The sequence below is a fragment of the Perca flavescens genome, chromosome 16 (genome assembly GCF_004354835.1).
Source record: "Perca flavescens isolate YP-PL-M2 chromosome 16, PFLA_1.0, whole genome shotgun sequence".
In the NCBI taxonomy this organism is placed as follows: Eukaryota; Metazoa; Chordata; class Actinopteri; order Perciformes; family Percidae; genus Perca; species Perca flavescens.
This window is the reverse complement of record NC_041346.1, coordinates 21,754,535-21,897,593: the sequence shown is the minus strand read 5'-3', so window position 1 is coordinate 21,897,593 and position 143,059 is coordinate 21,754,535. Positions and strand designations below refer to the sequence as shown.

At 39.1% G+C, this 143,059-nt stretch overlaps 9 protein-coding genes across 18 annotated transcripts in view; 3 read left to right on the top strand and 6 right to left on the bottom strand.

Moving 5' to 3' along the window:
- The window catches only part of nup54 (nucleoporin 54), a 9,334-nt gene extending 7,310 nt beyond the window's left edge, over positions 1–2,024 (top strand). For both annotated transcript variants that reach the window (XM_028602358.1, XM_028602359.1), the window contains 4 exons: positions 48–155; positions 313–432; positions 1,169–1,279; positions 1,429–2,024. In XM_028602358.1, coding sequence (XP_028458159.1) covers positions 48–155; positions 313–432; positions 1,169–1,279; positions 1,429–1,557 — 468 coding nt within the window. In that variant the 3' untranslated portion in view covers positions 1,558–2,024. The remainder of the gene's footprint in view (positions 1–47; positions 156–312; positions 433–1,168; positions 1,280–1,428) is intronic.
- A 2,823-nt stretch (positions 2,025–4,847) lies between these two features.
- On the bottom strand, positions 4,848–11,002 carry ppef2b (protein phosphatase with EF-hand domain 2b). Its single transcript, XM_028602258.1, has 16 exons — positions 10,999–11,002; positions 10,799–10,926; positions 10,305–10,359; positions 9,984–10,159; positions 9,751–9,865; positions 9,596–9,642; positions 9,353–9,519; positions 9,137–9,173; positions 8,526–8,675; positions 8,062–8,403; positions 7,736–7,921; positions 7,358–7,500; positions 7,022–7,128; positions 6,752–6,915; positions 6,565–6,652; positions 4,848–5,802 (listed from the first exon to the last, which is right to left on the bottom strand). Exons 1-16 carry the CDS (start codon positions 11,000–11,002, stop codon positions 5,618–5,620), a joined length of 2,094 nt encoding a protein of 697 aa, XP_028458059.1. The 3' UTR covers positions 4,848–5,617.
- Positions 11,003–16,165: 5,163 nt separating this feature from the next.
- gsdf (gonadal somatic cell derived factor) lies at positions 16,166–20,308 on the top strand. The gene is made up of 5 exons (XM_028601028.1): positions 16,166–16,451; positions 17,264–17,421; positions 17,548–17,640; positions 17,742–17,872; positions 18,596–20,308. Exons 1-5 carry the CDS (start codon positions 16,330–16,332, stop codon positions 18,737–18,739), a joined length of 648 nt encoding a protein of 215 aa, XP_028456829.1. The 5' UTR covers positions 16,166–16,329; the 3' UTR covers positions 18,740–20,308.
- A 5,061-nt stretch (positions 20,309–25,369) lies between these two features.
- aff1 (AF4/FMR2 family, member 1) lies at positions 25,370–46,582 on the top strand. 7 transcript variants are annotated; one of them, XM_028601560.1, is made up of 19 exons: positions 25,370–25,411; positions 29,480–29,600; positions 30,233–31,072; positions 34,111–34,152; positions 36,158–36,244; positions 36,804–36,837; positions 37,730–37,793; positions 38,393–38,534; positions 38,649–39,683; positions 39,771–39,859; positions 39,998–40,223; positions 40,386–40,480; positions 41,432–41,495; positions 41,606–41,742; positions 42,026–42,097; positions 42,534–42,627; positions 42,818–42,855; positions 42,957–43,195; positions 44,014–46,582. In XM_028601560.1, the coding sequence occupies exons 3-19, from the start codon at positions 30,272–30,274 to the stop codon at positions 44,136–44,138; spliced, it is 3,384 nt and encodes a 1,127-aa protein (XP_028457361.1). In that variant the 5' UTR covers positions 25,370–25,411; positions 29,480–29,600; positions 30,233–30,271; the 3' UTR covers positions 44,139–46,582. The 7 variants fall into 7 exon arrangements, with proteins under 7 accessions (XP_028457361.1, XP_028457359.1, XP_028457358.1 ...); XM_028601558.1 differs by lacking the exon at positions 25,370–25,411 and adding an exon at positions 26,687–26,942 and having other exon boundaries at positions 37,760–37,793; XM_028601557.1 differs by lacking the exon at positions 25,370–25,411 and adding an exon at positions 26,687–26,942 and having other exon boundaries at positions 38,393–38,510.
- Positions 46,583–46,666: 84 nt separating this feature from the next.
- LOC114571359 (macrophage mannose receptor 1) lies at positions 46,667–64,798 on the bottom strand. The gene is made up of 48 exons (XM_028602256.1): positions 64,794–64,798; positions 62,630–62,769; positions 62,112–62,335; positions 61,932–62,005; positions 61,699–61,841; positions 61,429–61,564; positions 60,738–60,820; positions 60,489–60,608; positions 60,305–60,406; positions 60,052–60,210; positions 59,845–59,927; positions 59,479–59,623; positions 59,343–59,387; positions 59,076–59,243; positions 57,883–58,002; positions 57,661–57,771; positions 57,510–57,542; positions 57,201–57,338; positions 56,930–57,076; positions 56,663–56,797; positions 56,387–56,544; positions 56,136–56,280; positions 55,887–55,941; positions 55,674–55,740; positions 55,424–55,557; positions 55,295–55,338; positions 54,986–55,159; positions 54,567–54,721; positions 54,313–54,426; positions 54,067–54,182; positions 53,466–53,620; positions 53,160–53,365; positions 52,910–53,087; positions 52,572–52,796; positions 51,468–51,637; positions 51,320–51,390; positions 50,743–50,843; positions 50,538–50,657; positions 49,809–49,946; positions 49,566–49,720; positions 49,296–49,395; positions 48,910–49,145; positions 48,298–48,481; positions 47,928–48,176; positions 47,641–47,823; positions 47,412–47,471; positions 47,076–47,221; positions 46,667–46,979 (listed from the first exon to the last, which is right to left on the bottom strand). The coding sequence occupies exons 1-48, from the start codon at positions 64,796–64,798 to the stop codon at positions 46,935–46,937; spliced, it is 6,195 nt and encodes a 2,064-aa protein (XP_028458057.1). The 3' UTR covers positions 46,667–46,934.
- A 3,842-nt stretch (positions 64,799–68,640) lies between these two features.
- On the bottom strand, positions 68,641–79,086 carry klhl8 (kelch-like family member 8). The gene is made up of 12 exons (XM_028602444.1): positions 78,975–79,086; positions 75,647–75,866; positions 75,291–75,352; positions 74,780–74,945; positions 74,189–74,509; positions 73,725–73,911; positions 73,255–73,398; positions 72,933–73,044; positions 72,081–72,249; positions 71,834–71,993; positions 71,007–71,208; positions 68,641–70,557 (listed from the first exon to the last, which is right to left on the bottom strand). The coding sequence occupies exons 2-12, from the start codon at positions 75,842–75,844 to the stop codon at positions 70,434–70,436; spliced, it is 1,845 nt and encodes a 614-aa protein (XP_028458245.1). The 5' UTR covers positions 75,845–75,866; positions 78,975–79,086; the 3' UTR covers positions 68,641–70,433.
- Positions 79,087–80,532: 1,446 nt separating this feature from the next.
- On the bottom strand, positions 80,533–87,326 carry sdad1 (SDA1 domain containing 1). The gene is made up of 22 exons (XM_028601438.1): positions 87,054–87,326; positions 86,836–86,940; positions 85,877–85,975; positions 85,637–85,747; positions 85,213–85,284; positions 85,007–85,107; positions 84,857–84,914; positions 84,703–84,777; positions 84,469–84,570; positions 84,307–84,376; positions 84,097–84,200; positions 83,652–83,709; positions 83,506–83,564; positions 83,333–83,409; positions 83,096–83,193; positions 82,881–82,957; positions 82,574–82,703; positions 82,194–82,288; positions 81,908–82,098; positions 81,432–81,516; positions 80,866–81,027; positions 80,533–80,757 (listed from the first exon to the last, which is right to left on the bottom strand). The coding sequence occupies exons 1-22, from the start codon at positions 87,141–87,143 to the stop codon at positions 80,710–80,712; spliced, it is 2,067 nt and encodes a 688-aa protein (XP_028457239.1). The 5' UTR covers positions 87,144–87,326; the 3' UTR covers positions 80,533–80,709.
- A 785-nt stretch (positions 87,327–88,111) lies between these two features.
- On the bottom strand, positions 88,112–92,513 carry LOC114571160 (uncharacterized). Its single transcript, XM_028601990.1, has 3 exons — positions 92,224–92,513; positions 91,916–91,987; positions 88,112–89,843 (listed from the first exon to the last, which is right to left on the bottom strand). The coding sequence occupies exons 1-3, from the start codon at positions 92,429–92,431 to the stop codon at positions 88,822–88,824; spliced, it is 1,302 nt and encodes a 433-aa protein (XP_028457791.1). The 5' UTR covers positions 92,432–92,513; the 3' UTR covers positions 88,112–88,821.
- A 2,394-nt stretch (positions 92,514–94,907) lies between these two features.
- Positions 94,908–142,253, bottom strand: ptpn13 (protein tyrosine phosphatase non-receptor type 13). 3 transcript variants are annotated; one of them, XM_028600846.1, is made up of 49 exons: positions 141,836–142,253; positions 136,328–136,447; positions 133,402–133,568; positions 131,751–131,816; positions 130,141–130,326; positions 129,698–129,785; positions 126,879–127,511; positions 119,652–119,744; positions 118,310–118,409; positions 117,327–117,543; positions 116,205–116,279; positions 115,907–116,078; positions 115,322–115,472; positions 115,087–115,225; positions 114,711–114,863; positions 114,045–114,227; positions 113,758–113,920; positions 112,480–112,915; positions 111,568–111,674; positions 110,590–110,643; positions 109,383–109,472; positions 109,171–109,278; positions 108,908–109,039; positions 108,042–108,538; positions 107,483–107,614; positions 106,129–106,222; positions 105,891–105,976; positions 105,626–105,794; positions 104,273–104,487; positions 104,044–104,142; positions 103,551–103,939; positions 103,313–103,451; positions 103,059–103,214; positions 102,690–102,861; positions 102,313–102,523; positions 102,068–102,153; positions 101,911–101,972; positions 101,053–101,208; positions 100,497–100,662; positions 100,275–100,364; positions 99,988–100,094; positions 99,841–99,896; positions 99,666–99,757; positions 98,104–98,252; positions 97,925–98,015; positions 97,174–97,511; positions 95,820–96,035; positions 95,649–95,711; positions 94,908–95,533 (listed from the first exon to the last, which is right to left on the bottom strand). In XM_028600846.1, exons 2-49 carry the CDS (start codon positions 136,440–136,442, stop codon positions 95,456–95,458), a joined length of 7,737 nt encoding a protein of 2,578 aa, XP_028456647.1. In that variant the 5' UTR covers positions 136,443–136,447; positions 141,836–142,253; the 3' UTR covers positions 94,908–95,455. The 3 variants fall into 3 exon arrangements, with proteins under 3 accessions (XP_028456647.1, XP_028456648.1, XP_028456649.1); XM_028600847.1 differs by having other exon boundaries at positions 107,498–107,614; XM_028600848.1 differs by lacking the exon at positions 107,483–107,614.
- Positions 142,254–143,059: the final 806 nt, after the last annotated feature.

The following is a 143,059-nucleotide window of genomic DNA, read 5'->3' as shown; positions in this document are numbered from 1 at the left end:
CTTACTACTGTTTTTACTCACTTACAAACACAAATATGGACTTGCAGATTATTTCCAGTGATATCAGTGAACTGCAGAAGAACCAGGCGACCACTGTGGCCAAGATTGCCCAGTACAAGAGGAAGCTGATGGATCTCTCTCACAGGGTGTTGCAGGTAGTTGCCTCACTGTTCTGACTTTGTTCAGGGATTTTGTGTTGATGAATACCATCTCCACATTTCATTGAGTTCAAATGAATGCCTTTTCCTTCTTTATTGTTTTCCGCTCCGGTATTTTTTATCATGTTTAACACTCCTCCTATGTTCCCTGCAGGTGCTGATAAAACAGGAGATTCAAAGGAAAAGTGGTTATGCTATCCAAGTGGATGAGGAGCATCTCAGGGTGCAGCTGGACACCATTCAGTCTGAACTCAATGCCCCCACACAGTTCAAGGTAAGTCTGTCTGAACTGTAGGAGTTAGAAATACATGTTGACAGAGCTTATTTCTTCATTCACTAAGCTTACTAGACTTGAAATTAGGGTAAAATGTTTAGGGTTCACTGCATGTTTGAAATTGTATGTTACCATATTTATAGGTTTTAATTACAAGGACTTCCTAAATAAATAAATGTTTCCATAAGTAGTTGGTAGTTTACTAATAAGAAACTGTCCTACAAATGAAGAACTGTCCTACAGTATTTGTGGTATTCCAGTAATTATTTCGGCTATTATTTTGAATCCTATGGGTAACATTGCAATCCTTATTAAGTTAAAGGTACCCTGAGTGCTGAGTACCCTGAATGTTTTATTTACATGGGTGTTTCTCTCTAAAATACATGGCTTGTTTTTCTCAAAAGTTTGAAACTTGCATTGTTTACATTCATGTTTGCTAGCAAGTGGTGGATCTTGGTGCATTACAGCCACCTGTAGATCAGTGAAATAATGTGACCCCATTGGCAGGAATGTGTATTGTGTAACCCATGAGATAAACACGTGGGATCCACTCATAGGCCCATACCGCTACTGGAGTTAAAAAAAAACACTCCACAGGTTACCTTTATTCTCAAATACAATCAGAACGCAATTAAGCATAAACACAAGTTGTAATTTAGGCCATTAAAGATCAAACCAGTAGTCTTAACGGAATATTTTTACAGTATTTGTGTTGCATTTGTTTTTCTTTCTCCAGGGTCGGTTGAATGAATTAATGTCCCAAATCCGGATGCAGAATCACTTTGGAGCTGTGAGATCAGAAGAACGCTACAGTGTTGATGCAGACCTTCTTAGGGAAATCAAACAAGTGAGTCGGCACATTTCCGAAATCTGTCCCCTGTACTTCTAGTTCCATACCTCCAAATGTACAGTCCTCTATACCATGACAAAATATTTTTAATGATGTTGGGCATTAACTGAAACACTTTTTTTTTTCTTCTTATCTGTCACTTTCAGCACTTGAAACAGCAGCAGGACGGTTTAAGTCATTTGATCAGCGTCATCAAAGATGACTTGGAAGACATCAAACTCATAGAGCACGGGCTGAGTGACAGTGGACACATGAGAGGAGGCAAGCTGAGCTGAGTCTACCCTACCAGCACACATACATAAGCTCTGACTCTCAATACCAATCCTTTGAGTCAACCTGTCCTTTTTGTCATGGTATTGGATTATTCTAGAAGCAAACATTTTCACCATTTAGGTTTGATCATAGGAGGGCCTCTGCATTTGGAGAAGTTATTCTCTTGATCACAATTTTTTTATCAGGACTTTTCCCCACTATCTGTACCAGCCAAACAATGACTAGTTAATCTGTGCTTTCCAGACTGATATAGAGGGAGCTTAATGGAAAGACTCAACATCGTCTAATAATAACTAGCTTTTGTTATGGTAAATCAGATTGTGGATTATGAGATGATGATGATTGTGACTGGCATGTAAACAAGTTGTGGGATTGAAAGTGTGTTGTGATTGAATACATTGTAAATACATCTTTGTATTTCTTTTTTATGCAGATGTTAAAATGTTAATAAATTTCATTTAAAATGAAACTAGTTCTTCACTACATCCCTTTCCTTGCATACATACTGTAAGAATAGCTTCATTTTTCAGGGTTTTCTTTGTGTATTACTGTCAACACCACCACGTTCTTGCCCGTCTAACTGTGCCTACCTGAGCAGCGGGTGTTCATTGCGGAATCTTTTGTTTTCATTTTGGCGCCCCTGTTACAGGTTAGAGCAGCCACACATCACATCTAACTGCTTGCGGCCTCTCTCTCTACGGGGAGGGATGGTTGTCAACCGGCTGACTGTCCTCAGTGCATCAGTCTGTGGCGATGTCTGCAACCCACCCGACCCATACTGAAACACGGCCCGTCTTGTTTACCGGGCTTTTTGGTGTGACTGTTTTGCCGTTTTATCAACTTTTGTATCTATACAATGATATAGTCAATATACAGGTTTATCCATACTCTGTCGTCCCATTCGTATCTGTATTATGTGTTTATGATAATTGTTTATATTTCAGAGACTGAAATTAATTTAACTTTCTGCAGTAAAAAAACAACAGGACACCCTTATACAGTATGTGGAGCCCTCTTCTGAACTTGTTTTTTATATATATATATATATATATATATATATATATATATATATATATATATATATATATATATATATATATATATATATATATATATACACACACACACACACACACACACACAACTTATAAATGGGGAATATTACTTAGCCTGAACGGTTTTGTTTAGTCAGATTTTTTTTGTTGTTGCTTTAATTCCTGCAAACCCTTTTTTTTTTTTTTTTTTTTTTTTTTGTGGAAAAGTAAAAGATATTAGATCAATATTTTCAAATTGGTAAAGGAAACCCTGTCTTTGCATTTTATTTTAATCACAATCTGTTTTAATTTAATATATCGTGTATCGCCATTCAGCGTTAACGACGACGCAAGGAAAAATGTGTGCACTTAAACTTTGTGCTGGTGCACCTAAAAAAAACAGTTAGGTGCAACAAAAGCAAAAAGTTAGTCTGGAGCCCTGGTTGGTTTTTATTTTTACAAAAAGGCTCTGTCCACTAAAATCGAGCCCTTTTTTTTTTTTAAAAGATTTGTTTGAGTGATAGACTGTCCTGTAACCTAATGCAGTTTTGAACAAAATGTACAAAATATTTTTTCAGGTTTTTTTATGAACATACACATGACGTTTGTAAGTATACACAAAAAAAAGTTTGTATGCTGTCAATTATAGTTCTTAGAAAAAAAAAAAAAGAAATCTGCAGGTCAGACTTAAGAATTGGGAATCTGCCAAGAAAAATGCCATTGGTGCATTGTTGTGGTACTAATATGGGACATCCCACGTCACCTGTGTTTACGTTCAGACGAGCCCTTTCCAAGATCTCATCAAAGTAGGGCTTGAGTTGATAGGATTCATGTCCTGAATTCGGAGTGGTGGCAGTGGAACTGATTAAGCAGCTTTCCGAAAGATTATATCCCCTCGTGCATTACAGTCACCGATAACCCAAGGGTCTGAATTACACACTGTTTTTCAGAGCACAGGTAGAAGTAAAGGACACTGGGAGTAGTGACTGATGACTGTAGTCACTATCGTTTTGCAGAATAAGATGATACATGCAAAACATCATTCAGAATTGATAGCTTTGGCTTTTGATACTGCTTTGTATTGACTGAGCCAAGGAGGTAATGAACTTGGTGGAGGGGTGTAGCATGGGCTAAGGGAGCAGCAACATTTTGGAGCAGATCCGAATATACAAACTATCTTCCACTTTTGTTAATGCAAGATTGGGCATTTCGCCTTGGCGGAGGTCTGTGCACTCCGGGGGCCCTTAGTTGCTAATGTTTTTAATACTCATCAGTGGTGGGGGAAGTACTGAATCTCACTACTTAAGTTAAAAGTACAAATAACTAGAGACATATTTACTTTAGTAAAAGTAGAAGTACCACAATGACAACCTTACTTAAGTAAAAGTAAAAAGTACCTCATTTTAAATGTACTTTAAGTATTGAAAGTAAAAGTAGGCTACTTGCATAACGATTTATTTTCTTAATGTCTATATTCTAATAATTAAAATAAAAAATAAGTTGTTTAATTAAGTTAGTTTAATGGTTAATGTAATTGTGCTTACCATCTGTGGCCCAGTTTACATTCTGACTTTACAATTCTGGTTATCTATCATGGTGATCTGGTGACCATCCAATAAGCAGCCCGAGGGAAGCTTTGAGTGCTTTGAAAAATGTAGTGGAGTAGAAAGTATAGATAATTGCTGCAAAATTTAACGAAGTAAAAGTCAAAAGTATGCACTATTGATTTTACTTAAAAGTAAAGTAAGCTACAGATACGTGAAAAATGTACTTAAGTACAGTTACAGTTACATTCCACCACTGATACTCATGCATACGTTTTGATGCAATTTTATCTTTTATAGACTGTTGAATGCAATATCATTACCTACTAATAGAATTGTATTCCTTCTCATCTCTCAAATTTGATCAAGCTCCATTTCTAGAGTCAAATTCAAAGATAAACCATGTTGACCAGGGGTGATCCCCCCTAATTTCACTGGATGACAATGAATATATGTATTTATTATTATAACGGATGATAAATGCAAAATATTGAACATATGTGTTGCAGAGGCTCAGAGTTCGAGTCTGACCTGCGGTCATTTGCTGCATGTCTTCCCCCTCTCTCCCTCCCCCTTTCCTGTCTACAGCTGTCCTGTCTATTATAGGCTAAAAAAAATCTTTAAAAAATAAATGAAATTGAACAACAAAAAAATTGCCATTGATGTTGACCACATATCCATGAATTTATTAGCAGATCCAGGTCCCCACTCCTGTCTTTACTTGTACTCAATTTAATACTAATTCTATAGAGTTTTCGTAGTCTCAGCAAACACACTTCACCTTAAAAAATATTTCACAGATTTAGCGCTGCACCAACATTGTTGGACTCATGGTGGACAGAAAAAAAAAGTCAAAGTTGATGTAAAAGAACCAGAGATATTGTCTTTTTTTTTTTTTTATTCCACTTATTCTTCTTCCTTGATTATTGGATCTTGGGTGTGTTATGCTAGTAGCAGCTAATATAGCCTCAAGTAAAGCTGAGGAGCAAACAGAGGTCTGGTAAGTATCCACATCTCCAGGTTTTTTTTTTCATTTTCAAACTTGTCATCTTCAGCCCCAAACAACGCTGACTCAAGTGACATCACTTGAGGATATTTATCAGACTTTGCACATCTCCTTCTGGAGCCACAAAATACTTTATACTTAATGGATTTCATATATGTAGTAGTACTTCCCAAAGGCAAAGACAACATCAGGTGTTTAATGTTTTTTTATGCATAACTAAGTTGGTCATTAAGTTACACACATAAATCCTTAATACACTAACTTCTTACATAAATATAGGTAAAAAAAAAAAGAGAGCCAAAAATATAAGCGGTAGAAGAGATCTAGGTTGATATGTACAGGTGAAATGGATAAGACATTACTATACATTTTAATTTCCACAGATGTGTATCCAGGTGACCAAGTCTATCCAAGACAGTTGTTGGTTTCCTCTATGCAGCAGAGCAGCAGGTACAGCTACAGCTTCTAGTCCAGGCCCTCAGGTATGTGCAGAGATATCCACCAACCTGAAAGCCTCCATGAACTCATTGATATCAATGACCCCGTCCTTGTTGAAGTCGATGCTCTGCGCCAGGTCTGCGATGGCCTTGTCACTGATCTCTGTCTGAAGATGAGAGCTCAGGAGTTTCCAGGTTTGACGAAACTCCTCAAAAGAGATCAAACCTAGAAGTAAACACAAAGGAGGGAGCATGTAGTTGTACACTTCCCAACTGTGTGTAGCATAAAAACTGTATTGTGTCTGCATGCCATGCCTTTTGTTGACTCACATTTAGTTGAAAGGTGTTTTAATGAATATGTGAAGAGTATGTTTAACACTTATAGAAAGACCTTGATAACAATCTTTGACAAATAGATATATATATATATATATATAATGTGTGTGTAATCCCACTTTTGTTGTAGAGATTCAGGAAACGCAACTCTGAAAGAACAACACATACTGGTGTAAGCAGTGCAAGTCTGAAAACTTGCCAAATACACTTCAATCTTCACAGAAATTCCCACATAAAGTGATAAGATTTAGAGTCTACAGCCATGCTTGTAAGCATCTGTGAGGCTGTGGTGTTTTGAGCTTAATGCTAACTGCAGTATGCTAACATGTTTACTATTTCCACCATCTTAGTGTAACATGATCATAGAAACCCATTAAGTTGTTTTTAATTTTTTACTGCATAACCTTTGGCCTTCTGGAGGCACTAGAGGAAAAGTCAGGATGTCAAAAGTCAACAGGGTTTCATCCTGTGGGGACCATGAATGTCAGCACATTTTATTGCAACACATCTTATTGCTCTAGAGATATTTCAATCTGGACCAAAGTGCCAGACTGACAGACGGACATCCATAAAGTCATGCCGCCAGCATGGCTAAAAAGGAGAGAAAGACATGGAGCTAGTGTCTGGGATCCAGGCAAAGCTGCTTACTGACCTGAGTGATCTGTGTCTATGATTCGGAAGATGGTTTCTAGGTTAGAGTGGTTTTTGTACATAGTCTCCAGGATGCTGTTATCTGAGATCTGAAATGGAAGAGACAAATTAATCAAGATTGTGTTTGTCAGAGATAGAGAAACAGGATGAGAAAGAAGGATATTAAACAGTAGTGGTATAAGGCTGACCTCTTGTTTGGGCTCAGTGATGGAGAGCTCCCTTATCCACTGCTGGTAGTCCACCATGCCACACTGGGTGCTGCTTACATGCTGAGGGCGCAGTAACCTCCAGGGCAGACCCAGATTCAGTACTCTCTCTGTGGCGCTGGCCCAGTGCCTCAGAGAGATCATCCCTGAGACACAGACACGAATATACAGTGGAGTTATTTACATACTGACACAATAAGTTGTCTACTGCTGAGTGTTAACATGTTAAAAGTTGTCACTGCTGCTCAGTACCTTTGTTGTTAGGATCAAACTCCTGGAAGGCACTGATGAGATCGGACTTATGTACGAACAGTTGTTCCCTCAGAGCTCGCAGAGCTGATCTCTCTGTCCACCCGACACTGACAAAGAACAGGTAAAGAGAAAGATTTTTCACTTATACTGTATAAATCTTGAAATCACTTGGAAATAATCATAATTTCAGTGTGTCCCCATATGTAGCTACTGTGTTAATACAATCTCACTGTGCACACAAGCTTTTATGTGTTTAAATGTTCGTGGGACAGACATATGATTGTTTTTAAAATAGTTTTCTGTTCTCTTCAATTCTGTACAGCCTTGTACTTGTACCTTTGTCTCAGGGTGAGCTCTCTGCATGTCCTGCTGGCCTGGTACTGAATGAAGTGGGGGACCAGATCGGGGCCCATTCTGATGTAGGCTCCTCTGTTGCTGCCAACCTCGTAGTAGTTAGATGCTGAAAATATAGTCAGCACCTGAATGCAATAGAAGACGTTTAGTAAATGTGCTAAGACTTTGTATGTGATCCACTGATTGCTGCTTAAATGAGTGGATTTGTCACAACTTGTGTTAAGCCATTTTGCAAATTCTTACACTTTTTCCCAGTTTTTCATCTCCTGTCATACTTACCAAAGCCACTCAAAATAAAAGTACTTTTACATAATCAGTATTCCACCTTAACCTCTACCTCCTGTGTATCTTTGTGCTCACCCTGCGGTTGTGGCAGAACTCATAGCCGTCCTGTTTGCACTCATGGGAGCGGATGAGGAGCTGGAGGTTGTGTCTTCCCAGCACCTCCTCAGTGACATCTGGCCCCCAGTAGCAGCCTCCGCCTCGCACCTCATTGGGAATGCAGCCATTTTGGGCCATTGGGTCACTCCACAACACATCCACTATCTGGGTGGCCCGAAGCAATCATAGTGAAATAGTTGGTGAAGTCAGGAAATATTCAAATGTGTGCATGCACATACTCAGTGTTGAACATCTGCAAAAACAGTAACAACCACTGAGATTTCAAAATCCTTTCTGTCACTTACTTGTTTCCACTCACCCACATCTGTTTCTGTTGTTTCTCCAGACTCCGGGTCTGAGTCAGACGTCCTCAGTTCTCTGTAGGATTGGTCAAACCCTGCCAGCCTGCGCCTCTTTTTCAGCTCTTTTTCCAACGACCAGTTGAGTTGACTGCTTATGTGCGCGTTGTGGAGCGAGCGGCGTGGAAGGTCGTGCCTGTGAGCGGGGCCCGAGCTGCAGTAAGTCAGAGAACACACTCGACGTCGGCCTTCCACTGGTCCACAGGCCTCCCTGTTGTTTATTGTCTGAGTCTTACTGCCATTGACTGCATGCTTGGTGGGCTTCGGAGGCGTGAGAGCCGACCCATACTGCGCACAATCAAAAATACACATATTAAATCAACTTGATAGGTTTATCGTGATAATATTACTAGATTTTCTGCCTGTAAAACACAACAAATACTCTAATTTAATTGATGCTGAACTCTTACTTTGTGTCTGTCCACTCTGGCTATCGCGTCGAGGTCTGTCTTGTCAGAGATCCCACCATGCACAATCAGCACCTTGTTATCAATCACTGTGGCCAGAGGCAGCCAGCTGAAAATCTTCTGGAGAAGCTTTAGGATCTTTTTGCCATGCACCTGCGGACCAAGCTCACAATTTACGATGACTTACACACAGTAAGAGTAATTATTACAATAAATTTGGGCAATTTTCAGGTCCAGACTGAATTATCTCAACAGATATTGCATGGATTAGCATGACATTGTGTACAGAATTCTCCTGACTTTTTTCTATCATGAGGTTCACATTTGTGATTTTCAACCTGCCTGTCGCAATCATATGTAGATCTAAAAAATCGCATCACAAAGATATAGTTTCATTTTAATTCTAACCTGGGAGCTGTAGGTTTTAGCTAACGGTACCTTAACAGGAGTAAATAGTGTATTCACTATTTTCGGCTATGGATAATACACAGCCGCCCAGCAGGACGGTGTATGTCTACAGTTTATATATATATATATATATATATATATATATATATATATATATATATATATCACTGTAATAGTGAGGTTAAAGCAAAATACAAAGGACCTACCCTATATTTTCCCAAAACTTCTTTAGTGAAACCATATCTGGACAAAACAAACAACTAGATTAGTGTACACACAAATCAGAACACTAATTGCAATAATTGCATAAAGCCATATACAGTATAAGCATATGTCCAAAAACTTAAATACTAAGAAAACAGGCAGAACAAGCCACTAAATGGGAGTTTAAGAAAAGGAAAGCAGTACACAGACTATCTTACCTCAGGTTTACAATGTGGTCCTCATGGTTCCCTCTGTTCAGATGCACATCATTGGGATAGACCAGCAGGAACCCGAATAGGATGAGCAGGATCTCTAATGAATTTTTACCACGATCCACAAAGTCTCCATTGAAGACATACGGTTTCTCAGAGGACGGCAAACCATTCTGGACAGATTAAGTTAAAGGTGTTAATTAAAATGAACATCCCTTTCTGTCAATATGATGATTTGCATGCTGATACCTTATAGAATATCAACAGCAGGTCTTCAAGCTGCCCATGTAAATCTCCTGCAAAGTGATAAAAAAATGTATTACAGTGTTTCAAGGGCAATAACAAAGAATGTGTGACAAAATAGCAGAGCAAAATGTGTTCAGCAAAAGCCTGCTGCTGTGTACCGCATATGGTAATCTGCTTGTTGTGGTAGGCAGAGATTTGACTGATGTTTGGAAAAATTCTTAGAAGTCTCCAAGTCTCTCCGAGAAGCTGCAGAACATATCGAGCATGAAGCTGCTACTGGGAAAAAAGCAAGTATGAATAAACTTTGCCCTGAGGAAAAAGGTATCCATTAGATACATGTGTCTACTATGACTATCTGCCTTGAATGTATTTTATGTGCCTGTGTCCTTACTTGTTTGTGCTTGAAGGCCTCCACCAGCTTAGACACGCCACAGAAGGTCATGGGGAAAGTAAGGTGGGGGCCGGTGTAGCTGTCAGTTACCTCAATGCTCTTGTAGCAAAAATATCTCTCCCATTCTGTGTCATGACAGAATTCATTCTTGCGAAAGATGTGAGATATAAGGTTTCCTATGTTAAAGTAAGTGAGGGAAAGAGGGAAGTGGATCAGTGTGGTGAAGGAAAGCCACATTACGTTTCCCAGCAGGAAGTAGAGTTAGCAATCAATGAAACCTACAAAACAGTGAATTACACAGGAGTTGAGAGTCGGTCTTACTTTCACTGCTGGCTGGGGTGAAGTGGTCCATCAAGAACCCAAAAAAAGTGTAGAGCTGCAGAAAGGAAAAATAGAATTTATAAAATACAGGAAATTAGCATTAAACACAAAGTACAGCTGAGGCTGGTGAGAATGTGAAGGTGAATGTTTTGCAGATATTTCACCACAAACCAAAGTATTGGACAAACTGAAATTTTGACCCAATGATGGCACTGGACGAAAAATTAAGGGACCCCCCAAAAATATGAATTTATCCTCTGAGGACCATGAATGTCCGTATCGAATATCACACAGCAGTCCATCTTGTAGTCCTCTGTGGACCATGAACATCTTTTCAAAACATCATGGCAGTACATCCAACAATTGTTAAGATGTTTGTTACTGACCAACATCCACCAAGCTGCTATGGCAAATTAGGGCAAATCTGAAAATTAATTAATTAATAATTCTGTGCAAACATTTTCCCCAAATTGTTGTAAACTGTGTGAGCTCACCTTGATCTGGTCTTGCTCTCCTGCATATTCAATAGACTGGAAGATTTTCCACGTGCACCTGCGTCTCATCTCCAACCGGGCAGCATACTGACGGTACCAGCGCTGGATCAACAGAGCCGCTCTGATTGCTGAAGATTTGGGAGAGAAGGAAGCACTTGATCATAACCATGCTAAGGTAACATTCCTCTTCCAAAGCCGACACATTAATTCCCTATGTCAGATCTAGATGGGCAGACTTACCAGTGGCAGCTTCACAGTGTGCAGAAAAATTGAGAGATGCAAAAGTAAGCAAACACTGCTAATTAAAACTGCTAATCTTTCTTTTTTTTATCGATACTGAGTGTAAAGCCTGATGGAATTAAACTAATATTTACCTGGAACTGAGATGCTCACTAGAAATGAAAAATGGCAATCACACTGACATAAAATTATTGCAATAAAAGGGAACATTTGACTATTCAGTAGAATGATTTAGATAAAGACCGCACACCTCTGTCACATTTCTTCAGCTGTAGTTGAGTTTTTCCCATGCCACATCCCATGACCCTTTGCTGTTTTCACTGTTAAAGATAAAGATACTTGCATGAGTGAGTCTGAGATTCTACATAACACATTTTCTTTTCCCCCCGCATTATTTCTTCTAACTACAGGATGTTTTACAACTTAATTGCAAATGTATGGATAGAATACACACTTGTCTAAAGTGCCTATTAAAAGTAAATATTACCAAACAATATTGTAAAACAATCAACAGCCAAATAAAAATCAAGTACCGGATTGGTCCAAAGGAACCTTACCTGACCACGTTACCTTTCCTTCATGACCTACCCTCCCTTTTTCTACGCCTTTAAAGAAACCTTGTAATTTTTTTTCTACAAACTTGCCACCCACACTGTTATCATTTGGAGGGGAAAACAATTACAAATAAAGCATGCGTTATCAATTAGACCTTTTCATTTCCCAGGCACAGCAGCAAAGGTCCCAGTTGCTGTAATGTTTTAATTGGAAGTCCCCTCTCTGCAGCTACACACTCCCATCCATCACAAACGCAACACTGGCTGAGTAGCTTGTGAATAGCAGAGCTAACTGTCTTGGGAAAGGCCCCGTGATCACTATAACAAAACAAGATGCAAGTGGATTAGGATTAAACCTTACTACGGCTGGCATCTACGCTTAATAAACGGATGAAGGCTCTGATAAAGGGCAGCGTCTGTTTTGAAAGGAGGTTGTGTTGGCCTCTGCTCAAGGCCTGTGTCATTGTTGTGACTCATACGATAATAATAACATCAATATTATCTCCATTAACAGTTTATTTGACCCCTGGCTAGTCTGGACCTGTCTATTTTCTATAAATACAGACACATTTCTTAATCAATTTACGTTCGGTAGACAGATGGTAGACATAGTTATAGAAACACCATAAACCATCTATTTTTTAATATTTCACCCAATTTTTTGGAAGGTTGGGTTCTTCTGGTAATGTACCAATCACCACCACCCACATTTTCTTTGTTGCCTCAGAACAACAATTTGCCATATGGGTTATAAAAACGTCAAGAAAAATCTGATATTTGTAGAACAAGTATTAGGTGAAGACAAGCAATATGTGCATTAGAAAAGTTGCACATAGAACATCAATATCGTCCCTGTCTTTACTCAGTATGTTTGTGTTGTTCAAATAATTTTAAAGCTGGTTAGCTGTTAACAGTTAAATCATTTAAAACCAGCAATTCTAATTTTTGAAACATTTTTATCTTGTTCTAATTTTGAGAATCACACCCTAAGAGTTGTTTAGTTCTGTTTACAACAAGTCCTCATACCAAAAAAATTCTGTTTTTCAAAGCTTTCATAAAGCTTTTTTTCCCATATGAAACTATAGTATACTAGAGTACAAAAAGGTACATTTTTTATAATGTATTTTGTGTGTTGAAATAACTTTCAAGAATGTCCTCTGTGTTGTCTGCTTGTGGAACATCTGCACATTGCATCCTCCACAGCCCTTCATCTGTTTAGAAAGGCCCTTTGTGATCCTGGCCAGCAGCAGCTGTCTGTGGTGTGACTCCCAGCTGTACTACAACAAGAAAGTGGTGGGAGACGTCTGATAACTCAAGGACTCCGCTCATTCATGCATGGTTACAGGAGCATGAAATCTACAGTATCCCACAGTGACTTCAGGTGTGTGTGTGTAATGTGCATGTGTGTGTTATTATTGTACAACGAATCCCACGAAAAGACTAAAACCAACATTTGTTAATCCGGCCCACAATAATTCAATTAAATGCTATTTTATTTGATAGGGACAATGCAATTTAACATACAATACAATATATCTACGTATACTGTAAGGTGCTATATTGGATTGAGATCTGGTGACTGTGGAGGACATTTAAGGAACAGTGGACTGTCATGTTCAAGAAACCAGTTTGAGAAGTAGCCATTAGAAGATGGGTACACTGTGCTCATAAAGGGTTGGACATGATCAGCAGTAATACTCAAGTAGGCTGTTGCATTTAAACAATGCTCAATTAGTACTAAGAGGCCCAATGTGTGCCAAAAAGTATCCCTCACCCCATTACACCACCTCCAGCTGCCTGAACCATTGACACAAGGCAGGATCTACTTGTGTATTTACTCACATGCACCCCTAGATATGTAAACAACACTAGTCGATCTTATATTTGGTTATATTTATTATCTGTAGCCAATTTCCAACTCCATTCGAAGTTTGACACTGTGTTTTTAATAGTTTTTGTACAACAATGGAGGTCTTTGGTACGTTTATCAGTGTTGTAAGCCCCCAACGTCTCCTTCTAGGCAGCGCTGCCTGGAAGGCACTAGGATTAGGCAATGGTTAGGGTTAGGGTTAGGTGCCGCAGCGCTGCCTGGAAGGAAACGTTGGGGGCTTAAAACAACATTGAGCCTTTGGTACAGAGGAATAATCAGACAACACATACTAGCAGAATAATTTAACTCTTCATGGATTTGTTTACAGTAAGAAACATAGAATATCACTGGAGTTACCCTCTTAGTCTGTATGTGCATGTCGTAACAATCACCACTAAAACTCTGCTGAGGAATGTTTTTTGTCATTTCTGAAAGTGTTCCAGCACTGAGAAGTCGAGACCTGAAGATGATGAGATCTTCACAGTGTTGTTGAGACCTGTCGAACATTTGTGTTCTGATTCCCAGATATGTTCTTACCAAGGATTTAATTTTAAAGTGAAGGAAGACATATTCAGATCCTTTAGTTACCTAAAAGTAGCAAAACCACACTTTGAAAATACTCCATTACAAGTAAAAGGCCTGCATTCAAACAAAGTACAAAGCAGAATTTACTTAAACTATCAAAGGTAAAAGTACTTAAACCAAAAACTGACTGTTAAATTATCATATACTATATTATTACATTGTTAATACTGATGTGTAAGCAACATTTAGCTGTTGTAGCTGGTTGAGGTGGAGCTAGTTTTAACTACTTTATATACATTTCCTGTTGGTATTTTGGTTTAGTGGCTCCCAACCTGGGGGTCGGGCCCCTCTAAAGGATAACAAGATAAATCTAAGGAGTCGTGATGAATGATCTTCAATCTTTCTTTGAACTGCTGAAACTCACAGACATCTGAAACGTGACAAGAGCCCCCAACTATGACTTTATCAAATGCTTTGTATGTAAAATCTGAATCTGGGAAATAATTAGTAACTATAGCTGTCTGATGTGTGGTGGAATAAAAAGTGCAACATTTTTCTCTGAAATTTAATTAGAAACTATATATACATATGTATAGTTTATTATGTTATCTGCATCAGTGCAGACCAGCAGTAATGAACATAATCCTCACCTCGGAATCATCCGATTTAATATTAGCTGCAGAAAACATTGTCAAAGTCTTGTATCAGCTTGTACCAGGAATTCCTGTGGCACTGTTGATGAATTATGATTTGATTATACAAAGTACACTGCAACTGCAACAGATAAGCTGTGTATTTTGGGCTACATGGGAAAGTTAGCTGTGACCCAGTTTATTCCTCAGTGAGGAGAGGCCTGAAGTTACCATTCTTTGCATGTCTCTGGCCTCTGAGATAGCAACATCACCTGCAGTACCCATTATTGCTTTGTGTTACATTTCTTTCTCTCCAAGATCTCGTCCTTGAATGACAACTGCCGGGGACTAATGTTAATATGTTCATCAGAGGAGATTTCTGCCTTTCATGTCTGGCCAAAAAGTGGGAGTTGATTGCACATGTGCAGAAATGAAAGGCCAGCTTGTGTTTTATGGTTTTCAGATTCTTTGGTGTCTTGTCACTCTCTGAATGGGGGTTAGGGTGTTACCAACTCTTACAAAGCAGTGGCCTGCCAGTGGGTCACTCTTTGCAAACTCATAATGTGCAGCCAAATATTGTAATAAGTGTCCAAAAATACCAAATACGTCAGGGCAAAGCTTGGGACACTAACTCATTTTTTTTATTTAATGAAACAGTGTGTTTTGACTGGTACTGTATATTGTAACCGTGAATATTTAGCTCAATGTAAACATAATAAAGATCCATTGGTTTATTCCTCGTTTGTTTGTTCATCTTAGTTATCCCTGTATTTCTTTTAAATGTATTATTATTATTGATTATTACTTTTTATTATGTCCCCAACATAATTTCTGCTATTGCTGCTTATTGCTGTATGTATGTATTGTGTGGTTGTGGTGTATATTTCCATGTGATGTCTTCCTGCTGCACACAAATTGCCCTTCTGGGACAAAGAATAAACTGAATTGAACTGAACTGGAACAAGCTGATGCAAAATATACACAAAGTGACACCTGTACAGCCTAATGCAATCCAATAGCACTGTTCTGTCATAAAGTTGACTTTTACGATGCCTTTAAAGTTAAGGTTTTTTTGATACTGTCATAGAGGTGTTAAAGTATGTTTTAGCATTGAGGTCATATTATATACAGAATTGTTTTTAATATTCTGCTCCACCTCATGTGTGTAAATAGGGAGGACAAAAATATAAATGTAGTCCAGTACAACACCATCTTTATCTGATAGCTAAGTAATAAACATAAATGATCAATCAATCAATTTATTATTTGTCACAGAGGGCAATTTGTGTCGTAAACATAATTGAATGGACACATTTCCACCAATGTCAACAAAACTAAACATGAGTTTTATAACAAAAGAAGTGGCCACTGAGCGTATACAATACTAGTAGTATGTAATAAGATTATTTATTTTGCTGCATAAGGAGCGTCAAAAGGGGAAATCTCTATAATAGGAAGGAAGGAATTTGGTTACAAATTGTACTACATTGGTTGGCTAAACTACACACAATGTTAAGTATCTCAAGGCCAAGCTAGGGTACAAGAGATAAAAACCTAGGTTCCCAGGCCCTGACAAACTATACCTAGTGCAGCATCACTGTCTGCTCACTCCTCTCTCCTCCTCCAACCAGACGCACACAACCAACACTCCGTCGTGACTTTGACTCCAAAAGCAGTTGATCTACAGAGTGACCGTCCGGCTCATGCACCATGTCTTTTGCGTTCATAGTCATCACGATGCTTCTGGGCTCTTCAGTGGTGATTGCATTTGTTTTGCAGCCATCCAAGGAAGAACCTGCATCCTCTGTTAACTCGCCTGTTTCCCATCACAGGTCAGTATCCAACTTTTTGTTTTTGTTAGCATTGACATGCAGGAATCATTTAAAACTATTTTCCTCAAGATTCTCCAAAGAATTGCGAAACATCTTGTTAGGTCACAGTTATTATACATGTATTTTAAAGTCATGTAACGAGATGTATGCGTGCTGAGGCCTTTTCCCCAGGGTAATAATAGATTATGGGTATAATTCAGAGACCATTTGGGTTTCTGAGAATGTTGTGCAAAGATGTAACACACTGTTTTGTTTAATGTTTAGCAGTGTAATCATTCACTCTTCAACAGAACTCTCTTCTCACTTGGCTTAACCAAACATCTGTAAAGTGCTTCCACAGTTCCTAGAGGGTATTGAGTGAGGGTGTCTGCAGGGAGGATTCCAGGATTTTTTGGGTGTGCAATGGCACGGGGGATGGGAACAATAATTAGTCACCATAAATTACCATAAATCCCAGAGGATTTATCAGAATACAGCATAGAAAAATCTGCTTAGAAATATTGGATAGGATAGAACAACACAATGTAATTTGCTAAATAAAACGCATCACATTCATTATTAATTTCACTTGTTTTATTTTAGGTATAATTTTTATTTTCAACCAAATGTGTATCCAAATACAATACACATGTTCTATGGGCTCTTAAGGCAAACATTTGGATAGTCATGTCATTCATTGGTATGACCAGGGCTGGGCCCCCCCTCTAGACCCACGCCTGGGTGTCTGTCATATGCAGATACTAACACATGCACGTGTGCAATAATTTGTAATATTATGCACTTAAATAACCTGAGTGATATGTGATGTTCAGGGGCCAGAGTGGGTCATTGCAGTCCATCAGGAAGGGTCTTCTCGAGACTCTCAACTTGCAGGCTGAGCCACAGTTGCCTGCTGGTGGGCTGGATGGTGTCAGAGAGCAATGGAGGAACACCTTCAGCACGGTTGCTCACAGAGCCAAGGATACTGTAGGTAAGTGGAAAACAAAATTCAAAGAAACTACTGTAGATCCTAATTTTTCCCAGCCTGTTATTAATCCTTAGTGGCCTTTTCAAAGTCAAACGCAGCCAAAAGTGTCTTTTCTCCATGTCCTTTAAGTTCCAGCCTCCTCTGGCCAGTCTGTGTCACCTGATGTTGCAAACTGTACAAGCCTGAAGTGCTGTTCCATGGCCTCTGAGGTCTTCATGAAAGGTATGCAACAATGTGTATGTATGTACGAGTGTGTGCATGCATATCGACATGAAGAGATATAGTAATGCATGTACTCTAATATCAGTTCTTATGTTTACCAGACTTGGGATGGGACAACTGGGTGATCCATCCTGCCAGCCTTACCATCGTTAAGTGTGCACTGTGCAACCATGAAGTTAACACTGAGCAATGTCCATCATCCCACACCAATGTCCAGGATGCCAACTCACAGGTATAATTATCTAACATTTGAATATTGAAATAAGTGTCTGCAAACCCCAATTACCTTATGTTGTACTGATATACATTTACATACATAGATACTTTATAGTAGTTTCCACCCTCTTTTACAACTCAAGTGCATTGCTTGTGTCTATGTACTTATTTACTTTGCACTGTGCCTGAGTTCCAGTGTCTTGGAGCTACAAAAGCACATAATTTACCTTGGTGTGTTCAGGAGGTGAACCAGCTGCCAATAGATAAGCCAGTTTTGTCCTTCTGGCAACACAAATGTAGCAAATACAAGCTAAGACACTCCCCAAAGTTGGTCAATCAGAAATTATTGCAGTGTGACAGCAGATATGTGTTATGGAAACAGAAGATGGCATAACTTTTTGGTTCCAGCATGCATCTTTTAAAATATGCATTTTAAACAACCACTTTTGGAATTTTGTTTTATCTTTTTGTTAATCTCATTGGCATTGGTTAAATTATTCTTTATTTTTTTTTTTTTTTGCGTATATGCCACCTCCACTATACCATGAAACAACTGTTTGCATTTTCTTTTCTGCAGTCAGCGTAAATGTCTATTACTATATCAATTTGTCTTCACTAGAAGAACAAGAACTTTATACCTTAGAAGGAAAAAAAACTTAAATACAAGTCAATCTTTTGTTTAGTCTTGTTGGGCAGTTTCTGCAGTGGCCTTACTCCCCCTCTCTTTATTCCTCTCCAGGTGCCGTGTTGTCAGCCCACTTCCCAGGAAATGGTGCCTGTCGTCTACATGGATGAATTTCGCACCCTCGTCATTTCATCCGTGCAGCTGACCCGCAGCTGTGGCTGTGGCCCGGGTAACCTCCAGCAGCCCAGCAGAGAGTAAAGTTTGTTTTATTGTCCTCAGTATGAGCCATCTGGCCCACACAAAAACGCATAAAATACAGAAAAGGTAGATAATACATTATATGCTGACATATCTTCTCTCACTACACTTATCTTAGATCCTTTTAGTGTGTATTCAACACTGAGCGTGGTAACTAAAGCAAAGTCTCTCTCAGTTTTGCATTCCTGTCTCTCCATTCTAACCAGAATGTGCCATTACAGACCTGTTGAGCCAGCCAAATATAAAACTGATCAATTAATATTTTAGTGGTAAAATTGATGATGATCTTAATCACACATTATTGATCTAAAATTACAATCTGCATTTGTGTGCTATTGTGTTTAATTACCAGTTAACCAATAAACTTACTTTATATAGAATAGGCAGGACAATAAAAGCGTGTAATAAAAGCTAACAGTTTATCTTTAAATGCATCTCATTACAGCGTGCTATTTAAAGCTACCAACTGTTACTGAGTGTTCTCTCCAAAAATGTGAGACTGTGCAGAGCCAAATCCTTGCACAGGCCAGATGTCTCTTCTCTGATCTGTGAAATGACTTATCTTATGGCCATGAAGTCAATTTATTCAAATCAAAATATGTGTCATTGTTTTTTTTTTATGTCATGAAAAATCTACAACTAATTATAAATTAAGTATATGCTTGCCATGTTGAAAGTCAAACAGTTTTTGCAGGGAGAGTAATAGGAGAAGACTGGGTTCACCAAATAAATCCCTGCACCTAAAACTGAACGTATCAATTTCTCCTGAGTACGAACATCTGCTGTGCTTTTCTACAAATATCCATTGGCTGTGCTCCATTTTCATGTTTCAACTGCTGGAAAAGATACAAAAATAAATTCGATAATGCTGCCCTGCAAACCCCCAAAAAACTGTAATTGTAAAATAAATCATAATTACAAGGTGTGAAACATATTTATAGAAAAATAATAGTACTTTCTCTTGACATATATATATATATATATATATATATATATATATACTTTGTTATATCACATTAAAAGTGCTTTGCTATGATGTGTTACTTTGACCAGTAAAGTAATGTAATTAAAGATCAAGGCGTGCCGACAACATAATCAAAATGAAGATGTGTGTCTAAATTGTGATTAGAAGAAAACAGTCAGTTGATTTATTGTATTATTTTTGCCTACAGCTGATTTTAACTTTTAGAGCATTTCAGTGTCTGTTATATTCTTTTTTTCTGTTAAGTTGTGAATGAATCCATAACATTTTGTATGATGTGTATTTTTTTATGAAGCAGAGTTCTTGTTTTTTTCCCATATGGGTCTTTGAACATTTAGTTAGTTAGTGCCATTTTGTTACATGCTCACACTGGCTTTACAAAGTTACCTCACCATTCACTTTTGCAAGTATTTTTCACAAGTGGACTACAACTTATCAGTGATATAGCACCTCAACTCAATCAATTCCTTTTAGATCCAATGTAAAATGTTTTAATTACTTATGACCCTGCTATGGCATCCTAATCATTTGTACCGATTTCCTGATTTCTTGCTTACAATTCTTTTAATAAAGATGATTGAAATAGACATTTTTTTAGTCTCAGTTTTTCATGGCAATCTTTATTATGTGGCTGGTAGTCTAGAAGGAGGAAAATAGCAGAGGAAGAAATGTTGGCAACAAAAGTTGTCACTGTACTCCAGGAAACCAGAATCTGGTCAGGGGAAGAACAACATCTTGCACACTTTTGAAAAACGCATAAAATACAGAAAAGGTAGATAACACATTAAATGCAGACATTATGCAGACATATCTGCAGACATATCTTCTCTCACTACACTTATCTTAGATCCTTTTAGTGTGTATTCAACACTGAGCGTGGTAACCAAAGCAAAGTCTCTCTCAGTTTTGCATTCCTGTCTCTCCATTCTAACCAGAATGTGCCATTACAGACCTGTTGAGCCAGCCAAATATAAAACTGATCAATTAATATTTTAATGGTAAAACTAATGATGATCTTAATCACAAGTTATTGATCTAAAATTACAATCTGCATTTGTGTGCTATTGTGTTTAATTACCAGTTAACCAATAAACTTACTTTATATAGAATAGGCAGGACAATAAAAGCGTGTAATAAAAGCTAACAGTTTATCTTTAAATGCATCTCATTACAGCGTGCTATTTAAAGCTACCAACTGTTACTGAGTGTTCTCTCCAAAAATGTGAGACTGTGCAGAGCCAAATCCTTGCACAGGCCAGATGTCTCTTCTCTGATCTGTGAAATGACTTATCTTATGGCCATGAAGTCAATTTATTCAAATCAAAATATGTGTCATTGTTTTTTTTTATGTCATGAAAAATCTACAACTAATTATAAATTAAGTATATGCTTGCCATGTTGAGAGTCAAACAGTTTTTGCAGGGAAAGTAATAGGAGAAGACTGGGTTCACCAAATAATAATTAATGAAGCAGAGTTCTTGTTTTTTTCCCATATGGGTCTTTGAACATTTAGTTAGTTAGTGCCATTTATTACATGCTCACGCTGGCTTTACAAAGTTACCTCACCATTCACTTTTGCAAGTATTTTTCACAAGTGGACTACAACTTATCAGTGATATAGCACCTCAACTCAATCAATTCCTTTTAGATCCAATGTAAAATGTTTTAATTACTTATGACCCTGCTATGGCATCCTAATCATTTGTACCGATTTCCTGATTTCTTTTTAGTCTCAATTTTTCATGGCAATCTTTATTATGTGGCTGGTAGTCTAGAAGGAGGAAAATAGCAGAGGAAGAAATGTTGGCAAAAAAAGTTGGCACCGTACTCCAGGAAACCAGAATCTGGTCAGGGGAAGAACAACATCTTGCGCACTTTTGAAAAGTCTTCAGCGTTTTCATCTGCTGTGCCTGTGTTTGTATCTTTTCTTGGCTGCAGTGGAATCTAATTGTCAAGTTGTGCAAGCAAGATATTGATCTGGAACTACAGTCAAGCAACTACTCTACAAGAGGACAGACAGATTTGGGCCAATAGTTTCAACATTGCCAGCAATTGAATTTATTGATACCAGACAGAATGTCAGGATATTTCATTGCGTGGGTGTCTTTTGGCATACTGTCCTCCCTTCTGCTGGTTGTAGGGGCAGTTGAATGTTCAGAAAAGGAAACGTTGCTGAAACCAGTCTCCAACACTGGGACACAAATAACAGACTGTTTGATGGAGTGCACTGGGATGACGTACATCAAGAAATTGCAACTTCAGGACAATCATAATATACGGCTTAAAGATTCCACAGAAGGTAAGGAGTCATTATGTGAGGACATTTTGGGGCATCTCGTCTAATGAATTAACATGTGCTGTAAATGCACATTTTGTTTTCTGTGTACTGAGTGAGTGCTTGCTGTCTGTTTTTGTTGTTTTTTATGGTTTCTTGTCTTATGTTGTCTATTTTGTATGTGCTTGTCTTTATATTGTTGTATTGAAAAATTTATATTAATAAAATGTACAAAAAAAGATGGTAAGGAGTCACATTTTCAACTCTAGTATGGTTTACCCTCTGTTCCTCTCTCTTACTGTATGTCAATGCAACAGTTTTATGTAGCACATAAAATCGGCTGCGTATAGGCTTTCATAAAATAGTTTCTCTTCCTAGGAGACCTCGGGGAATACTGTTGGTCTACGGAGCTCAAGTGCACCATTGGAGAGAGCTTTCAGCATGCCTACGTCGTGCTGCCTGTTGATGTATCTGCAGATGGACATGAGCAGCTGGAAGTCAAAACCACTGTCCCCACTGCCACCATACTGCTCGCACACAACAGCCCCAGCATAATCGCAGACAACTGTGGCCTCCGATACGACGTCACGCCGCACTTCAGCACAGAGAAGGCGGGGGCGTCCTTCTGCGTACAGGTTGTCGCCCAGGAAGATGTCCTCGGGGACAAAGTTCTTAAATGTCCTCCCTTTTTGGTCACCTTCTGGCAGAGGAAACCAAATCAGTCCAACCAAGAAGGTGGCAGATAAAGTGACAGCGATAGAAGAAGTACTCAGATCTTTTACTTAGTACTTAAGTCCTGCATTGAAAAGTTTAAGTAACACTATGTAAGTATAATCAAGAAAATGTACTAAAAGTTTTAAAGTAAAAGTAAAAGTACTCAAAGCAAAATAGTGGCCCCTGTGACTGTTATACTATTGTGCATCATATCATGGTATTATTATTATTACTCATGCATTAAAGTGTACACAGCATGTAACTGTTCTAGTTAGTTGATCTTTAACTATTTTACATACAATACGATTCATCAATTGTTGTAAAACAATTGAAAATAGTGAGAAATGCCGTCACAAGTTCTCCAAACCCAAATTCATACCTTCACTATAGTCCAAACATCGAAAATATTAAATTATTAAAAAGGAAAAGCAGTGAATTCTCACGTATGTGAAGCTGGAACCATGAAATGTTTAAAAAAAAAAACTTAAATAATTGTTAAAATTGTTGCCAATTAATTTTGTTTATTTATTAATTTAATATTGGATACTTTAATCTGTAACAAAATATCATATTTTACAAGCTCTTCATATGTTGTTATGTTTCTGCATGCAGTGGAGTAGAAGTAAAAATTAGAAAGTAAAATAGAAAGTACATGTATGTCAAATTTGTATTTTAGTCGTAGTAGTAGTAGTAGTTAGAGTAAATGTATTTAGTTACGTTCCACCATTGTTTAATCTATATGGATCACTGACTATTAGTATATTGGTTGTTTTACATGATAGGTTGTTAGCATACTTAAAAGCTCATCTCAATGTGTGAGTCTTGCTTGTATTATAACCATAATCCATAAAATAGTTTGTAAGTTATTCATAATTATTTACCACTGGCTTACAAATCTAGTAACTGTCTTCCAGAGTTGAACCTCCCTCTTTAAGTTCTTCTGTGTTATAGATTTCTATTCCTTTCCTTTCTTTAGTTTTTTTTTTTAAATGTGATATTATGTGATTTTCTTGTTTTAGTTGTGAAGGTATTTGAAAGTGATGATAGAAGCAGATGAGGATCACTTTTTGCGTGTGTGAATCCAGCTTTGTTAAGCACTAAGAGACATTTATTGTAAATCTGCCAGATATCATCTGTGCTCTGCTTGATTCAAAAAGCAACCAGAGTGATGCAAAAGATGCAAACGTTCTCCGTTATATAAAGAATTTAAGTATGAGATGTTAATGGTTGTAAGTGTTTATGTCAATATTAAATAATTTTCTTTTTTTTCAGTCATGTTTATTGTGCTTACTGTTGAGAAACATTTACATATATTATTTTAACCTTATGTTAAACCAGAACCTACTATTGCAAACCCAATTCTAATTCTTATTAATTGCAAACAGAGTAGTATACACATACACAAACTGTAAATAAATGAGTTTGGAATAGTTTTGCTGGGATGTTTTGGAGAAACACTATTATATTTAGAATACTGCCATTACAGTACTATATGTGCACTGTGCATCATGTATGTGTATTTGTCTGGTTACTGTACAAATGTTTACTATGTCAGTATGTGCTGCTCTGGGTTTTATATATTGTACATACATTTACCAGAAACAAATTTCACCTGCCCTTGATTGTGTGGTCATAATGATCTTGTTGTATTCTATTCTACTCTACTCACAAGAAACAATATAGTGCCACCTACTGGTTATCATTTAAACTAATAAAAGTATCAGACTGCAGTCCTTTGCACCATCAAGCCTCTGGATGGCACGCTTGTTACAGAGCAGTATCAACACATTTTTGACCAATCACTGCCCTTTAGTTAAATTTACTAAATTTAACCCCTAGATGGCTGCAGTTTCTTTGACGGTACATTAAGTAAGTGTACACTATTGATATGGCTTAATAAATACTGTGTTCAATAAAACCCAACCAATACACTCTTAACCCATTTCTCCATTATTTTGACTTTTTATAACAAATGCCTGGCTTTTGACAGTCTGTGTAGCAGTCAGTGTTTGTTTCAGCCACATTTCCCTCCATATTAGGCCTTATAATAGTTAATCCTAAATATCTTGAATGCAGTTTCGAGTGAGCCAAAAGTCATCAACATTTTCTTTAATTCTCTTTTAGTATTGGATAATTATATTGTATTGCATATTATGGTAATTAGGCCCAAACTGTTACATCTTTATATTGGCTACAATCGTAAAAGTCTCATGGTCCATTCAGCTGTGCTGAGCCTCCCGTTAGGTCTAAATGAAGTAAGATGATGTTGGTGTTCTCTGCTGGCAGACGGCCAGTAACAGCATAACCACCCAGGGTGAGTATCCAATAACAGACCTTTCTGCACAGCCTGTACTCAGGCCTGCATTAAATCACACACGTGCTGCTGTCCATGCACCAAAAGCAGCAACACACAGACAGAGGCTGCTTTATTCTTTTGTGACGCACTTCATCAGCATGCTCATCCTACATGTCTGGTTGAAATGTGTTTTTTTCAGCTGCAGGCTAAACTCTGAAACCTACAAGAGACGTCACAACCACTGCCAGTTTTGGGCTCTGTGTCATCAAATCTGAGCTCTCTCACCAAAATTGGCACCAAGGTGGCATAGTGAGTCAGAAGACTTTATTATCTGCTTCTGTATTTCTGGGCAGGAGCGTGAATCCCTTCCAGCTCCAGAGGGCCTGCTTGTTAGCTGTAAACACGGTAAGATCAACAACCAATCACAAAAGGGTGTTACAGGTGTTTGTTTATTTCAAAATTAAAACGTGAATGTTTTGTGTACTATGTTTGGTCTTTCATTTAAGCAAAATTGTTTTGTGCTGTATCCACAATCACTCTTGTCACATATCTCTCCACCTATTACTGTTTAAAATTGATTTAGGTATTAAATCGCCCATAAACCAAGAACAAATTATTTACACATTAGTTATTTTAGTGTGTCCTGTCACATACTGCATCTTAATGTAAGCAGTTAAGCCAAGTGACGACTGTGTTTTTCAAAGCAGGACATGCAGGACACAATATTGCCTTACCTAAAGTCATGAAATGTCTATCCAAATAGTCTACTATACTAAATTAGTCTACTATGCTAAATTAGCATAACATAAATTGGCTTTAAAGAAGGGACGGTAAATCTGGCAGGTATCAGAACGGACTACCAGCAGTGTAAATATGCTTTAAATAAAGCTAATCCAACCAATTATTGCTTGAAACAAAGCAGCTAATTTTAATCAGTTTTAATAGCTTTTTAGTAAACTAATATACCTTTTATTTTAAGTCAGTGGTTCATTGATAGTGTATGTGACAGCCTCTCTGAACCATAATTAAAAAAACAAATAATTCATTCAATTTTGCTATTCTTATGCAGAAAACAAATGGTTAAAAAGCTACCATTTAGTCACATAGCTTGCATTGTAGGCTATTCTGTCTGTATCATATCTGTATCTATAATCTATCCTTCTTTGTGTCAGGTGAAAAATCTATTTCTTTTTTCCAGCTGTCAACGTCCACTTAAAATGAAGTTAATTTGCAAACATGCATGAGCTTTAAAATCGACTTTTACAAGTTTTTATCAGGACTCATACACATCAGTCTGGGGTAAAAACATAAACACAGATGACTGTACCATATCTTTTACGCAGGGGTAATAGTATTAAGTTTAGGCAAACTTTCGTGATGTGGAAAACACAGTGAACTATATAGGTGTTAGTGGACTTAATTGTTATATTTATTTTGTATTTACTCTTATAATAGTAACACAACTGCTTTAGAGGTGTTTTCAGACAAACTTGGACTGAGTGTATGAACGTGACCTTGGTCCCCGGATGGCTGAATAAAGTAGAACAATCCAGTAGGCAGACTGTGTGTGTGTGTGTGTGTGTGTGTGTGTGTGTGTGTGTGTGTGTGTGTGTGTGTGTGTGTGTGTGTGTGTGTGTGTGTGTGTGTGTGTGTGTGTGTGTGTGTGTGTGTGTGTGTGTGTGTGTGTGAGAGAGAGAGAGAGAGAGAGAGAGAGAGAGAGAGAGAGTCAGAGCGAGAGCAACCCAAACACAGACGGTTAGCAGACAACTATCAAACTACGGCGGCCTGACAGCCATTTAAATTAACTAGCTAATTCTTCAGCGGTAAAACAAAACAATGTGACCAAGTGAGAAGGACACCTTGCTGAGGACTGTCAGAAACAAATGACAACCAACTTTGGTTGTTGTGAGAGGCGCACCATGGCATCTCAGCCGAGGTAGGCAGACACAGCCGCAGCTAGCTGCTAGCAGCTGGGCGCTAGCTTCACAGCCTGATCGGGTAACTATCGTTAATTAGCTAGACACGGTTAGCCAGCTCACTAGTAGCGCACTTTACCCAAGTAAAGTTTTAGTTAGAAGCTCTGTGAAAATATCAGAAGAAAAGCTAACGTTAGTCTAGTAATTTTCTGTGGTTATTGTAAAACTGACATGAAGGTTTTTTGGCTTTGATAAGCAGTTCGAGGAAGAAGTGGAATCAGCTGGAAAGAGCAGGCTGGTTAAAGGGACTGCTGTGTTTATAACTTACAAGCTAGTTTATGTAACATTAAATTAAAGCAAACGTTACGCATACTTTGAATTTCTGTAACGTTAACCTCATGCGTCGTGTTCTGACTAACTTGGATTTTGGGTAACAAGTTTAATAACAAGACAAAACTGGTTCGACTCTTGTCTGTTTAATGTCATTTTGCTGTAAAACCACCCTAAAAATACAGGGCAGGATGACTGAGACTGAAGCACAAGTCAACCACAGCTATAATAATCTGAGCAGGAGAGATACAATTTATGTTTCAGTCACATAGCTAGCTAAATAGTGTGAATTTACACAATAAAGTTAATGATGAATAGAATGTTGCCGACATCCGGTTTGATTCCAGTCAACATAGGGCTGGAAGATATGGTCATAATCTTCTATCCCGATATAGGTCATTTCATATCTCGATAAGATATACATCCCGATATAGCATGTATTGTATAATCCTGTGTAGGGCTGCAACTAATGATTACTTTTACTGTCGATTATTTTCTCGATTAGTTTAGTTTAGTTAGTTTAGTTTGGTCTATAAAATGTCAGAAAAATGTGATCAAGGGCCAAGATGCGTCCTCAAATGTCTTGTTTTGTCCACAACTTACAGATATTCAGTTTACTGTCATGGAGGAGTGAATAAGATAGAAAATATTCACATTTAAGAAGCTGTAATCAGAAATTCTTTTTACGTACAAAAAAAAAATTCTCTGACTGCTTAATCAATTATCAAAATAGTTGCCGATTAATATTACATAAATATTACGCAGTTTGGCCGATGTTTTTTTTGACATTGTGATAGAAACGATAAAGAGAAATACCTGTATAGGCTATGCAATATACATTTTTATATCGTTTTGATGATAAGTATCGTCATATCGCCCAGCCCTATAGTGGACAGGTTGTCATGTCATCTTTTTTATTCTATATTTATTCAGTTTCTGGCATTTGTCATCTGTGATTGGTAAATCCGTACACTCCAAGTTCTCCCATTCACCTTGGTGGAAGGCTCTAGTCTACACACGGGGGTACAGTGAATTATAATTTGTTCTAAAGACAGGAAAATTGCCCATCAAACTGCCTACAGGAGCAGCCAGACTGCTCAAAATATTTGACATTGGTCCAAACAGGTTAATGTTGAGCTTGTATGTTAATTGTACAGAATGCAGATGTGACTAATTATTAAATGGTTAGAGGTTAACCCAATATTATGATTAAATCACTGTGTGAGTGCTACAGTTTATGTTTCAGCCTCATCAATAATTTAAACCCCGGTATTGCTAGCAGGAGCTGTTTCTAATTATATTCTGTAAATTGCGTGCTTGTGTCACATCATCAACATGTACAATCATGAACAAAATGTGATCTTCATGTTTGTTTTGGAAGACTAATGCGTAATGTAATACAGGCACAGTATGTTGCTTTACCCCTGGGTAGCACTGTGACTAGGCAGGGCCAGTTTGTGCTGTTCTAGTAGTTTGGTCAGTCTCTCTGCTCCATTAATGAGTAAGTGCTCATCTATTTGGCTTAGTCCCAAATCTGTGCTGCTCCACTTGTTGCCATGGAAGCATCCCATTGGGGTGGCTGTCAGTGAGGATGATCAACACTATATTTTGGGACGAAAAGTAAAAAATTTCAAAATGTGGATAGGTGTGCACTTTAGTATATTTAAAGTTTTAAACCGGGCGTCTGATTCCACGGGGCCTGCTGTTGTTCCACAATGTAATTTACTATAGTGAACAAGCTCTTTTGCCATTTGCATCATATCTGGACGAGTAGTATCCATTTGATGTCTGCATGTTATCTTTAGGGACTAGAGAGAACAGATGTGAATGTTGTGGTGAATCCTCAAGGCGTCTGTGAGTCTAATTAACTTTTCAGTTGATATGATGGGCTGTCTTCTCCCATTAGACCCTGCTGCTCTGCCCCATGGGTAGATAAGTCTGTGATAAGATGCCATAAATTTACAGTCTCTACATTTTCTGGTGTCTTTAGCCAAAACTGATTTTATCATAAGGATCAGTCAGATTTATTGTTCTGGGGTTTATAATCATAGAAAATCGAAAACAAATACAAAATACATGGAGCATGTCATCAATTTCTGTTTTGACATTTGAGGTACCTACTACATCTTTTTATTGGGTAATTGTATTGTAACTAGAGTTACAGAAATAATGCACTTGTTAATGCAATGCTGACTTAAGATCTGTGTTTCTTTGTAATGTTCTACAGTCTACACAATGAGAAAAGGAACCGTCTTCGCCTCCGAGCATGGGAACAGAGGAACCAAGAAACAAGCCAAACCAAAGAACTCAACGCTGAGAATGTGCCACTCTTTAGGGAACCATACAAGGTAAAGACACACAACAGTAGTTGAATTATCTAATGATAGCAGTTTTCACATATGAACTCCAGACAGTGTCCGAAGTCTGAGGAATCAGGTCTTGACATAGTCTGGAGTTCACCTTTCACACATGTAGTACACAACAGAGATTGTCCGTGTTGGATGCCGGGTAATGTCAAGATAATTTCAGGTTTTCAGTGCATGTGTGAAAGGGGTTGATGACACAGGGCTTCTACTGTAGTTGTTATGGGTAAAAATATGCTTATTTTGGACTTCTTTTTAAAAAAGTTGTGAAGGGTCAGTACCATAACATGGTTGTATTTCATGTACAATGTGTGAGGAATTTCAACACAGACGTTCTTAAAATGTACTGGTACTACTGGTAAACATGATTGAAAAACAGTAAAAAAAAGAAATGGAAAATTATCTATTTGCAGATAAAGGTGTTTAGTTTCAGAGGTCAGTCATATGTTCTTCAACTATACCTTTTTAAAAATTGCAAAATCCTGTTTAGTTTTACTAAATAGATAATATGATATTTGAGGATATAGCAGAATTGTTTTCAGAGAATTATAAGAATGTGTTTTAGAACTATAGAGTTATCTGTCCTCTGTTAACATAACTAACCTTCCCTTTTGCAGACAAACAAAGGGGATGAGCTTTCCAATCGAATCCAGAGGATGCTGGGCAGTTATGAAGATGTGAATAATCCGTATCCCTTTGCCATTGAGCCTTTACCCATTCCTACTTGTGTAACCTTCTCACAGTCAGATCAGGGTCAGCCAAACACCGATAAACCAACCAAACCTCCATTCCATAACCAGGTCCATTACATGTCCACCCAAAGTCAGAAATCCCCCTCTAGTAACGTTTACTCCTCTCAGCCCATGGGGACGTTCACTACCTCTTCTCCTAACCACCATGGTCATTCATCAATTTTCTCAAATGCGTCTTTGAACCACAGTCAGCTCAGCTTCTCAGCACATCAACAAAAGAGTGAAGCCCACTCAGATCTCAGGGAGCGTGTCAGCCTTCCCCAGGAAATGTCTTCTCAGTCTCCTGATACTAAGCCGCCACCCTTCCCACATTCCAGTGACCATGATACCAATGACATGGACACTAAGGACACCTTTGATAGACATCAACTTCAAGGTCCCACAGATCACCCCTCTGAGTCTGTCAGCACCATGGATGTTTCCACATTTAACCTAAACCAGTCCCCCAAAGATACATCTCTGCCTCAAGCCAACAAGGGTAACGCACTACCTTCCCAGACCTTCCCTTCACTTTTGCCGTCAAAGCAGCCCAGCGTAGTCATGACCCAGAAGCCAACAGCGTATGTGCGGCCCATGGATGGTCAGGACCAAGTGGTCAGCGAGTCACCTGAGCTGAAGCCTTCACCAGAGCCATATGTATCTCTACCGGAGTTGACCAACAAATCTGACGTGGGCAAAACGAAGATGCTGCCACCATTTTTGGAGGCGAGTATGTTGTCTTAGATCTCATAACTGTAATACGATATCATATTATTTCAAATGTAGTGTGGCTGCTTAGCATAAAGAATAGAAACAGGAGAAAACTGCCAGCCTAGCTAGAAATACTCCTGCTTCCTTGAACTTGCCATTTGTTGTTTTTACGCTTTGGTTTTTGGACAGATCAAACATATGAGATATGACGTGTTAATTAGTGAACTTTATAGATGCTGGTGGGTGGATTTTATTACCTTAGACAGAGCCAGGCTAGCTGTTTTCCCCCCAGTTTTCAGTCTTTATGCAAAGCTAAACTAACTGGCTGTGGGCTGTAGCTTGGTATTTAGCATTGAGATTGGAATTGATTTTTATCTAACTCTCAGCAAGAATGCAAATAAGCGTGTTTCCCAAAAATTCAAACTATTACATTAATAGAAATAGCAGTAGTAACAGAGCTGTAATCCTGACCCCATTTCCAGAGCAGCAGCAGCCATCAACGGGCCTCAGTCTGTCAGGCTGATGACGTAAAACCCACAATGGTCATGGGCTTGTGGGAAATGTTTTTTTTTTTTTTTTAAACATTACAGAAATACATAATAAACAACAATATTCTAAAGAACATATATCCCTAGATAGACAACCAGACATCATACTGGTGGTGAGCAAGGTTATATTGCAGGGCTAGATCTTTTTGTATCATTCATTACTACAAATTTGAGTTTGATTTTGAATTATGTTTTGCTGCAGGAAACCTGGAAGTTCCAGTACTACTACTACTGTGGCTCTCTATGCAATACATTTATTTAATACTAGAACACTGGTAAATATAAAGGTAGGATCTAAAGTACAGTATGGTATAAATATTTTAGTATATCAGAATCAGAATACTTTATAGATGTCCTTAGGGATATATTGTGATACGTTTATTGTTGTTGGTATATATGGTACAGTTTATGATTTGAATCTGATTTTGAAAAAATATTAATTTTATAAGTATATCCTTTTCAGTAACATAGATGTAATTGTATTGCGATATCATATACCACTAAATCTCTTATTTGGTGCTTCCAGTGACTGTTGGGGAGGTGATACTACTTATTATTTCCCAGCACTGTGAATATTCTGTGGGATTAGAAGATTGCGTGCCTGCTGATTTCAGGAAGTTCCCTGAAACCTCTTCATAGTTTTGATATTCTTGCTTGACTGTTAAAAAATGACTTTTTAAAAAGGTCTTAGACTTGCTTTGTTTGGGAGAATTTGGCTGAACTCCAGTTTAACTCTATTCATAAACACACACACACACACACACACACACACACACACACACACACACACACACACACCCACACCCACACCTGCAACACTCTACACCTCCCCCTCCCTGCCTGCAGCAGCACAACCGTGCTGAATATGCGGCTGTTTTTGCTGCTAAATAGTGCAGAATATCTAGGCAGTTACTCATTCCAACACTTCACTCCTGAGTTAAGTTCCACATCTGCAAAAAAAAGCCATGTATAAGACATTTTTGGATATACAGTATAATCAGAAATGTCCTTTCAGTTTCCAAACTATAGTACTCTCATTACTTCTTCACTATTTCTACTTCTCAATGATATGCTATTCCTACACACACCGCAGTGTCCTCAGCTGCCTCTGATAACTTACCCCTGGCCTCAGCAGCAGAACAATAAAGGACCTTTTTTCACCAACTTACATAACTGCTCTGGCCCGTTCACTCTGACTTTGTCTCAAACACTGTCCATTCAGAAAGAAAAACTGAAAGACAGTCCTAAAAAACAAACAGAAATGCAGCCTGTCGACTCATTCATTCAAACACAGTATTTATCTGATGTTTGGGTCGGCCTACGTTGCCGCCTGATATGGGGTATTGCGTCACTCATCTAGTGATTGATGCCGTAGTTAGTGGTGATCTAGTATAGAAGTGCATTATATTCATAGATATTTTTCATGTTTTGTCCACCCCAATTTTATATACATGGATCAGACAGAATATATGTTCACTTATAGGATGTAGGATTTTTAAATTTGTCTCTTTTTTTTTTTTTTTTTTCAGTGCTTATTGGTCTAAAATGCAAAGATCAAAATTTGTTTTGGTCTCTACATCTTCTGTTATTCTGGTGTTGATTTTAAATGCCTCAATTAAAACAAATCAAACAAAAGAATAAATCAAAGTACAATACACATTGTTAATAAGCTTTTCCTTTTTTATGTATGCATTTACTGTGCCATTATTTAAATGGAAAAACATGTTAAGAGGACAATTATTTAGCTTTTTGGCTTTAATAACTGAATTGCGACATTCATTTTTAATACCACATTAAAATCAAACCGCTGCCTCTAAGCTGTTCATTTCACTAATTTCATTTTGGCATGGACAATTTGTCTCCATCTAAAAAAAGAAAAACGTCACCTGCACCTCTTCATGAAAAGTAATGTCAGTACTTTGCATTTAGTATTGGCACGTCGGTGCTGCTCTCTACTGGACAACACTGAAATGCAATACACCTCTTGACTTTGTTTTCCGTGTTGTGATTTGGAAATACACATAACAATGTTTAATTGGATTTCACTTTTTTTCAGTTTGATTTGTTTGTTTTTTTCAGGCATTTTTAATATTTCGTACTGTTCTGCTATACTATATGGGTTTTCAATTCCCCACAAGTTACAGTATACCTACAGATGATTTGCCATATTGCAGGTTTTAAGATAAATGACAGCTCTTGTATTACAACTGGCAATGCCCCTAGTAGGGATAGATATGCCTCTATGCGGGGGAGATATAGTTGCACTCACCGCATGCAGCACATCGACAACAAGGAGTGAACAATCTGAGATGAAAATGGGGTTAGGATAAAAGCAGATTTAATGGGGTTTTTGGAAGACTGTTTTATTTAAAAAAAAGTCTGAAACTTTGTTAAACATTAGCCCCTAAATAAGTCTTTCTATGTTTGTTCTTCAAGTTAGAATTGAAAAAAAGGTTTTTCACTGTCATTTTGGAAACTCAAAATGATTGTTTTCCTTTTCTACAGACAAGGCCAAATGAAGTTCTTTGTGTTGAGGACATCTTGAGGGTAAGTCCACATGTTTAAATTCTAATTTACAGTTGGCTATTGTCTTATGCCATCTTAATAATGTTACATTTTAGTTCATAACACGTAAACCCCCTGTTTGTACAAATATATGATTAGTGACTCAATATAAGGAACCCATCTGTCCAAAGTGTCTGTAACTCCTAATCTAACCACTTCACCCCAGCTTCTGTTCCTGTTCCTCTGTTTTTAATATTTACAACCTATACTTCTACAAGAAAGTGCTGAAAGAATTTCCATATTGTGTCTTAGCAAACAATTAGTTATTGGTACTGTTGCTTTGCTCAATAAGGCTGTATTTCCAGTAGCTGCTTCACAATAAAGCATTCCAGCAGTTTGCAGTCATGTTTGGTTGTTAATGGGGATTGGTGGGCCTGTAATAAGGGAATGATTGGCAAATCAAGCAAGTTTGTCTGTATTATCTCCTGTTACTGGGGTGTGTGAGCATTTGGAGATAAACCTTTATTTAGCTTTCTTGCAACAACCTTCTGCTCCAGATCTACAGTACTTTCTTTATCATTATGTTTCTGTGTATTTTCAATTGTTCACTCACCTCACAGCTACACTGAGTTTTCAAAGATTAGCATGTGAGCTACTGACCAGTGCTGGGGAAATACTTTGAAATAATCTAGCAACATATAGTGGCTTTGCAGCAACCTTATCATATTTATTTGATTTATACAGAGTAGTTTATTATACTGTTTATTTACTATAGTAGCATGTTGTGCCAATTTGGACTTTCAGAACATTTTGCAATTTCTGAATACTGAACAGCTGTAGTCTTGCTGCCAACAGCCCAGTTTACCTTATCCCAAACATGCTAAACTGAGATCCCGATACTCACTAAAGCAATCAAATTAATTTTAATTTAAGACTATTCAAAATGTCAAACTTAAAGAATAAAGGAAAACAAATTGTCATGGATTCTCAGATACTTTATGTTGTTAAGACTTTGAATGGTTATCAGAGGTTCTAATGTGTGTAAGGAACATATTCTGCACATAATCACACTGCCACCAATGGTCTGAGAGAGTCACAAAATATTAATATCTCGGCATCTGGATGGATGAAAAGCTCTCCTTCAAATTTCCCATTGATAATCTTGTGTGCCGACTCAGGCAAAAAAAGTCATGTTGATTTTGGACTACGGTGATGTGATTTATAGACATGCATCATCTTCAACTCTTAAATCTCTGTACTCAGTCTATCATGCTGCCTTGAGAATCATAACTGTTAATGTCTGGTACACATCATTTTATTTTTTTATGAAAGTGTTGGGTGGTCTTCTCTCTATGATGGCGTGATACTCATTGGTATCTTTTTATCTATAAGGCTGTTATTGGAAAACTACCACACTACCTTACAGAACTTCCCTGTTACTCAGAGGGACATTATCAGACTCGCTCTGCTGACAGGCTTTTGCTTCATGTTCCACGAGCTGGGTCTGAAGTTTTAACTTTAGTGCACCTGACTCCTGGAACAAATTATAACACTTCCTTAAAATAAACTCACTTGTGCCTTTTTAGACAATTTAGAAAAATGGTTTTAAACCTGCAAACTTCTACTTGTACTTGCTTTACATAATTGTACTTTCTTTTGCATCCTTTTTATCCTAATTTATTCATCAAATAATTTTTCCAAATCAGAAAGTTTTATTGTCTTTCTATTTTTCTTATGATGGTGTCGCTTCTTTTCTGTTTTGTTTTTTTCTTTGTAATTTGAATCGATGACATTGTAAATGAGGGTCCCCCCTCAATCATCTCTCAAGTATAAATAAAGTTTGAATGAATGTATGTATGGTTTGCCACAAAAAAGCATAGTAACATGAGTCATGTATTTGAGCCCTTTGTGATGCAAAGTGAGATGAGATTCCATTATGGATTTCTTCACATCATTGCTAATTTTATGTAAAAGCTTTATAAATGTTTGTACATTGGCATGTCTGTATGCTCCTAGCTCATCACACTCTTCTTATTCCCCTCCACAGGAAATGACCCACTCGTGGCCCCCTCTCCTGACAGCTATACACACACCTAACACAGGTGTAACCACCAAGTCTCCGTTCCAAACCAAGGTAAGAGCCTAAAGGTTAAGAAAAATTTAAATCTATCTTGATTTTACCCTCACAGGCGTTGCCGATATGTACATAGAGGGAGGGGTCTTGTTTGCACTAATCCTGCATCCTCACTTGTGGTACCTTTTCAAATGAAGTTATCTTCAATTGGATGCTCAATGAGCTTTCCCCTGGTGTCAACCGAGGTCAAGCGCCACAGGAAATTGACTTAATTTGCACCCAGGATATTTCATAATGTAAGATTACCATGCACTTTGAAGAGGACCCTTATGTTCAGAATGGATAAACCCTTTTGATTTTAATGATCTCAGGGCCTTTTGCCTCACACCACTCTCAAGGCAAATGTTTCATGGCCTTACTACTGCTTAAGCTCCAAGATGAGAAAAAATATCAGGTTATAAGGCCTTAAGTCTTGTTAATTAAAGATGTGCATGTACAGTACCGATTATTACACAAGTTATCAGATTAGTGTGATGTAGATGCAAATGTGCAACTCTAAAGCAAACAAATGTGTAACCCAGGTTAAAGCTTGCTTATGTTTTCTTCTGTGTCTTCATAGGAATTGGAGCATGTCTCCTCATGTCCAGAACAAAGTGAGTAATGACGGATTGAGACAGAGTACAATTCAGGCCCAGAACAAGGATGCACATTATAATAAATTAAAATGATGTCACTGTATCATGAAAACTAGCAGCGTTAGAGTCAGTTATGTCTGGAATAGATCCATCATCATGAAGCATCTGCTGTAAAACCTGTAGATGCATTTGGAGGTTTGATCATCATTGGTGAAAGTTGGTGTGGCGTTAATATTCTCTTCAACTTTTAACATCCATGGAGTTAAAGCAGCAGTTCGCTAATAGTCCTTGCCCTATGTTTTCTCCAAAGCAATGTTTCTATGGTAACTTGTACAACCACTCTGCCCTATTATGTGAACTGGCCACAACATACCAGAGGATAGAAACAACGCTACAATTTTATCTCAAGTTAACTTCAGCTCAGAGTAAGAGGCAGTCATGTAGAAGAGAGGAATGATCTCTCACTTTTCTCAGGCCTTTTCCTTTACTGATTTACAAAAGCACCTGTCTGTTAATTGCCAGAAAAGTGCCATTGTAAGTGCACATTACAGAAACAATCGTTTGACTTCACAAGACAGGATTTAGAAACCAGACTCGGATCATTCAGTTGTTCAGTCAGTCAAATATTAAACTTTCATTCCCAAAGCAAATTAATTTTGGTCTGCCTGACCAGATATTATCTCACCAATGTTTGTATATTATTTTTGTAGCTGCATTGGCTATCATATGCATGACTAAAATTAGTTTGTTTGCTGTGTGTTCTATTTACTATTACATTGAGCAAGAAAAAGTTTGGGAAATGCTAACAAAACATTTTAGGAACAGGTTACTGTGTTACTGTGTGACATGTACATGTAATTACTTGTGTCTTTTGTTGGTCTAATTTGTTTTATTTGTTATTTCTTTTAAGAAAACTATCCTAAAGAATCCTCTCTTGTAGATCCATCCCAGCTCATCCAGCAGAGCTCCTCATTGTAAGTGACTTGGCTTTTTCTGTGCCATAATTTCAAAATATGATGCACAGCTGAACTGTAAATTGCCAACCTGAGGACCCTGGCTGACCATAGGCTTTATTCAACCTGCCATACAGACATCTTACAAATATTTTCATTAGGGCTGCAACTACAGATTATTTAACCATCAATTATTTTCTGCAGATCATTTTCTAGATTATTTTGTTTATAGAAAATTATGAAAAATGGATTTCCCATAGACCAAGAATGATATATTAAAATATCTTGTTTTTGATATTCATAAATGACAAAGAAAATCCCCACATTTGAGAAGCTGGAAACGCTTCGTATTTTTGCCTGAAAAAAGCCTAAAGTGATTAGTCGTTTATTTTTCTTCTTTTTCTGTCATCAACTAATTGATTAAAAGACTATTTGTCAAGCTCTAATTTTCAGAAAAAAAAGGAAGTTTCTCCTATCGGTTTCTTCCCCACACATAATATTTGCCAAACACAGTTTTCCCGTACAGCCTGGCCATGTGGGCACATAATGATTGTTACTCCATTAATCCTATAACACTACTATGTGATATTATTGTGGTGTTTTGTGTGTGTTCGCTGTAGTTCATTTGAAGCAGCCCATTCCAGAGAGGTAGAGTCCGCTAGCTCCAGCGACTCGGAGAGTGGCTCAAGATCAGAGTTGGACAGTGAAAGCACCATCGAGGAGCCACCTCAACTCCCTGTGAGCAACACCGTTAAAACTAAAGTAATTGCTGCTTGTCCTTTTTTGTTTAGGACACACAAACATGCGTTCTCTGAATTGTTTGCTGTTCCTCATTTTTTTGAAATCATGTGTTTTGTGTTTGTGTCTTTTTTTTAGCCGGATGCTCCAGCAGTGGCCCATAGTGATTGGCAGTTGGGGAACTGGATCAGGTCCAGCCAGCAGAACTCTGGCACTGAAAGTCGAAGAGGTGTACGTGTCCCTGAGAGCCCAGCGCACAAACAGCCACCGCCCACTCAAAACTCCAAGCCCTCGCTCAGTGTAGAGGTGGTCGACCCCACCAGGGAGTCTAAACCTCAGCCTTCTTCTGAGCAAAAAGAGTTTACTGATAAGTTTGCAAAACTCCAGCAGCACAGTGAAAGCCCCCAGGACAACTATAATCATCAAAGTAGCCAAAAAAAACCCTCTGCTGACTTGAACAACTGTAGCAGTTCCAGGGAACTTTCATGCAACACGCACTCCTCAAAACCAGCGAAGGCAAGTTGCCCAGATTGCACTGAAGCAGCTATCAGCGTGAAGTGTGAGGAAGTTGTCGCCACACGAGACAAAGACCCCCGTTTCACAGATAGACCCAAGGTTAAGACGAAAACAGGACATAGCAAGAAAAGCAAGGACAACAGTGACACTAAAAGAAACAGTAAGAGGACTTCTAAACACAAGTCACTTGACAAAGGGAAGGCTGGACCAGAGCCTGTTGTCACGGTGGTGCTGGGTGGTCATTGTCCATCGTGTGGTGTACAATATCCTAACCCCTGCTCCTGCCCCACCCAAAGTCCTGCTCAGCCTGACCAGCTGCCTCAGGCCCCACCACTCAGAATCAGTTGCACCAAACCAAAGTCAGAGAACATCTGCCAGAAGGGCACCAAGATCTCTCACAAAACAACCCACGAACACTCAAAGAAGACAGGGCAGATAGCCAAGAGTTCTCGGGACCCCCACAGGCCTCCTAGATCCCTGCTGGTGAAGATTGATCTAAGTCTGCTCTCAAGAGTCCCCTGGACCTCCGGCAACCACCAGGAGATACCCAGCAATGCAAAGAGATCAGCACTGGTCATAGAGCAAGATGGAGGGGGCAGTGATGCTTCTACAGCACACAAACTCACCAAAACCAGCAAAAAGAGTGTATCGCAAAATGTGAGAAATATAAGAGTCTAGGTCTGTTCTAGTTAGCATACGTGTACATTATATTTTTATTTCAATGTGTTTTTTATTGTCTTCTAGGCTGAGGTAGACCATACACATCTTCCCAGGAAGAAACAGAAGCTGGACAGCAAGAATGCCTCATCAACTCATGCTTCTGTCAAACTGGAGTAGGTCCTTTTAAATCAGAGGCATCCCATACTTGTTTTTTGTACTAGGGGTAACATTAACCTTTTTTAAAATGAAACGTTCTTTCTGTTGTGGGTGTGTGTCAAATCACACAAGCTCTCTGATTTTGTCACCTACAGATGTTCCAGCAATTCAAAAGAGGACAGAGAGCGAAAGAAGGCAAAGAAAATTCCTGTTCCTTTGCAGCAGCCTCTGACTCCCAAAAATGCTGCTAAAGGTCCAAAGGTGCACAGACGCAGTACTGGAGAGGCCCAGGAGTCTAGTAAGAAGGCTGTGAAGAACATAGACACCCATAAGCACAAGAAGAGCGGTGGAAATCACACAGAACACCCACACTTTGAAAAGGTAACCGTATATAAGCACCAAGCTTACAAAAATTAGTGCATTGTTTCTTTCCCCTCTGCAAATTCTCATGATTGTAACCAGTGAAAAAGGCTTACTAATGATTTTTTACATGAAAAGGGGAACCATTCAAATTGTAACCAAATATCTGCCCTGCAATCCTAGAAGAAGCCCCCAAAGAGCAGCCTCACCATCCCATCATCATCAAAGCCCACAAGGGAAGCTTTGAGCAACAGGCCCTTGGTCAGATTTGAGGACAGGTAAAAATCCTCTCTGCTGAGCTGTTAAGTTGTTCTAAAATACTGTTTTTGTTGTGTCCCCTAAAAGCAGGTTCTGTGTCTGGACCTAGCTGGAATTTTCTCCCCAACATGTGATATTTCCAGATTCCAGATTTTTTAGTTGTCAGTTTTTCCATGGGTAAAGAAAATTCACAGAACATAGACAGTTCCGAGATATTGCCCAGAGACAGTTTGAGCAGTGTACCAAAACCTTTAAAAAATAAGTTTGATGTTACTTGGTGCCACATGTAATGGGAAATCCCCTGCTGTCCTTTTTAAAAGCTACAGTAAGAGATCAAATGACTTTCAAAGTATGACCAAATCTGCATCATAATTGAGATCAATTTTCCATACTCTTTTTCTCCTGTGTGGCCTTTGTCTCCTCTGTCTTTTAAACATTTTTTTTTTTTTTTTTTTAGCTTAAATGTAAAGTGCATGAATATATCAATTCAACCCTCAATGTCATAAATGTTTACTGCTGACTGCCTTTTTAAAATGACCCAGTTTGGTTGGAAAACAAAACTGATGGGATTTTAGGGAGTGGGAGAATGGGGCAAATTGGGTGGCTGTAATAAAGTGTTTCATACAGTTATCTTGACTTTTGAGTTTGTTAGGTACAGCTTAAAAAATGTAGCTATTTTTTGCAATATATATTTTTTGACCTTTTTAGTAAATATAATTAATTGTTGTTTAGTTTATTTTTCAGAATCTGACATTGGTATTAAATATAAAGCTTTATTGCAGACCCAGGTCTATATATAGTATAAAAAGTAACTATTAATTGAAGATATTGCATCTGATTTTAATGTAATTGTTGCCACAGTTTTATTAGGAACAATGCATGCATTTTGTATGTGATGACAACTTTTATTGTTCTGAATGTTTAGTTGTATATTGTTGTAAGTCATCTAATAAAGCTTCTTTTACCTGTAGGCATTATCCTGTAAAGCATTACATAAAGGAGGCCAAAAAACTGAAGCACAAAGCAGATGCAGAAGTAGGTTCTCTTTTTGTTTGGTTTGAGTTAATCTAATACAATGACTGCATTCTACCCAGTGATCCAAGAAACGTATAACCAAATTGTATTTATTTTTGCTCTCTCTGTAGTCAGATAAGCACAGTAAAGCTTTCAACTACCTGGATGCAGCCATGTACTTTGTTGAAAGTGGCATTGCGATGGAAAAAGATCCACACATTTCAATGTCTTCCTACACTATGTTTGCAGAGACAGTGGAACTGCTCAAGTACGAAACCACTTTTATCATTATCTGCACTATTATTATTATTATTATTATTATTATTATTATTATTATTATTATTATAATTATTATTATAGTTTGCATATTTGGAAAGCAATAGAGTGCACAGTAGGCTCTTCACCTTGTCATAGACATTGAGATGGTTTTTTTTATTTTTTTATATCCAAGTTAAATTTCAATATAGCTATAACGTGAAGGTTTTGGCTCAATAACTGAATTTGAGTCATGCATTACAGTACTTTTACTACCACATTCTCCACTCTCTCAGGTTTGTACTGAAACTTAAAAACTCAGTGGACCCCTGTGCTTCACCTTCAGAAAAGGACTTTTTAGCTTTATGGTAAGGTGTAGATGATACTTCATATGCTGTTTGTCCACACACCAATATTTCTCATGTCATCCCAAAATATGATGCGATGGTTGTGGTTTGTCTCCTGTTTTAGCTTTATTTTAAATGTTAATTTGTTGTCATTTATTAATCAGAGAGATGTTTATATAACTCTTTTGTCATTCTGGAGGTTGTAGTATGTCATAAAAAGGTCATAATAGCCATAGTATAAAATAAGTCATAAAATAGTTGTATAAGAAAAGTCTAAGTATAATATGTCATTAAAAATGACATAAAAAGTCATAGTATAATATGGCATAGTATGTCAAAGAAAGTCATAGTATAGTACATCATAAAGTCATAGTATAGTATGTCACAAAAATAGTCTGCTTTCTTTACTAAATCATTTGAATTATGAATAATTTAATAACATTTAATTGTCTTGTAGTTTGAAGTGCCAGTCTCTCCTGCAGATGACCATGTTTCGCCACAAACGCAAAACTGCACTCAAGTATTCAAAGACCCTCACTGATCACTTCAGTGTAAGTATTAATTTATTTCCATGACTCCTTATTGCCAGTTTAATTGATTTGCAATTATAATAAGTAATATCTAATTAACGCAAAATTTTATTAAGTAGTTTTACTGAGTTGGAAAAGTAGCTACTATGTATAGATACAGTATATTATAGTTAATGGGTTTTTTTTCCAATTAAATTTGGACCTCTTTCAGAACTCAACAACTCTTGATCCTCCTGTTTTAACACCAAAGTAAGTCATCTAGTTTGCGTGTTACCTTCACTGTTTGGGCATACTTGCAATTAGCTGTCATGGTTGTGGCACATAAAAAGTCTTGTCCCTGTTTCCTTTAGAATCACAGACACCCCGACCTACAAGCCCAACATGCCGTCTCCAGCCAACACATCCACCAGTTCCGGTCCGGGCTCCCACCACAGTGGCAGCGGGTTGGTTGTGGATACTATCGGCAGCACTGTGGCAGTCCCCCAGGCCATTGGACAGGTGGCATTCAGCTACGTCAACATCACTATGTTATTCTTGAGCGCGCATGACATCTGGGAGCAGGCGGAGGAGCTGGCACAAAAAGGCAATGGTAAGAATGGATGGAAAAGAGATGGTGTTCCCGAACTTTTAAGCTAAATCGAAAACTCTTCTAAGGCAAGAAGCTACATGAATCTGAAAAGCTCAATGATATTTGTTGTGACACAGCTTTAAAATAAAATGGATTAAATAAGGATACTTTTTTAACAATATTTTTTTTTAAGTTTACAGTGTACAGTAAGGAATTTAAGTAAATAAAATCTCAAAAGTTTTAAGAGATTTAAGAGCATACGGAGCATACTGATACTCAAGCAGCGATCAGGCTCACAGGGAGATAGCAGATCACAGATATAAGCAGGAGCGTGACCATGCAAGGCTGTTAAAATATCAGTAAAATCCCCAAAAAATAAATCTATAACTCACAGGCGACCAGTTAAAGGCTGCAGGGATTGGTGTGTGACATGGTTTCTTACTCTTGCGCTTTTTGTGTACCAGAATAAAATGTCTTCAAATAGTCAAGATTGGAAGAGATAAAAGCATGATGAGGACCTTCTCTAGATCTGCAAAAAAGGAAAGGAATGACCTAGTCTTGGTTAAGTGTCTCAGGACTGCACCACTTTTGTCCCATTAGCACCCAAAGAGATCAGAGTCAAAAGTTATGCCTAGATTACAGCCTCTAATTTCAGCAACAACATAATACAGGACACACTACGCACATCAATGGTACATGGCTATGAGATTCATTTCATTTATTCAAGTCAAAAAGCAATTTTTGTAATAGATGGATGAATCCAAGTGTTGTGTCAGTGTTTTAGTTCTGCTAATGATTGTTTTGGTGTTCAGTGCTTTTAATGTTTCTGTATATTTCAGGTATGCTGGCAGAGCTGGACACAGTTATGGGCCCATTGAGCCTAACGTCAAGTATGAGCTCTATGGTCCGTTACACGAGACAAGGCGTCCACTGGCTGAGGCTGGACAGCCAGAACGTAAAGTGACCATCAACCTACGAATCCTTCCAGCTGCCCCTCTCTTTACTTCACCTTAGTGTGTTTAACTCTGATACCGACCTGGACTGTCCCTCAGGCTCGTGCCAGTTTTCTTGACTTCACATGGACATTAACTCATCGAAAAACAGTAGACAAAGATGTCCTCTAATGTGATGTAATGATGCCACACTGATCATTGCACTTGTTATTTGTTTTCTCTCATGTCCACTTTGGTGTCTCTCCCTTTCTCAAACTTTCATGAACATGGGTTACATCTGTTGTTATTCACATATTTCATGTCTTGCACCTACATTGTACCTTCTATTCCTCTTCTTCTTCTTCATCAGTTAAGGTGTGGAATCATGTGTGACTCACAGCTCTTTATTACTACTAAATTTGGATGTAAGCAGATCAAATGTAACCAAAAGTGCAATTTGGTGGCTCTATAATTCTCCCCAGTCTTATCATGTGGTTGTGGTGCAAGTCATGACCGAGATCTTATTTATTAACACAACTTTTGTTATTAATTTTTTTTATTTAATTACTATAAGGCACACAAATCATTGTTCAAAAGTATCATGTTTTGTATTTAATTTCGCTCTAAAAAAAAAAGAGTTTCCCTGTTTTCAGTCTGAAAGATTGGTTTGATTTGGATTCCAGGGTTTTGTATAGTTTAAATCCTACATTTCCTCCCACAAATCGGGGAGAATTTCTCATGAGAATTCAGGTGTGCATGACGTCATTTCTTATAACATTTGTATTGGTGACATGGTCTCATCTTGACTATGTAGGAAGTAGAGACAAGTCAAATATGGGGAGATTGTTGCAGAAGCACTAATATAAAATCAGTTTATTCTTGTTGGCATCTGTATTTTCAGTTTTTCAAATGAGTGTTGCCAGGTTTACTCAGCTCTGGTTAGATTGAAACACACTTCTTTTGCCATCATAATTGCAATTATAAGGATAAAAAAAAAAGTGCCATAATATTAATTAGACGTTTGTCCTACCAGGACAAAATGCATGTTGAATGAAAGTTGAATTATGTATAGATTATTGAGTGCTGCCAATAACAAGGATACATCTGGACATGAATAATGAGATAAGGAGGTAAAGTAGGAAAGGTTTTATGATTTCAGGGGAGGCGTACCCACAAGGTTCAGTCTTTGATGAATGAAGAAGTCACTGTGTATCAGGTGGAACTGTAGCATCGGTGGAATTTCAAGGCATAAACATTTTTTCGTTTGCATCTAGACTCTTGTCTGTGTCGTAACGAATAATGATTGGAATTTTGTAAGAGCTGACTAGATTTTATTCTTGTCATCCTGTTAAAAAGAAGTTGTACAAGCATCAAAGTCATCTTAACTTCTTGCAAGAACAAAAAAAGGGGGGGGTCATTTTAAATCCCAGACTTTCCTTAGGTATAGTGGTGGATGTAATGTTTGACATTGGACATGTTTGTCAGTTTGAGTTACCTTCCAAGTATAGTAAGACTACCAGTCGTTCAGCAGATATGAAACTACAGTAGTGTTCCCTTTGTGTTTTTGCATCAGGAAGCTGCTTTCCTCTGTTTCCCACAATTATGTTGAGAAGAAAAAGTTGAGTTGCAATATGTTTACTACGTCTGTGGGAGTAGAATAAAAGGCCAAACTGTAGCTTATTAAAATATGCACTTTGTTGAGTATTTGTTGTTAATTTCAGGGCGTTATTGGACAAAAGAACAACACGTTCCCAAGACCTGCAGGACTGTGCTAGTCTTTACTGGTTTATTGCAACTTTGATTTGAAGCAGTAAAGCAAGAGTTTTGTTGGTTCAAAGTTTTTAGTAAGGTGTTGACGTAGTTCTCACAAATTACCGGGGATACAATAATAATCTGTATGAAATGTGGGAAAAGAAACATTGCTTTAGATTAGCACATTAAAATAGCATGTTTCTTGAAATGAATACTATTGGGTTTTGAAATGTTTCGCTTGTTAATTCAGTTGGCGTGTCTGTGTGCAATTACACGATAAAAGGGCTAAACGAGGATCACTAAGTGTTCCTGACTTTATTTTCTCACATAAATGATATTTTTTTAATTAAAGAGCGAGTACATTGGTGCCACGGAATTTGGGATTATTTTTATGTACCGATCATCAGCAGGCTGCTGATAGAAATGATCTGTAGAGTTTCTTACAGCAGATGGCTACGTTGCGTACAGGGTCATTTTTGGCATTGGACATAATAGTGCAACTTCAACTGTTTTGTCTTTTCCAACATGTGGCTTTATTTCCATCATCCTCGATTGTTGGTGCTTCATTTATGAATTACTCTGCAACAAGTTTACACTTCTTGTCCAAATAATTATTTACTGGAAAAAAAATGTTAGGTTTTTGAAGGATGCTTTTTTTCCTTTTGTGAAATATGTAAAGAATTTGTGTTGCAGTGTACAGAGATGAATAAACACTGGAAATTAATTTATTGTTGTTAACTCTTAATTTATTGTTGTTTACTCATTTTATTAAGGAAACAAGAATTACACAATTTCGTGGTAAAGGTCAGTAAATAACACATTAACAGTGAGTTTCATAGACAACATTTCTGAATTACTTTGGCCGTGTGGCACAGATTGCTGTAAACATTACAACTGTTGCACCCCAAAAATGTAAGTGCGACACTTTAAAACAAAGTTTACAAATTATTTTTATTAGTGTATTACAATATATACAAAGAGTTCAATCTTATAGCACTCTGGAAACTTAAAAATTACACTATCACTGATTTGAAAAAAAATTCAATGTACTGTACAAAACTTAAAGGATGGTCTGTCTATGTGTCTGATTCTCCTGAAAAGTTGGGGTTGGTGAAAGCAGGCTGCAACAGAAGAATGACACAATTTAGCATTCATACTCCCATAAAAACGTAATCACGTGTTCATACTCCACCATTACAGGCTAATCAATAACTTACCACATCAACAGGAGTGGTTGTTTTCGTTGGCAGGCTCAAACCGCTCAGTTTATAGCCTCGGACACTGAAAACATAGTACAGCAATCCAGCTATCAAGCTGCAAACCACAATGGCTGCAATGATAGCGCCGGCTATCACCCCTCCATCTGTACAAATGTATAGCAGATGTGTCAGCAGGTTAAAAATATATTTTTAATTTTAAGAGTTTTTAAAGAACACTCAAACATGTCATTCGTTATTTACAACTGAATAAACTGGGAAAGAAAAGCAGAAGGTAAAAAAAAAATAAAAAAAAATGACTTAAGGAAATTGCATTTGGCACTTTGTCCCACTTACTGCTGACGTTTGGAGCATCGGTGGGGATAATTGGATTACCGCCATCATCTGTTGTATAATCTGAAAATAGGGTTTCACACAAAGAAGCTGTTAATCTGCTGTTAATTATGTCACAGTTAGAAACTTTTCTTACTTTTTTTTTTCTCTCCTGAGAGCTTTGAGAAGCAAAATGAAGGCTGCAGGCTGTATTTTATCCAAATGTCAAACAATAAAAAAAAAATATCCTTACACTGGCGGTGGCGGCATGCAAAGCCTCTCTTCTGCAGGCAGTTGTTGTCATTCCAGCGTCCGTCCTCGTACATCTCCACGCAGTTCTCCTCGCCTACCTCCCCAGGGTGAAAGGCTGCGTTGGGCTCACCTGGAGCCCAGTTGACGAAGCCCAGAGATGTCTGATCTGTCCAGCCCCAGCCAACTAGAAAATCATACAAGGTGCAGCATCAAAAAAGGTTAGTGCACATATACTGTATCCGTGTAATTTAAAGATCAGGTCAAGTCCATGTTCATTTCTACACTCACAGTTGCGGTCCCTGGTGAGGCCGATCCAGATGTTGTGATATTTGGTGTAGTTGAGGTTCCTGAGGAACTCCACCTCCGCTCTGCTGTGGATGGACACCAGATTTGCCTTGGCCGACTGGCAGTAGTGAAGGGAGTCTGGCCAAGAGAAACCCTGTTTACCGTTGTGCACGTAGTAACAGTAGCGGCCGTAGTGTATCCAGAATAGCGGACACTTCCCGTCACCAGGGGCAGGAGTCGGCGGCGGTTTCTCTGAGGGATGATATAAGTTACATCATCAACGCTTCAAGACTAAATTAAGCTTTTTATGTGTAAACGACAGATTAGAGAAAAGGAAGAAAAAGCAAAAGTCAGTTCAGTTTGTGTTACGTACCTGAGGAGATCTTGCAGATGTAGGGTTTAGCTTGGTCACACTTAGTATCATTCCAGGTCCCGTGGAATGCGCGTGAAGCGTGCATACTCACGCAGCCCTCATCCTTAATGTTGCTGGGTTCTCCTGGTCCCCACTGAGTGAAAAAAACTGGCCAGCCATCTGTCCACATGTAGGAGCCATCATCCTACATTACAAGAAAATATAAGCTTGGCTTTATTGGTTAAAGTTTACAGATATTTTCCCAACTGCAGTTTCCGAAACAGTTCCTCTCTAAACTTTTCATATGCTTTTATTTCAATAACGTCAACGGCAAACTGTATTATTGGCTGATTATACTAATGTACTTTTATTAAGTAATATTTTGAATGCAGGACTTTTACTTCTAGTGGACTATTTTTATATTGTTGTATTGATTCATTTACTGGAAGTTAGTGGGTTGTTTAGTCTGACCTGACACTAGCTGAGCTTTTGAGTGTTAAACTTAAATAATAAGAAAACTTAAGGATGCTTTTTATACATAAGTAGTTTGGATTGGAAACCAAGTTTTCAGGGCTTTAATGTAATGACATTTTAGTTTAGGTTAACTTTTGTGTGTTCCCTCTATGACAGCACCTTGCGCCGGAGTCCGATCCAGGCGTCGGCTCTGCCCTGCAGGACCACTCCAGCGACGAAGGCCTGGTCGTAGCTCATGTCGATGCTGGCCAGGTCGCCTCCCTGCTGCTCGCAGGACGTCTGAGCCTTGTCCCAGGTCGCCGGCTCCTCCACCAGCTTGTAGCAGTTCTGGTACCAGGAGATGTAGCCAGCTGGGCAGGGGCTCTTGGTTGGGGGTGGAGGATTGATGCTGCTCGCTGATGTGGAAGCAGATGAAGAAATGTCTTTTCAGTAAGGTCTGAACAGGGATTTAGCTGCTAAATGTTTGGGATGTTTTCTATTTATCTTACTAAAAGGAAATGAATGTTATTTGAGCAGAAAGAATAACAACTGGCGTGTTTACTGACATTTCTTCCTGTAGCAGACAAAGCTATGATCCCTATGACAGGCGTCATCGTTCCACTTGCCGCTAACCAGGTGACTGTGAGCCATCGCCACACAGTGTTCCTGTTGAGAAGGACAAGGAAGCTTCAAGATATCTAACTATATAAGGGAGCTTTTTTTAAGCATGTGTGTAGTCCTGTCTGTCTTTTGTGAGTACAAGATTCATACTATTCCCCACCTGCTTTGCTCCAATTATCATAAATAACTCTGTAGTGTAAGGAAAGTATTCTCACCGTTCCTCCTGCATTGTTAGGCTCCTTGTCGTTCCAGTTGGTGTACAGCACAGGGCTGACCCCGTCACTCCAGGCATACTGATTCTCTAACAAGAGATCTGACAGGCCGATCCACGTGGGACCCCTCAGGTCCCTCAGGTAACTAGAAACAAAGTCTGGAAGAGAGGAGAGGGTGACAATTTAGAGAGCATTCTCTTTGACCTGGAGCCACTGGACTGTTTACTTCTCATAGATCTATCTTACCATTCTCGTACTGGTCATCAATAACTGCCAGCTCTCCTCCTTGGTCTTTGCACCAGTTCCGAGCATAAGACCAGTTGGCTTTAATGTCATTTTTCTTCCCTTTGAACATGAAGCATTTATCCTTGAAACGCATCCAACCTGGAGGAAAGGAGTGTAACTAGGTGACATTGTAGGAATCATATTTCATTGATGGTTATTGGTTGTATAATCACAGCTCAATGGTAAACGCATGTATTTGTGTATGTACAATAAACTACTTTTAATGCAATAATGATAGTACATGATGTGTAGTAAGTAATGGATAAGGCGGGGCCGGCAGCTCCAAACAACAAAGCCCAGTTTAATGTGTCTTGCTCACATCTTGATATCGGGAAATTACTTCAGAATACTCTCTGAGGCAATATAGATAAAATGCTAATAATAATTTATAATATTGTTAAATAGTACATTTTCAGAAATAGTGGTTGAAAGATAAAATAACCATGCAGGTCTTTTTTGGATAATCCATGGATAAATAAAGGTACTTAACAACATTGATTCAAAAAAATACAAAATATATCATAATATAGTATGTCATTAAAACGCCATAGAAAGTTATAGTGTAGTATGTCAAATAAAAAAAAGTATGATGACTAAGTGCTGCACTTTGAGAAACTGTGCTCTAAAATAGGACATACATCTACATATAACCTGCATTTTTTTTCAAATAACACAAAAAATGTGTGTTACCTGCCGGGCAGTTGCCCTCCCAGGGCTGTGTGGGTGGAGGAGGGGTGTGAATATCTCCGGGGAACTTCTTACAGACGTAACCTGCTCCAGCCCGACCACAGTTGGCATCGTTCCACCCACCTTACCAAGCCAGAGTTCATTGTAAATATCACCAACAGGAGTGTGTTCAGCAAACCGTTCGGCACAATAATTAGAATTTCAATACCTTGATGTCTGTTCATCTGAACGCACTGTTCCTCCCCGTTGGCGTTGTTGGGCTCACCTGGACCCCAGTGAGTGTACGTCACAGGGGAGAAGTCCACCCACCTGTGCAGATAAAACCGAGAAACTTGGCATTGACCTTTTATGTGCACATTATAAAGAGAAATACCTCCCTGGAGCAGAATTTACATGCTGTTGCAGTGATTTGGACAGGAATATCAACATCTACTGTACAGACCTCACAGCACCAAGGCTCAAATTGATGATACCATCAGCCTGACACATTTTGGAGTTTTTCTATTGATACTGAATTAGGGACTTGTGTCACTTTAAATCAGCACCTCTTTATATTTCACTTAATGTGAGTGCTTTCATAATGTCTTGCCACTTATTTGTATCTAATGCCATCCTCACCAGAAGTCTCCAAACTCGTCAGTTTGTCAGTCTGATGCTCAGATTATAAACTAACAGTCAAGTTTACAAAAAAGTGAGCAGTACAAGATTATGAAAATAACATGCAAATTCTAGGGAGGTTCTCCCTTTAAATTAACCTCAGCTCCAACACACAGAAATGCACATACATGTATTCTCCACCAGCAATGCCAAACATCCTCATTCCAATCCAAGCTGCAGCCACCTGGCCTGTCCCCACCTGGAAGAGCAGTACAACATGACACAAACATATTTCACGGTAAAATCTTACAGTATTCTAAAGAAAAAGAGGCATACCATGCTGTTAACATATGCCTGTTCGTCTTTGTTTAGGATGGAGACGAGTAAGGCCTTCTCCTGGTGACAGCGTCTCATAGCTGTGTGGAAGTCCACAATGTCGGTGTCGTTGTAGTAGTAGCAGATGTTGTTGTTCTTCCTCCAGCCAAGGTTAGTACCACAATCAGGAGCTGAGGGTTGAGGAAACAAACATGAATATGATCTGCTCATTGTTTTACTTCATTACACTTACAAAAAGCCTATCACATAAATATATATGAGGTATGTCGGGTCCATCAGGCTACATTTACTAATCTCTACATATTTATATATCAGAAACTCTAATTTACCATATAGTGAGCAATAAATTAAAATTTCTGACACTTATGTCTTATCATTTTGCATCATCACAGAGGTGTAGTGTCGCACAACTGTAATTTTTGCATCTATAAAAGAAGAATTGCTTTGTGGAATTGTTCACAGATACTCTTTTTTTTTTTGTTCCATTGTGGGGAATTTTACTACATTGTGCATAAATGTGTCACTCAGAAGTAGGACACTCAAATATAATAGCGGAGGGTAAATAAAGTGCAATAAAGTATATTAAGTGATTTTTGATGCAGTGTAGGTATCAAACGAGTAATTTATTTACAGTTGGCTGTATTTGCCTGTAAATGGCCTTTGACATTGAGTGTGTTATTTTGTTCACTGTTTTTTTTTTATTATCATTTTAGCTTGAAATCTTGATATCCAGTAATGTTTTACTGAAGTAAGACACTGCAATAAAGTAACAGTGCCACTATTTGAGTAGCAAACATAATTCTACTCTTTCCACCTCTGCTGCTGTTTTACCTGTAGTGTATTTTTCTTAGAATTTATTTATTTTTGCCATACAATATTTTATAACCAGCCTTTATTTAATCGGAATGAAACACATTTTTGCGCAGATAAATATTGCCAAACATGCTGTATCGAAGGTAAAGTTTCACACTTGTCAAACATTAAAGTCGAAGCTTTGTAAAAGTTGCTCTCTGCTACCTCAGCTCTAAATGAACATTTCTAATTGAACAAATGACAAAAACTTGTTCATGCAGGTAGGACAAGGGCATTGTGGGAGCGGTTTACCTGGGAGTGGAGGTGGGGGCACTGGGGGCAGGATGGGGTTCTTTCCTTTAGTAATCATGCATATCCAGTCCTGGTGAGCGTCACAGTTGAGATCGTTCCACCAGGAGTAGGTCCCGTTGCTGCTGCTCACCATCTCAACACACTCCTCGCGGCCCTCATGGTTGTTGGGCTCCCCGCTGCCCCAGTTGGTGTGAGAGAGAGGTGTGCCGTCGCTCCAAGAATAACCTACATGATGGGAATAGTCATGAGTTGTTTTTTTTTTGTGTGTGTATTCTTTATTTGTATCCCAATTACCTTCCACCAGGGAGATGTGTGTATGAAACACACATTATACTCACCTCCTTCTGTTGGGTTGTGCTTGAGGCCTATCCACTTGCTGCTGCCTTTGCTGTAGAGAGACAGGAACTCTTCCTCCTCCTGACTGTGGATGCTGACCAGGTTAGCTCCTCTGGCGACACAGTCCTCATGTGCTGCCCCCCAGCTCTTCTTCTTGGACCAGCCCAAATTGTGGAAGAGCTGCAATAAATTAGCCATTAAATCAGCGCTGACCCCTGCAGAGAATCGTGTTTAATTCACTTCTTTATATACCTTATAACAGTTTCTGAAGTGAGGCAGAGCCGTCCAGCTATCAGCACAGCCCTGTGAAGGAGGAGGAGTCGGGGGCTTAGTGGGTGGGGTGATGTCAGGCCTGGGTTTCTCACAGACAAAGGCGTGTTTCTCTGAGCACTGCTGGTCATCCCAGAAACCACCAATCTGACCCGTTGTCATAGCCACACAAGTCCCATCCCCGTTATCTAGAGACAGAAAGGACATTTTCCATTGTGTATGTACTGTATCATACATGTCTCATCCTGTCCAGCTGATATTAGGGTTAGTGTTTAGTTAGTGCTGTACCTGGCTGATCTATGTCCCAGTGAGTGAAGGTGAGAGGTGAGCCGTTGTCCCAGATGTAGTCGACCCCTCCACCTGCCTCTCCTTTAGCACGCAGGCCGATCCACCACATACCCGTCTTTCCTGACAGTGCCACTGTAAAATGGGCCTGCTCATAACTGCAGTAAAAGACAAATAGATTCAATTAAAAACTATGGCTAACCAGGTTTTTCCTTTATCATGACCGAATCAATCTTACCAAGACACTAAATCTCCCACCATTATAAATGTATCGTGTGTTTTAACAAGTTACAGATCAGAAATGTGACAAAGAGAAATTCTAAAGGGAAACATCACAATAACATTTAATTCCCTCACACTCCACATCGCACGCATCCTTAAATGATGACGGGAAGGGAACAATTAACACAACTGTGTCCCTGCAAATAATGTATTACACTATTGCTGTCCAGAACAGTAGAACATAAAGAAGTCTGAGAAAGGGAGAAGACCTTTAGGCAAGAATGTAACAAGTGAGGTAGTTCAAACATTCTGAATAAATAAAGAAACTGACTTCATTCATCAAAAAGGTGGACAATAGGACTGGGGATAGGTTGTCACTCACATGTCTCCGATGTGCAGTAAGAAGCCGTCCTTCTCTTTACAGAAATCCTTTGCCTCTGACCAGCTCCTGGTGGTCTCCTCCATCCAGTAGCAGGAGTAGCCGTATGCATCCCAGCCCTGACACATATCACAGACGTATCTCGTTACACAACATGCACCGTTTTTATAGCATCATTACTCAGGTCTAAGCTTGGATAGAGAACAGAAAAATAAAAAAAATGAAATGTATGGGTGGAGTTTGTCCTACCTGAGCACACCCATACACAGTGGGTTTTACAGAGGGCACTGGGTAATGTGCTTTGGGCATTTTACATATGTAGGTATTGAGTTCTGTACAGGACACGTCATTCCATCGTCCAGTCTGGAAAAGATGAAATTAACATCAAAATGACCACAATTCACTGCAAAAAGAATAAGGGTACACTTTTGTCAGATTTTGGCTTTGAATCTGTAGTATAAAATGTATATTACTAGTATATGAGTTATTTCAATCCTTCTCACCTGGTGTAACATCTCAACACAGTCTTCACTGAACCCATCGTGGTTGTTGGGTTCCCCTGGAGCCCAGTAAGTGAAGGTAACCATGTGATCATCAGACCAGGTGTACATACCAGTCACAACCAGGTCACTCAGACCAGTCCACACGTCACTGGTGGCTGTAAAAAAACAACCTCAGAATAAATTCAATTCGATATTTTTAATAATTTTTAATATTTTTAATGTTTTTCTTTTTCTTTTCTCTATCTCAGCAGCCTACCAAAGGCCACAAACTGGCAGAGTCAAAATGTAATCACTAACCCTAAATGCTTTATGTGGGAGAGAATAAAAGTTCATTTTAGGTGTTACCTTTTCCTTCAACCTCCTTTCTAATTTTTTTCTAATGAAACCAGCTTTAATCTCCTATTTTTCCAGATACATACCCATGTACAAGTAGCTTTCCAGCCAGCTCTGCTCCTTCATCGAGAGGATGGATACGAGTTGAGCACCAATAGTCCTGCAGGTGTGCTGGGCACCATGCCATGTTTTTTTGTCTTGAAAAGGTTTGTAGCAGAAGTCTCCAAACTCGTACCAGTCAGGCCCTGAACACCTAAGCTCTGTAGAACAGAATTCAGAATCAGTGCAATCATCGTGAACTAAAAAAATACACACACACACACACAGTAAAACACACAAAAAGAATGGCCTGCTCAGAGGAAAGAGATTCATTTAGTAAATGCATCTCAACTCACCCCCATCTGCAAAAGTGTAAGACACAGCATAGTTTCCATCAAATCTGTAGAAAAATAAATGAGTCACTAAATTAGCCTCCCAAGACTGTTGCACGAAAAAGGGATTTAGTTTGAAACTCTGCTGCTTACTGTCTTGAGGTGATGCCATTCCTGGTGGAGCCCGCATAAAAGTTCTGTCCTGCAGCTTTCAACAAAGTACAGTCTCCTCCGATGTCATTTAATATCACTCCAGCATGGATAGCTGCAGCACAGATGTTTGAGTCCTGTTAGAGGAGACAGAGCAGAGAGAGAACTATATATATTTCTATAAAAAAAAAAAAAATCTTTCCTCAATACTGTACTGAAGTTGTGATACAGATTAGACAATACGCTCACATACCCCACGATATACTGTAGTGCCGTACACTCTGTAATTAGCATTGGCACAGCTAGCTGGACAATGAACACTGAAAGACAAATGGAAATCTGTTGCTTCAGTGTGTATGATGAACGGAAATATCACAAAATATCACACAGAACAGAATACAAAGGCTACATATAATATGAAGTACATCACTATATGTGTAAAAATGTTATTCCAGGTTTCACTTACGTCATTTTATCATTGGCAAAGTTGAAGTTGGGCACATTGGCGCATGTGATTGCATCTGTTGAACCACAATTTTTCATTATTGACCATCAGTGTTTATTTGTGACAACACTATCACAGCAGATTCTGAACAATAATAAGTAAGTATTTATTTTTGAATATATAGGTTTGTAACACTAGGTGTGTAAGACCACATGAATTTCACATTACAGGATAATAACGTTTACTTTGACTTTGAAGTGTTTTTCTTACAGTCTGGTGTGCACCCTAAGACGTCGAAGCGAAGGCCTGCCTGACCGCTGAACTCCAGTGGGAGAATGCGGACATACTGGGCTGACACAGGTGTACCCAGTAGCTGAGTTTCAGGACTGTTTCTGTCTGTTGAGCCTGGGAAAAACTGGAAATCAAGAAAATCCAGAGTGACAAACTGTCCTCCGTCTTCACGGTTTGGTTTTGAACCAGGAAGGTTTAAGTTCAGCAGGTGGCCGTCTCTGCTTACTCACCTGGCCGTCAGCAGTGTAGTCGGTCCAGCTTGTTCCGTCCGTACTGTGCTGGATCTTAAATTTGGTGAGCCAGTGGTCATTTTCAGGGCAACCCTGGATTACTATTCCTGTTACTTTTCTGGTCTGGCCCAGATTTACCTGGATCCAGCTTGAAGTTGCTGGAAGATGGGACATTATATATAGAATGAAGTTAATGTGAGGATACTGATTCAACATCAAATAAAAACAATCGATTAAAATGTTATTTGTATGTGTGACAGCTGGGTTGGTACATACGGCTTCCTGAAGGCATCCAGCAGGAATTTCCATTCAAACGAGCTTTGTGGGGAGTGAAGAGACCAGTGGAGGACGAAGCAGAGAGCTGGGAGTCCGTGATGTTCCCGTCCTCGACACCCAGGCCTTGCAGACACACTGTGAGCAGCCAAATCACAAATCAAAGCTTTGATTGTAAAATATTCTGGGGCATTTTGTGATACTCCGGCAGACATGGAGGTTGGATTTTAAACTGCTAAAATTAATAAAAAAACGAAAAGAAGAGCCCACCTTTTTGTTCACAGCTGTAGACGATCTCAAGGTATTTGGAAACTGTGGGACAGGGGTCCGCCTCCACATGGGCGAATGCAAAGCAGTGAGGATGGTTGTCACATTGCTTTCTAATGTAAGGAAGGACACCTTCCACTGTGCAGCTTCCTACAGAACAGTGATTATATTTAGATTAAACATAGATCAATATTTACTTATTAATACAGCATACGATTTCATGTCAAAAGGCAACAATAGGCTACACATTGCCATAGTGAGTACTGTGCAGCACCTCCCCCTGAACCATCCAGGTGTGGACAGATGTCATCACTCTTTCGTCCGTAGAAAGCCGACTGGACGTTAATTACACTTCCATGTGGACAGTGAAGGACAGCAGAAGAGTCCTGGCACACTAGCGCCGTCATGTAACCTGGAGCAGGAAGGATTCACACTTCAAGTATTTACTTGATGGCAAATTCATTGCTGTTTCATGCCATTTGTAGTTATATAGTTGATGTGCAAATATAACTGATCATGACATTTTGTTTTGTTTTAAGAAGTCACTGTGCAGAAGCCATGCCAGATAGTGAGGAATTGTTACCATCATGAGGTGGAGGAGGCTCAGGTGTCTTTCCTGAAAGAGGAAATGTGAGAATAGTGTTACAGTCAACACTCTAAATAAATGGTTTAGGGTCAATTAATGTCTTCTGTTTGCAAGTGTCAACAATAAAAATTAAAGCAACATATCTTACCTTTCCGCTTGCAGATGTATCCTCTTTTGTTCTCACAGTTGTCGTCGTTCCAGTAGCCGTTGTTTATTAAAATAGACAGGCAGTCTTCACCGTAATAGTTGTCTGGGTTACCTGTGAAGAAACATGAAGAATGTTTGAAACTAGAGTTGTCATTTTTCTGCAAAACAATGATTCTTATATGCTCACAGAAATAGTGTATAATATATTTGGCTTTAAATTAACCTGTATTCCAGCGGATGTATCTGAAAGGAGAACCATCTGACCACTCCCAGCCGCCTTCGGTGACAGAATCATGACCGCCCATCCACAGAGAGATCCCTGTGGGACTCAGCTGGATCAAACCTGAGAGGAAGCATCAAAATACAAGTTAGGGCGAGTCAAGCTTAATAATATTTCGAGGAAAGTTTCTTTCTACCAGAGAAAGTTTTGTCTGGAAGAAAGTTTTAGAAGTATGTTTTATTGAACTTGCTTCCACAACCAACAGTGATGTCACTGTGTCCAGAAGTCCAGCTGTACATCACTGCAGCAAAGTAAGAAGTTAAACCACTGGAGGTCAGTGGAAACAAGATTTTTGGTGTTAAGTTCCTCTTTAAAAGCACTATGTGCAGAAATTGACAAATGCCTGTTGTTGCCCCCTGGTGGTAGTACCGCATTTAAAATAAACACTGTTGCAAATACCAGTACACACCACTACACCTTCTCCCACACAGGAAAGCAACACATACATAGACTACAGACTAGACCAATTTTCACCAGAATTGTCTCACTTTTCTAGAAACAAAAGCCTTCAGAATAGTCTTAAAGATGCTATTTGTATATATTTTAAATATTTGTCCTTGTATTGTATTGTATTGTATTGTATTCTATTATTTCATGTATATTGTATCGTATTATTTAATGTGTGCTGTGTGTCTGATATTTAGCTGCTGCAACACTGTAATTTCCCATTTTTTTGTGATCAATAAAATCTATCTATCTAGTCACACAGTGGCTTTAAAGCAACCTCAAAATGAAAAGTATGTAAGGTTTAAATTTGTTTATTGGTAGTATATATATATATATATATATATATTATATTACAGTATGAAAGATTATTAGAGTCACTGTGGAATTAAATTTAACTATTATATAATTATATAAATTGTAGTATTAGAAAATATCTGAATATTACAATATTACAAAACAAGGTGACACCGCCTGACGAGAATTCACGTACAACTTTATTCTATAACTTATTTCTTATGATATTTCAATTCCAGACATAATTGGGACAAAGACTTGCTTTAATGTAGTCCTTCAAAAACGTATGTGGTATATTCAAGTAAACTGTTATGCATATACCTGTTGATATACTCATGTGAACTCTCAATGAAGAACATGAACAAAAAGTAAAGATGTAAATGTAAAGGTCATACCTTGTATGAAGGCTTGTTCGAAGGGATCGGTGATACTGATGAGGTCTCCTCCCTGGTTGACACAGTCGGCCCGAGCTTCTGCCCACGTCCTCATGGACAGGTAGTTAAACTGGTAGCAGTGGTCGTTAAAAGGGTCAGCCATCCAAGAACCACATTTCTCATTCCATCCTGTAACAAACACAACAGTCCATATATCCAGATGAACACACATATTATCGGACTCAGAGCATAATTAAAGTGTAATGATCAGTGTAGTATCAAGTTAACCTGGTCCAGATGTTGGTGGCCGGGGAGGAGGTCCTTGTCCCTTGGCTATGGAGAGACATAGGCAAAGAATCACTACAAAATACAGAATGAATACAACAAAAGAGGCATACGGTAAAAAAAAAGTAGTGTATCAAACCTTTTTTGCAGATAAATTTCTTAGTGGAGGTGCAGAAATCATCATTGAGTTTTCCAGGTTCATGGTGATCCATCCCTCTGAGGTGCGCACAGTCCTCGTTGTCCTCCCAGTTGTCTGGCTGGTTGGTCGCCCATGGGAGGAGGTCCTGATAGCCAAAGAAACAAATGTTGCTTCATCATGAGCAGCTTTACAGTCGGACTGCAGCATTTTATTGGTGGAACATTGAGGAGAGAACAGGATCTTACATGATTTCCAAATGTCTGTGATTATGGGGGTTCAAGATGATTATTTCATTTCTTGGTGTCAAACTCATAGCAGTTTAAAGGTATATGTATCAAACAATATGTTCATGGTGTCATCACTTACAGCAGGAGTTAGATCGGTGTATACCCACTGATTTTCAACATTGATATCATTCAAACCAACCCAGGCTTCCCCTGGCATGTGAGCTGCAGATAAAAGCCAAGCACAATATTTTTACATTCACAACATATATATACATATAACATATAATTTCTTGATAAATTATTTAATGATGATTAGATGAACTAGAATGCTTTCTTAGCCGCTTACCAGTTAGGAAACTCAGTTCTTCCTGTGAGTGGAAGCTGGCCAGGTGACCATGCTCTCTGTTACAGTGAGTCTCAGCATCCTGCCAGTTTTTCACGGTCTCACTCTCAAAGTGATAGCAGAATTCCCCATACAACAAATATCCAGGGTCACAGTGGGAATCTGAAGCAAAAACATGTATTAACTTTTATTAAAAAGTTATTAACACAGCTTTAGCTAGTCAGTATGTGAGGAGGAAACATGAAGTCTGACTGACCAGGAGCTGAAGTTGGTTTGATGTTCTGTCCACCTGTCATCTCACAAATGTAACCCATGCTCTTGAAGCAGCTAGTTGTTTCCCATTTGCCCTCATAATTTCCTGGAAGAGAACATGAACTGATGTTGGTCTTGCAATGCCTGCCAAAGTGTCAGTTTGGGGTTAAAATGGTTCAGGATTCTACCTGTGAAGATTTGTCCACAGTCCCAGGTGCCAACAGTGTTTCTAGGCCAACCAGGACCATAGTTAGAAAAAGTAATCGCTCCTTTATCCATCCATTTGAAATCCCCGTCCTGGTCCTTATCTGGTAACATCACATACCGCAAAAATGAATGGAAAGAGCATTTTCACAAATCACATTAATTGTAAAGATAACAAGACATTTTTGTTTCTGTTTCATAGTGAGCATCAAAACATGTAATGTGAAGAGTACCTGATAAACCGATCCAAATGTCAGGAATGTCAACTTGGTGAAAGTCTGGAAGGTTTCCATTTATGAAGAACTGTTCTTCTTGACTGCGCATAAGGAATAGGTCAAAAATGACAGACGGGGTAAGATTTCTACAGTTTTCCTGCAGTCCTGCTCAGCTACTCAGTCTTTTAGCCTCTTTTAGCTCATTTCTTTTGGTTTTCCACAGCAGTCAAATGTTTTAAGTTAAAAAGCTCAGATAGAGCTACTATGCTACACTAAAAGGCAAACAGTAAAAGCTGCTAGTAGTAAAATAGTTGAGCATTTAGCAGCTATAGAGATAGATATTCCCCTTAGGAGGGGGTGGAGACCAAAAACAGATCTAAGAGAGTGAATATTAGACATTCACCAATATTATGTTGAATTTGTGTTTTCAGCTTGTTTTTTGCCAAAAAATCAATAAATACAGCTTTACCTTTTGGGGTAAAACCATTGAAGTGTTTATCAATCACTGGCCAAAACATAATGTAGTCCTAAAGTCAGCAAACCGACTCAGTATTGTATAAATTAGTCATTAGGTGATATTAGCAACGTTAAGGGTGGCGGTCATACAGTATCTGTATGCATGTTGCAGCAGGCTGCTTATGAATTAAACTTTTGATTTGTAAGAGGAATATCGTGCTATTTCATCTTTTAAAAGTTACATTGTTCCTACCTGTTTATAATCAGCAGGTGGGCCCCCATATCGGAGCACTTGGTGCTGGCCTCATGCCAGGTGGTCAACAGATTGATATTACTAACCATCCAGTAACAACTGCCAGCGAAGCTCAGCCAGCCAGAAGGGCAGATGGCTGCAGGGGAGTTTTAGGGGAACAGCAGGAAAATGTTAGAGGTAAAAAGGAAAGAATCTAAACAACATTGTTATACTTTTATAATAAAAATAAGAGATATCATCTTTGTGTATTTTCAAAACAATCCATCTTACTGTTCAGTGGTCTTTTACACATGTAAGGACGCTCATATCTGCACACATGGGATCTCCATTTCCCAAATGTAGTTGATGAATCCTTGATGATTGCAGAACATGAGCCGGCCTGTGTATCACTGTTGGACAGCATGAGTTTAAACCTTGATAGCACAAATTAATATTAATTTAAATGACTAGCAAACAGTTTTATATTTTACCCTGAAGGTTCACCGTCCGCCCAGTTTGTGTACCCAGCTGGGAGAGCATCAGACCAGGTGTACTGACTGTTTCCTGCTTCAACTTGACATGAAATCTTGTTGCATTTCTGAAGAATCAAAGCTCGTATTAACATTGATGTAATCGATATTCATATCCAATATTAAATAATAAAGAGGCAAGTGAGCTTCTTAATGCCAGTATGCTCCTCTCACCAGTGTGGAAAGCCCGATCCAGAGGTCAATCCATGATGGGTCCAGTGATCCTGTGACATACTGTTCCTCTTCTGCTGTGGCAATGGACACCAGGTCTCCTCCATCCTGCACACAGTCATGTCTTGCTGCTGCCCAACTCTTTCTGGTGTCCGCCTTCAATTTGTAGCAGTTGGAGCCGTGCTGTGTCCAGCCGTTGGCTAAGTCACACTGTGGGCTAGGATTTGCTAAAGAGCAGAAAAGAAAATATGTTTTAGAAGTAGTAAGTCCCCTTCGTTCAGCCCATGATCTAGAGGAACTATACAGTATCTGATCTGAGCTCATTTAAGTTGAGATTTGATCAATTTTGCATGAAAATAATACAAATATTATTGGTTAAGCATAAATTCAAATCTTCAGAGAAATCATAAATGAAAACAACTCTTATTCCACTTAGAGTTAAATGTCATTTCTGTTACCCATGTAACCGAAGAGAAAAACTTAGCCTTAAAGAGTTTCAGTTTTACAGTTGGCGGACTTACGGTTCATGTACTTGCAGATGTATTTCCTCTTAACACCACAGTTCTCGTCATTCCACTGTCCAAAGCTAGATCCTACTACCTGACCACAGTCCTCCCCGGGTTCATTGCCCCAGTTATCAGGCTGGCCTTGCATCCAGTATCTGAAACAAGAGAGAAATTATTTATAATAAACTTCAGTAAAAAAGGCCGTTATCACACTTTAATTCATGTACAACTTTAATAAATGTAACTCCTTTTGCTGATATTTAAGTGGTAACAGTATTACATACGATATGTATGGTAAAAAAGGACTCCCATCACTCCACTCCCAGACACCTTCTGAGATTTGGTCATTTAGGCCGATCCAGTAGCTCTCCGTGCCAATTTGTGTCCTTACCCACAACTAGAAATAAAAATAAATTAACCCAAGTGTGTGAAATGATAAGAGCACATTTATCAAACTTAAATCTCTGCGTGCCTCCTCACCCTTTCATGAATGTCCAGAATGCTCATCAGGTTGGTGTTAAGCCCCAAACAAAATGCATTGGCCTCCATCCATGACTTTGTATCAGTTGAAAAGAAGTAACATTTATTCTCATACTCCCTCCAGCCTTGCTGACACTGGCAATGGGCTGAAAACACAACAAAAAAACAAATTATTTGTGCATGTATATAACCAAAACATGATATATTGATGAAATACGAAAAATATGAAAATACGTTGATTAGAAAATAACAGAAATGAGGCAGTACATCAAAAATACTACCCTTCTCCACCCTACTCACCTACTACCACCATGCTTTTTAAGGAAACACTAAGATTTTAGTTTATTGGTCAACTAAATACATATTAACCACAGCGGTATGTTAATCACGTTTACATTGCTTCAAAGAAATACTTTGTTTAAATACGGACGTATGTAGAATTGATGCACTTGAATGAAATTATGCAGATTACAATATATAATAACATCTTTTGGTCAGCAAGAATAGTAGAATAAAAGTATTGTGATTACTTTTCATGATTGATAAGTAAAAAAAAAAGAAAAAAGAAATTGCCCAGTTGATGGGAAATTTCACAAGATGGTAAATCATTTGAATGCCCATCAATCATAAAAGTCCCATGACAGATCCACAGTCCAGCCATGCCAGTCAACTCTCAAACAAATCTTTGGGTAATGTTTGACTTTAACAACTTCAACAAAACTATAGAATCACATGTTTTGCACTTATCTGTAATGAGTTGAAAGACCACAAGAAAACCACCACTGACACAAAGTTGAACTGCCTCCCGACTGACTTTCCATCTCAAACAATTACATTATCACCAGAGAGAGGCTTCAAAAACGTCAGACACTAAAACCTGCCATCAGTGCCTAAAAGACTAAACCATTATACTCTGTAGCTTGGATGACCACTGATAAAAAATATTTCAGAATACAAAATATACTACAATCCTCTGCCAGTTAAATTATTTCCTAAGAATAAACCATCATTTCTTTCTAAAGACAATTGGTAAACAAAAATTGGCAGGAAAATGACCCAGTGTAGAGACATTTTCTTCACATTCTTAAGATAAGCAGTTGATTTTATTAAATATTTGTGACAGAAAGTAGTAATAGCAAACCAATATTGGTTAAAAATGAGTTGAACACCAAAGTACAAAAGGTTTAGAAGTCTCTTGAACGATACATTTTTCATTTCTTTGTTCTGATAAACAGACTATTAACCTTATGGCTTATCTAACGCTTATTCTGTGGTATCCACTCAAGTAAATATACTGCTCAGATAACTGCTGATTGTATTATACGTTTAAAGAGCCTTTTCAATTTCCACTGTATTGACATGAATCTTTTTTTCTACCCATCTTTTTGTTACTTTTATGACAAAACAAAATATTCATGTGACAATATAATGGTTCACGCAATCTTTCTTCCATTTTGGATCTGCACATTATGTGCTCCATGCACTTTTAATAATTTCTTCAAAAGAACAGCAAAAAGCTGTAATTAGTCAGTGCTCCCAACAGCTGCCTCACATTAAAAACACAACTTTCGATTCATATTTCATTAAGTTCTTGTTCGTTGATACACTTGTGTCTTTATTTTGAGGATTCCAAGAACGGGGTTCAGTGCTCTCAAGTTTATACCTTGACCTCTCTAAAAATGTAATCAAAAAGACTCACCGCATGCAAGAAGAGCAGCAAAACTGAGCAGCTGCAGAAGCATTCTTTGTCTTCTGTCCCTTTTCTATTATTTTTCTGTGTTCACCTCTCAAGAAGAGTTTCTACGCATCTCAATAGCTTTTAAGTTTTTCTCCAAACTCCCCTAAACCTGGCAGTGTGTGATGTGCTCTAGCTCCCAGTTATCACACCTCTGAGCATCTTCTCTTTGGTTTACCTCTTTTCAGCACCCGTCCAGGGTCCAAAGACTGAAAGCAGTAAAACACAGATGACAAACACTTAATTAACCTCTTGACTTATTTTCTACATTACAACCTACGGTAGTTTGCCCCCAAATAAAACAACAAAGTTGAATATTTTGATTCCACAATGCACAATATTAAGGGTAAAACATTATAATTCCATACAACAAAGAACAACAATTACCAATAATACACAAATTTGACAATGCAAAATAGGCATATTTTCTGAGGTAAAAAAAACTAATTATTTTCTTCTACATGTTACTACTTGCTGAATGCATTTTAATGTACAACACCTTGTGTCGATTTAATTAAGGTGCTTCATAAAAAAAAATGTACTTACCTAATTAGGAAATTAAAATGCTAGACATATATCATTTAAAGCTTTTTCTGTGTGCTATTTATTCTTTGTACTAAAAAATAATTGTTTAAAATGGAAGACATTCTGTGAGCTATGTGCTAAAAGGCCCTAAGAAGTCATTTCACAATGTACATAATAATGATAGATCATATGATTCTTTTCTTGATATAGAATGTATAGAATGTTGAAAAAAAGTCAATACTATAGTATGTCAAAAATAGTGATAAAAAAGTCAGTACAGTATGTTGAAAATTGTCATGAACAGGTAATTGTATAGTATGTCTAAAAAAAGTCATAGTATAAAGTCATAAACATTTCATAGTATAATATCATGAAAAAAGTGATAAAAAGGCCTAGTATAGTATGTGGAAAAAAGTCCTAGTATAGTATGTGGAAAAAAAGTCCTAGTATAGTATGTGGAAAAAAGTCCTAGTATAGTATGTGGAAAAAAGTCCTAGTATAGTATGTGGAAAAAAAGTCCTAGTATAGTATGTGGAAAAAAGTCCTAGTATAGTATGTGGAAAAAAGTCCTATGTGGAAAAAAGTCATAGTATAGTATGTGACAAAAAGTGCTAACAAAGTCATAGTATAGCATGTCAAAAAAAAGTCACAGTATAGTATGTCGTAAAAGCAATAAAAAGTCATAGTATAGTAATGTCGACAAAAAACATCCTAAAAAGTCATAGAATAGTAGGCTATATCGAAAAAGTGATAAAAAGTCATAGCATAACAAGTCGATAAAAAAGTCATAAAAAGTCATAAAAGTGACAAAAAGTCATAGTATATTTTATTTATCTATTCTATCTATTCTATCTATTGAAAAAAAAGTCATAGTATAGTACGTAGACAAAAAAAAGTCATAAAAAAGTCATAGTATAACTTCTTCCGCTATCTTCAGGTCAGAGACTTTCTGTGTAAAACACTACCCGTGTTTCCAACGCTGCCACCTTGCAACCCGGTTGAGTTGCTTGTAGAGCATACTGAATCATTTAGGAGCATTATTTCCATAATATACAATAAACTCACACAGGAATGTCATTCTCAGCTTCCCTCTCTAAAGGCTGATTGGGAATTTGATTTGGGTGAAATCATCACTGATGATATGTGGCTCTCAATCCTGCAAAGAGCACATGGTTCATCGATATGTGCTAGACACAGCTTAATGCAATGTAAAATTTTGCACCACTTGCACTGGACCAACCAAAAACTTTCAAGACACTTCCCAAATATTAGTCCTTTATGTAATCAATGTTGTTCATGCCCTGCCACTCACGCCCACATGTTTTGGGCTTGCAGCAAACTTAATGACTTTTGGTCTTTGATTTTTGGGGCGGTCTCAGATTATATAGGTGCAGGCATAACCATCCGTCCCTGCTTATTCATGGCCATTTTTGGTGTCTCCCCAGATCATCTTGGTCTGTCTAAAACACAGTCAGATTCCATTGCTTTTGTGACTTTTATTGCCAGACGTCTGATCTTACTTAAGTGGAAAGATCCTCACCCTCCCACCTTTACACACTGGACTGTTAGGTGTTGTATTTTCTTAAATTAGAAAAGTAAAGACATTCTTTAAGGGGCTCTGTTAACAGATATTTTGAGTTGTGGAACCCAATTTCTCTTTAACATCAGCCATGTTAAAGAGTATAATATTTCAAAAAAAGTTATAATATAGCATGTCGAAAAAAGTCATAAGAAAGTCATAGTATAGTATGTCAGAAAAAGTCTTAAAAAAGTCACAGAATGTCGAAAAGTCATAAAAACAAGTCATAGTATTTCGAAAAAAGTTATAAAAAGTCATAATATAGCATGTTGAAAGAAAGTCATAAGAAAGTCATAGTATTGTATGTCGGGAAAAAAGTCATAAAAAAGTCAATAGTATAATATTTCTAAAAAAATCATTAAAAAGTCTTTCAGTGTTTGCTTCAGCGGCCGCCATTTCAATTCTTACCTGCGGCCCTTTGCTGGATGTCATTGCCCCTCTCTCTTTTCTTTCATATCTAAGCTGTCCTATCAAATAAAGGACTAAAATGCCCAAAAAATATATAGTGTATATATATATATATATATATATATATATATATATACAGTATATATATATATAATAGTATGTTATGTTGAAAATTGCATAGTATAGTGGCTATATTGGAAAAAGTCATTAAAAATGGTTAGGGTTAGTATAGTATGTCGAAAATAGTCATAGCATAGTCATTGTATGTCAAAAAAAGTCAGAATAGCATCTTGGAAAAAAAGTTCTAGTAGAGGATGTAAAAGAAAAGTGATTAAAAAGTCATACATGTAGTATAGTATGTCGAAAAAGTAATAAAGTCATAGTATAGTACAATATATCAAAAAAAGTCATAATATAGTTATGTCGAAATAACGGATAAGTCATGAATAAAACACTAAACTCAAAGAGTGATAACACAAAAATTGAACTCAATTTCTAATAACGGAAGTGTTGTGAATGACATCTGTAAGTGAAAGTATGTGGTAGGAGTAGCATTTCAAAGAGGAAGAAGCCTGAAGAGGATTTGAAAATTGTTCCATTGACTTAAATGTAAAACATTTTTTTGAAAAAAAGCTTAATATTTTTAAAACTATAAATAGCAGAAAAGAGTTGAATATTAGCCATCATGTCCTCAAGGAGCTAAACATTTTGATATTTGAATGTTTTTTGTAGCTGAACGTATGCAGGAGTTAGAGGACCATAGAGAGTTGAAGAATAAAGAATCAGATACACAGCACACAACCATTTGTGCAACTGGAGCTTCAGCTCTCTTTAAAGCCCTTAATGACATGTTGATTACAGGAGCCCATCACATTAGACACAGTGAAACCACAAAGTCCAACACACAGTTTATAACAACCACGTTAACATTCTATAAAGTTTATACTGCCAAACTTCTGCCTACAAGTGTTACTTTTTAACTTGGTTTAATAGGACGTTACAAAACAATAAACACAAATTCTCATTTATATGTTGTATTGTTCAGCAGACATCAGAAAAGTATAATTTTATGAGTCATTGAGAAAAAAAAAAGGCAATGCATAGGAAAATGAACCAAACTCTTTAGTTCAGAGCAGTGTGACGTGCACGTTGACTTTTCATAACAGAATTTCATTTTATAAAAAGGGGCATTACAACAAACTTGATTGCTGAAGGGCTTTTTGGTACACAGGTCGAAGTCAGTCCTGACTGGAAGGATACATTTCAATAAGTGTTACAGAAAAAGAGGAATTCCACCAATAAACTTTAGACATAACTTTATTGTACCAATGTATTCCAATACCATGTAAATAAAATAAAAAACACAAGATGGAAGCCGTCAGGAGGAGAAAGAACAACAACACAAAGTACAGTAAACATTTCAAAATACTTTCAAAAGAAGTTTCTAACAAGGTTGGCAGCACATATTACTTCAACTGTGTTGTCAAAATGATGTACCAGGTTGATAATATGCACTAATATTTATACAGGCAGGACACCAACTGTGCAATAATATGTATATTTATATTATAAATGGACTAAGCATTTCTGTTTTAACTCTGTCATGTGCCTATTCTGAAAAAAACTAAACTGTTGCTAGAAAGTATAACATTTTCCGTAGATATGGCAGAAATAGACACGAGTGTTAAATAAACATCTTCAAACACAAAATTCTCCATTTAGGACAAAAATATATGCCGACTTCACATCTATTCTAGGAAAATAGTGCACAGCAATTAATTAGATAGTGTAGTAAAGGATAATACCAAAGATACAGCTATTTTATTATACAGAATGTCCATATATTAAAATATAATGCAACCATCTGCAGAGACAAACCTCAGCTGCACCTCATACATATATGAAAGCACTCCGATTAGGATTTCTGACAGTCCAGCTATCGTCAAACACAAATCTTGAATTTGAATTTCTGTCCCTGTCAGTTGGAATAGATCTCTATACAATAATGTAAAACTGCTTATAATTGGGGAGGTGCAGCACATTGCTCTGATCAGTCCTCGACTCTCAGGAATATAGTCAGCAAACCTTTCTCTATTCTGAGGTTGAGGTAAAGGTGGCGACTCAGGATTCAGCAGGCGTTGAACCAGATTTGCATCTACAGCATCCCAGAATGGCTGACCGACTTTTTGTGGTTTGGCACTTGCAGCAGTTAAAGTCTTCGGCCCGTCACCTCCTACCCAGTGACTGATTTGTGCCAATCAGCCTTAAATGATTGTTCAAACACAATTAGAGGCAGATCCAGGCTACAACCACTGGACGATGATCCAGCTTACTGCAGTGGGAACTGCTGATAGAATCATTCTGAAATGCACCTTTACAAAAGACTGACGCTTTCACTTAAACCTGGCATAAGATCACAGGAATCTTGGAAATGTATTTGACATCTTAACATCGTATTTTAGATCGACTAATGAAAATGTTAATGAAATTGTTAATACTGTAACTGCACACGCTGCACTGCAAAAAGGTGTTTAATCCAGTTTGATTTCTTTCAAATTACTGATTTGTCACAACTGCAGAGCTAACAAGTAAACTAGAGACAGACTTAAAGTCTTAAAGAAAAGACCTTTAAAATGCATTTATACTGGCCTACTATATGGTCCACATTCATAATGTGCAGTTAAGCTAGTAGTTCTGAATCCAAACTTACCACTCATTCTCGAGATGTTAGTATTAAATACCAATAGGCTCAGCTACTATCTTCCCTTAAAAAAAAAAAAAGTAAAGGCAGTCAAACAAAAGAAAATACAGTACAAAATACTACATCACTGATTGTGAATAACACCAGCAGGAGTCAAGGTCTTGAATGTGTCATTTTGACAGTTTTGTCAGATGTGCACTTCAAGTCAGCAAAACCTCCCTAATATTCCTCAATCACTGTGTGCAAACTGAACATCAGCCTAAAACGGACAGTGGCGACAATAATGATGCTGGGCGAAAATCCCTCCGTCACTGTCCGTGTGCTTTGTGTTGTGCAGCGATCAGAACTGATGCTGACCCGGCAGTCAGTCAGGTAATAAGTGGAGCGGCGGTCACATGCAGTTGGCCACGTTGCTGGAGCCCTGGCCGACGTCCCTGATCTGGCTGACGTGAGACGAACAGACAGCCACTCCAGCTCCAGCACGGCAGTGAGACACTGAACCCACCAGCTCCCATCTGAAAAGCAAACGCACACAAATACATCACAACTAAATAAAAAGAAAACATACTAACAGTCCTAAACATTATAGCAGTATTTTTGAGCTAGGTCTGTAACTGCAAAATTAAAATTGGTCTGGACTATTTGATTTGTGTCTTTAACTCTGTGCGTATTGCAGAGTTATTTGTTTGTATTTTCGGTTTTTGTTTTCTAAATGTGCATTGTATTGCCAACAGGTGAATGTTAATTCAAGTTGCTTGCTCTTTCAGCTAGCTACTGTAATATCTAAAACCGAATGCAAGGTGATGTTAACCTCGGTTCTTAAATTATTGGACACACTGACCGCATACATGGAAACACCTACAGTAGTTTATCCGTATGGGTTATTAGGGATATTAGACCATCCTAAATCCCACCTTGAGACCTTAGAAACACTACCCATAGTCATCATTCATCGCCTCCTCACCTGTTCATTCGCGGCTCAAAAGCCTCCACTGTGTTCAGGTAGATGTTCCCATTGTGACCACCGACTGCGAACACTCTTCCCATCACAGTGGCTACACCGACTCCCCCACGTGGGGTGGTCAGCTCAGACACGTACTCCCAGCGGTGCATTCGTGGGTCAAAGCGCTCTACAGAGCTCAGGGGTGAATTGTCATCAAAACCACCTAAGGGAAAGACCAGAGTGACGATTATTAAAAATCACAAGAAATTTATCTCAAGTGCTCTTGTAAAAAAAAATGGGTCAAACAGGAAACTGGCATATATTACTTCACATGAAATAAGGACACATGTAATCTGGCAAACTACACGCTCAGGTGTAACAACCGCTAACACTCTGAGTAGGATTATGTTGATGCTAATTGAGCAGGCAAAAGACAGGAGGATTTCACTGATGTTCATTGTTGTACAACAGCTACTGACCAGGCCAAATGCCACTACAGACATTTTAATGAGCCTTGAATGAACCATGACTCTTCAAATTCAAATGGTATAATAAAAATCTCGCACTCACACTTTGTTAATCAGTTACCAGATAGCATGACAAAACATGAACTTTTGTCTTTCCTGATTCACGCATTTGTATATAAAATTGTAGGGTGTGTATCTAGGAGGCATGTGACCTAGGTGTATCGAAGTCTGTAATTCCAGTCACTGCAGCACAAGCAAAAGTGGACAATATACAGTACATCTTGGAACTACATTATATGGTACCAACCATTTCTGGCAACACAAGTGATCTGATCTGAAGAGATGAATATTACAGATGTTTGGTTTATTTATTCCTCTCACCCACTACATAGAGGCAGCCGTTGAGTTTGCTGACTCCATTTCCAGCCCGTCGTTGGCCCATCTCGCTGACCTCCGTCCACTTGTTGAGGTGTGGGTTAAACCGCTCCACACTGGACAGTGATGCCACGCCATCGTTGCCTCCCACTGCGTACACAAAACTCTGGCGAGGAGAGGGCATAAAACAGTGAAGTCCAGAGTAGGTATCATATATCAGTCACAATTGATTGACCTTCCTTTGCAGTCTTACGCCCAAAGCCACAGATCCCACTCCTCCTCTGGGGGTGTTCATCGGCGCCACAGCGCTCCAGCAGTCACTTTCGATGTCATAACGCTCCACATCGTTAAAGCAGGAATTGTCATCCAGACCTCCAATAGCGTAGATAGGACCACCAAGAGCCGCCAGGGCTATGCCCCTCCTGAGTAAAACACATATATTCATGGTCAAAGCCGTATTTCTGCTGTTAACCAAGTCCTCTAAGAACAGTAAAAACATACTGTAGATAGTAAATGGAAAAAACTAACATTTTCTAAGTCAACAGGAAATAATTACATAAACATTTAGGATTAACAGATCAACAGCAGAGTTTTAATCGCTAAAACTAACAACTACTGGAGAGTAAAGAGCAGTATGAATGATTTCTAGGCTTTTTGTAAAATCATTAGTTTCCATATGTGAAATTACTTTGTCCAGCTTAGTGGATTTCAGCCCACAGATAATCCTACTGGCTCTGGTAAATTGTGGTTAGCTCCACTGCCAATTTGCATTGTGTTAACTTTTTCCAACGGCAAAAGTGGAGCAAGAAGCCAAATAGTGCCAGTTTTAAGGTAAAAAAAACAGAAATCACATAAGAAAGCTGGAGGTTGTAAAAAAATGGCTCCAGACAATTTTTCTCATCGACACTACACCCCAAGAATCGTGTTTTCAGAACCACCCTGTCCGGATTTTTCTTTTTAATCACCATTTTTGGGTGTGAAAACCACAGGCTTAGGAAGGCCAAAATGAAGAAAAAAAGGTTGCATTTAACAACAAAAATCAGATAGCATTCTCTCCAAAGAAAAAAGTCCAATTCACATTCAGTATATTGTAGCATCTGTGTACCTCTTGGTGTTCATGGAGGCTTTCATCATCCACTTGTTGGTGAGGGGGTCAAACATCTCCATGTTGCCTAAGTGTTCGTTACCATCATGGCCCCCGACAGCATAAACCTTGCCTAAGGAAACCAACATTAAATTGATATGAAGACGAGTTTTTATGATTATGTCACCTGACCAGTGATGTTTTCATTTGGTATGCTGCAAGGTATACTTTATGCACTTTGAAAAAAACTGCAGCCTCCAAAATGATTATGAAGTTGGATCAACACTCCTCTTAAACGGCTTCATTCAAAACTGAACATAATAACCTTAATGAAGGTTCTTACCTTCTACAGATATTACACCCACGTGACGCCGTCTGCTGTTCATTTCAGGACCAAAGAACCAGCTGTTCTTAGTGATGGAGTAGCACTCGATGCTGCGAAATGGGTCACCAGAACCCCCTCGGCCACCCACACAGAACAAAACCCCTGAGGAAATGGAAGGAAAGAACAAAACGTTGGCGCAGTGAGAGATCACATATCATGCTTTATGCCCACAGGACCTAAGAATAAACACATTTTAAAAAGTTGAAAAAAATAAACGAAGTGAAAACAACAAATTTTCTATAAACTAGAAAGTTATTAAATTTTTGTAAATTTGCTTATGTTACAAAGTAACCCAGAAAGGCATTTGGTTTCATTACTGTAGCTGTGTATTCTTTAGGACGATAAGAAGAAAGTGCTGAATGTTATTACAAATGCCATAAAACCAGCAGTTACATGTTCAAAGCCAAACCCCAACATACAAGCATTACCTGCAGTGTGTTTCCGGGGTATGGTACGGACTGAATATTCAAAGTCCAGCACCACCTTGTTGCTGAGGTGCAGGTGGTAGTTCCTGGCTTCGTCCATCAGGTCGCGACAACTCAGGTTACCTTTAATCATCTCGTCCTTAGACACTGTTCCACTCAGGAACTCTACAGCGAGCAGGGGGAGGCGCACCTGAAGGAAAGACCAGCATACACATTGTATTGTGGTTGTAAAAGTGATTAAATAAGGCTGTGAACGTATATATGTAACACTAATTTAACACACACAGTTATATAGCTAAAGCTTCAGATAATCAGTAAACCAGAACATTCAAGTCTACTAGAGCACACACAGAGGTACTTCCAAACAAAACTTCTGGGGATATTACATTAAGGAAGACGCAACATTAAGTTACGTAAGCTAAACCAAACCACGCCCTGTGATACCCTTAAGCTATGCACTCTCTAACCTGAGACATGATCTGGTCCAGCCAGGCCTCGTGGTGCTGTGGGTTTGCTTTCAACCATTTCACTGCTGCATTGTACACTTCTGTCTCTGAATGGATATTGAGCTCGCTGGAGGACAATAATGTGCGTAAGTGCTGGGGAGACACGCATGTAAAGTCCTCACACTCCACTACCTCAGTGAAGTGTTCGCAGGCATAGCGGTCAGCCATGTCCATCAGGTCCACACGGTTGTGGCTCTCAGCGAATGTACGAACTGCCAGGCAGTTGGTGGGGTGAAAGTGGGCCTTCATGTACTCACAGCAGGCTCTCGCCACCAACTCCACCTAATAGATATAAGCAGTAAAAAAAGACATTTTAAAGATGATCTCTTACATAATATGATTCTGTTCTGTGTACAAATTGTTATAACATTTTGAATTGCTAAATAAGTGTACACTAAGAAAATGCAGAATCCCTTAGTTCATGTAGTTACATAAAACTCATTCACTAATCTTCAGCCGCTAATCCGGGTTCAGGTCGCGCACGATCATGTAAAATAAGGAGAACAAAATGCCTGCGCAGCTTGTTGATTGATTGTATTTGTGTTTTTTCACCTGAAGGATGCAGGCAGCATAAAGTAGTGGCTGGACATTGTCCACAGTTAATGTGAGCTTGGAGGAGTAGGCAAAATGCACCAGGTCCTGGATGGCATCACCATCAAAGTCCTTGATCTCTATCAGTTCCTGCTTAGCCTCAGACATCTCTGATAGAAACATGGCCCTGAGGGAAGAAATAGCTATTTAGACAAAAAATACCTCCCGCAAAGCTTTGTGTTCTGCAAAAACATACAGACATGACACAATCTTTGATTTTTCCAGGCTCAGGAAAGTTTAGAGATAGTTCTTTGTTGCTTAATTTCTGTATGTTTAGTCAGAGCAAAAAGTGTATCTGGCATGTAATATTTGACTTTAAGAAAACACATCTATAGGTCAACAGGTTCCATTACGTCATTATGGAGATTGGATGCCCGTCAGTAGGAAAAAACCCTCTTATCTGTCTGTGCTGTACTGAAAATTGCTATTATAGGCCTAGTTAAAAATAATAAAACCTAAAAATGGATCATACCTGAAGTAAGGGATCACACAAGCCAGCACTAGCTTGTGACATGGTATCAACCTACTGCCAACCTACAAAATGAGACAAACACAACATGCATGTTTAAAAAAAAAAAAAAGCAACAAGCCACACCCGTACACATTATTAGAAATTAAAATAATCATTTCCACAATATGACTGTTCAGACAGACTGTACTGTGATTTCTGTAGCTATTCAGGGATTGCAAATAAATCAAACCACCACATACAACTCATAATTGTGATGAATTAGGTTCACATGTATAAAATGAAAAGATGACTTGAGATAAATTTAACAAACAAATCTCTCTCGCTCTCTTTACTTGAGTCTGTGTAGTGTGACCTACCTTCAGCGTAACATCACAGAGCTCTCCTACTTCATAAAAATGCCGGAGGGAGTTATGGAAATCCTTCCAGGCCTCATGAGCCTCAAAGATAAAGGACCCATCAGGCTCACAGTCTGCTTTCGACGCCCTGTTTCCAGGCCGCTTCTCCTTGGGCTTCAATTGCTTGGCATGGTCTGGCACCACATCCCCTGGTGCCATAGCTGGCTACAAGTAACAACACCTATAAGAGAGACAGAAAGAATTGTATATATTTGCTTAGTCAGTTTTTCACTCATTTTCTGGTTCCAGCATCTCAGCTGGATAATATTTTGCTCCTTTTCTCAGTCTTATATCATTGTTGTATTATGTGATATTGTTGGGTTTTGGACTATTGGTCACAAAAACAAGACATTTTAGAGACCCTTTTCAATTTTGGGAATTTACAATTGCCATTTTTATAGTCTAAACAAATAATTCAGGAATTCAAAAAAAAAAAAAAAACTACTATTAACAACCCAAAACAATTGTATGGATAGGCTGTTAAGAAAATAGTAATAGAATAATTGCCCATCTCTAGCAATAAGCAGACCAACTTGTCACTGGATCATGTAAGAATAATTTGCTGTCTGAAATAACAACCACAACTCGATGCAAATGACATTCTACAGGCTTCAATGGAGGAAACAAAAGAAATTAGTGGTGGGGGGGATTGCCTTTCCTTCCAGCTGAGCAAGTTTGGTCAGTCTTCCTCCCCTTTACTCATTCAGCAGAGACTGGAGACAAATGTGAAGAAAAAAAAACAAAACAGGACGAACCGATTCCTCCAAGCACACACAAACATGACACACTATGCAGAGAATACTGTGCAATCAAACCTATAAAACATCCTACCTATTGCTGAATTTGATGAAAATCTCCACAGCTGAACAGATAAACTGGGAGCCGACAGCCAGAGGCCAAAGCTCCACCCACACCTTACAGACGATGCAGTGTCTCTTTTTTAAGCTATTTCTCTGACTGAATGGACTCAGTGTGTCGCCCCCTCATCACTAGTCCTCTCAGCTATAAGAGCAGAAACATCAAGTCCCATCATATGCACTAGTGATTAAACTCTCTCGCCACTTCTGTTTTACTTTGTAGGCTCCTTGTTAGGCTTCATCTTTAACACCACATGTAGCGACTTTGTAATATCCACTTAATTCAACGACAGATTCAGACACACTTTCATGGCCTTAAGATGATAACATCGTCATGTTGTATTATTTATGAGTGAGGTAGTCAATAATTTAACGGCAGAGATGTATTGCACAACTCAACTCCACTGAGTATTAAACTGAAAAACATCATATGCCAACAGCAACCTCTTTTTAAATTCAAAACATATTTTCTATGCATCTGTTTACCAAAGGGACTTCTACAAAGCAACCAGTATACCACATTAGTTAAAAAAGGTACTTTACCCACTTGTCAAAGAGCACACAGCAACTACACGTAATACTGTGCTTGGTTTGGCCTTTGATCACAGTATTGTGACAGTAATTACCCAACTAATGAGCTTGTTTCTGGCACACTGATTTTCTATACTTCCCTCACATTTAAAGAGATTGAAAATAAAGCAGCTTGTGAACAAGACTAGGTGGGAACCTAGTATATGGCTGGACCATGCATGGTCAATGTGCTTCATTGTGGCCAAATTGTTACAGTCAGGGACAGTCAGCGGTGGTGTCTATAATGTGAATATGGAATTGTGATCATCTGTAGTGGTTCCACTAATATTTTTTTGTTGTGTACTGAAGTAGCATATCCCATGATATTCGTTCGAGATAATTAATTGAGGACTCCTTTAATTTAATGAATTCAACAATGTAATCATGCTATTTTCAACAATTTGTTTTTCTGTGTTGCCTGAAATAATGATCTTGAGGAGCTGCAGCATTTTTTCATGGACAAAATGGTTAAAATGGTGGTGACAGCAGCAACAACAACAACAACAACAACAACAACAAACATGTATTGAGGAAGTTGATCAGCTGATTGAAGGGTGATAGAAGGTAAAAGCCTGTGGTGCGCCAATACATTTTGAACGGGCAATGACAATTGGTGAAACACAAACTCACGTCATCACACTCAATCTGACCAGTGGTAATAATTGTATATCTGTTTATTTATCGTAAGTACTATCGTTATTGCGATATTCAACGTTACCGCATCTCGCATATTTTCCTCATATCGTGCAGCCCTAACCAACATGTCATTTACTCCAGTATAACAGTGTGTAGGCTGTTTTTTCTTGCTTTGCCCAAAATATACAATACTGTGATCCATATGCAGCCAGTGGTGGAAAAAGTATTCAGCTCCTTTACTTAAGTAAAAGTACTAATACCACACAGTATACTCTTTACAAGTAAAAGTCCTGCACTGAAAATATTACTTAAGTGAAAGTATGAAAGTATCATCAGGAAAGTGTACTTAAAGTATAAAAAGTAAAAGTACTCAATGCAGAACCTCTAAACTATCAAAACAGTTCTGTCAATCAACTGTTTAATCATTTCAGCTAGTTGTTTAGCTAGCACACAAAACACATGCTTTATTATTACATTTAATAATAAAGCATGCGTTTTGTGTGCAAAATAATTAATTTTAAAGTAATTAGTAACTAAAGCTGTCAGATTAATGTAGTGGAGTAAAAGGTACAGCATTTCCCTTTGAAACGTAGTGGAGTAGAAGTATAAAGTGGCATGAAAAGTAAAGACTCAAGTAAAATAGCAAGCACCTCAACATTTGTATAAGTAGGCTACAGCAGTACTTAAGTAAATTAACTTAGTTACATTCCACCACTGAATGTAGCCTATGTAATAGTGTCTTTAACAGCTAGCTAGCTACTCCTGGACAATAGAATATCAAGAGAAGAGCTAACGTTAAGGATTTAGGATAAGACACCACCTATAAAGTTACTGCAAATATCGCAGTTGTTCAACGTAAACGATAGCTAGCTAGCATAGTGAATATTGCTGCATGCCGTGGTGTTAACGTCGTACTTCTAACGTTGAACCAAATAACGTTATTGGGTTTTCTCTCTAAAACCAGACAAAATATAACGATATGACTCGAAAGAACGTGATAAAGCTACTTTCAGCTAGGAGATTAACGTTTACGGTTAGCTTGTTGCTAAAAGCAACCAAAAGCAACTAGCAGGCAGACTAGCATCAGTCCACTAGCCAATGTTAGCTGGCAGGGAACGGAGGATTGAAGCGAGAGTTTAGCGAAAATACTAAATGTAGAATGCTACAAATGACTATAAAACATCGGATAATCGTTGCATTAAGTCAAAAATATTTCATTTGAGTACCTCATGTCGCAGCAAGAATTAAAAGATGCCGGTTTCTTTGAGTAGAATGTTTGGCATTGGCACGTTTGTTGTGATTCCAAGTGCTTCATGGGTATTGTAGTTTTAATGCATTACCTGAACAACAGCTGAAGAAACAATATAAAATGCGGTCAGGGTACTAGAAGCTCCTCATGCCTGGTTAAAAGCGACAACTTTAAATATAAAGAGTAACACACTTTCCGATGTATTTAATCAGAGGACATACAGTAATGTTAAGAACCTATACTATGTTATCGTTTCCCCAATAGAAAGCAAAAATAAATGATCAGAACAGACACCTCTCTTCTCTAAGAATGTCAATGTCAAAGTTGATTTACCTATTATACAGTTTATTTGCTCTAAACATCCGAACAAAGAGTCGGTGCAGCTACAAATTCTTTAAAAAGATAATTATTACGGCAGACACATACATAGTACCACATTCTTAAGTTGTCAAATAGGACTGTAGCCTACTTTTAGATTGAGTCAATTTATGTTGTCTTTTGCCTCACTAAACACAAGTTCCAGTAAATAACACTGACATGTTCAAAATAAGGGACTGAACTACAGAGTAATGTGCAACGTAAGAAATGTTGTTACAATTGTTATATAACTATATTGGCCAATTAAATATTTGCTAAAACATTATACATTAACACCTTCACATCCTGATTGAGTTTTATATACTGTATATAAGTGCAGCGTCAGGTTATTTATGCTGTAAACACCAAGCAGAAATATTGAAAACAGGTCATAAATGTGGAAAGATTGTATACACCTATACATTCATATATATATATATATATATATATATATATATATATATATATATATATAAACAAAACAATATAGCAATTGTGTGTAAATCTGTTATGAACAGTTGTGTTTATTATAAATAAATCTTTCTTTGAAGATGGGAACAAAGATTTGTGACAGTTTACACTCTGTCAGTGCCTGTCATGTCCAACTTAACTCAACTAGAAGTGTTCTCAGTTAAATGATGATACTATGGAATTTAAAGAAAAGAATACCCAGACCATTACACTTCAAATTACTGAGATACATCATTTTCTTGACATTCAAACTTTGACTAATGGGAAGCCATTTATCATGGAGGGAGTAAGAGCTGTAGAATTAACAGACCTGTACATAACAAGTTCTACTGTATACCCTAGGGTGTAATTTCCACTGGGGACCCCGCCCCCCCACTTTCAAATTTTGAACAATTTTAACTCTATAAAATGATTCTCTCAAGTCTTGGCGATCACCCCTATATTAAACAATAAAGAAAGTAAGACATCTTTTTCTTATATATAGTTTAGTACTATTCTTTCTGGCAGAATTTATCATTATGATCAACTTTATTTATTTCCATAAATGTATGTATTTATTTCATAAATGTATGTAGAATTCAGGAAATGAGATTCAAATCTAAAACATTTTTCTGGCGGAGGACCCCCAGAACCCCTGTTTTGTGTCCCACCCACTTCTTACACCAAAGTTACACCCTTGCCTATACCCATACAGAATCCTTCACACAATAATTATCAAAGATTGTTTATTTTAGAACAGAGTAAATGTATGCAGTTCATTCAATAATACAATAAACTGACCATTTTTTACAGGCTACTTATGGATGTATAATATTATTTGACATTCTCTGTGATGCTCATCAGATGGCCAGCACGAGGAAAATATAACATTATGTCCATGTGTCCTACTTGTACTGCTTCTTCCTTTTCAAGAGTGCATCCCGCAGAGCAATCTGGATAAGAAAATGAAAATATTTTCAGTTGAAATGCAACTTCATATTTAATAAAATCAATGTATCTACAGTCAAATGCAGTAGCTATTACTGACATTTATGACTTACCTGTTTGTCTCTGAAGGAACGTTTGCCTTTGGTTCTGACATTCTGACTGTGTCTCATCATCATGAAGTTCTTCGTCTTCCTCTTATCCTTGTTGGTGGTGCCGGCGTGTGGGTTCAGCTTGGTCCGCTTCCTGACAAAATCCTTCCGGTCGGGCCGCCCTGCCTGGAGAATCATGAGAAAATCATTAGAGCTTAAAGGGTTAGTCACTTAATAAATTGGTTGATCGACAGAAAATGAATCAAAAACGCAAATAAATGATCTTGTTCCAGCTTCTCAAATGTGAATATTTGCTTTATATTTGTTTAATGATAGTAAAATGTATATTTTTTTCTTTTTAACCTTTTTCTGACATTTTATAGACCAAAACAATATAATAATGAAAATAATCAGCAGGCTAATATATAACGGATGAATAGTTATTTGCAGCCCTACACATCAGTAGTGTCACAATATACAAACTGCTCATAATTGACTTTCTTGGGTCAACAGTGTTGCAGCCATGATTCTACTGGATGAGTAATTCTTAGAATAGTTCAGAAAACATAACATTTAGAGAAAGGTTTTACCATTGCTGTTGCCAGGCGCGTTTCCTTGTCTGCTTTTGGTTTCTTATGCAGTTTCTCAATATTCCTCAAGGTCAGCACCTCCCCTCTGTAAGATTTGGATGGAGAAAAAAAAACAACCTTAGAATGATCATCTCTTTGTCCAAAAAAGAAATCACAAAAAACATTCTGAAGACAAGTTCCTACATCCTATTTTCTGCACATTCTAGGTATACTGAACTTGTGCACATCGCTCAGTATTTGCACATCCTGCACAAATCCATACATCTGCTTTTCTTAATGTTAAATAGTTGTTATAGTGGACAATATAGTGTTATTTGTTTCTGTATTTATTGTTTGTTTATTTCATTTTAATGTTTATGTATGCACCAACAACTAAGGCAAATTCCTTGTACGTGCCACTTACTAGGCCATAAATCATTTTCTGATTCATCTTTGTAAATGATGCTTTAAGTTCTACGGTTAAATAGCTTTCAAACCTGCTCTCGTCCTCATCGTCGAGCTCCACATTTTTCCTTTTCTGGCCCTTGCCTGGCGCAGCGTTGACCTCCTTGGCCAGTTGGACCAGACGGATCTTCTTAAAGTCATCTTGAGTGAGGAGCCTGCTGCCGCTGACCGCCGCTGCTTTGGCTTTCCTTTCCTCGACTGGCATATTCTGAAGCTTCTCCGCCTTACACAAACACACATAACTCTTATATTAAAACAATACACACATACAGTAACTAACCATCAGCATTTGAATAAGCTATACACTTTTATCTTCACCACTTCTCCTGTGTCTTCGTCAGATGAGTGGTGAACGTCCACCCACTCCCCATCTTCATTATCATCATCACTAATACTGGCGCTCTCCCAGCCATCTGTTGTAAAATATGAACAATATTCACATTAGCCTAATATTGATCATCTCCCCACACACACACACACACACACACACACACACACACACACACACACACACACACACACACACACACACACACACACACACACACACACACACACACACACACACACACACACACACACACACACACACACACACACACACACACACACACACACACACACACACACACACACACACAATCAGTTCAGCCACTGCAGTCCAATCCTACGGATTCAATAAAAAAATAGCTGCTCACCTTCATCCTTCTCTCCCTCTTTGTTCCCCTCCTCCACCTCCAGGACTTCAGCTCCAGGAATATAATCTTTAGCCTCGAGCTCACCGTAGTCTTTGATCTTGGCCTCTGTTGACGCCTCTGTGGGTCTCCCCTGAACAACAAGGCACGGTTTACAATTAATAACATTTTTATAGACATAGTAATGCATTAGTATCCAATCTATACTCACTGTTGTTGAATGTAAAGACATTTCAGTTTTTTGGGTTAGGGTTACAGTAGTTTTTACAGTGTTTTAAAGTGTTTACAGTAAAAGTCACAGTTGGCTCACCCTGTCCCTCTTGTTCAGCATCTGTGGATTGAGACTCCTGAACAGCTGGATCAGCCCTCTGGCAGACATCATCACATCTGAATACAAATACAAACAAAATCATGTTGTTTTGTGAGGGAACACACATGCACACACCTCCTTCACTTAGTGCATTCTTGTAAAGAGTTATATTAAAAAAAAAAAAAAAAAAAACAGAATGGCAGTCAGTCACTCACTCTTGTCCTTGTGGGTCTTGTACTGGGCCAGGTCCTGCAGCAAGTCTTCATTGATGGCGAGTGGACAGCGGGCTGTCAATTCCTTGATGGCATTGATACTGTACAAAGTACAAAACGGGGCACAGATTTAGTATAACAGTAAAATAATTGGTAGTTACAAAATAGCTGTATGGATTTGTATATACATTTTTTCCTTTACATGTCCATACAAACTTTGGATGAAAGGCTGCTTCTTACCCCACAGTCATAACCTCCCCGGAGTTTCTGTCCGTCACGAAGTTGTTGGCGATGGTCATGATTACGGGTTCAATGATCTGCACGAGTAAGAGCACATGAGAAGGGTTATACTGGAATCCCTATGTTAAATCCACGTGTTAACTAACATGCTACACCTGTAGATCTTAATGTACCTCTGGTGGGACGAGTTGATGTGAAGCCTGGGCAGCACACAGCAGAACCTTTGTCACCTCTAGAGAGACAAAAGTTTGCTTAAATACAACCAAGTCTCATCAACACATGTCAAGAGTCTTCATTTACTTATTTTGGAGTCCTTTACCTCTTTGATGTGGTTGTAGAAACCTCTGGACGAAGGGATAAAAATTGAAGAGGAAGAGCTGGAAAAGAACAGAGTATAAAATCTTATTCATATGGCACCAATGTGGGACTATATTTCAAGTTTGTATGTATGTATGTATGTATGTATGTATGTTCATTTCTGTATGGTTGAAAACGCCTAAAATAAAGTTATAAAAAAAAAAAATCTTATTAATATGTCATTTATTGTCATATTAAATCCATACAGAGTCCAAGACATGTTTAGATGCTGTTATTGACTAATACTACCCTTGAGGAATGTTGGCAATGCTTATTCTGCACATCACTATCAATGCTCAATATGCTACAATATCCGGTAGAAATGTAATGACAGCAAGACAACAGCAGGAACAAGCTGTGAACACATACTAGAGTGCAAACGTACTGGTGAGAGCCACGTCACTTACCTCATGGATTCCAACCAGTCTGGATATGAACTCCATCATCATAATCTTCACCTCAAAGCGCTCTTTAGAGTCTTCCAACTGCTTCAAGAGTTTCTCGGCGAAATCTTAATAAACAGTGATATTTGATGGTTTACTGTTCTGTAAATTGAAGCACAAATGACCTAAAACTAATTCTTTGTACTGCAGTTGTGGAGAAGACAAGTTGCCTACCTTGGGGATCATGAATTAGGTGAATAGCAGAGAAATTGAACACTTCAACCTTCTTCTTTTTCTTGTGTTTCTAGACAAAGAGTTAAACGAATAAAGTCAATTAATTTGAATACAACTGTATCAACATGAATCTTGCCTCTGTACTAGTTATACGAGTGGTACCTTGAGGACATTCATCGCCTTTTCCAGCTTCTTCTTGTTTTTGGAGGTTTTCTTGCCAGTGGAGTATCTCACCTTCAGGTCTCGGACTGTTGGTCCCTCCGCCTGAAAGATAAGGCTGATTCTTAACAAACCCATTTGTATATCTTACATAAGCATTAAACAAACAAAAAAATTGCTCCCTTCTAGACTGAGAAAAATATCCTTTCTCACTACTTTTTTTTTTTTAGTACTTGCCTCTGAGTCTGAATCACTTCCATTTTTCTCATCCTCATCTTTGCCCAGAAAGAATTTAAGACCAGCAACAAGGATCTAAACGGGAAGAGAGGCAGATGAAGTTGTGCAGGGTCGCCACATATGTATAATAAAAAAAGCACTGCTTTCGACATACCTTTGTCACCTTGGAGAAGCAGGCTGTTGTAATGACATTAACTGTTTTGGCATCATTCCTGTGACACAAACATAAAGACATGCAGGTTAAAGCAATGAAAAATAATATTAATGTATTGTAAATTATGTCCAGTGTACAAATAAACCCCACCATATGTTCCTTGTGTATAGCTCCACCATTACATCTAACGAGATCTTTGCTGCTAAGGGATTACTGTCTCTCAGCATGGTGTACATGAAGTTCTGTAATGTCTGAAACACACAACATTATAACACACTGTTTTTTTAAGATGCTGTAATCACACATTATTACACACAGTCAAACATGGCATACGTAACACATGTATGTGTACTTACTGTGTTAACCTTGTTGTTCTTGTGCTTGGCATTGATGTTTTTGATATCTGTTACAATGTGTGTGTACAGAGTCTGTGGAGAGAGAAAAGGAGGAAGAGGGAAACAACAAATGAGCACAAGATTAAAAAGTTGACAACTAAACATGATACAGAAACACAGACAACCCAAGAAACGCATTGGTCCGTTAGTCAGAGTTGTAGATTCAATGCCATACAATACATATAGCAATGAATCTGTAAGGGGACAAGATTTTGGTATAGGGTTTCCTTTTGTAAAGTTTGGAGGAGGAAGTCTTGGCCCAGATATCTGCTGACTACACCGGAAACCCCCCCAGAGGCAATATCATCTTCAGACCGATAGCCGATGGGTTCTGAGATTGGAAAAAGCTGCTGTAGATATTTTGAGGGCTGTGCTGTTCTATAACCTTTCTGAGAAGTTTGTCGTGACATCGCAGCAGCTCAAAGAAGAGCTCCAGGAGGCAGGTTGGGTCGATCAGATTTTTATTCCTCAAAAGAATCAGCGCCTTGCAGAAAGTCTGACAAAGACAGGAACACACACAAAAACATTTCAACGCTAAAGACATGTCATTTGTATAAATGTCGACAAACTCATATGTTGCAAGTATGATCAATTACTTAATGTGGATAGTCACATATCATCTTACCATTCTTAGGTCTGGCTCTAGCATTGTGTGGTGACTCATCAATAACCCAGACAGCTCTTGTGGAAAGGTGGTCATGTGCTGCATGTAGCAGTGGCAAACCTGAAGGACAAGAAGAACTGTAACTACACAACACATAGAAGGTACTACAATTCACATTACTGCCGGAATCTCACTAAGTACATTTACTCAAGTACTGTTCTTAAGTACAAACTTGAGCTACTTGTACCTTACTTAAGTATCTCCATTTTAATTTACTATATACTTCTACTCCACTACATCTCAGAGGGAAATATTGTACTTTTTACTCCACTACATTTGTCTGACAGCTTTAGTTACTTTTCAGATGACAATTTTTCATCTCTTTCCTGTCCAGCGAAAACCACGTATCTCCAAATTGAATTATTTTGAATGTCCGTGATGAACTGAAGGTTGGCGTGTTCCCTATTAAGGGAATTTGTTGTACTTCTTCAGGTAAATGAATCATCTGGAAAATGCATCATCACAAAGCTGAAAACGGGGCTGTTTTTCTGAGCTCATAAATAGTTGACTTTGAGAGATAGGTGGTTCTCACAGGACAGTGATGCTACAAACATTTGTTGATCTTATAGAACATGATGCATTGCTGTTGATTAAACTACCCAAAAGTATAATAATGAGTTACAATTAGCACAACCTTAAACATCTACAGCAGCAAAATGCAACATACAAGTTATTACATTTGCAGGAGTAATATTAGCCCAAAAACATCATGTATAATAGTAAAACACTCACAGGGAACATTACTGCGTACTTTTACTTAAGTAAGGTTTTTAATGCAGAACTTTTACTTGTAGTGGAGTATTTTCACAGCATGTTATTAATACTTTAATAAAGGATCTAAAGAACTTATTCCACCAGTGCTGATCAGAAATACATAGGTTCACTAGTGGTTACAAGCGTAAACACACGCAGTACGTTACCTGAGCGAGAAACATGACAAGATCTGCCAGCTCCTTGTTCGGCTTGTCAGGCTGCAGTTTGAAGATCTGTACATTGGACTGGTAGTGTCGGTACTGCTGCAGAAACTGTGCAGAAATCACAAGTGATTCATTACTGCAGTATATTGAATGCCCTGCTGCAAATCCACAAACAGCTTTACTAGCTAATAACTTTAGCACTCCTGGTTAACTTCACTTACCTCATCTACGTACGACTGTGGATCTCTTTTAATGAGATTCTGCAGTTGTGGTAAATTGTTTGGCAGTTTGTTGTTTTGTCGCCCGGACATGGTTTAAGATGATATTTGCGAGTATTTTTGAGAGAAAAGTGTGTAAAACAGCAGTTCACAAGGAAAGCGTGGCAGATATGTAGGCTGCCATTTAACTTGCAGTGAGAAGTCCGAACGTCACGTCCGGTCCTGGTCTAGTCACTTCCGCTTTGATCGAAGGAGGCTTGTTGTTTACTTCTTTGCGGCAGGTCTTGTGCATTGACATATATATAGGTCTTGTGATGTGTTAAACTTCTTTATGTTACACTTATCTTACTTTTTCTATTTTTCTACTTTCATATTAACCTCCGTGGTCCACGTCAGGGCTTATGTTGTGAATCGCCTCTTACAAATACAGTGATTTTATTGGTATTTGTGGTTATACTTATGTTGATGTCTAAAAGTTGTCAATAGTAAGTGAGGGGATGCTAACCATACTATAAATGGCATCATTGCAGGTGCATCAAGACCCAGGTTGTCATCAAGAACACCTTACTTACTTGGAAAGTGCTATAATGCCTCACGATCAGAACAACATACAGTGTAGCGGGAGAAACTGTGCAATTAATTATACGGAGAGAAATAAATTATATTTTCCTTAGTCTGCAGCATTGGTCTTGTGTAGTGTTTGGTGAACTTACTGTATATTTGCACTTTCTCCGTGTACTTCATTTACAGTACTCTAATCACTGAGAAGTAGAATAGCAAAAGGTGTTTTAGATTAGCAACAGCGGTGTGTAACTGGTTCAACCAGAATTAAGTCATATGAAAGGTGTATTTCATGTGGTAACAAAATGTTTTTTATAAATTAGTGTATAGTTTTTGCAAGAGTGTTTCATTTTGCAAAGGGTCTGAGGTGTTCTGCTAATTGTGTGTAATGTTTTGAAAAACTTGTCCCCGTTTTCAAAATAGTGCTTAAGCAATCGAAAAAAAAACTGTAATGACTTGCCTGTAAAAATAAAGGTGAAATAAAAAATAATTATGAGGCGTTTGAGGATCAGTTGTTTAATTTCTGTTCTAAGAATAAAAACCTATGCAACATGTTTGCTACAGGTTAATGCAAATTAAAAGTCAAAAAGATTCACATAACATGTTAGTTATACTTTAAAAAGCTGATGACATTAAATGTTACAACAGCATTTACATATTCTCTACCTATCAAGGCAATGTCACAAACAAAACAAGTTAAACAAATGTAATATAGTGTAATAATGTAATGTAAATATGAAAGGTGGCTTTTTTTATAAAGTGATGGCCCAAAGTGCATTGAAATTCTGTACAACAGAACAAACATGCAAAGACATACAGCTCTTTAATTCTTCAATTGTGCATATAATAAAAGAAGAAATATACAATAACATAAGAAAATGCACTGGTGGGATGAAACATTGAAGTTAAGGACAACTGTATATGCTTGCCACCAATTTACAAATGGACACATTTTTTAAAATATCCAAATGAAAAAAGAATTTCCAAGAGATAAAAACAAGAAATAAAAAAATATATATATTTACATATATTTGCACTGCTTTCATCATACCTCATTTACATAAAATCCACAACCCCCTGAAAGTTTTGTTCCCATCATTTTTTTCAACCATTATAGATTTTAAAGTTATCACTGCACCATTTCTTTTGGTGGTCCTGTATAATGTTCTTGGCCATGTAAATACAGTCCACTCATGAATTACATGCTAAATTAGTGTGGCTCACGGATGACATCCTCCCTTAAATTGACAAGAGCAGAACATATTCTTAGAATCTTGTTTATTTTAAGAGCCATGGTATCCGAAACAATCCGCGATAGTATTTTGTAAAGTTTTAAACGTCTGAGAGCTCTTTCAACATTAAATCTTAGATCTGCAGTAGTGTGTGTAGGGCACTCTGGTGCTGTGAAACTGGGCATTATTAATTTTATCTCTTTCCCTGATGGTAAATCTTTAATGCCAGAGCCTTCATCTACCATGACCTCATCTCCAGGCATTAAGTGGTCTAATATTCCTGAGTCCAAGGTTATACATCTGTCACTGCATCTGCATCCATAAGCTGCAGAGATGAACATGATTAGGCCACAAGGGGCAACAGCAACCAGATATTTCACTCTGTCATAATAAAGGCTGTACGATTCCCCCCTTGAACTGAGGGTTTGGGTTTTTTGTAAAAGGCACTCACTGCAGCGTATGATACATGTTGTATTAGGAAATGTCTTCTGAAATGTTTCAGGCATGGTTGCTCGAATAGTCTCTTTTGGAAGCCATGGAACTAGAGGGTGCAAAACTTCCTCCAGTTTGTCAATCCAATATGAGATTATACTGCTAGCCACGCTCTGCGATATACAAAACTGTTTGCTCAGATCACCTATCACACGGTTGGTCTTCAATTTCATAAGTGTCATGAGAACTTGATCTCGCACAGACATTGGGAAAGACGTGCTAGCATGCCCTTTCAGCGTTGACACAAGGATGTTAAATACTTTCAGACTTATACCAGTGTTGACCAAAGTATCCTGGTCTTTTTGAAGAATGACGTACCCAATCTCATCACACTGAACGGTCTCATCCTCCACATCTTTTGTGCCGGCCGTCTTGCAATAATCATGTTCATGTAGTAAAGGGTCATCACACTCTGTATGCACTGAGGAGCCCTTGGGGTCAGGGGGATGTGCAGAACTCGAGGTGCCAGCATGGTCTGCGACAGTCAAACTGAAGTCCACAGAGTTTTCTGACAAACACAACAAGTATGGCCAGTCAGAGTTACGTACTAGGAGAGTAAACACTAGACAAGTAGGTACAACAGATGCCACCATCCTCTCCATGTATATAAATAGAGGTTGACAAAACTATTGAAGGGTGGTTGGATTAGATTATTTAGGTATAGAAAACAAACTGATATCTTAGTGTATGCCTTAGGGTTACAAAATTCTGGGAATAGTCATGGTGGAAAATTCCATGGGAATTACCGGAATTTATGGGAATAATGGGTAATAAGAATAAAATGGAAATATAGAGGTCATTTGATCAGGCTGTAGTTACCATTCCTATTATCTGACCTTGTTCTTTTGATTTTTATTTCTGGATTATGTATTGTGTACTACTCAGACCAGACAGCCGCTTCAGTGTGGCATGAATGCGGTCTACATGCAAGTTCTATGATGTCTGCGGTCTAGACTAGGGGTCAGACCGCACAACAGTTTTTAAAATTACAGGACACAATATTATATGTAGTATGTAGGGATTGGTATTGTTAGGATTTTTTGCAAGCGTTTCATGAGGCTGTTTGTTTAACACCCTCTAACTACCATTTTACATACATTTATATTGCATTTAGATGTATTCTCACTAAATTTAGTAAAGGTAGCCTTTGAAGGGGCAACAGCAACCAGGGGGTTGGTAAAGGGAACATTTGAAGGTTTCTCCGCTTCAGCCATGATTCGAGAGCAAACCAAACCATGGAGCAAACTCGCAGTTACGAAACGTCAAGCGTAATCGCCTGACAGCAGCAACTTCGTCATCATAAGGGGACGGTTAGGATTTGTTTTTCCAACAGTCAAATTCAAAACAACAATGACATATAATAAGCAAGTTTAAAGAAGTGACGAAATGCAGTTTTGACATCAAAAATAAATGAAAACACTGGATGAAAGGATTTTACAAGAACCATTTTACCTTAAATAAAATCAAAATAATAAGTTTGTTTTTTCTATTGGTCCATTTCATATATGGAATTTGCCAAAAAGTATTAAAAAGCTAAAATTTTTGTCCATTGAGATATTTAAAAAATGCGTTAAATATTACTAGGTTAAACATTAGTATTTTTTTCCTTTAGCCAGATGGATTTTTCTCTTGTAAAGCAAGAGGATCACTTAATGAAAATGTTCAACTTCCATTTTCTATGTAAATAAAAAACTCTACAATTTAACTATAATGTAATTGCAATTTTTTTCAAATGTAATCTGGGTTGACTATAGTTGCATATCGTTTTAATCTGATTACATAATCCCTCACTAACCATTTGTGTACGTGCAAGTGAAGTATTCAATTTTGGTCTAGTTGGCTTCTCATAGAATCTAGGGCTGCAAACTAACAATTATTTTCATTGTCAACTAATTTGTTGATTATTTTCTCAATTTATCAATTAGTTGTTTTGCCTATAAAATGTCAGAACATTTTGAAAAAGGGTCTGTCCGTTAACATCAGTGTTATCCAAAGCCCAAAATGACATCCACAAATGTCTCGTTTTGTCCACAACTCAAAGACATTTTTTCCTTCCAGGTATTTAAGTTTAGGGGACAGAGCATTCTCCAGAGCAGCTCCCAGGCTCTGGAACTCCCTCCCCCAAGAGATCCGCACCTCTGAGTCCCTCACCATCTTCCAGTCCCGCCTCAAGACCCATCTCTTCACCTCTGCCTATCCCTAGCCCCACGACCCCCTCCCTTTTCATCTGTGTCTGAATCTTGTTGTGTTTTGTTCTGTTTTTGTGATATACCTCCCATGTAAAGCGACTTTGAGTCCATGAAAAGCGCTATATAAATTAAATGTATTATTATTAAGTTAGAAATAGATGTGCTCCTTAAATCACTTCATATAATTAAAAATAACCAAAAAAATGATTGGCTTCTGGAAATCCTGAACAGTTTTCCTTTTGTTTTGTTGTATGTATGGGTCTTGTTTTTGTATGGAAAACTGTATTGTCATACCATGACAGTGTATGATATTTTGTTTATTTGTCTCTTTAAGCATCAATATAAAAAAAAATCATCTCGTCTGGTAGTCGCCATGCCGACAAGGGCTTACCTTTCTGAGTATGGAGGTTAAGTGTAGGAACCCAGTCTACAGCCTCGACGTCGTATAAAGCACTAGGGCAGCCTAGAAAGAGAACAATACCAACATGAAACCATGTTGTATCCTGCAAAAGGTGCAAAACCTGCAAGGTTGTATCCTGCAAAACTTTGTATACTTTGGTGTTAGCTATATATCGTTGTTCAGTTACATAGGTGCATAAAAAAAACTAAGACAAAGCAAAGAAAAAACAATACCTTTAACGTAACAAAGTACGGAAACTGTTTGCTAGCTACATATAAAAAAAAAAAAAACCACGTTACCTCCGACGAAGTGGTCACTGCACACACGAGAATGAAGCGTTCCTGCCGACGGAGGAAGGTTCTCTAGCCATTTCTTCCGACGTATTTCGGTCAATTTCTTGCATTCTTCCCCCTTATTGACAACAACTTTAGGTACTCGATGATATCCCATCTGGGTTTGTTGGTCTGATCGATTTGTGCAACCGTTAACGACGCAAAACATAGGCATTTTTTGAGAGTTTGCGATAGTGCTTGCAGTCAGCTTGCAGTTTGTAAAAATTCACTTCCTGCCCTCCATTTAACGTGTTGTGACGTCATATGTAAACTTCCGGTTAAAGTATGGCTGTGTACCGGTAGCGATATTACCATAGGATATTACGAATCCCACTATGGCCATGCCAAGACCCGCCCTTCAATAGCGTTCAGACACTATTATTGGCCAGGCGTCCATGCTTACATGTACAGGTCCTATCCCCTGACCAATCCCCTAACCCTAACCTTAACCTTAACCACTCGAGGTGAAATGCCTAACCCCAACCAATCGAGCTGCTTCGTAGGGCTGGTCTTGGCGTGGCCATAGTGGGATTCGTAATTTTGCGTACCGGTATCGATCATAGACAGTATCGACAGTTTAGCTTTTGTAATTCCTTGATACACTCAACTACACAAACATTCTGACGCACACGCACGCGCGCGCGCGCGGACACACACACACACACACACACACACACACACACACACACACACACACACACACACACACACACACACACACGTGTGTATGAGTTGGGTAACGGATTACATGTAATTGGGATTACAAAATAAGATTACAAAAACTATGTAACTATAACCAGCTCTGATAACATTTGAAAAAAATGTGTAATTTGATTATTTTGATTACGGTTACATTGCCAAGGTTTACACGAATATATTTTTGATTACATCTTTTAAATATGGCATTATGAATGATGTGAATAGTAATGATGTATGGATAACAGAGTTTTTATTGTTTTTATTTACATTGAACATAGAAAATTAACATTTTGAGTAAGTGATCATCTTGCATTACAAGAGCAAAGTCCTCCATGTGGCTTTTAAAAAGAAAAAAATATTTGTGGAATTCAAATTTTTGTGGCTGTGTCTGTTTCTTTTAGCATAAAGTTTGTGACTACTCCCACTCTTCAAAACATGTTTTGCTGCTTTATCCGCTTTTTCATTCCCTTAAATCCAACATGGGCAGTCACACCAACCTTACAAGCTAAATTACTATAAGTGTCACTGAATTGTGCCTGCTGCATAGTGCTCATTTTCAGACTGTCACTGCCTTTTTAAAAGTTGTGTTCAGTTAGAAAGAAATTGCAAATTAAGTCTGTGTCGTTTAAACACAATGAGTATGTTACCGCAACGTTAATACAAAGAAGTGTAAAACATTTTATCAAGAAGGGGGGAGCTGTCCACAAAAACTGAAGACGTTTAGCCAATTTTCAAGGCACACCATGTGTTTTTTATGTCAACTTGGAACTTCAATTTAATTAATATTTTCAGTCACACTAATAAGTTAAACCAGGACAGAGTGGTCTGAAAAAATTAAGTAGGTTTCTTTGCTTTGCACTTTAAATCTCCCATTTATTCTCAAACAAGTGTTTACCAAATTATTTGGCTAACACTAAGCAAAAGCGGGGACCGTGTGTGTGTGTGTGTGTGTGTGTGTGTGTGTGTGTGTGGGTGTGTGTGTGTCCTTCCATTGTCTTTTAAATATCTAGACAAACGTTCATCCAATATACTTCACACTTGGCTTCCTGGGTACCCTATGAATTTAGGGTTTGGAATTTGAACAGCGTTGAATATTAATTAATAAGAATGAAACGAAGCAACAATAAAGATTGAGGAAAAACAAACATGCTGGCTTCACTTCTTCCGTGTCTACCCTTCACAATGAAAGCCCAGCTTAAATTTACTCCGAGCATTTCGCTCCAAACAGGAAATGCTCAAGTTTTGTTTAAATGGGCAACTGAACAGCCATTAAGTTATTAACTACCATGAAAATACTTTGACACATGGCAATATTTCCAGGATTATTTTAGTGGTATGATAATGAATTTTGGCACCACATGGTGGTGAAAATGCGAGATACCCATCTGTGCAGCAACTTCTGCAGCAGTATGTGTATTATAACACTGTTCCATCAGATAGCTCAGGTGTGTGTATTCATTCAGGACAGTTATGTTTAACGACTACTTACAGGTAAAACGAGCACCTGTAAAATATACATCCACATGCAATAGCTTGGCAAAAAAAGTTTAAATGTCCTCAATCTTTATATGGAGTCAGATTACCATCACAAACTATAGCTCCAAATATAAGAAGTTAACACTTCCCATGACAGCCTCAGCATAGATTCAACATTATGAGCTTCATTATTGCATTTATATACAGTAACTTATGTTACGTATATGTAGTTGTGTAATTTGCAAGTCAACATATAAAAGTGCACAAGTTGTAGCTTCTCTTCCTTGTACCTTTCAATGGTTTTAATAGTCAGCAAGCTTGGAACAGCTGTACTAGGTTAATGTCCCTATAAATTAGAATGGGATGCCAATCTTTTACATAGGGTAAATAATAACAATAAGGTGTTTTCAAAAGTATGCACTCAAATTCTAAAAGAAAACTTTTTTTTTTTTTAAAAAAAGAAACTTTGCCCCACATAACATTTAAAATGTATCAGTTTAATTTTCAGGAGATGAATATGTACACTTTAAATCTCATTTACCTCAGGCAGTGAGCAATTACTGTATAATAGCTTTACAAAGCAAATACTGACATAGTATTCTGTCAAGGCATGTTCCAGCATCAAAATAGGACTTACAATACACAAAGTAAAATTTTGTTCCACATAAAATATGAAATCATTGATCACTTTCATAATTATTTTAGAATATCCAAGAATCTGGAGAAAAAAAAACCCATTAGTGTTCTCTTGTATGTGACAATAAGAAATACAATCAGCAATTCTCATAAATGCATTGAAAAAGGAGTAGCAGCCAAAGAGAGAGAGAGAGAGAACTCAAAAAGCAAACATAAAAATATAGACTTCTGTAAAGGATTTACTCTCAAGTAACTGAATAGTTTAAGGCATTTTAAAAACATGTAGTGTAATTTGGCAATTTCTGCCTGTGTCAACTCTCATCCATTTCTGTTTTGCTTTTGTGAAACAGTCCCCCAGCCTCTGCATGATGGTGGTATCTGGTTTCTACTATCCTGAGATGTTTTCCTCAGCTTGAAGGCATCTAAGGACATAGAGGATCACTTGATAGCAGAAAATATATTGGTCCTGTAAAAAGAAAAGAAAAGGGAAAATGTATGAAAAAATATGAACCAAAGAGGTGTCCAATCAAAACAGTTGAGAGTTAAGCTACTTGATACTAAAAGCAAACATTAAAACTCACCTCTGTCTGGACCATTCCCTGTCTCTGAAGTCTCATGGTCCTTACCACATCTGAAATATCAAACTACAAGAAAGTGTTTTAGATTGTGATCCGACTGAACAGAAAGAACACAAATAAGAACAGAAGCCTCCTCATAAACAATATAAACAAGATGAAAGACTGTCTACTTACATCAGCATCTTTACTGATGAGACCCAGAACCACGTCTATACAGATGAGGGTTCCTGATCGACCGATGCCCGCGCTGCAGTGAGTGATTATGGGCCCCGATCGATGAACGTGCCTCATGTAGGAAATAAATGTGAGCAACTGCTCGGGTTGTGAGGGCGTCCCGTGGTCCGGCCATCCCGTGTAGTTCAGATGAGTTACACGCTGTATTTCATTGGTCTGAGGAGGGAGAAACTCTTAAGTTAATGTGTCTATTATAAGTGTATATGAGTTTAAAGCGTGATTTATGGTTCTGCGGAGGCTCCACGCAGAGCTTTCGCCGTAGCCTACATAAGTGGCCAGAAGTTTATACTTGTGCGTTGGCATGTGCGTCGAACTCTTTAAGAGAATAGCAAGGCTGGCACGCGTGTGGCAGAGCGATTGAGAGAGTGACGGTGATTAGTTTCGGAGCGAGTAGTGACTCTAGAGCAGGGGTGTCAAACTCATTTTCACTAAGGGCCACACTGGAAAAAGAGAATCACACCAAGGGCCAGACATGTAGAGTTTATTGACATGCTTTTGTTACTGCATGTTTTTTTTTTTTTTAAACATTTTGTTAGCTTTTTTCCTCATTTTTTTCCTCAGACATTTGTCACCTTTTTGTAAATTTGTTGCTTTTCCCAACATTTTTGTACGCTTTTTGTCGCATTTTTGTTGACATAAAGCCCTACAAAAGTCATCAAAAGAGTTCCTTAGCCATCATAGAATTTAGCAAATCAAGCAAAACAATGATAATTGTTTTTTAACAACAACCTGTTTCACAGCCTGAATATGAAAACTTTCTGCTGCTTCTGGGGGGGATTTCTGAGTCTCAGAGTCGGCAAATCTGCCATATTCTGCTTTGAATGTCATATAATTGCAGTTTTAAAAAACACTTTCCTGTGTTTGTGGTTTGGCGCAGAACTAGGAGGGCCAACATTTATTGTGAACCCAAATTTATATACGGGCCGGATCTAAATCTGCAATGGGCCGGATTTGGCCCCCGGGCCTTGAGTTTGACACATGCGCTCTAGAGACATAGTGAGAGAAACAAAGTGTCTCCCTTGTGTTTTTTGACCACGGTCGGAAAAGTTAACCCTCTCCTTGATTTTATGTTGTTTTAACAGAGAAGGAGAACCAGGAAATGAGTAGGGGGAAATGCAACGATACCAAGCCACGGGCCAAATGACGCGCGTCGCCGCGACACATAGTTACATTTTTCAAGAAGTGCACGTCAGGCAACGCCGTAGGTCTGTGTCTCCACATACCTATGTACGTAGCCACGGCATAAATTTAACGCAGAAGCATACATCACGCTTTAGTCTGAATATAAACTAACCTGGACATCTTTAACCTCAATGAGTCGGATGGAAAAGTTGTCGAGATATTGGTCTTTGATCAGGGTGATCTGTAACCGGTCGTCCACCATCTCGGCAGTCCTCGGCGTGTCGGGCCAATACCGCTGACATTTCACTTTCCCTCCCTCTACCTCCTGGGTCATCATGGCGATCACATTAGACTTCTGCTCCCAGACCATTTGCCAAAAGTCACCCAGAGTGGTGGGTAAGGGACCCTGACATGCAATGTACATATAGTTCTCATCCTTCACTGGCATCTTGATGAAGTTGGCATTGATGTAGCCGCCGTCTTTGCCCAGCACAACTCGCGTTGTGTCAACTAGAAGAGATACATACACAAAAATCATATTTCAAAATCATGTGCAACATTTTAAGTCAGTGGTTCTCAAAGTAGGGCTCCTTGAAGGGGTTCCAGGGGGTCCCCAACAAAAAGGGGAATCATTTATTTTCACTTTAATTTCATCCATAAGTAACACGATGACAGATTGTATGACTCTTTTGCTTATGGGTTTCACTCATTTTTTGTTACAAAACATCTAAAAGCTAAAATTCTCTCAGGTAGGGGACCCTGGGACAAAGTCTTATCAGATTGGGGTTTGTGGTCTAATTTGTGTCAGTTTAGGAGGTCCTTGATGTGAAAATGTTTGAGAACCACTGTTTTAAGTATCCAAATGCCTTCAAGTTTTCGGTTATCATACGCTGTACAAATAACACATTTGAGTCTTTTCTTACAGGGAACAATATTCTTGTAGCGATTCTTCTTCTTGTTTTCCTTCGTCTGACCGATCAAACAGTCGTCCAGTGGCTGCAGATTCTGAAGATTCTGCCAGCAAGAACACAGCAGGTGTTCATAAAATTCGAATGAATTGCAATTAATTCATTTCACATTGAGATTCAAAGTGGATTTTTACTTCAAACTCCTGCAGAGGGACTTTCTGCTCCAGAAGCCCCCTCATCATGCGGACCACAGTGTTGAGCTTTGGTCCAGTGTACTGGCCATCAGGGACCACTTTGACGAGGGGCAAGGAGGTCAGCTCGTCCTCTGTGATGATTGCCCCATCTGAATGAAGGAACAAAACTGTTAAAGCAGAATAACAAACATAGTTCATAATTACAAAAGTAATGGCCTGACAACACACCACACACCCACACACACTCTCTCTTAGCTGTCCTTCGTGTTCGATGATGACGCTTGCTCCAGGGGTGGGGGGGGGTGTTCAGCGACATTGTGTTCGCTGGTGCCACTTCTCGTGGACGTAGAGTCCGATCCTTGAGCCGCACACTTGTCCGCAGATGGAGCAGGGGAAACCAGATGCCAGGGGCGTACCAGCTGCCCGCTGGTGTCTCTGGATGCGCCTCTCGGTTCGGCGGTCTTGGCTGATTTGGTGTATCTGAGAGACTACTTTAGCACAGGTAACCTGCCAGGCTGATTTATCAAGTGCCAGAGATTCAAGCTGCGTGAGAGGGATGTTCGCTCGCTTTAGGAGGTCCCTGGTGTAGTCCGTAAAACGCCGCTTTTGCCCTCCGGCGGAGCGTTTAGCGCCCATTAGTTGACTGTAGAAGACTTGACGGGGCAGGCGGTGTTCAGGCATGCGTATGGTGTGCCCTATCCAGCGCAGATGTTTTTTGGCCACCGCTGCTTCCATACAAATTGAGTCAGTGTTGCTGAGAATGTCTGTATGGGGGATTCGATCTTCCCAGGACAAGCTGAGGATCTTCTGTAGGCAGCGGATATGGAAGGCCTCTAGGTTGGTAATGTGCTGGCGGTATGGGGTCCAAGACTCTGCCCCATAAAGCAGAGTGGAGAGACATACCGCGTTGTAAACAGCCACCTTGGTGCTGATCTTCAGGTTACGGTTTTCAAAAACCCTACTGCGTAGGTGACCGAAAGATGATGAGGCTTTATTTATCCAGGTGTGTACTTCTGACAACACACCACACACCCACACACACACACACACATAACATTTCCGTGACCTATTACTTCCTCTTTAGTCTCGCTTTGCCAGACCTTCCTTCACAGTGCTGCGGAGGAGGGTCCGGCTAGTCCACATAGCATTGGATGGGAGAAAAACATGCTCTGGTTTATTGGCATGTCTTTAAACCAATCACAATCGTAATGGCCGGCGCTAAGCGCCTCACGGAGCTCCGGTGCCGCTGCAAAATAGCCTCGGGAAGATACTTGTTTTGGTGGAATGTGTGTACATTCAAAAGTTGTTTTAGTTGAACAACAGAAAATTCAGATTGGACAACTAGCTGTCTGGATTTACCCTGCAGAGACCTGAGGAGTTAACCATAGTCCTCATAAATCCACCGGAGTTTAAAATTACAAAACTAAGAAAGCGGTAAGGTAATGGACATCCGGCCGAAAAGAGGGACATACAGCGGAATTTTCCGGCGGCAACAGGACAATGTCGGAAGTGGAAGGTTGTGGATATAGACTACTTCCTCTTTATCTAGACTCCATACTCACTACTCTCAGAGTTCATGTTTTCAATGGGCAGTTCATCACTTCCCCATGTGATTTCATCTTCCTCTGGCTGTACAGCACTCATTTGCAGATAGCTGTTGATTCAAAAAAAAATTATGTTTATGAATATATTCGTAGTCTTAATTCTAACAGTTGTATACATAATGCAAAATCTTACTTTTCATTCCTTGGATCGTCAACGTTCTCCTCTTGCCATTCCACTTTCCGGGAACTCTATTGTGAAAGAATAAAAAAATATATATTCATTAGACTTAACCTGCGTACAGTTTTATGTTTCATCAACTCTGATAGATTTGATTTGCACCTCAGGGGAGTCTTCAGGTAAAGAAGACCCATCGCAGTCGGTGTCCTCTGAAAGCTCTGCGCTGTGCTCCGTCTCTCTATTCTGTCCTAGTGGATCATCTTCATAGTCTGTGAAACATGGGAACGTAGTCGAGTTTGTGAAGTTTACAATTTTGTTTTGATTTAAATTTACTAATTACTTTAAATAACTAACTAATAATTAACCTAAATTCAGGTAGTAAAATTACACGACATTCAACATTGCTCTCCTGCAATTTTCAGTACATTTTCGAGCCAGTATGTTATTACCTATTGGTGGTATGGGAGGGAAGCCGCCAGATTTCAGCTCATCATGGAGAGTAAACAGCTTAGTCTTCGCTCCACTGTCTTCACTCAGATCTAGAAGCAACATGAAGGAGTGTCAGATTATCACAAATATTAACACTAGTATTAATACAAATCAGATCTTTGTTAATGATTAAAAGTAACTAAAACGCATAGAAAATCCACGTTTTGTGTCTCTGCATGTACCTGTGTTTCCATTGCACTTGTCAGAGTTGATGGGCAGATAGGCCAGGTATGTGTTTGGGTTCTGGTCTGGCGGTCTGGAAACTATAAGATGTACCAGGCCTTTAGCTTTACGGATGGTGGTGACAGCTTTGGTGTGGGACACACCTGTCATTAGTTCTTCATTCACCTGCAAGAAGACGGATACAATAATCGCAGTATTTAATACATGTGGGGCTCAAAAACAAAGCACGCAGCATTGCGGAAAAAATGTTTTAGGCCTGTATTTGATAGGACAGCTGAAGACATGAAAGGGGAGAGAGAGGAAGAATGACATGCAGCAAAGGGCCGCAGGTCGGAGTCTATATATGGGTGCACGCTCTACCAGGTGAGCTACCCAGGCGCCCATTTTTGTTATTTTATTTGTGTTAAGTTCATAGTGTAGGCAGAGGTCAGGCGTTAAAATGGCAAATATTTTAACAGTAAATTAACAATATGCATTAAACATTGTTTAACAAAAAAAACTACATTTATTAATATGACCTTAAATTCTGAGCATCAAATGTCAAACATGACTCACTTTCAGCAGCCTGTCTCCCACTTGCAGTTTGGCCGAGGACTCTGCTATTCCTCCTGGTGTGATGGATTTGACAAAGATCCCCCTTTCCCCTCCAATCACAGAGAAACCCAGACCTCCTGACTGCAGCTTCTCCAGATCCAGCTTGATGATCTCCTCCTGCATAGTCAATGTAATCATCAATAGTGCAATCACCTTTTATCCGAGATTCAAAGCTTTAGTAGACAGCTGTTTGGTAGCAAAGAGGGCAATAAAGTGATGCTTGCTATCGGACATTAGCTTGATGGAAACAGTCAAGCTTTGATGACAGCGATCACAATATTATTGTGATGATTAAGAATATTTATCTTGACCAACATTAATTCACCTTTGCATTACGGTTGCAAACACATTATGCAACTATTATCGCCATCACACCCCCAACCGGCCCCGTCAGACACCGCCTACCAAGAGTCTGGGTCTGCCGAGGTTTCTTCCTAAAAGGGAGTTTTTCCTTGCCACTCTCGCAATAGCCACTGCTAATGCTTGCTCTTGAGGGAATTACTGTAATTGTTGGGGCTTTGTAAATTATAGTGTGGTCTAGACCTACTCTATCTGTAAAGTGTCTCGAGATAACTCTGTTATGATTTGATACTATAAATAAAATTGAATTGAATTAACAATACAGAAAATTGCTAAAAATCACTGTAACCATATGTCATTGACAGACCAATTAAATGTTTCTTTCTTTCTTTCTTTCTTTCTTTCTTTCTTTCTTTGCGTGGCAATTCTATACAGAAAGTACAATAAATGCAAAAGTAGAACACTTTTAAATTCAAGCACATCAATGGAATGTACAGCAACTGTATTTCTTAAACTTACCTCTAAAGGACAAAGTGCTGCAAGACGCTCTGTATCTCTTGGATCTTCTCCTTTAAGAAAACCTTAAAACATAAAACAATGTTGCAATTATATGCAGAATAAGAGACCGTGAACTTTTTGTTTTACACAGGTAACCCCTTTAAGATCTGAAACCTACCATTCATACTGGATGAAACATTGGGGCTTATGTTGTTGTTAAGGAAAGAGACACTTTTCTGCCCGGGAGAAACAGGCTTTCCATCCCTTTGCGAGAAAAAAAAATAAATAAAAAATTATTGAAATTTGCCACATGCAGTTTCTTGCATGAGCTAACAAATAACCTTTTGTAATGCCATCCAGATTACACTGACTCAGCATGAAAAATTCCATATAGGCTGCACATGTCATTATTTGTTAGACTACCTTGTGGCCTTGAGTGTGAGGTTGTCGAGGTAGAGCTCCAACAGTCTGGTGCTCTCACTGAGAGTCAGGTCCTGCGTGGGAGCGCCGTTGATGTAGTGGATTAGATCAAGTGGTCTCAGGCTGCCCTCCTCAAAGGCCATTGAACCGGGCACGATGTCTTTCACAAACAAAACATTGTACACACTGTCACAGCCACCGTCCAGTACCAAACCTGTGATAGAACAAGGAGTAAAACTATTTAGAACAATTTAGTACTTATTGTTGATGCAACATCTGGGAAAGCTTGCAAGACCTACAGTATGAACAGTGGACATACAGTGCATAGCTTTCAGATGTGCCAGGGTTGTTTTAGGTTGTAAACGAGGGCCGTTTCTTACCCAGTGGTTCTTGACTGCCCTTAAAGCCAATGTCAGGCAGCAGGTGGGCTTCTATGGGGGGCTTAGGAGCCTCCAAGACCCTCCCTACCACCAAGTCAACCACACAGGGGGCTGCACGCACAAGATTGACTACCTCGGTGTGGCCCATATTGCTCACATCTGTGTTGTTTACCTGGAGAAAGAAAATAAAAGAAAACAATATGGATGTGAAGGAATAGCGTGACAATTTTGCTTATTTGCTCTCATGCGGAGAGTTAGATGAGAAGAACGATACTACTCTCATATATACTGTGCTACTAGCTTAGCTTAGCATAATGAATGGAAGCAGGTGGTAACAGTAAGAGTAAGGCATTAGGGATGAATTTGTACCATAATCATCCGGTCCCCGGGCCTGAGCCTTCCATCTCCTCTGGCTGGATCCTGGACGATGTCATGGATGTAACATCCTTGATCATTACCTTTGGTGAGGGTAAACCCCAGGCTGCCTTTCTCGGACTTCACCAAGGAGACCTTGAGCTCTACTTCCTACCAACAGAGATGAATCTCAGTTACAGGAATACCCTTGGTATGAATACATTTTTTTTTGGGATTTAGATTAACATTTTCCTTTCCTCAATACTTACCGGGACAAATTCCTCCATGTCCTGCCCATTGCCCGACACGGTGAGGTTTAAGGGCAGAGGCAGTGGGGGAGGCAGGGGATCAGGGCTTGGGGCAGTGAGGGAAGACTCCAGATCATCTGTCAGGGGGGATGAAAGAGACCTGCCCAAACAACCACAAAGACAAAATTATAAAAGAGAGATATCAGAGAATATAAAGAATGCAGATGATATGACCATTATTTTAATACTGATCGAGTACCTCTTGCTGAGGCCCGACTGTGTCAGTGACAGGTTTGGGGAGTAGAAGGCTGAGTTGATGGTGTCATCCAGCTGACAAGTGCTCTCGTAGCGTCCCAGTCCTAGGTTGTTGCTGGGGGTGTGGTAGACACTCCGCTCCCAAGATTGCCTGCTGTGCTCCACAGGGCTCGGGCTGAAGGCTTCTTTCACCTCCTCATCCCCATCCCCATCGGTGCTGTCGCTGTAGCTGTTGTGTCGGCCGGGGGTTTTGAGCAGCAGCCTTTCTAGGGCGTCCTCCACGGGGCCGTGATTCCTCTTGCCTTGTGTACCCGGAGGAGAGGTTGCCCTGTCGAAGCTCAGGCTGGACTCTGCCTGGGCCACTTGCTCTTTTCGGGGTGATGGCATGGGCGTCTGGGAAGAAATAAGTTAAAAGTAAGTTTCCAGCAATTACTGGTGCTTGAATTTTCCACACAGTAGCTAGAGACAAAAAAAAAAAGTATTATTTACTGACTCACCAAAGCTGAAGTGTCCATTTCAGGTAGAAGCCCATATTCAGGTCTACACAGGAGCAAAGTCACTTCCTGTCCTGTTCCTCGCAATGCTGATATCACCTCCTAGGTGAATGAAAGGAAGGACACAGACACATAATTCCAAATAAATTATAGTATCAAAAAACCTTATATTCCAACTTGATTGCCATTCATATAAATGCGTGACCACAGCAGGGAGAGAGATCCTACTTACATGTTGCGAGAGTCCTTTAAGGGGGGTCTGATTGACCCGCAGGATGACATCGCCCACGTTGATGCGAGCGCTCTCTGCAGCTGGTTGGCCAGGAAACAGCTTTTTAACCCGCACCATGCTGGAGCTGGGGGGTTCGTCAGGGATGTTCTCCTCTCGACTGAAACTGAAGCCCAGCCCTGATGTGTTCTTCAGCAGACACACCTCAAACATATTGTCTGTGGGGACAAAGACATGCAGATACAGTGAACTGGACACTCTTTATTTTCCGTCTCCTGGTTTGTCTCTCGGCCAACATAGCCCCCCCCGACCCTGGACTGGATAAGAGTGTGTAGATCGAGTATAGATGGAGGAATGGTGGGAGGGACAACGTAATTTAAGATAAATGGTGGATTTGCTATTACAAATAGTAGAATTATATGTAACTTTTCGAAAAGGCTTCTCCATAGCACCAGTTTGAGCTCAAGCTAAAACAATTAGTATAATTTTCTTTTAGTCATCTTCTGAAGAAAGAGCAAAACACCACTAAAACATATTGACAGAAGTCCTACTATTTTCTGACATATCAAAGGATAGGTTCAGATTTTTTAATCTTAATAGAATACTCATGCCCATACATACTTTGAAAATGTTATCGGTGGCTCTAATAGTTCCTGCTGACCAAACTGGACGAAAAGGATACCTTCTTAAAACAATTCCAATGTAAGTGATGGGAACAAAATCCAGCCTTTACTGTGAGCTAAAATGCATTCTGAAGTTCAGCTGAAGTTAATATGAGGCTTTAGCAGTCTTGTTACACAAGGCAAGTGGATATCTTCCAAAATTACAGTCTTAATATTATGTAATTCCCGCTTTGTGTTACTAATCAGCAAGGAAAACACCGTCTGTGGCTGACATTATAATACAAATTCAGAAACCGATCGACATAACTGAGCACATCTACACCAGGCACAAAATAAAAAAAAGTCTAATTCTAAGAATGCAATACAATGGTCTTCTACATCCAAACCAGCTTCTGAGCTCTAAATACATGTAGGCAGCAGTGACATGCTCATTTTCTTTCAAATGGGATGCAGCAAGTTTCTTTGTTTAGAGAGACCAAAGTGTATTTGTGTAACACTGTTAGAGAATGAGTGTTTTCCTGCTTACTTTCATAACCATCCCTGTGGACTCTAAGATTTATACAGGCCTGGATGGGCTTAGGGTCTAGGGGGAAACTATTTTACGACCAAAAAAAAAAATGAGAAGATTCATCAACACATTAGGGTACTTAAATGGGTTACCTTCAAGTTTTTGTTGCTTACCAAACCCAAACATTCCTAATCACGCTGCTTGTGTGCCGTGTTATTGCCTCACCTTGCGTAACAAAGCTGTACTCTGGTTTTTCTTTGACCTCAAGTGGCTGCTTTTTATACTTGGTCTGGTCTTGGTCACTGCCAGCAGTTAGTTGAGTGCACTGAGGCGTTAGGGGAGCATGGAGACTGTCTGAAAGGGGATGGCCCTTCTCCAGCAACAAGTGCACTGTCTGCGGGAGGAAAGGATATGCTTAGTATTAGTGGCCAGCTGGCTAGCACCTTAACAGCTTGTCGGCAGGGTGCTTGTAGTAAATTTCATCTCTCACCTGCCCAGTGTCTCGGAGGGCTTCTACTGCTTGCTGATGAGTGGCTCCCTCCAGAGTTTTTCCATTGACAGCTACCACACGATCACCTGAGCATAGGACAGACAGAGCGGGTTTAGACATACAAGAGTCCAAATATTTGATGAAAAACACTTGTTTGCTCCAATAATTTGTTTTCAGGTTATAATTAAGTCTCTCTCTTTTGTGTCACTATTTGTAACATTGCTGTTAAGGCCGTCACCTTTTTGTATCCTTCCATCGAGCTCAGCAGCTCCTTTTGGTATGACGGCTTTGACGTAGATGCCTCCATGTCGAACAGTCGTGTTGACTCCTCCCTAAGAAAATGGACACACCTCTTAGTCTAATCAGCCAAAGGGAAAATAGTTATGTATTTCTCTATGGGGGTTGATGGCAGGTGTGGAGGTTTTTTTTCATTTCAAGTGTAATTGCTAAATGATAAATGCTTTGTCTTTACTGCAGGTTCAGAGATTTAATGGTACACCATAAAGACTATTATAAGAATAATAAATAAACAAACTTTGCAAGAAAAGTATTTGAAAGCCATTTGGCAAAAATGTTCAAGTCCAAAGTTTACCTGAAGTTTATACTGTAGTTTAACAGGTTTTGTCGTTTGTGGACCTTACCATAGATAAGGGTTTTGTTGATGCCCATGTGAATAGCACACAATAACCGGCTCAGATTTAGGTAGAGTAGGTGTTGCTATTGGTTTTGTATCATTCACATGTTAAACAAAAGTGACTTAAAGGCTAAAAACATGTCTTCATTCTTCGTTTATCCTCAGAATAACTTTTTAATGACACCATTTAAAAAAATAAATAAAAGTCCCTAAGCACAGTCTCAAATGCCATGAACTTTAATGGTCTCTTTTTGCCTTATTGACCAACCAAAATGGCTGTGTCCCAATAATGTCCATCAGATTTATAATATGCTTTGTTTTTAAATATTTTTTAATGCAACTTAGACAAAGCTTTTGTCACATCACAATTATGAAAATCCTCCACTGTGATGTTATTGACAAAATGACTGAGGTCAAATCCTAACCAGAGACAATGTAGAGTTCTATTCACTGTCCATTTGGTTAAGATAGTCTTAATAATAGGTTTATTGTTAAGGTGCATTTCATGGTTATTACAATATACAATTATAATTCTAAGACACTAATATTTGCCCTGCACAGGATTTGTTATTGAGTGTTAATGTCAATCGATAAGGTGTTTAAAACCCCGCAGAGAGAAATGATATTAGTGGCACTGCAGTAAGTCATTCTAGAGTAAGCAGCAGCAATAAGACAAGCCATAAGAAAGCTCACTAACCAGTCCTGTTTAAAATGGTTTATGCTCTTTACTGTGAAGGTACTAAACATATGGTGTGATTTTAATTTTAAAAACAATCGTTTAGATTAAAAAAAAAAAAAAAAAGGCATGCAAAAAGAATTAGGTGGACAATTTTCCCACAAGAGCTTCCAGATCTGACAACATACAGCATTAGAAAAGCAAACCAAAGCAAGCGACATATAACCACAAACAGACAACAAGATGAGAGGGAAGGGGGCAAAACAAATAGAGGATGAAAACCTTGCCGAACAGTACCGTGACACTTATGCCCAGGCTGCTGTCTTTTTTAGACAGCTCAACATCAAATAGTTCTCCTGGACTGAGACTATTGACCCCTGGGGCATTACCATTAACATTTTCCATGATGTATTCCTGCAAACAGAGAACAGGGTATTAAGTTGAATTATCACAAGCTGGAACATGCAGAGAGAAAAAGGGATCAAGGGAGAGTGAGAAGGCTGAACAAGGTAACGCTGAGAAGAAAATGAGCAGATATTTCATTCAAGGAATGACGTGCAGTGTACAGGTAACAAGCTGCCTTGCATTGACATTGTAAATGTAATGATAGGCAAAAGTTATATACAACAGACAGTTAGTTGTTCCAAGCATCTGAAAGGTAATGTGTAATGCTTGTTTGTGGAAGAACCATTCTTATCCTGTTCCATTAATACAAGTTGGTTTATATTTGCTCCACAGGGATTTAAAAAAAAAAAAAAGATCTGCTGAGTAGACAGTGGATGATGTATAAAAGGAAATAATCCATTCACACCAATGAATTCATAAAACACAAAGGCTGCACCTTTTTGACTTTGAGTTTCTCTTGACTACTGGAATACGTCTCCTCATCCATGTCTGAATCCCCCCAGTCAGAGTGCTCGGACACTTTGGGAGCTTCTGACACTTTAGCTTTTCTAGTTTTGGGTGGCAGAGCCGGTGGAGGGGGATCCAAACCCACGTTAGGTTCTGCTCTGTGATGTTGGGCACTGGTTGTAGATGTGACAGCCACTGTGGCAGCAGCTTTAGCTCTTTCTAGGCAAGATTGAACTCCATTAGCAGGGGGTGGGCTGATCTTAGCACCACTGCTTGTCCTGGAGTCCTGAGAACTGAGACTGGTGTGCTGATGGACTGGGGAGGAGGTGGATGACGGTGTGCCAGTGCTGTGAAGGGGAGGGCTGGGGCTTCCTGTTCCCGCCTGCTCCTCTGAAGAGGTATCAAAGTCTAGTTCTCGTCTCTGGCCAGAGTTAAGTGCCTTCAATGCAGACTTGGCTTGGTAGGGAACATAGCCTGAAGAAGATTCTGTTAAAACAAGAAAGACGATAACAGTGATATTAGTCTGCAGCTTGATCAGACAAGGTGAACTTCAAATAAGAGACTGTTCCTCTATAATAATTTAAAAATACAAATTATATTCTATTTTAGCATAATCATAGTTTATTTTAGCGTACCTTAGTTTATTTATTAAGTGTTTTTAATTATTATGAGCTTCTTCTGTCTTGCACTGACTGGACTAGTGGATGTCCGAAACACAATTTCGTTTTTTATGTGGTGCATAAAAAAATGACAGATAAAGGAATCTTGGATGACAAGGAATAAATATGACCAAAGCAAAGACATAATCATTTTACACACAGCAACAAAACATTACACTCATAGCCCTACTTTTACCTTTGTAGAGCCTCTCTTTGGGCTGTAACACCACCAGAGTAACATCATCAGGAGCATTTTGGAGGATGTCAATTGTGGTGTCATGAGAGAGCCCTTCTAGGCTCACATCATTCACTGAGATGAGCCGGTCACCTGCGGAAATAGTACAACTGTTAACACATATGCTAGCACTGCTAACTATTATCCCAGTAGACAACAGAAAAAAAACATCATAATCTACCCATACTGTATAGGAGGAAGACTCAAGGAAAACATTGGCCTACCAGGTTTGAGGAAGCCGTTGACATCAGCAGGACCCCCAGGAGTGATGGAGCTAATGATGGTGCCAAGGTCCATACGACCAGAGTTCTCCCCTCCAACAACCTGGAACCCTAGAGGGCACACACAGCGCACACACACACACACACCTTGGAAATACTAAAGCGTTTAAAATGTAGTTGTTGTGTATTTCAGGAAAATGAATATCCACCCTTACCCAGGCCATATTTCACATCTTTCTTCAGGTTTACCGTTGTGATTTCTCTCTCTGGAGATGGTAACGCAATGAGCTTTTTCTTGAGTGAATCTGTGCAGCACAAAGACACATGGCATTTGTTATATTTACTGGAATATCATGTAAATACATTGTTCTGTCTTTTGTCTTTTGACTGTCATTTCTGACTGATGCATATCATAGTGTCAATTTGGTAAATTAATTTCATGGGGGATATACAGGAGGCCACTCTGAGGGGATTAGTATATACACACTGTAACTATTAATCAGCTCAGGCAGGCATACAGTGTTGCTGAAGGTCCCCTACTTTAGCACTGTTGGCTAATGGGCCTAAAAAGATGGGTTAAGCTAGGATGAAAGGGAAGGTCATGAGTTCAGTGCAAAGCATGAGGCTATTAAGTAGTGGGACCGGGGCCAGTTCCACAGGCAGGCAGCACTGAGAGGACAGAGACTCAATTCTGCATTATATAATTGTGATTTAGTACACAGACTTTTTTTTGGTTTGTATATCCGTACTTGGCTGTGCCATGATCAGCATATGGTTCAACAGATTGAAAAGGGGGATTAAGAATGTTTCAAAATAAGTGGTGGTGTAGTGCAGTCGGATATTTCATGCCTTCTGACATTATACTGTAAACGAAGCATGGGAAATCCAGAGTCTATAGGCGCTTTTCCATTACATGGTACCTACTCGCCTCGACTCTACTCGCCTTTTTTGGTTTTCCATTACAAAAAAAAAAGTACCTGGTACCTGCTAACAGGTACTTTTTTTAGTACCTGCTCAGTCGAGGTTCCAAGCGAGCTGAGGCAAGCCGAGAAGGTGACGTGAAACCCTGCAGGCTGCCGATTGGTCGGAAAGAAGAGTCACTGATCACTGCATTGCTAGCGAGAGACGGCATTTTTAAATAGTTTAGCCAGCGGTGTTTTTTTGCTGCCGGAGGCTCCACGCAGAGCTTTCTCCGTAGCATACAAGTGGCCTGATGGTTATACTGGTGCTCTGGTGTGTGCATGTGTGATGTGTGTGTGTGTCTCAGCCACGCTGAGGCGATACTAAAATCTGCAATGGAAAACGGACGCACAGCGAGTCGAGGTGAGTCGAGGCGAGGCGAGTCGAGCAGGTACCATGTAATGGAAAAACGCCATATGTATCTGGGGGAACGAAAGGTATACATTTATTTTTAATACATACCGTTGACAGAGGCTGGGGTTGAAGGTGGTCCAGAGGAACTGTGCATACTGACACCTGGGAACAGAAACACAAGAGATGAGCAAGCCTGTGCTTTGGAAATATTCATATAAACATGTTATGTCATCAATTAATAATTAACACCCGCAGAACCCTCCTGCATGATTAGGGCATTTTATGTGACTATTAGCATATTATGTGAAGTAAACACAATAAACAAAAAATAAACTTAGACACAGCCACGAGGAAGATTTAAATGACTAAATAGAGTATCTGTTGCAGTTATTCTGTTGTTGCTCAATACAGGCCGAAAAAAGAAACTGGGTTTATGTCAAACTGCTCGTGTAATGGAATGAGGACTAGAAAGAAGTTGATTCAAATATGTTGCCTTTGGGCTGGAACCGGCAAACTGAAGCAGTATTATCTAGGAAAACTAGATAAACATTTTCTGGTTTATAATATAGATGATGAGCATTTTAACACCATTATTTAATGTTCCCTATGAGGGAACTCAGCTGCTGCACAGCAGGTATCACGATACCAAAATGCAAAGAACTAAATGTAAAACGTGCTACCTGTTGTTCCGACTTACTGCTGCGTTGACACAGTGCAGCCAGACTTCAAAATATCCTCTGCAATTATCTTGTTTAGATCATTCTGCTCGCTTTCAGAATATACCACGTTCATAATGATTACTTGCTTTCCCAATGTCATAAGAACATGGTTTATCTTATAAAGGCCTGTATAAAAGCCATTTAATTTCTTCTGAATTCTTATATTATCTCATAGAAGAGAGCTGGAATTGCACAGAACTACTATCTTAACTGCTGGTGAAATATATGAACTATTATAATTAACTATCCTACAGTCTCGGCCACAACTACAATTAAATTGATTGGTATGAGCACAGATGTACATTTCACGTGGGAACTATCCTTCACCAGAGAGCCGCATATATTATTATCAGGACAGCATCCTTACCTACTACATATGCTTGGCCAGTATCCTCTGTGGAAGAAGAGTCAGATTCTTTTTTGGACCTGCTGAGATTCCAGGCCGAGTTGCTGTAGGACACTTTGCCAAAAGATCTGAGAAGAAGAGAGAGTGAATGGTAGAAGATTTAGCCTGAGGAGGCAACGTATCGTGCGTTTTTTACGCATACAGAATCCTACTAAACAAATCACACGTCTGTAAAGCTGACACGAGAGGGAGCAACCGGCACAAAAATAGTTTGTTACTAATTTAAAAATAGGAACACACACTGGTAGGCACAATCCAACAAAAACACAGACACAAGGGTGCATGTGCACACACACACACACACACACACACACACACACACACACACACACACACACACACACACACACACACACACACACACACACACACACACACACACACACACACACACACACACACACACACACACACACACACACACACACACACACACACACACACACACACACACACACACACACACACACACACACACACACACACACACACACAAACCCCCAGAGGTTTAATTAAAGGCATGAGGTTGAGTTCTCGGTGTCTCTGTGGCATTAAGCAGAGCTATAGTCCCAGTAACAAGTCCTCACTTAGCAACCATAGCCTGTCCTGAGGTGAGCTAGGAGACTCTGGCTCGAAGATTTTACACAGGCCAACTAATAAACACAAGATCCCATTCTCTTCACTGTGCATGAAATAAGATTTTTAAGACAAAATAAAAACGCATAAAAAATATTCTGTTTCCTTGATATATGGTAAAGTAATAAAAAAAAATAATGTCAGCATTTACAACATCCACTATGATTTTGTTACTACGCTCTCTCATATACTAGTGTATTCGGGCTTTTGCTTAACATTTCACTCCTGTCAACTCACTTGTCCTGTTGGTGCGAGAGGGAATCTGTGTCTGAGCTGGCTCGCTGGTGTTGCTGGAAGTGTGGGGCCACTTGGTTGGGTTGTACCTGACTCAGTCCGCTGTGCGACTGGCCATGATATGACTCTGGCACCCGGTGCTCTGGAGACTCTGGCATCTGTCCGAGGTTGTGGTGGGAGCGGCTCATTACCCGCGGATTGGAAAGAGCCGTGGAGGCCACTGGATTGAAACCTGGAAAGTGAAGCTCATCTTGGACCAATATTGGGCCAGTTGGTGCCTTGTGGAGGGCCAGCTCCGAGTAGGAGATCCTCTTCAGGTGGTCTGGGTTGGAGCGCGTCGATAAGCTGGGGGCCAGGCTGCCTGAGCTCACGGTCCTCCCAGCTGCGCCTCCACTCCGAGCGTCAAGGGAATATTGCAAAGAGCTCAAAGGGCAGTTCTCTGATTACCAGAAAAGACACGTAAAACAGAAGTTACTGGTTAGTTAATAATAATAATAATAATAATAATAATAATAATAATAATAATATCTAATGACATTTCTGTTTATTATTATTATTATTATTATTATTATATACAAAGAATTATACTAAAATGGGAGAAAAAATAAAACAGCAGGGAAATCCCAAAAAGTGTTGATCTGTGTCATTAACTCAGCAGTCTGAACTAATTATTGTCTAGACAGAGAAAGCGGGTACAGTCCTCTGTACCTTTACGTTTCCTTCTGGAGATATCATCATAGCTAATGGTCTGGCCACACTTCTTGGCAGTCAACTTATAAACCTAGTTGTGACTTTATGTTAACAATCTGGTGGGAGTATGGGGCATGATAAAAGACAAAGCTGTTCTGTTGTTCAGCCGAGTGAAACTAATCAAACCAAGCAAGGAACCATGAAAAAGATGAATCAGCAGTCAAAGATGGCCCACACACGGACAGTTTAGACAATGGACATGATGATTGACATTGAATGGTGAAGATTATATGCATTTCTGCTGAAAGCAATGGAGCTTATAATAACTACTTGTATGTGAATTCGCAGAAACAAACTGACAGACATTCTAAGAGATGGAAATGAGTGGGCCGCAGCTATTATCTGGAGAGGAAACGTGGGATGGCTGACACATGCAGCTGGAAACAGTGTAGTTTAGTGTTGACATTATCTAGAGGTTTGCCTTTTTCTGGACACTGGGATATCTCACTTTTCTGCCTACAGTGTGAAACTAAATTCTGTGACATGTTAACCTTCCTCTCAGCGATAATATAGGAAACACTTCTCTCCTACCTAGTTCTTGAAGCTCCTGGTTGTTTTGGCGGGCCTTCGTCTGCAGGTGGAACTTGTGCTGATCAGAGCAGAGCTGTAGCAGATACTGACAGGTCTTGTTGCTGTCTGTCTGAAACAGGTGCTTAATCCCATCTGATGTGTTCTGGAGGCAAATCTTCTTTTTCTTCAGGGGGACAATTTAAACATTTAAGTTGAAGTGATGACAATTGGGCTAGGTTAGAGTCAATACATGTCATTCTCTATAGTGTGGCACGGATTAATTTCTGATAATAATGACAAGTACATACTATAAAGGAAATCTTTTTCGTCTCCCTCCAGGGGAACCTTAGCACCGGGGTACGATTTCCATTAAGCACCTCAAAGATGAGCACCCCCTTGGAGAAGACACCTAGCATGATTCCCGTCTGGGACCGCTTCTCAGGAAGCACCCGATGGAAATGGACACCATACTCTGTCAGCCTCTGGCTCACCTTTAAGACAATCAATATAGAGTGAGAGAGTCTTAAATTGTCAGAAAAACACAGAACTGAGATAGAGGGAAAGGATGTGAATGTGTTTTTCATGCAGAGAAGAGGTCATTCATCGGGTCAGTGATCCACAGAGTACGCTCATTTTTATCGGATTACATACAATATGATGATATTATTTATTTGGTTTGGTGGCATGGAGAAAATAGAGCTGCTTTAGTAGACTGTGGACAAAATAAAATGCAGTGGCAAGAAACAACTACTTTTGTTTGTAGTTGACACTGTAATCTTTGGTTTGCTGTTAAACATAAACTCAAATGTATTACTTTTTCTGCCAAAGTCAACTATTTGGCACTTTGTCCTGGATCACCTGCCTTTTTTTTGCAAACAAAATGTTCACTGGGTTTGTCCCAAAATAAACACTTGTGTAGCAGTAACTGAAAATATTTTGGTCCATCTGTCAGAAACGACTCTAGTCTTGCAGACCTTGAGAAACTCAAACTCCGCCTCAGAGTCCGATGCTCCATAGTAGTTGCTGTGAAGTTTCGGCAGCTCCTCCTTGATGGTCGCCTGGTCCACCTTATCCAGGACAGACACCGGGAGGTAGTGCTCCAGTCTGAAGTAGGTCTTCCCGTGGAGCTGAGGCACAGAGATTAACAGCATTTATTTTTAATGTCATTTCATCAAGTTTAATTTAATAAGAGCAATGTATACCTCACATTCTACTTCAAATATGTATTTTTACCAATACATTCTAATATTAATAACATAAAACTAACATGATTACACAATTTAGTATAAACCACTATTTTAAGTGTTGCTAGCTGACCGATAACACTTAGATGTATTAGAGATTTGGCACCTCAGGTTGGTAGTCACTGAATTCAGCTTGCAGTGCCAGTGAAGCCAACAGCATGGCATTTTCTGTGTCACAGCGCATCCTCTCCTCCAAGATATCCTTCCTCAGCTGTAAGTAGTACTGATGTTTGGTCATTGCATGCCTGTTATGTACAGAAAAATACAGACACTGTTGATTATCTTAAACGTTATATGCCAACAGTCATTTTAAGTTCTCACCTACCAAAATATAAACTTACTGTATGAGGTTGATGTCATCAAGAAAGAATTTGATGCGCAAGAAAAGATTAAAAGGCACATCAGATTTCTTCTTCTTGGGATCCTCCTTCCATCCCTCTGGGGCCACTTTGGACAGTTTGGCATCAGGATCAACGAAGAAAAACTCATTATCTGTGTGTGTGAGATAATTTAGGAGGAGAGGGTAGGTGAGAGGTGTCAAGAGTGAGGAGAAGGTAATCAGTTATGTCGGACTGCTGCAGAAACATAATACATAATTTACGTGGAAATGCCATTAACCCCTACGTTAAAAACACATGTGATCTCAGTTTAAAACTTTGCATTTTAGGAGGGAAAACTTTTCTTCAGAATAAATTATTTGCCAATTCAATGGTCAACACTGGATTCCTGGAATGTTTTCTTATGGGAGAGAAGTTGTTTTTAAGGTCAACATGGATCAGCGATGAAGCTAACAAATAACTAGAATAAGGTAAATATACAACCACAAGTACACACAATATAGAAGACTGGTCCTCTACATATACCCTACATGCACATGCATATATGTAACTCAAAGCACACACATACACAGGAGCAACATTCAGTACCTCTGAGGTATGCTAGGCTGAAGAGATGGTGCTCCACAAGCCCGATGTGGGCAACCACCATGTCAAGAACGTCTTTACAAACTGCCTTGATGTCACAGCTCAGCTCCAGCTTTTGGCCACTCAGCAGCACCACACCAACCTTCCTCTGCACTTCCTCCAACTTACCACGTTTCTTGCGGGCAGAAAGAAAAAAGGAAGAAGTAATGCATTACAAATGAGAATCTAAAGCAGTTGTTCAGTTCTGTGGCACCATCACGGATAAATTGGCTCAAAAGTGGCATTACATTTACATCCTCACCATTATTGAAGAGGGAACGGACAAGGCAACACAGGGCTCACTCGCCATCTTCACAAACTCAGGCCCGTGGAAGTTCTGCCATTAAGTAAAGAAATAAAGCAACTGTCATAACAAGAACATTTATTTTACCAAAACGTCAAAGGATCATTTTCAACCTGGGCCTTCTGTTAGTAAAAGGTTTTGGTATTATTGTATATATTATGGTATATGTTAAAAATGTAATCACTTGTTGCGAGTGATGAAGAAACCATAAAAACACACTGTCATACGCATGCATGACGGACTTCCTTTCTACACCGAAACACTCACACTGCAGGTTCAAACCTGTTTTAGAAGCTACTGTAATCATGAATTTCACAACTAAACTTTATTGTTGCACACAACCTTCCTTTTTGCTTTTTGGCTGAATTCATTTCTCTCCGGAAGTGAAAGGGCAAGATTCCTTTGCTTCAGCTTTTTGTTTTCCTAACTGGAAACCCCACTCCCCCGTCAAAATCACTTTAATTTAAAATCTACCATAAACATTAATACAGCAAATATATATTGCCTTTACTAGTATATTAAATTAACCTGTTAGGGATATAATTGATACGGATACTGTTAACTGTGAACATCAGCAGATTTGTTGCTATATTTACCACTTGTGTTAACACATTTTGTAATAGGAGGTGGTATAAACCTGACGTATCCAGAAAAATCCCACATGTACCACAACCACATACATTTGTAATTACCTCAGAGAGGCTGACATGAATTATGTTTTCCAGTCAGCAATTTGTATTTGCAGAACATCCAGTGAGCACAGCATCAACAGCCTAGTTGCCAATCTGCTCATGCGAGTTAAAATTGTACATCCATCATCAGAAATTTCAATATAAACGAGTTTCAAGCAATGGATAGTCAGACCTCGGATGGAGGGAGTTCCCATTGCAGTGTGCGTGTTGTTCTTTTAACTACTTTCAGGAGTTGGCTGTGTGTGTGTGTGTGGTCTATAGCTCAAAAGTGACAAAGGAAGCTTTGTATGGAAATAAACTAAATGTGTGCATAAAAAAAAAAAAAAAAAAAAAAGATTATCATTTAAAAGCACATCCGGTAGTCTGTTAAGCCATGAAGAACAAAAACCTTGGGTTTGCGAAATGGTACAGAAGAGGTGTGAAGGGGGTCTCGAAGGTCGAGCATGGAAGTTCGAGATAGGGCCAGGGGGTCGTCTGTGGGGTAGAGGTTGGCCCTGGATAGCCTGCTGGCCAGGTGGGCCTGGAGCCGCTGCACCTCCTCCTCCTGCCTCTGCAGGAGCAGCTCTGCGCCGACCAGACCTTCATCAGCTGCCCCCTCATACAGCCTACAGGAAGAAGAAAATAAAAAAAAAGTCTCATATTGTCGAAAAGCTAAATGGAAACGACTGTTGCTTAACAGCGATGCCTTTCGACATTTATATAAATAAATACATAAATGTAGCAACATGGGGGTATGTCACATAATGTGTTTACAGATAAAACACACCAAATACTAGCTGGTATGTCTTCGTTTAGCCTCAGGGGAAAACAAGTGCTCGGTGCAGTGAGATAGAATGAAAACAGTTAGCAGGCAGGCATAGCAACAACACTAGCCAGCAGTTCTCCGTAATGCCAGAGATTAGAGAGATAAAGATTGCTGAATGTGGATGTCACATTCGATGACCTCACTAGCGAAGCATGGGGCTGACCCTGCTGTGCCACACCAGCTGTGTGACACAGAGGACCGAACAGGACAGCTTCATCGGGGGCTTCCCCGTTCGGTTTAGGGAACGAAGAAGCAAACGTATACAAATACATTTGATTCACAGAAGTGTGAGTTATTACTTATTTGTAGTGCAGCAAGTAGCTTTAAACCACAACAATAAAAGTGGTGTTTTGTTTTTCTAGATTAGTGTACACTTGAGTTGGAAGCTAACTTAACTCTTAGAAGCTGGTAGAGGCTCCAAGTAATAAACTGCTACTTTGTTGAATGTAACTCAAATAAAGGTGTGTGTGTGTGTGTGTGTGTGTGTGTGTGTGTGTGTGTGTGTGTGTGTGTGTGTGTGTGTGTGTGTGTGTGTGTGTGTGTGTGTGTGTGTGTGTGTGTGTTACCTGTGCCTGTGTGTGTTGTGACCTGTCAGCGAGGGGGCATCATGTTCAGAGGAAAGTGCCAGCTGGGAGCTATACCTCCTCACATCGCCTGGTTTCTTAGCTGGAAGAGACAATGCAGTATTAGCGGTGTACACACACGTACGTTCATGCATTTGTTTCTTCTGTTAAAGCACTTTGAAAAGCTGCAGTTTTTAAAAGGTGCTATACAAATAAAGTTATTATTATTATTATATGCCCTATCTAGTACATTAAGAACCTTTCCATGTCTTAAAAGTTGTGGTTTATGGTTTGTTTCAGTTGAAAGTATTTCAAACAGCCTTTCTATTTTAGAACAGGATTAATATATTTCTGCATTTTTCAAATAAAACTGGCACCGTTTTTACCATTATGTCTAAGCTCTTCACAGCTGTCTGAGGTCAATGTCAAACTTTCGTGAAAAGTTGAAACCCGTGGATACAGCGATAAATGCAGTATAGGTGGTAGGTTATTTTGAATGAATTTGCTTTTGACCGTTGTTGGCTGCAACTCCAACTGCACTGACAATTTCAAATAAATTAATCTCAATTAGTCACTCCTCTCAAATTATTATAAAAACAAAAGCCACATCTGAAACCACATTGCATGTAAAACAGCTTATGCGACTACATAATCTATCTATCTATCTATCTATCTATCATTGTAAGAATACTGTATCCCAAGCCTTACACTGCCCCATGACACCGCATGCGAGTAGCTATGTTTATATTTTCTCAAATTGACTACACTATTACTTTACTGAAGTCTTGTCTTTGTTGATCTCATTTTGCAGTAAAGGTATGTTATCTTATTTAACCACATTAGCAGCACCAGATAAAGATTGACAGCAGCACCCAAGAGTGTGTGGAGAGTGATGCACCCCACCATTTTTAGCCTACAAAGTGTGCCCCGTGAGGTTTGGAAAGAAGACAGCAGGGAGTCTGGCTTTGAACAGGAAAGACCACAGTCAGTAGTCAGTGGAAACAGAATTATTAATATCTTTCTCCAGTGGCCTTTAATCCCAGGCTTTGTGGCCCAGACTTGTGTTGGTTTTCTTGTAAATAATTTACTCACCATTCCAGGTGTGAATAAGTAATAGATTTGATGGATAAAGTGAAAACCAGCAGGGCTCCAGATTATCACAAACAGGACTGAGAACAATGTAGCAATGTAGTAATGTGTTATTACTGGATTCGAAGAGTTTAGGTATTTTGAAAATGTAGCCTACTTTGATTTTTCCTCTTTAACTTCTGCTGTATGCATGTAACCAAGATGAGTTGTGTGTGTCCATGAAGAGAATACCAATGGTGATAACGAAATCTAAAACCTTGTCTGTAGTCTGGATCAGAGGAGGCCACAGAGGGGCTTTCGCTGGATGAACTGTAATCGCTGTGGTACCTCTGGTGGGTGTGGACTGGGTCTGAGGGAAGAGAAAAGACCATCAGCCCATCTTCATCTTCATCATAATGTGAACCATGCACTAACATAAGAGGATGTCTGTGGAATGATGAAATGAATCAAACATAAACGTCATGCACATGAGACAACTAAAAAAATGTTATGTGGACTTGCCTTCGGTTTGTGAAGGATGTTAAGGTGAAGCGGTTTATTTTTCAAAGTCACAAGACAGAAGTTGCATCACTTTTTTTAAGACTTGGACAGCAGGTTATCTGACAAGTACCTTTTTTTTTTTTTTAGTGCTCTTTCCAATTCCTACTAAGACTGATGGCCACCCTAAACCAGTAGACAGAGGCACCCAAAGCAGGTATTAGTCATGCTGTTGGTAAACACTCCTAATGACAGACATATGTAACTACACTGAAAAGCAGCTTCTGCACAAGTGTATGAAGGCATGCCTTCGGTCAGGTTTAGGAGCTTTTTGTTGAGGGCGTAATCTTTTGTCTTGCTTGACTGAGTGAACCCCAGCAAGTACAGACCAGCTCACTACAATGACTTTCTTTTCTCTGAGCAATGCTTCCTTAATTCAATAATGAATATACAATCTGTGGTAAAGCAGTAAAACACCATAAACTATGTTCCCACAGTCTGAACCCTGACCTAATGTGTCATCATGTGTTTCTCTACCTCGCACACAGAACCTGAAAGTCCTGCTCTTCAGTATCAGCTACATAGCTTGAATAAATTGCATTCCCTAGTCATTGGCATTGGCCCAGGCATTTTAGCTCAGTAGAGTTTCACAGTATAACATCACTTTGTAATGATGCATATCTTACGTAAACTTCCTAAGTAAAAAGCAATGTGGCCCAACAGAAACTATGATCTTACTAAGAAAGAAGAGGGGTGGTCAAATTTTCCTCCCAAATAGATTCCCATCGTTGGCTGAGTTGATGAGTCATGAGAGAATATTTTAAATAAAAAAATTAAAAAAAAAGTACACAGAGGGACAGTCTTTCCTTTGTCATGTACAGCAATTCACCTTCTTACCTTTACCAATGCAAGCAGAGGTGTCAAGTAACGAAGTACAAATACTTTGTTACCTTACTTAAGTAGAAATTTTGGGCATCTATACTTTACTGGAGTAATAATTTTACAGCAGACTTTTTACTTCTACACCTTACATTTTCACGCAATTATCTGTACTTTCTACTCCTTATATTTTCACGCAATTATCTGTACTTTCTACTCCTTACATTTTAAAAATAACCTCGTTACTCCTATTTCAGTTCGGCTTGTTTTCATTCCGGCTTGTCATCATTCAAAAGAACACACACACAAAAAAAACCAACCTATCCAGATAAATCTCGCCATCTGGATATAGTGAATTTGATTGTGGTTGGATGAGAAGTATAAACATATACCATTCCGACACCCTATTGGTTTGTACGCAATCCATCGCACCTGCACAGACCCGGTGCTAATAATGCACCGGTGTCTTAACGACCGTTATCTACCGGACCGAATAGCAACGCGGATTTTGGTGCCTTATTTAGGTGCCACTTAAATCCCTGCGCTTCTCTCTGATGCCCCGAAAACGGACGTTAGGAGGGAACTGAAACATTGCCACACGGGACGCTACACTACACGTGCCAGCAGCTAACGTTAGCCTACCGTTAGCTAGCAGCTGGAGTAAACACTGTTAAAAGGCTGACAGCCCTTCTGAGTTTGCAGGTATGATTTTAATATAACATTATAGTCCTTATGGCTTGTTGGAAAATGTTTTTTGTGGAGGTGGGGTAGTGCACTATAGGCCCCTGTGGGGCGGGCTAAGCTTTTGTCCTTAATGACATTTTTCCCCCCATACATTACTTTTATACTTTAAGTAGTTTTGAAACCAGTACTTTTACACTTTTACTTTCTTTTCAAGCCCTAGTATCTATACTTCTACTTGAGTAATGAATGTGAATACTTTGACACCTCTGAATGCAAGTACGAAGACTCACAAATTTACTAAACACCCATATTGACACACACGTGCACAGATACCCACACACGTGCACAGTCACCGGTCCTATACAGTCCGCTACATTGCTATATGAGCAGTCATGATGAATTTGGAGACCTATAGGGCGAGGTGGGGCAGATAACAGAGAGGAAAACACAAACATCAAGCCCATTTTTGTCACAATAACGGCCCACCACTATAAACAGGATTTTCCAAAAAGGTGCAATTAAGAACGGTTTATGATCAATTACGTGTTTTTATGTGCTACTATTTTTGTAAAAGTATATTAAAGACAAGAACAAAAAAACACACTCCGCAACTTTTAATTTAGAGCAAATGCATGTACATCTTCTAATTAGTCTCCATTATAATCTAATCTAATAACTTGTCATAAACCAGGAAGAAACTGGGGGTGATTTCATTTAAGATTATCCCAACAAATCTTAACCTCATAAATAAAAAACAAGCTGTCTAAGGGGTCGTTTCATCTGAAGTTGCTGTTTTTTTCAGGCTGTAGTTTCTACTTGTAATTAAATATCCTGTAATAAACACTGTTGAAAAATAAGTACCCAGCCTACCTTATAATATTTAGTGCAGGGGTATTAGATTGCATTATATTATGTTGCATACTGAGTGCAACAGAACCAAAAATGTAACTCCTGTGAAGAAAAGAAAAATAATTTTTTTTATGAATGTGGCTGGTGAATTAACCTCAATCTGTATACAAAATTCAAGTTTCTGGTCAAGCCAGTAGTGTCTAATGTGGTTGTTGGTCAGTCACAATTAACCTGAGGGTGAATCAGCGTATTTAGAGAAATTCTAGTCTTGCTTTGCCAGACATTCCTTCACCGCAGCGCTGCGGAGGAGGGTCTGGCTAGTCTACACAGCATTCCGGGATGGGAAGAAAACGTGCTTGGGTTTATTGGCATTTCTTTAAACCAATCACAATTACCTTGGGCGGTGCTAGGCACCGGGAAAAGCCGCGACGCCACTGCAAAATAGCCTTGGGAAGGAACTTGTTTTGGTGGAACATGTGTATGTTTAAAAGTTGTTTAAGTCAACAGAAAACTCAGATTGGACAGATAGTCTAGCTAGTTGTCTGGATTTACCCTGCAGAGATCTGAGGAGCAGTTAACCATAGTCCTCATAAATCAACCAGAGTTTAAAATGCCAACACAAAAGGAAGCCCAAGGCAACGGATATCTTGCCTAAATGAGTGAAATCCGGCGGAATTTCCGACGGCAACGGAGCAATCCCGGAAGTGGAATGTCAAGGACACAGTATAGACTAGAGACATCCCAAATAAACCTGGGATCAACATTTCGTTGTGAAGTCTGCAAAACACCCACTGCACCTCAAAGCAATGAGGGGAAAGAGAGACGAAAAGGGTCACAACTAATTAGAGAGATGAACAGCTACATCTTGCCAATAATGGGAATGTTTCACTAAGTGAGCAAGAAAGCAGAAGGGTTATATAGATGGGGACTCCGAAAAACGAGCACTGCATTGCTCCTTCTCGGTGATCCTCCTCAATGACTGCTATCGTTTCCTCACCAGAAAATATAAACATATATTCCTCTTCCACCTTAAAGGAGTACAATTGGCAAGTAGCAAGCATGCACACACAAATTCGCAAAAGGACAATGAAATAAAGTAGAGGAGGATTTTAGTCATTGTCAGCACGTATTAGTATAAATTAAGATACTTTATGTGAGGCTTACTGAGTGAAGAGGCCAGGGGTTCATTTATCGTTTAATGCTCCAACTATTATGCTCTCTCAGTGATATCATGTCTTTTTCTCTGTGTAGGGAGTCACACACGCTTATCTCCTTGCTTCTCCAACCTCCCTCATCTTCTCATTTTATCTCTCCCTTCCCTCTCTCCTTAAATCATTGCATGACAGAAACTTCTGCAAGAGCTTTCTGTGAGTACACAAACACTTTCTATAGGCTATGGCCTTTTGGGATGTTCAAGCTGAGAGGAGACAAAAACTCTGAGGTTATTTAAAGTTTGGTGGTCCCAGGGAGAAAAGCATAGACTAAAGTGCATAATAGCTTTCAGGAACCCTCAAGTCCCTCCCAAGTTGACATGACTCAGAAAAAACAACAACATACAATGTAGATTTTGTGGAACTGAAATGTTCAGTGAGCATAGTGTAGAAGAAACTACCAATGGAAACATGTCTATTCATAAAATTTCTACACTGCCTGTAAACTTTTATTATGTATAATGTGAAGAGGAAATAAGTAAGACAGTTGATTGAAATGGATAGTAAATATGACCATATCAAATATGGTCAAAAGCTTCTTTATAAAAGGCCTTACAAACCATATAATATTTCCTGCTGCAAATTTTGGAGTCAACAGACCATAAAAAAATATAATTACAAAAATGTGGGCATTTGGGTCGCTTTCGTGAACATCTCCTATTCCCTTGAGGCAGCAGTGTTCTGCATTGTTGTCTAAGCTGGATCCACCCCGGCCCAAAGCCACATGACCTGCTGCCAAGTGCCGGAAAAGTCCAATAACGTTTGGAATTCCCTCATCTGCTACGCATGACTCCAATTACAGCCTCTAGGTCTGCAAGGAAAAGATTCAACTGATTGAAGCACCTTGGCACCAAAAAAAAAAAAAAAAGGGGGGGGTGTTGCAGCCGCACTGAGGGACCGGGTATAAACATGCCCATGCACACACTGGCATGCATACACACAATGTTTAGTTATGTTTATGTAATTCATATTCAGTTGAATATGATTTGCAAATGCATACACACAGAAGGCAGAGAACCAGTGTGTAACTGGGTGAAACCTGAAAGAACTGACCACTGCTGCGCCATCACTTTCCTGCAGAAAAGAACAGAAAAAAAGTAAGAGAAAAGGAAAGAGAAAAGGAAAGAGAAAAGGAGGTCTCTGCCAAGTAACACATCCACGAGGCCCTGCAAAGGGTCTGTGCTCAATTAGGCCCCATTCATACTATAGCAACCAAATGTAATACAAACATTTTGGTTCAGTCTTTATGTCGACCTCAGTCAGTTTTGATGGCAGTGAACATTTCTTTGCGTCAGCATGATGTCTAACATCAACGATAATTTAGTATCAATTAGAAGCTATTGACACAAAAAAATACAAAGATTATTATCTCATTTTCAACCGAGCAAGCACAAGCATACACAGTGTGAAAGGTGGGACAATAGACAGGGGTTACTCATAATTCAAATTTTCTTGTTCTGACACTCTGCTAGGCAGAAAAACTCAACTCCTCTCCTCTCACCATCATATTCAATAAAAAAAATATATAAAGTGCCTCTGATTACAATCAGTAAAAAGCAAAAGGGAGGGAAGAAAAGGAAGGCCGGACTTGCTGGGGATAAAAAGCCATAGTCATGGAGAAGAATGCCGTCGGTTGGTGGCTTGGTCAGCATTAAAAATAGCTGCCAAAAATGCAGGGAGGCTGTAGGTTGGAGTGAGCTGGAGAGTTGGGAGAATGGGAAACCAGCGGGAGAAGGAAAGGGAAGAAGAGGTAGAAGACAGGGGTTAATTATATGAAACCATTCATCCCTCATGAACCTCCACTGTTCCCAGATGACCAGCAGACCCATATAGCCACTTGTGACTCTGCATAAAACTAGCATGCCTATGGAGACTTTACTAAGAATTCAATAAGCTCCTGAGGAACTGTAAAGCTCTTGGGGCTGACTGCTGAGGTGTTAAACAATTGTGTTGTGTGTGCTCGGTCTAAGCAAGTGATTATAAAAAGATTGTTTTTTGTAGTCTGTAAATACCTTGCACGTATGTGTTCTTATATCCATGGGTTTACAGTCATATATTAGAAAAAAAGAGAAAGGAACAGTTAGCAGCATGCTAGAATTAAGCTAACCTGTAATTAGAATCAGCCATTTGGAAAACCTCTCTCAGTGACTCATACATTCTGTCCCAACACTGCTGCGCAGCCACCACCAACGATACTTTCAACATTCGAGGCAGAACACAGCTTCCATCCCACATGGTAGTTATAGATGGACACACTACTCCGGATGTCTGTCAGCTCACATCATCCCGTCGCTGTCACATTTTCACTTCTGAGATCAGCCCAGCTGATGGCTCCCCTGCAATCTTTTCCCCAAAGCTGCTGTAACCCTTTTCATTGCCTGATAAATTCATTTTACCACCCAGTTTGACATGTCCTATATATCTTAATGACACAGCTGGGACCTTGAAAGGCTATGTTTCTGTGAAGATTGTATTCATTGTCTCAGTAGCAGAGTAAAGCTGGGAACTTTGGAGGGGTTTTCCCCGTTGAAATTGTGGGCCACCTCACACATAACATCAATGTGTTATTATTAAATGTAGAAGCCCATCTACTACATGCTCTAACAAACTTCCAGCACTACACATTACCCAGTAATGAAAATGACTAAGCTCCGACCGGTCACCAAAATCCCATTATCCTGCAATACTAATGACCAGGTGATTGTTGAGTGTAATCTGCTGCAATGAGAAAAACAAGACGAGAAACGAGAAATCTTGTCACGTTTAATCTCACGAGATCTTGTCACACCTCTAGTTATAGGTGTTCTGAACGGCCACACTTGAAAATTTAACTTGATTTTTGGGATAACAGCCCACATTTTCAGACAGTTTCTCCTGGAAGTCATTCATAGTTTGCACTCAGTTGTACTGGTGAAAAATGACAGAAATAGTTGTGTAAAGAATAAAAAAAATTTAAAAAAAGAGAGCTTAATAGAGATGTTCAAACCATGACTACTTTTTTTTCCACTCCGCACACCTGGACAGTCATAGAGTGATAGGTGGGTGTGAATGTCAGATTGTTGATTTCAGAAAGTTACAGAAATAGTCAGACACAGCCCCCCAAATTCAGATGTCGGTTTTGGAAGCTTTGTGACCATCCAACAAGCACTTCTGATGAAGCATACCGCTGCCTAAAGAAGAAAGTCCTTCACAAGCAAAACATATACCAGTTCTATACTTGCAACATGAGACATGATTTGAAAAGGTTTCCAACATTCACACATAACATTTCACAGTCAACCCAGAGGACACAAATAAAAACTTAAGAGCACATTTATCTCAGTCTTTGACAAAAAACACCTGCTCCTCTTTACCGAAAATTTATGTTAAGAAAGTACACTTACCATCCACTGCTTGCCTTAGCACCTGAAGTTTCCTCTGCCTCTCCTTTATCCTGTCATAGGCGCCGGTGAGGCCCGAGCCTACCGACAGGGCTGAGTGGTGATGAGGCTTCCTACTCTTCAGCCCACCAAACTCAGAAAAGCGAGACTCCCTCTCCCTGGATGCCAGCAGGGGCGATTTGCGCTTGCCTATGGAGTGGGTACTTATGGCGCAGCTGCCCCTCCGCGCATCCTCCAAAGCCCCAAAACGAAGAGCCTCTGGGTCAATATAAGCCAAGTCCACAGAGGAAGCCCAGTTCTTCCTTGCATGACTAGGGCCCACGTCCCCACTGTGGAAGGCTAAAGACCTCCGGTCCAGTTCCACAGGCCGACCCTTTTGCTGGGGGTGAAGGGGATGCAGATAGGGATAGGAGTGCTGGTGCTTGAGTGACGGGGGATTCGGGTATAATTCTGTAGGGGATTCAGGGTTAGGGTGATAGTCAGATGGGGAATACTGTAGGGCTACCCCATCATCCCCCTTCAACAGGTCCTGGATTGGCAGAGATCCCATGGAACGACTAAGGCCCCGGTTAAGAGACGTCTGCTCCTGACTCCTGGCTTTGTAGCGCTCCAGAACCCTGGGGGCAGCACTCCTCCCTAAGAATAGGAGAGAACCAAAATGTTATTGAACCACAAGCAGAAGCACTGCCAGAACTCAAAGCCTCAGACACAGAATAACACATCTTGAATACCAGCAAAGTAAAAGCAATTTAGCAGGTATTCCAAATGAAAATAAACCTGATTGCAAACAGATATCATTTCTTAGAATTTAATTTTTAGATTATAAAAACAGACAGGATGAGAGATAATCTGAAATAGACATAATTCCCAGTGGATCACATCATTATTATCAATACAGAAAGTGGTATTTATGAGAGGAGAATGTAGAGAGGGATTAACAAGGATTTTAATTTGAATAAGTACAGTACGCTTCATTATGCCTAAGTGCCTGTCCAACCTGGCATCCATTTCTAACAGCATCAGCATGACATGACAACTAAACACGGCCCTATCGACTATAGACTCCCCTTCCTTGGCTCTTTTATTCTGGTTTGGCCACAACAGACAGAGCACCTGCTGCAGGCTTCTCGTGGCCCCTCTACTAAAATATTAGACAACCAGCTGAAGTAAATTAATAATTGGGTAGGCATACAGTGTATGTCCTCAGATTCCTCAGTCAGTCATAACTAGAGATGTAGTATACAATATACTATAATCAACAACCCTGACACTGCTTACATTATGCATTCCCAGGGGTGGAAATGTAGCAGCCATTAATGACAAATAAAACTAATACATTTTTAAAATAAACCAACAACAGCACAAGAAATAGCAAATTAAGAAAGATTGCAGACTGCTCTTGACATTTATAGTCCAAGTTTCCCCATTATTTAAAAAACAAACAATAGAACATACAGTGCCACAATAATGAACAATTTGAATGAACAAACTGAATAATGGATGTTGCTATCTTTGATTGTCCATACATTTCAAGTTTGCTTTTCCAGACAAGCTGTATATAAACCACTGCCAGTTAACAACTCTTGTTTTAGAGAGAAAGAGATAAACAGAAGGCAAACTCATGTGCATGAGCAGGAGCAAAAACAAGAGGAAGAGATGGAGAATTGAGAGAGCAGAGGGAGACGTTAGGACCTGTAAAAACGCTGCATGTGGAGGTTTAATCTACAAAGCATATGCTTGGTCTTAGCAGGGAAACAGATCAAAGACAGACAGGCTGCCTTCCAGGAACTCACGGAAGCCCACAAGGACTAGACTGAGCAAAAAAAACAAGAAAAAAAACAGGATGTCTTTTATTTCTCAAAGAAGTCAATTGTTGCTACAAGTGTTTCAGCTACTAGTATGGACTACAGCAATGAAGAAATGGCGACACAAAATAGGGAGCTAGTGTGCTCTTTATATTAACATAAAATATCCAACATAAAAAAGACAATGACTGAGTTCCCCTAGCAACAACTGAGGGAGAGAGCTTGAGAAGAAAGGCGCTTAAGAACTGAGTAATACTCTTTGCATGTACTTTCCCTAGGGCTGGCTGGTGCTCAACCAGGGAAACAAAGCGATGATACAAACAGCAGACCAGCAGCTTCACTGGTGACTCCAAAATATGCATCTGTAATCAATGCCATGCCGTGCTTACATAATCGGGACGACAGCCATGTTTGCGCTGCGCTCTCCTTTCCATGGCCTAGAAAAATGCCGGAGTTCTCTCAGAAACCACTGGGAAGATTTGGTCATATTTTCCTGAATTAAATCCAATTTGAGGTTTCAGCGTGTTGTTCCTGGTCTACTTTTGATTCTTGCCCACAAACTCAGAAAGTGAGGATGTAAGTGATAAAGAGCTTGACAACCAGAGAAGGCATTTACATCCACTTATCTTTCAATTAAAGTAAGATGCATGTAAACAACTTCCAACATATAAACAGTATGTCTAACTGCACTCTGTCATAACCTCCGTTTATCATTAGATATAAAGAACATAATATATTCACAACTAATTATCCAAACTATTTTCATCATTATCATCTCCTCAATCTAATCTAGGATCTAGGAATTTGTTCTTGTTCCAGACTTTGTGCCACTCAAAAGAAGAATACACAGAACTTAGGTTAAGTGTTTTTGAAGACTAATGCAAACCAGACCCCTTTCTCATATCAAGCGTTGGCAGCCAGAAATCTGGATCACTGAATAAATAAAATAACTCCTTCTACACCACAGAAAAGTTCCTTTGAATTTCAATGTGTGTGTTTCAGTGCAGCTTATCTTACCTGAAGGCAAGCCCTTACCCCGCAGCCTCTCCCGAATCTCCTTACTCCGCTCCGGAAGAGACTCTCTATCAGTCAGCAGACCGTCCAGCTGAGAGAAAGACAGCGACAAGTGGAAGAAAGAGAGAAAGGAAAACAAGCAAAAAGCCAAACAAAGAGCAAGCGTGAAAAAAAGCAAGACAGAACAAGGAGGGAAAAAAAACAGAAGTTAGAGGGTCATTCCCTCTGAGTCATCCATCCTGAAATCATGTTCTACCCACATGAGCCCCATTATCTGTTGCGTAATTCAACAAACCTACCGTGCTTTGACAGAGCAGATAAATGTCTTTTAACTTACACTAAGCTAGGATAAAGCTTAAAGTTTGGGCTTACTGGCAAGTAGCCAAAATAAAAATATAGAAATTGGATTGTTGTATTTGACCCACATTAAATTAAAAAATGCTTACCTGGGAAAGGCTGCCCAGTACCAACCGGACCAGTTTTCTGATATAGGAGAAGGGAGGGTCACAACTGGAGTTTCTAATGTGTTTGCTGCAGATGTCCAGCACCGTGCGCAACGACATTCGACTCAATGTAACATCATCACACATGTTGAGAAGCAGGCTGTTTAGGTGTTCCCCCAACTTCATAGGCTGCACAGCAAACAATGTGAAGACAGTTAACATACAAACAGCGAGTAGTAGTAAGCTCTATTGGTATCTCTCAGTCGGATATCTGTATTCTGTATCATTATGTTCACATAAGGAGGCAGAGCTAAGCCTTGCCAGCATGGCACACACCCATCACCTACTTTAAATGTCCATCCATTACATATTTTAGATTAAAAGCCTAAGTGAAGCCTCTATTTTTCATTCAAAGTGGTGTTAAATACTTTGCTATTTCCATTAAAAAAACATGTAAAAACATTGTTGTTATTTAAGTGTTTTGCAGAGTTTGTGCCAATTTCAATCAGTATCACCAAGATATAATATTCCTTTTCGTACTTCTCTGAATAACTGTCAGATTTCACTTTGTGAAATACTAACTACAACCATGCTGCATTTATTTTATTTGTAGAGTGTATGGAATAAATACATGTCAATTCAAACAGAGTAGATTATCTGTATTCTCTTCACATTGATGCCATTTTTGTGCACATTATGTAAAGAAAAGAAGTAGGTACAGAGATGGCACGGTAAGCTAAAATAAACACAGTGGGTGTAAGGTCACTAAGTAGCTATACAGCCAGTGTGTCCATCTCATGTCTATTATGACACTTTATTTCCATGCATCAGAAACAATGACATGTATTTTGGCCCAATGTGTTACAAACTTTACAGCTGCCATTAGCACTACTTTAGCACCTCTTTCATAGAAGCAAAGTGGATGGTAAGCTTGGGAGTGAGTCATGCTGTCTCTAACCTGTGGGCGGTATTTTCTGACAAATGTGAACACTCTGTGTTTTACACCTGGCTGAGATATGAATGTATTGTGAGCCCGACCCTCTCCAGAGGTTTTGGTAGATCCAAAACACATTCCAGAGTGCATTTACAGCTGGCATCTTTTCTTATCCAGATGAGATTTTCAGATATAGATCTCCTTCTAAAAACATGATTCCAATAAAATAACATAATGTCTGCTTTCAGTGAGGTTATGAGGCATGATCCTTAAATTACCAGTACCAATAAGTATTAAAAGTTGTATTGTGCGACACACTAGTTCCTGCAACATCACTGTCCACCATCTCACTGTGCCAGTATCAATGAGAGGATAATGTTAAACCACGACAGAAATTTACTTTGGGTGTGCCTGTTCCAGTAAACAACTGTCTCAACTCCTAATAGGTTTGCCAAGTGTGCTAGTTGTTATCACTTAATGCTAATATGCTAGCATCTTGTTTGCCCATCCAGTTGGCTTGGGCACTGTTGAAAATGAAATTAAGTTTACTAAAAATAATAATAATAATAAAAACATTTTAGTCCTCAACACAAGCGTTTATTACCAAGTTTAAATATGGTCCTTTACTATCACCACTATCCATTTGGAAGGAAGTACTGTATCCTTGGTAATGATTTACCTGACTTTGGGGGATCTCATAGTCCGCTCCCCAGAACAGGGTCATCCCCAGAGAGTACATGTGCATCTGTGAAAAGAAAATATTATGAGCAGCATTTATACTTCCTTCAATTCATTTTATAAAAACAAACAACTAGACACAAGTGAAGCAAGAACACATAGAAAGATGAGGACTATAAAAGGTTTTGTTTCATTCAGATAAACTAGCCACTGAACCTTATTAAAATAAGTCTGCCCTGCGTGAAAGAAAGAGAGAGAGAGAGACTAAAGCTGGAGTGTAATAAAAGTTGTATTCATTCTTATTTGGAAAGGAAAAAAAGACAGGGGGTTTAAGCCTAAATCCAAAATTTTTTTTCCATTTTCCTCTCCTTATTACTCTGCACTCATTGCTTGGGAGAGAAATCACTTCCCCTGAATGTTGGGCTTGGTAGAGGAAAGAATAATTCAGGGATTGCCAAAGAATGCAACAAAGCCTTCAAGGTCTTTCAGGAACTCGAGTGCACACTTAACGACACATTCACGCTCAAAAAAAAAAGGTGGAAATTTAAAAGCCACCCATTAAAAGCAACAATACCACCCTAAATGTTAGAAATGTAAAAGGAAAACCGTGGCATTCTCGCAGCTGACGTATATTTACCCACAGTCTCTGAGAAATAACTCAGCTGGGGAGACGGGACCAGGGCTGGAAAACTGACTCAGCACAAAACTGTGTTGAGGTCTGTGGGGCCGTGCCAAAGACGGGAATCCAGTCATGCAAGATTTTAGCTCTTCTACCAGAGAGGCAGAGTAGAATGGAGAGGGCGTGGTTTTGTGCGTATGTAAAAGAAGTCATGCATTGCAGGAGATAATATGGTTGCTCACAACATCAGTTCTGAATGTTGCAACTGCAAAATGTAATCGGATCTGCAAACAGTAAATATACATCTCCAGAGTTTTGTAGCGTTGCTTACATAGCTGGGATAAAGCCTGACATGCGGCGCGCTATCTCCGCTAACAGGGCTTAGCGCCGCCCAGGACAGTTGTGATTGGTTTAAAGAAATACAAACAAGCCAGTGCGTTTTTTGTCCCCTATCCCAGACCATACTCCATGGCTGACACAGCGCTGTGGAGATAGGTCTGACAATGCGAGACTACTCAAGCAAGAATTTGCTCTTATTAGACACCGGATTGCCCTGTCACACAACTGCAGTTGTTTCTGCACCCACCATTTGACAAATAATCATCAGAAGAACATGGCAAGCTAGCAAGCACGGATGTAAACAATGCAGGCTCCAAAGTAATACAAAAATGAATCGGTTTGCAAATGTAGGAAGGAAGGAAGAAAATGCATTTATCCTATACACACACAATGTGTTTTGGTGAGAAAACACTGAAAGTAAGCATGACTTTGTTAAGAAGACAGAACTCCACAGGGTACCTTTAAGGTACTCAGTGGGTAACAGAAGACAGTGGTTAGATCATACATCTCCAAGGCTTAAAAATGTATGTGAATATAAAACTAAAAGTTATCACCAGGACTTTACTGAAAATATATGAGCATTGACAAGATTTGGAAACAGGTGACAAAACTCACACCAGCGAAGCATTAGAAGTTGTAGACTAAACAATATATAAGGTTCGGTCACCACATGGGTTATGTAAAAGGTTTATACCTTCTCTATATCAGAGATGGAAGTCAAGGAGACCCCTTCCAGGACCTCTGGAGCTGTGAAGGCTCTTAAGTCCTGCTGGGTGACATACTCGTCTGTGAATGAGATGTTGCCGGAGGGCATGAGTAGGAGGGACCAAGGAGAAATGATGAAGCCCATGGCTGTAGGGTCTGGAGAGGGAAACAGACAATTCAACCACTGGAGATATAACCAGAAAACAAACAGGAAAGACAAACCCAACAATATAGTTGTACTTCCATTATTTAAATTCCCAGCCATTGAGTGAGACAGACAGACAGACAGACAGACAGACAGACAGACAGACAGACAGACAGACAGACAGACAGACAGACAGACAGACAGACAGACAGCCTGAATGCAGTAACTGTAGACATATCCAACCACAGTGGATGTTTCTCGCTAAGGCTTCGGCGTTTATGGAAACTCAAGAAGATTGAAGTAAACACAAACACATGTTGCTTTCTTAGCCTGCAAGAAAATAACTGTTGAGGCATAGAAGCAGAAAGGAATGGCTACACAGCGTAATTCTCTTTTCCTACAAAGCCACAGCCAGCGCTATGGTTAGAGAACGTTTTAAAAATATACAAAGGAATGTTTGAGCAGCACTGCAAAATTCTTTTCTTTGACGGATACTTAACTCTGAGAGGAGCACCGAGATGGACAGAGGAACTGGATTTCGGGCACCAAAAATCTGCTTTCAAAAGCTGGAATTCACCGGAGTGCAAATACAAGTTTCCTGTTTAAAACTTGTGTGACAGTTTGAAGATCTTACTCAAAAGGTTGCACACAAAGCTTTTGCACTGGATAAGCAATAACAGAGCTGAGCAGAAGTGCATGACTCAGCCTGAGCAAATTTGTTTCATGATGGAGAACAAACTAATTCAACAGATTAAATAAACTGCAGATAGCAGAAACCTTATCTGATGAAAACTAACTGTTCTGACAAAAAAGCATGACTTGGGCATGCACCATATGAATCCCTACTAACTTCAAATGACAGCATATTGTTGTACTGTAAGTTCTTTATCCTTAACAATGTAGTCTGTCCATCTGATAAGCTGCTATCTAAGCTATTAGGGGCATGGAATCATTTTGAACTATACTACTACTACTAAGAGGCTGCCCTCTAAAAGTAGAGCCACAGCGGACATGCCAATAGAGTGCCAGGCGGAAGGGCAGAAGAGCAGAAGACGCTGGCCTCGGCAGAGTACCAAACACAGGACTAAGCAGAGAGACAGCAAAAACAGCACTTCATTTTGAAAATGCAGACTTCTATGCGATCTGAAATTTTCTACAGACAAAAGCATGATGGGCAATTCCTCTAACACATCAGAAATATTCACACATGGCTTATTCATACAAATCATTCTTATACAAACAAAGTAACTAACCGCTGCTGTTTACATACAGGGGAAAAAGCGTGCTGGTGGTTTAGTGTTTGATAATGTGAGACAATTCACAATGTCTGAAAAGTCATGCAAAGGTTTGCTAAGTCAATTGCACGTTGGCCTCCACCATACATTAGGAAACAGAAACTTTCACTGAACCACGGACAGATAGAAAGAAAGAAAAAAATACACATCTAAAAGTAGGACATTTACTGCAAACATTTTTATCCGTTTCTTGTTTTTATGCTTTATTACTTTTTATAACCAAGACATCTAACAAATTATCTGACAAATTTAGGTTTGAATGGCCGTTATTAATCCTCTCGTGGTAAACATAATTCTTTACATAGCTCAGTGACTATATAATAGCTGGTTCCAACATCTGCTCTTCAAATTTTGGCTTAATTCAGCAGTCTAAAACTGTACACATGCGAGGCCACAATTTACTCAGTATAGCTATACAACTGCACACTGAAGGAAAAAAAGATTTAGCAACCACAATTGCTGCAGCACAATACCATGTAAAGATTAAAATAAGATAATCTAAAATTCTCAAAGTATCCAGCCTCGCATTCTGTCCTTTATATGTTCAGAATTTTATCTCAGAAGCCTTGATTACTGAGGAGCATTTGCACGCAATCTCTTGACCTCCGCATAAAATGCATATTTACAGGACACACTGGTGTCAAGCTGGTTTACGCATACAACAAAATCCTGGTTCCTGCTTTATGGAAATGCACAGGCCAATGGTAAACAGTTGACACTGATGACACAATTATGGCCCACACAATCAGGTGCACTGGAGTTTCGTATGAGACTAGGCATCACCCAAAATTTGTAACAACAAAGAGGGCAGTGCCGTGCCTGCTGCTGACTCACATCCTGTCCAATGTCTCCAGAGTTAACCCCCCTTTTAGTCACCCGCGGCGGAAGTTTACCTTCGTTACAAAGACACTCTGGAATTGGGCAACCTTATCTCTTTGGCCTCAAGGACAATCACAGACACTTACAGGCTCAAATGATTCACAAAAATGATGATTACAACAAAACACAACCGTCAACAATCGTACGAATGATGCAACATACTGACAACGAAATCAGTGCACTGATAGAATCTTCTGATTTAGCAACCAAATGTTTTACACACGTTAGAGTCTGAGTGGGACTAAATCTATCATTTAAAAAAGGAACAACATTTGCTAGTATAAAAGCGTTCATCTTGTTTGTTTTGTTTTGAGCTGCTCCTTTTGATTTTTTGCATTGATGTAATGGATTGGTTCGGGCAATTAATACATTGCCACAAGCAACAACATTAACAAATCATTTCAGATAGAGAGGGACAGTGAGCGATCCCATCAATTTGTCAACACAAAATGGCACCTGCAATTCATAGGATCTGGACACCAGACCATTTTTATGAAGAAAAGAAAAAGTAGGGTGGACAGATTTAAAAAAATAAATAACTGTGTGTATGTACAATAATTTCTAGACCACATTTTTGCACACTTGATTCCACATACCTTTGTGAAAGAGTTCTTGGAGGCTCTCAGCACTCTGGCTGAGCACCGCCCAGACCTCCTCTTCCTGGAGCGGACCGCCTCGAACCTCCAAGGCTTCTGCCAGAGACACATGCATCTTCCCTGTGCAAGCAGAGAAAGAGGACAACTGATTTATATCAGAAAACGAGCACACGCATAAATACAGAAATAAGCTTTAACCATAAGGGCACATGCTTGCTTTATATAATGGGAGCCTTTGGCAGAATGTCAAATCAGACAAAACACACACAGAGCATCTACACATCACATCACACATGCTAATCAGAACAATATGTACCTCAGACCTTTTAATTAAACGAAAAAGCCCTGGATTCTGATTACTGTGACGGTATCAAAATAAATAAATACATTTCCTGTTAGAATGAACAAATGAAAATAAACAGATTTTATTTTTCATTTTTATTCGGTTGAGAATTATAATCGTAACAAAAGTCTAATCCTGAAAAAATCCACACCCTACTTGTCCTGACTGGCCTGGCAGTCTAAAATGAAAGCAAATAAACCCACATTGCCATATCTCTCTCTCTCTCTCTCTCTCTCTCTCTCTCTCTCTCTCTCTCTCTCTCTCTCTCTCTCTCTCTCTCTCTCTCTCTCTCTCTCTCTCTCTCTCTCTCTCTCTCTCTCTCTCTCTCTCTCTCTCTCTCTCTCTCTCTCTCTCTCTCTCTCTCTCTCTCTCTCTCTCTCTCTCTCTCTCTCTCTCTCTCTCTCTCCATCCTCTGCAATTGAGGACGTAGCGCAAGCACATGATGACACAGACACACACAGACACGCACACAAATGCATGTTGATTGATTACTTGTCAACTATTAAATTAAATCGTCAACTATTTTGATAATAGATAAATCGGTTTGAGTATTTTTTTTATGGACAAATTACTTTACTCACTTAAATGTGAATATGTTCTAGTTTATTCACTTCTTTGTGACAGTAAACTGTATATCTTTGAGTTGTGGACTAAATAAGACATTTGAGGACGTCATCTTGGGCTTTGGGAAACATGTTTCAGCATTTTTTTGACGTTTTATAGACCAAACGACTAATCGATTAATTGAGAAAACAATCAACAGATTAATTGACTATGAAAATAATCGTTAGTTGCAGCCCTTGTGTCTACTATCTTCTACAATCTGCCTAGAGCCAAAAAAAATTGTTAATGGCATTCCCCTTGGGTTGTGGTTTCACTGTCCAACCAGTCTTGATTTTGCCAACAAATCTAAAGTCCATGAAACCTTCTTTGAAATTGCCCCAGTCACTTTGAAAGTATCTTTTCTTCTTCCTCTAGAATTAGCCTATACAGTATATAATGATACGGTTGTATATCATCATGCTGGCAAACTACCGTTAGTGATAGCCTTTTTATTTTTCCTCCACATTTTCCTCCTGCCCAATGATCTAGGCCTCACAGACTCAACATTCAGTGTGCAGCTTCCTAATTTTCCAATACTCACAAAATATGACACTGACAGACATGGTCACGTTACAATATAACAAGAAACTCTGTTTTTAGCCAAAAGCTTGATGATACCTTGAGTAAAAACAAATCCATATTTTAAATGTGGATAGATTATCAGATGTTTTGAACTTTTGCGGTCTATTTTTCAAATTTTCCCACTTACTTACTAGATGATAGTTTGGGGGTTTATAAATCAAAACACAAAAACATAACAGGCGAAAACACAGGAAATGAGGCATAATTCCTATGCAAAATCAGCCAAACACAACTTATGTTTGAGGTGGGTACCAAAGTACACATTTTTTCAAGCCAAAACACAAAGCGTGACAAAACTGTGGACATCATGTCTGTTCCATAGGGATTTGGCAGGTGCACAAATTTGGCACAAAAGAGCTTAACAGCAAAGATGCCCAAACCTGACGTGTCAGATCACATTTGGCTGTGTTCTGTGTGCTATATTGTGGTTTTGCTAACTGCAATGTGGGCTTGCCTTGGACCACACCTGTGGCCTCAACACTTGATTGTTACTTTTTTTCACTTTACTTTTTGTTAAGTTTAAATTTCACAATTAACAAATTGTTATCAGCGATAGTTCCAGGAACCAAAAAGACTAAAAGGTGCCAGTATACCCAAACAGTAGTGCTTGTTGGATGGTAGGAAAGTATTTGACACCCCCTTCCCCGCACCTTTCCAACACTGGAATTTGTGTGTGTGTGTGGGGGGGGGGGGGGATTTCAGTCCGCTCGCTAGCCAAAGTTGACATAACATTTTAAAAAGAAGCAATGCACAAGTTTTGTCGTTTCTGGCATTTTTAGCTACATTTAAGTAGGCCTATATCACTCATCCATAAACCCTTAACATAAACTGGGTCAGCAGCCTCATTAGCATTGGGCTTTATTTCTGAAAGCAATATGTGAAACAAACAACGTCGTTTCTATGAATCAGAGTTTGGAGAAGAGAGTTAATGAGAGGAAGCATGTCACAGGCCTTGATATTTATGCAGGAATGCGGGTTAACCATTCTAGTCAATGGGAGGCGTGAAGTCTGAGGCGAAGTGGGTTACTACCCATCTTGCTCATTACCCATTAGAATGGGGAGAGCGGGTGCTGTGAAGACTGATTGTTTTGCGGCCGTTGTTATTTCAACAGAGACCTGCAGTGGAATGTTTTTTATCCGCACCGAGGCTGCTGTGCAGGCCAGCTCCTCTCACATTGGACTATGGTCCTGCTCATTATTGAGGGGGCTTAGGAGGCAGCGGCCCAAAACAGTGAGAGCAGACAACCTTCACCACTTCAGCGCCTCATTCTCTTTTTCAAACAGTGGGGATGTTGGTTCCCAGGTATTCCCACACTATAGCTAGAAAGAAAAACCCAAACAAGGCTTAGTCTGCTGCTGCTGCTGCTAAGTGTTTGAAAGTCTTTGCCACAGTCACAAGGATTTTAAAGAAAATAATCCTGGAAACGTGATAGTGCTCTTTACTCTGCACTTTGGTGAAGCTTTTCCTTTCCTCCCACCTGTGTCTGTGACACAGCTACAACCCATGAAATGGATTTGAAAACAATTGCCCTTCAGCTGGGTAACCCATACCAAAAAGGTACAAATCATTTCAGTTTCTGTTGCTTTCTTTCAGTGCTCATCCCTCAATATAAGCCAGCAGCAAAAAGATCAGAAAAACATGTACGTCTTTCTCTTTTAAACTTTTCTTTGATCCTAAATCTTTTTAAACTAGAGCTTCTTCACTTTTGTGGCAATCGTCCATAAAAACGCCAGATTCCACTTCTATTTCCAAAAGCATAACTCGTAACATAAGTTATGAGACGGAATTTGTTCATATCCTCCAAACATCAGAACTGTGGTCTCAGCTGGCAAACACTTTTGGAACAGAAGCCAATGAGAAGAGGTACTCTTCGCCAACATTGAGGTGAAAATCTTCCTGAACTTTTTCATTCCAGGAAAATTCAACAACAAACTCTGAGTGAACCTCTATTCCCAGAATCATACTGTATTATGCAGCCTGTAAGGACACAATTCAAATTCAAAACACACTTGGTGTCTAGGAAGGCCTGGATCCGAATATCTGTTAAACCAACATGACGTATGATGTGATGATGTAGGGACTGATGTTTTTAAAATGCATATAGCAAACCAAAAACAGACTGTATGCTATTAAACCGATAACCTAATGACATACGGTACTTGATGTATTCTTCATTGCAAAGCTGTAACATCAGTAGAGAGATTGTGGTTGAATTCACAGCTGTGCCTCACTTAAGTGTCTTTTCAAGATATCAATCAATCAATCAATCAAAACTTTTATTACAGACTCAAGGTCCAAATCACCCACAACAATACATAAATACATATCAATAAACGCACATGCATACACACCTACCTACACATTTAATAAATATAAAAACAAACAAATTGAAGAAAAAAAAAAAAAAAAAAAAAAAAAAATTATTGTTCTACCAGGAGACAATTATACCAATGTTTCCACATACGGGATTGGTAGCGTGTAGTGCTTAGACGTATGTCAGTTAAGCCCATTATTATTTCATTTTGTGACCCATCAAGCCGACACATGAATTTAAACATTAGGTTTCTTAAAACAGCATGAAAGGTATTCACTCTTGCAACCACAAACATCTCACTTGCACTACACCATCTTGGTTTTGTGAGTAATATTCTCATTGCGTCATTATATGCTACTTTCAATTTTAAAAGACTTGCCTTTTTATAGTTTGACCACAAGTGCGCAGTATACAACGGTGTGCAATATGCTTTGAACAGAGATATCTTTACACCAGCCGTACATGCCCTAAATTTACGTAAAATAAAAAATAGTAGCAGAAATTAAACAGAAGCAGTGACTCTTCTAAATCAAAAGGGAAAACCTGATGGTTGGTTTTCAGTAATCATAAACCTCTTACAATTTAGTCAATTAGCAGACATGCTTTCCCAGATTATCTTAAAATGAGTTGAACACAGAGTTGCAGTTATGGACTGGTTTCCCTAACCAGTAAGCCACCCTGGATGTTGGTGTTTTGTTTTTCAGCTCAGCCAGGGCCAGGACTAGCCAGAAGAAAGCCATGACTATTCCATGATTATCAGCCCAGTTCTGGCCCAACGGCCCTTACTTCTCATTTTGGTCTCGACCTCATCCGCTCCATTTCTGTTAATCACAGGGTTGCTAGGAGTACCGTGACATGCAGAGCATGGTTTTGCAAAACCTCACTCTCCCACCCACCCCTCTTCCCAACACACACAAACCCAACCCACTGACTATTTTCCCCATTTTCTTTCCTATGATGATGCTCACACCATCTCCACCATAACCACTTTAGATGGGAATGTTCATCTTGCTCAATCACACAGACTTCCTACCTTTCTCTTTGGGCTTGAATGGCATATTCAAAACCCTCATAACCTTTGACTTTAGGTTAACTTAACTACTTTTCTATGGTAATGAAGGGGGAGGGGGTACAAAAACTGCCTACCTATAACCCCCATAAAACCTTCAGCCTGACATATTATGCCTCTAAAACGCTTTGTTAAGCTTAGACATGTAAACAAAAAATGTTGACCATTTTCTTAAAATTACACAAATAGTGCTGGTGGCGGTTAGCTAGCCAGACACCCTGTTATTTTTGTAACCTTAGTGGTGTCTCCTCCCTCCCAAACTAAAAATACAGTTATTGGTGTGGTCAAAGATGCCCCATGTCAGACATTAGCTAGCTAGTAGGAGCAGTAGTTGAGACGTTAACACAATGTATAGCAATACTTTCAGCTCGAGATTAAATATAAACGGACTGTTTACTAGCATTAAAGTAGACATGTAACATGTTTTAGATTTAAAAAAGTAAATAAAAAAAAAAAGCATCGGCGTTTGAGCCTCGCCACAACAGACTCAATTCCTCAGTTTTCCCGGGGACAGTAGCTGGCAACCGTTAACGTTACGCTAGTTAACGTCAGTGAGCTAACTTTTTGTACATCATGTTTTAAGTGCTTAAACTTACCAGTCGAGAAGAGCTACACAATCACTTGAAAGGGAAATGTTCGTACTCCGACAAGGCTATGAGTGCGCACACAAACGGGACCAGAGGCCATCCCATCCACAAAGCAACATCTTGGATAGTAACTTTAACGTTAGTTGACTATGCGGCGGCGAGGCAAACGAGCAACAGGTCTCCACAGCGCATTCAGCTATAAAAATCCACTACACTGGCAGGTATTGTTAGCCGAGCCGCCGCAGTTAAAAACAAAAAAACGAATCTCTTCTTTGGAAATTGCTCAGAAGTTGTGTTTGATGGCCACAACACAACACTGAGCTCCCATCAAGCGCAGCCAAGTCACCATTACTGCTGAGAGGAGCGGAATTACCCCTCCTTTAGCCCAGCTAGCGTGGGCTGACTGGGAGTAACAAGACACCTTACTTTGGCTGTCCATTGGCTCACTGCTAGGGGTTGTCATTTAACCGTTTCTATAGTAACATACACAACTGGGAGTAAAATGTACAGTGAGCATGGATTCTGGATGCAGTCAGGCTTGTTAAATGTGTTATATATAGCTACCCAACGTTTGTATAGGGACCAACATAATTGTTTATATAAAAGAAAAAATCAGTTTCAATGCATTTTCGCAAATACAGAAAAAGTCAAAGAGGGAACATGTATGTTACTCAGATAGCATAGGCCTACTATTTTACTATGAAATTATGCACAAATTAGACTGCGTGTAATTTAATATTAGTACAAAAAGCCGAAAATCACAACCTCCATTCAGAGCAGGAAGGCTCCGTAAATGTTGGCCTATCAGTTTGTATATGTGATGTTTCCTTCATCCCTGTATCGTGCGAAGGTGCTAACAATTTCTAAACTCAATAAAACATCCATCTTATCCTATATTTCAGCATTTCCCACAACATCAAAGTTGATCAATTGTCATCTTAGCAGTCAGGAAGCAATTCACTGCTGAGTACTTCCTTCCTATGGTGCACTTCAAAACTGCCTCATTTATGGTCTGTGTTGTGCCATCTAGTGGCTGTTAGTCATCATTACATGACATGCTGATGCTTCCTTATATAAATGGTGACTGGGATTAAAGGGTTATCTCTGCCTGCCTGTGCCTGTCAGTGCTAAAATGTATGATTATTATCACCAACCATGGGCTGGAACGATAAGACTGGACTACTTCATCTACACCAGTTTTCTCTCTTAATGCAGATGGTTGATATTCATTTT

Coding starts and splice junctions, on each gene's coding strand:
- ppef2b (XM_028602258.1), bottom strand. Junction 7,501..7,735: donor AGTTCTGCCACAACCGCAGG/GTGAGCACAAAG, acceptor TATTGCATTCAG/GTGCTGACTATATTTTCAGC. Junction 6,916..7,021: donor GTTTGATCCTAACAACAAAG/GTACTGAGCAGC, acceptor TCTGTGTCTCAG/GGATGATCTCTCTGAGGCAC.
- gsdf (XM_028601028.1), top strand. CDS start 16,330: ATGTCTTTTGCGTTCATAGTCATCACGATGCTTCTGGGCTCTTCAGTG. Junction 17,641..17,741: donor CTCTGAGGTCTTCATGAAAG/GTATGCAACAAT, acceptor TATGTTTACCAG/ACTTGGGATGGGACAACTGG. Junction 17,873..18,595: donor TCCAGGATGCCAACTCACAG/GTATAATTATCT, acceptor ATTCCTCTCCAG/GTGCCGTGTTGTCAGCCCAC.
- aff1 (XM_028601553.1), top strand. CDS start 26,890: ATGACAACCAACTTTGGTTGTTGTGAGAGGCGCACCATGGCATCTCAG. Junction 36,245..36,803: donor AGTCTCCGTTCCAAACCAAG/GTAAGAGCCTAA, acceptor GTGTCTTCATAG/GAATTGGAGCATGTCTCCTC. Junction 38,535..38,648: donor GCAACACCGTTAAAACTAAA/GTAATTGCTGCT, acceptor TCTTTTTTTTAG/CCGGATGCTCCAGCAGTGGC.
- LOC114571359 (XM_028602256.1), bottom strand. Junction 57,077..57,200: donor CCTGGATGGTTCAGGGGGAG/GTGCTGCACAGT, acceptor ACTGTTCTGTAG/GAAGCTGCACAGTGGAAGGT. Junction 47,824..47,927: donor CCTCACCAGGGACCGCAACT/GTGAGTGTAGAA, acceptor ATGATTTTCTAG/TTGGCTGGGGCTGGACAGAT.
- klhl8 (XM_028602444.1), bottom strand. CDS start 75,844: ATGGCACCAGGGGATGTGGTGCCAGACCATGCCAAGCAATTGAAGCCC. Junction 74,510..74,779: donor ATGCTGCCTGCATCCTTCAG/GTGAAAAAACAC, acceptor TATATCTATTAG/GTGGAGTTGGTGGCGAGAGC. Junction 71,209..71,833: donor CGGCTGCCTCTATGTAGTGG/GTGAGAGGAATA, acceptor TCTTTCCCTTAG/GTGGTTTTGATGACAATTCA.
- sdad1 (XM_028601438.1), bottom strand. CDS start 87,143: ATGTCCGGGCGACAAAACAACAAACTGCCAAACAATTTACCACAACTG. Junction 84,915..85,006: donor CTATACACAAGGAACATATG/GTGGGGTTTATT, acceptor TTTGTGTCACAG/GAATGATGCCAAAACAGTTA. Junction 83,565..83,651: donor TCTACAACCACATCAAAGAG/GTAAAGGACTCC, acceptor TTGTCTCTCTAG/AGGTGACAAAGGTTCTGCTG.
- LOC114571160 (XM_028601990.1), bottom strand. CDS start 92,431: ATGCCTATGTTTTGCGTCGTTAACGGTTGCACAAATCGATCAGACCAA. Junction 91,988..92,223: donor CAGTGACCACTTCGTCGGAG/GTAACGTGGTTT, acceptor TTCTCTTTCTAG/GCTGCCCTAGTGCTTTATAC. Junction 89,844..91,915: donor TAACCTCCATACTCAGAAAG/GTAAGCCCTTGT, acceptor TGTGTTTGTCAG/AAAACTCTGTGGACTTCAGT.
- ptpn13 (XM_028600846.1), bottom strand. CDS start 136,442: ATGCATGTGTCTCTGGCAGAAGCCTTGGAGGTTCGAGGCGGTCCGCTC. Junction 115,473..115,906: donor CAGCCTAGCATACCTCAGAG/GTACTGAATGTT, acceptor TCACACACACAG/ATAATGAGTTTTTCTTCGTT. Junction 100,095..100,274: donor CCCTCCCATACCACCAATAG/GTAATAACATAC, acceptor CATGTTTCACAG/ACTATGAAGATGATCCACTA.